General features: G+C 35.2%; 1 pseudogene; it reads left to right on the top strand.

Moving 5' to 3' along the window:
- Positions 1 to 72,370: 72,370 nt before the first annotated feature.
- LOC109680137 (ADP-ribosylation factor-like protein 1 pseudogene) lies at positions 72,371 to 73,013 on the top strand (annotated as a pseudogene).
- Positions 73,014 to 144,179: the final 71,166 nt, after the last annotated feature.

The raw sequence follows: 144,179 nt of genomic DNA, 5'->3' as shown, positions 1-144,179 counted from the left end.
TTCTGATAACATTTGTAAATGTCACAGTGTACTCCCAGTACAACATAAAAAACTGGAAAAAATATTAAAACAATTAAGAGAAAATTACAGTTTGTGAGTCTGAGCAAAATGTCTGTGTAATAGGCAACCAAAGTTTTAAGTAATGAGATAAAATTGATGATAGAAATACTTCAAGCAAACCTATCCTGAAGTTAAAAAATAAGATAAAAAGATTTGACACTCATATAGACATGGAACAATACATACCTTACCAACATACCCTAGGAGAGAACAACATTATTTTGACATTTAGACAATATCACTACATTAAATACATACATATATATATGAATATGTATGTATAAATATGTATGTGTATATATGTATGTATATGTATATATATATGGATATGTATGTATAAATATGTATGTGCAAATATGTACATATATATATATACAAGCCAAATTAACATGAGGCACTTTGGCTAGGATATTAGTTTCCAGAAGACAAAGGAGAAATGAATTGGAGCCATTTACAAACAAGTACATGAATAGCAGGTTTTATACCAAGGACAATCCACTTTAACTATAACAAACTGCTGTAAATTTGTAATTACTCAGGGACTATTGCTACTACAAGCACTTTCAGAAGAACTTACTAGAAAATGATGTGTAGAAAAGCAAGATATATGTATATATATATATATATATATATATAGTTATAATATAAATTATTTATAGAAATTCCACAATGAAAGGCCTAATAAATTAAGAAGGAATGATAGAATTTAGAATATCTACATTTTGTCAGTTCTAATGAGTTAATGATCATTAGTAGATGCTAGTAGCAGAAAAAGAAATAGTCATAGTTAAGAACATCCTTGTGGAATAACACAATACCACATAGAAGAAAAAAGAATCTGAATGTAGTAAATGGTATTTTCCTAAGTCAAACTCACAAAAAAGTTAGGAAAATAAGCCACAGAACCATACAAAGTAAGATTCATGCCAGGAACCAACCAAATGCCAACTCTGGAACATTCCACAGGAATTATAATTCAGCCAATAAAATGTTACAAGTAAAAATGAAAAGAAAAAAATATATAGACATGTCAACCTGAAAAAAGTAAATCACATTTTAAGCTGAATATCAACACAGTAAGTTTCTCACTAAATTGAAGAAAATTCTTATCCAGTGATAAAACCAAATGAACAACTTCAAATAGCTCAAATTCTTATAGATTTTCTACAATTTAAAGTACAGGATAAACTCTACTTGAATCAAAGGAATGACTATCAGAAAAAATGTCTTGGAAGAGTATAAACAATGTAGGAGATATTCAAAATTAGATGAGGAAATGTTAGGAAATATGCTACCAGGAGTAACTGCATTGTGCAAAGGGTGTGCCCTGTTAATCTAGTAGCAATTCTCTGACTTATTTCTGGTGATATGACAAGGCCAGGATGAAACAAATTCCAACTATAAAAGAAATGTAAAAACAAAGAGGAAAAAAGAGAAAGAGAGAGAGTCAGAGAGAGAGAGAGGGAGGAAAAATACATTTCAATTAAGTTGTACCTAGTTCTTATTGTCTGCCAAACTGTGAAAGAAGGGAAGTTCTCTCTTTCACTTGTCTATATTGTAATTATTCATCTTATCGGGCAATGCATTGCATCCTCACTCTCCTAAATCACCCATCTGGTCCTCAGAATAAGAAGAAAATAGTCTTAAGAAAAATATAATCCTGGGCACCATATGTAGTGTTTTGGGGATAAATATTAGATCTTTTCTTTGGGAGTAATTTCAATACCAATATAGATCATTAATGAGTGTTGAATGACCTATTCAGAGAGAAAAGTACATTCCAGAGTCTGAAGTGGACAACATGGTCTTAAATATAATTTCTCTAATGTTATAGTATCCGAATTTAGCCCTTCCTAAGGCTTTGGCATGAGATTATATTGAGAGATAAATGGGATTTATGTATGTCAAAGGTAATAGCTGAAATCTATTTCCTACTTTCATATATTTAGGTATGTAACTATGAGTTTTCTCCATGTGCTTCACTTCAATTATATATATATATATATATATATATAATATAAGGATATATGTTTGTTTTTCAGAATAAATTCAGACAAAGGTAACACTTAGGAGTTAGTGATGGGTAAAGTAATTGACAATGGAGCAGATGTTAAAAATGGCATTTGATTTTTGTTTCTGGTCAAACTTCCATGTTAGTTTTGTAAATATGTTTGCAAAGAAATATGTTCTGGTCCTATTCAAAGTCATAAAAAATCAGTGCTCATTGGAGTAGCAGAGGGGGATTTACGTGAAACGCAATTAACTTAGCAATACTGAAACTGTGGTAATGGCTAATCAATGTCTTAGTTGCTGCAGGATACAAGGCTATTCTTGAAGATAAAAAAAAATAGAGCATTTCATGTCAACAAAAAGTGAGAAAAATGTAACACAAACGTGTGGAAAAAAGAAATACTTTACCCACCAATTTTCTTTCAAATTTCTTTGTGAGTCTTTGATTTTATAATTACATAACAGTATTTAAGACATGTTCCAAGTGTTTTCTCATTATTTATATGATCATTGTTAAACACTTTTGTATCTTTTATTATAAAAAGTCCTAACTCAATTTACATTTCAACATCATGGTTTTTAAAACTTCCCCCAGATACTTGTAATTGCTGTCTTACTTATTTTGACCTTGCGCCCAAAGTAAGGAGGTGATATTGTTGGGCTTATTCAGATAAGAGTCAGAAGTATGTAGACACAAATTTCGTGTCAAGGACTTATAAATATTGTAGCTCAGGATGCAAAGATGTCTCCCAACCCAATGAATTTGCTTTTCTTTACAGATGGCAATTTCTCCACTTTTTGAGGCAACATCTTTCTTCAATGAGCTCCCTGAGTATATCACACATGTTTAAAAATTCATGTCACACATAAATTATAGTGAGACCTTTCCAAAACCACCAGCCTCATTTCACTTCCATCCTGGGAGTGAAATATAGAGCAAAGCATCTATGAGCAAAACTGTCCATCCTGACTTGGTAAGAATGGTTTCTATGGAAATATTGCTTTCCATTTCACCAAACTTGCAAGTGCTACAGAAAAATATTTTGCTCACCCACAAGTTCCATTTTGCTTTTGATGGGGACCGTTATTTTCTGCACAGTTCTGGTTACAACTTAAATGCAATACCAATCAAGGATAAAAGGAATCCCTGTCAGAAAGGAAAGATAGATTATTAATGCAAAGGCAGTGAAGTCATTGAAGCAATAAGAGCACGGTTTCTGATGCATCTTTCCCTCTGTTTTCAAGGGTGGTAGTGAGGAAAAGTTACACATAGGGCAAGCATGTGTATCTGTGAGAGCAGGTATGAGGACTGGCAAGTTTGTACTACCTTCATTTACAATTACTTATTTACTAAAGCATAATTAGGGACAGTTATTTAATGTCAAATATTTATTATTTGAAAACATTAATTAACAGCAGTTTTTCAAAATGTGACCTTCACAGAAGTGAGGGACTAGTAATGACCCAGTCATGCTCTATAGCAAAGATAGGCAAATGTTTTCTTTAAAGAGCAAAATGGGAAATATGTTTGGTTTTGATCATAGCCTCTGAAATCATGCAACAGTGACCCTGAAGTAGTGTGATGTAGGCATGGCTGTGCTCTAATAAAACTTTATTTAGAAATATAATCAGAGGGTCAGATTTGTTCTGCAGCCCATCGTTTGCTGACCCAGTTTCTATGGCATGGTTTTTTATTTTGTTTTGTTTTGGTTCTGGTTTTGGTTTTGTGGTATTGGGATTTTGGCTAACACTCTACCATTTCAGCCACACCCCAGTTCTGCATGTTTTCTAAGTAGTCATTTATCATGTGGTTTTAAAGTTCTGTATTTTCTTAGGTATTGGTTCAGTTCTTTTGGTTACTGAGTATTATAAATTGAAGAATTTCTTTAAGAACAAGAATAAAATTGTGAGTATAAAATTAATTAGGGAAGTGAGTAAGGTTAGGAAGTACCATCATGAATACTAGACTATGAAATGTATGAAATATAAGATTTATATTAATTGCCTGATATCTCTGTATAATGCATTTTTCTACATAATTTTTATAGGCAGAATCAAAAGCCCATGTACTTTTTGCTAGTATTCTCAGTGTGGTTTATTTTGCTTATTACTTATAATTTAGAAAACACCTTCCACATCACACAAATGTTAACTGGTAATGTCTTGAAGATATTCTCATTTAGACAAATGAGATCATCATCTAGCACCATCTAGATGTGCCATTCTAATCACACCAAAGTGATTATTGAAACAATTTCCCTTTGCTAAGTCCCCCAAATTTCCATGGCCTCTCCAAAGCCCCCACATGAGGGAAGTATGAGATCACAGAGATAATGCTTAACAGAAACAAGAAACAGGCCAGAATAATAATTAAAACATTTTGATTTTTACAATTTCCCTAAAATATTTGACCATATACTATGTGTACCCTTTGCTGAGGCTGCTCCCTGGGCCTCGAAAGCGGTTGTTGAAAAACAGTCCCCAAATATAAGCTTGGTTAACTTCACTGTACTTCCAGGTTCAGATTGTCTTTGAATATGGGGCCTGAAATCCTCAGCTCACATGTACTGAACATGTGAGTTCATTTTCAGTGAACATGAAGGCCCTTCATTTTTATCAGGCTGATCCTTCAAAAATGGTCTGGCAGCACTACGCAATTATCAGAACAATGTTTTCCTGCTACCCGTCCCCCTCAACAGCCTTGCCCACTTCTAATATCCAGGCTCAACATAAATGTTTGAAAAAAAGACGCTGTATCTTGTTCAAGATTATTGTTAAAGCCCCATAATTATAGAGAATTTATTCCTGATATGAATCAAAATGAACTATTAATTTTGGATGTGAGTGGTGCATGATTGCATTTTATCAGTGGGTGTGATAATAAATTCTAAGGGGATATTTGTAATACCTTTGAGTTTGTGCTGGCATTTTAGTAATAATAATTCATTTCTGTTCACAGTTTAATATTTCAAAAACAGACTCACACTTACTGCATACTTATAGTAACAATCCCACACAGAATATTTTTATTTTAGAGATATGTGTATATGTATATATATATATATATATATATATACACTAACATATATTTAATTCTATAGATGAAAAATGTACATATCAGCTCCTAGAACTATAGTTGATATGTGATATTGCAGTAGAGATGAATGACTGAATTATCATATTTGAGCATCAAAATATCTCTTAGGTAATTTTATTACTGGTACCCATGTTTATGTGCAAAATGGGTTCAACATCAAAGGAATTTTGCCAATTTTGATGCAAGAAATTTACCAAAAATTTTGAGCTGTTCTCCAGATCTGTGGACTCATAGTTCTAGTCACTTTTTTAATAACCTGAAAAATCCATATCTAATTTCAAAGGAATGAGAACAAATTAAGTATTATTCTAGATGCCAAGAAGCCATTTTCAAAGTTCTGGTACTTCAAAACTTTGTGAGGCTAGCTATTTTATTTATCAAAGACTTATTATATTCTACTTTATATATACGTATATGCTAAGCAATCACCTATACTCTTTACAAATATGGACTTATTAATTCCTCACTGTAATGACACAGTTAACTCGTATTATTAAGTTTAAGATAAGGAAACTGAAATATGGTGAGTATACATTACTTCCTAAGACCACCAACTAGAATTAGTAAACCTTGGGTTTATAGCCAAGATGGCTGGTTATAGATTTTATGTTTCCTCTCATGGAAATCATAATACAATTATTCCTTGACTCATTGTATTGGGACTCATTGTATTGACTCATGGCAATCAGATACAAAGACCTAAGATTTTGAAAGAAAGATTTGAAGTCTAGAATTTAAATTATATAATGAATGATTGTTTGAAACGTGGTTGCTTAAACTATGCATAACCCATTAAATCTCAAAATCTAAAATGTTTCTTTAAGGCCTTTTCCCTTTTTCTACCAAACAGCTTTTTTAATATCATGGCAGTCTGGACTTTAAAAATCAACACAGGTTTTGTGCAAATTAAGTATCAACTATGATATTGGGGAAATTTCCTATTCTCCCCGAATATTAGTTGCTTCATGTTTAAAGCATACAGAAAAGAGTATATATTTCAGAAACTGTTAGAGAGAGTAAATGACCTAATGAATAAATGTCTCTAAAAAGTTTCCTGCTTTACGGAAGATGATGGAGTAAAGTCACCATTCTTAGTATGCTTTCAGAGTATTCCTCCTGCTTTCCACAGAGTTATGTTTGTGATGTCTCAAGTTATTACAGGGCTATTTTTAAAAGCCCCATCACTTTCAAATTGTTTCTCAGTAATTTGTGAGCACTCCTTTAACTTTTAATCTTTTTTGACATTTTTTGACCCTGCCTGTGTTTGTGTTTTCTCACTATAAATCATCTGTATCTCTAAGAAGCCACTCATCAGTCAAGGACTCACTGCATTTTTACTCCCTCAAGGCTCCTCCTATTTCCTAGGATTAGAGCTAGTATCGCCTGAGACCATGTAGATAGTTCAATAAACTGCTTAGAAAAACAATTCTGCCCTTCTCTTACAAGCCGATCTCTGGCCTTCATTTCTGCACAGTTGTTATCCCAATCAATACTGGTATCTGAGTAATTAAAGGCTTCCAGGTTGAGTTTTGGCCTTCTTGCAGGCTCTTCTTATCTGCAAAAACACTGCCTTATATATTTGCTTCAACTGTCCTTGACTTCTACAACTGCAATCCACAATTCCGTGGCTGTATTTATTCCAACGGCTGCTTTATCAAGTATCCTGTTTAAACAATCATTGGTTCTACAATCATTGCTATGACTCACCCTAATAATATTTGACAATGCCATTTAGTTTGTCTTTCTTATCTTAGTGCTAAACTAAATTCCCCTCAACTCATCATCAATATTTTCTGGATAAATAAATACATTCTCACTGATCTATGCTCACCTATTTGTTAGTCCTCTGACAAAGTGAGGCTGGGAAATACCCTTCTCAGTTTCAGAAGTTTCTGCATTAATGTCAACTTTGCAATAAATATCTGTATGACAAAATTCAGTCAAGCACAGGCATGACTGCAAATATATGAATGTGGAATGTTACATATATCCCAAAGGATTATAAACATAAGTTGCTTTACTTCATATCTGGTGGCTAACATTGAGATAATGAGATTTGTTTTTTCTTATGAGGCCTTGTAGGAAGCTGAAAAATACTTGGGGTATCTACACTCACTAAGGTTGAATGCTTTTCACAAACAGTAGAAGATAAAATTTGATTGGATTTTATAGAAGCCCACCTGCTCTTTCCACAGAACCTATCTACAGACTATTGTATAAAAGCCATGATTAGATAAGTGGAAAAGAAAATACTGAAGAGAAATTGGTGGACTGAAATCAAAATAAAAAAGCAAAGTAATAAAAAAGGAAGGCATGGTGTTAGGCCATTATGTGAGTAAACACAGACGTCAAACATATAGTTCAGTAACATCATTGCCAAAATTGAACTCATCAACACTCCCCACTCACTACTACCAAACATCACCACCCACCACCACCAATCACCATCATTAGCCATCACCACAAATCAACCACTACCAACAACCGTCACCACAAACAAATGTAAGAATTAATGTTAAATGCTGCTGGTCAGGGCAGAGTCATAAAGCAGTAAAAAGACAGGAAATCCAAAACCAGGAAGTCAGTGGATGGGAAGTCTAAAGACAGGACCTCAGAATGTTGAAAGAAGTTAAAGATCTTAATGGCCACAAGTCAATCCTAATGCTGCCAAGGAGAGCGACCAAACTGGGAAGGTCACACACAAAATCCAGTAGGGAACATAAATGTTGTAAGTATACCTCTTGAAAACAAAATAATTTCAGAAAGCATGTAATGGAAAATAGTGTTACTGTGGTAGTCATAAACATAAAAACAGAAGTCTGTTTTTACTATGGTGTAGCCCACAAAAATCAGAGTGAGAAATAATTGCAAAGGCACTTAACTTTGTAGTCACAGGTAAAGATTCTTAGGCTTAGCAAATGACCTTCACAAAGTCACAAAATCAGCTAAAATCAGTATATGGATCCAGGTAGCCTAGTGCTGAAGTCAAAAAGTATGTTCCACCACACAAACTGCCATGGCTTTATTTTTCAGTGAAAGCAACCAGCATCCTACAAAGAGTTAAAACAATCTGCTTCAGGTGAGTGCAAATTTTCCACTTTAACTTCAACAATCTGAAAACTGCCGAGGTAATTGTTCATAATACAAATGGGGAAAAAGGAAAAAAAATCAATAAAGAATTAAATAATTGTATTTCTTATCTTCCAGTGCTGAAGCTATCCATAGAAAATCTAGTTATCAGAAGACATCCAACCTTGACAAGGTTAGCCTGGATTTGCTGTAGAGCAGTTTGTTGTTTTTAAAGTATTATTATGATCATTATCATTTTGGAGTTGTAGCATGTACCTTTTAATTTGGTTGTCAAGGGAGACAGGGAGCAATAATTAAGGCTAAAAGATGGAGAATGGAAGCCTTATTAAAGGATATATTGAAGATGGGAATTTGATCTGAGAATTAGATTCTGATGAGAGTTGCTAATACAGCTGTGGCACTCTTGAGTGACAGAGGAACTGAGCAGGCAATTATAACGACAGGCATCTCCCCTAATCTTCACAATCCCAAACTCACAGTCACATCCGTTTAAATTAATTTTTATGAAGCCCACATATTTACAGGTTCACCAAATTGCAAATTTGTTGTTCATTGTCCACAGGAAGTATTTTTAGGAGAGCAAATAATATTGAAAGCCATCATGTGTGTCTTGCTTGTCTCTTTAATTTATAAAATTAATGACATGAGATTAACCTGAAAAGCTGCTGCCTTTATGAAGGGTGATTGATCCTTAACACCTAAGTGTTGTTTTGATCATCACTGGGAAGGTCAAAGGGAAATATGTAAACATCACAGCTGATTCAGGGGCTACCCACATTGAGCTAAAGAGTGTTGGGGAAAAAAAAATACAGGATTGTGTTGTTCAGTATTAAAAGTGAGAAATCGGTCTTCCTTGCATTGCTGAAACTGAAATTTTCAGGAAGGATTTTAAACAACTCTGGACATAGTTATTTCAAGATGTCTGTTTGGTAGAGATAGCAGCAGTTCATTACCATGCATGCTGAAAACCTATTTTAAGTACTTTGCTGCACAAAGATTAATTTACCACATCATATTTTTTACTTCCCAGTAACACTAATGTAAATAATTGTTGTATCTTAAATTGCCATTATATTTTGATAGCCTAGTTTTAATATACAAAGAACTGTTCAGCAAAATTGGCTGGAAACATGGAAATAGAGACAGAAAATAGGAGTCTTTAGAAACAGCTCTCAATTTAAATCCCATTTATTGTCTTGACAAAGTGTGGCGAAAGATGTTTGCTCATAATTATAATGATAAAACTGTGATTGTTTTTCAAATAAGTTTCAGAAGTTGTAAGAAATTTGTTAGTGATTTAGATGTGGCAAAATCTAAAAAGTAACCCCAATTAAAAATATGGTCTTAAAATATTGTTATTTCCTCTTATTTTTTTGGACAGCACTGGGGCTTGAACTTAAGGACTCATGCTTGTTAAGCAGGTGCTCTACCACTTGAGCCACTCCACCAACCCTGTTATTTCCTCTTAAATTTGACTACTAGAATATATGTCTATATATGAACACGTATAGATGTACACATATGTGTCTATATGTTTACATATATATATATGTATATGGGTGTCCTAGTAAGTTGTCATTTACATAAGCCTCCTAATAACAAGAAGGTATTAATAACATCATTATATATCAGTGTGTCAGGTTTCAACATTATTGTTCATATTTAGGAGTGAATACCTATTACATAATTCTGGGGCCCCTGCTGAAAGTCATTGCTATGTGTGTCATTCTGAGGAGGAAGACACACTGTCCTCTGGCTGGCCTTCCCACTGGTTATCAGGCCAACATTAGCACTTTTAGCATAACCAGGATGATCCAGTGGAAGTTAATGACTAAGAGAAATACATTGACAGCAGCTGCTAGGAGGAACCCGAGAAAAAGTTTGCTCTTTTCCTGCCTCTCCTCTAGAATCACTCTACAACTTTAGAGCATTCTCCTCAACGATGGTAGGAGGTATTGTGTACCATCAACTGCATCCAGATTATGCATGTGATCTGTGTACCCCCTACAGGCTATATATTTGCCCTAAATACTACATGAAAAAAGTGGATTGCATGCACATTGTGCTAAGGCTTAATTGGTTATGATTTGTTATCTCTTGTTGCAGTTTATCTGCTCAGTCGAAGGAGAACTAAGATTACACAACATGCAATGAAGAAAGTTGATGCTGGGAAGGCCTTAGTTTATCATGAGAAAACTCCTACAACTTTTCACCAGCTCCCATACACTGGACACTTGCAGAGGTGGTGAGAATCAGAATCAGAATCAAACGCCCAGGGAATGGGTGTTTGGCTCAAGTGGTAGAGTGCTTGCCTAGCAACTACAAGGCCCTAAATTCAAAACAGCATGCCCCTTAAAAAAAAAGGAAATGTGTCTAAACTCTGCCAGACCTGTTATATTACCAGATCTGTTATATTAGCAAAAAAGTATTCAGTAGACAGTGCTTCTTTCTGTGTTTCTTATCTATGCTCCCTACATCTCATTTCTGTGGCTCAGGCAATGAAGAGATACCAACACATATTGTCTTACCTAAGCAAGCCAAGAAGGAAATAATCACTAGCAAGACAGAAACATCTGCTAGCATCTTGAAATGTAAAATCTAGAGAAAGAAACAAAGATACAAAACAAGACCTTGATGAATAGAGGGACAGATCAATGTCCTGGTTGAGAATACTTAACACTATAAGTGCTTTAATTCATTCCTTTCCAAAATCCAGAGTGTAAAAGTTTAATTAAGATGTTTTGTGATGGGACTTAGTAAATGACCTCTAAATATAAATGGAAGAAAATATGAATAACACTAGTCCATAAAATGATGAAAAAGACCAAGAAAATGATTTGATGTACTGAATATGAGCCCTTATTATTAAAATACAGTAGTTAAAATAGTGCAGCATTGGCATAAAAGTTAAAGATAACAAAAGAAAAAAACAGTTAAGGAAGAAATAAACATTTCAACAAATAGGATAGTTATGATTTTTATCAAAATTTAGAGTAGCAGATAAACACACATAAACATGCATATGCACATGTACACATATGTACATAAATGGAAGGTAACACTTATGGAAGACAAATATATACATATACTGTTCATATTTCAAAAAGGATGTCTTAGTGTTATAGTGATTATCTAATTACTAATTAATATTCCAGCAATTTTGCCAAACAAATTGCAATTATACTTGAAAATAATGGCAATTTAATTATCAACTTAAATTTGAAAACTTAGGTATATTTCAAAAACCAATAACTATGAAGAACACAAATGAAAGCTGGCTCAAATGAACCTACTCTTGAGCATAAGGTCTAAATAATTTTTTAAGAAGTCGGTGTGTACATATTTGTATAACATTTGCATATGTTTATGTATGTATACATATTGGATTGTATATACATATGTGTATACACACATATGGCATATATATATGTGCACATAGTTACATATATGTATCTAGTTTTTATTAGAAAGATTGTATAATTCTATTAGGTAACAAAAAGGTATACTGTTGATGAAGAAAACTAGACATCTCATTGTTGATACTGATATAAAATTGTTAATTAGACTATTAAAACTTAAAAAAAATTTTAAAGCCCCATAATAAATTTAATGTCTCTGTTCAGAGTATGGGAGCTTCTATTTAGAGCTGCTGGTGTGGCTCAACTGATAGAGTACCTGCCTAGCATGTTCAAGGCCCTAAGTTCAAATACCAGTATCACCAAAACAAAAAATTATATTACTAGAACTTTGATCTTGTGGTACACTAAAGATGATACCTAACTATGAAAAAGGAAGGGTCTGCACACTAGAATTTATAAGTAATGATAGTCATAAATTAAGTAGAAGCATACATAATCCTGATCATCTCAATAGATTGTTTAAAAATATTTGAAAAATTGAGTTCAATCCTCAGTACTGAAAAAAAATATACAGTTTCAACTGTGTATCTGATGCAATAATTGCTTAGCTAAAAGCGTAAAGATCATTTTATGGCATTTGATTATATCCATTCTATTTCATTCCTATAATTTGTAATAACTTAATTTCTTTGCATGTGTGGATGCTCAAATTTTTATTAAAAAATTACAATGTGCTAAAAAGTCATTATGTGTGGATTTGTTCAGAAAAACTTCTCCAGGATTATTCTTTCTGAGAAAACAGTGGCATCATGCATTAGATATAAGAAAGATTATCTGCTGTGTTCATGACTGTAATACCAGCTTCTCAGAAGGTGGAGACAGAAGGACAGTGAGTTTGATGTCAGCTGAGCATAGTTAGGAGCACTTATCTCAAAAACAAAAAGCAGAGCTAGGGGTGCTTGCCTATCAAGTGGTAGAGTACTTGCTTCTCAAGTGCACGGCCCTAGCTTCAGTCCCCAGTAATATAAATAGATTTTCTAATCTTCACAACTTTTACCTTTATTTATCTATAGACAGACAGACATATATAAACACACATAATTTTCACCTTCTCTCCAGAGCTATTTAATATAAAATATTAAATATATACCATCCCACAGAGTGAGCTCATAAGTAATTGCATAATAAAATGTTTACTTGGTATAAAGGAAACAGTAGTTAGAATAGACAATTTACTTGCTGGTATATTCTAAGTACACTATACATTAGAACTGTATTTCCAAAATCAACTTCTGAGAATTTTCCTCCACACGTCATTAAGTATATTAGAAAGATCTTTAACATGAAGAAAAAGAACATGACCATATATTTTAAAAGAACACTTACTAAAACAAACAGCCCAATATGGTAAGACATGCCTTTTATCCCAGCAATTGGAAGGTTAAGACAGGCGATTGTAGCCTGGGCTACAAAGTGAGTTCCAGGTCTGCCTGGGCTATAAAGTGAGACTCTGTCTCAATAATAATAATGATGATAATAATAACAATAATAATGATACTAATGATAAATTTTTTATGTTACTATAAGTATAAAACAAAGGGATGTTACTTAACTAAAAGTAGGTGGTGTCTAATGCATCCATCTTGGATCAGTGGTCTACAGGATTGTTTGCAGTGATTCATAAGAAACCCTAAGGCCACATATGAAAATATGTTCAGTGTTTGTTTTAGTGCACTGTAGACTCACAGATGTTTTGCCAGTTGTCTCATTCTGAGAGGCACACTTTCAGGAAGCAGGGCATGAGAAAAATGTTTGCCATTGGTGGTTTGCTTACTGCCCAGATGTTTGTAAAAGTAAGCAGTGTTGTAATGTCACAGAGGACAAACCAGAGATTTTAGTGAATTAGTGAAGTAGCTCATTCAAGTGTTTGTAATGCCAAATGTTTAAACCATCTGCTCCATCAAGAGTATTTTAGCCTGGTGTTCAGGGCACAGGAAATCTGAGGTTTGACTGACCTTCTCAATGGCTGTGGTCCTCCTGTCTCTAAGCCCCCACATGAAAAGGCCCCATTCTTTTTTCCATGTGATTACCTGCATAACCTTTGCTATTTTGTTTTTTAAAACAAACAAAAAAACCCCTACAATAGGTAACATTTGTCCACTGTTTTTCCTGTTTTAATGTTGGAATAAAATATTCAGTATTAACATTATTGCCTTTTAAATGCCACAGAACAATTCTCAATTAAACAAGTATATATTTTCCAAGTCGTTTGCCAACACTTGGAAAAAAGTAATATAAGTAAAAGCTAATTAAGTTTGCTTATACTAATGTAGGTCACTACACATAGAGCATTATCATCATACCCGTTCTTTCTGAATAGACAATTGATGCTTATAGTTTTTAAGAGATATATTATAGATAAAACTTTTAACTTACCAATTTTCATTTTATTCAAGTTATTATTCACTAAATTTAAATGTGTATGATCCATTTACATTCAGTATCAAAACACTTGTCACAATTAACTCTCTTCTACTTGTCTCTTTCTTGAGTTAGCAAACCCCAAAATATTGTATCAAAAATAAATTATAAACTGGGCACTGGTGGCTCACAATTGTAATCCTAGCTACTCAGAAGGCAGAGATCAGGAGGATTATGGGTCAAAGTCAGCCCAGGCATAGTTCACCAGAACCTATCTCAGAAAAACCCATCACAAAAAAGGGCTGGCAAGTGACTAAAGGTGAAGTCCTTGAGTACAAGCCCCAGTACTACTAAATAAATACATAAATAATAAAATGTTCAAAATTTAAAAATGGGTCTATAGTGCAGTGAGGCTGTGTGTGATACCAGCAGAGCCCAATAAAACACAAAGCTTATTTAATTGTCTTGCAAAATTTACAACAGATGAGTAAGATAATATTATAATATTTGATTGCTATAAGTATTTGAAGCTATGAGTAGAAGGTAACAATGTTGACATAATTTTCCACTTTCCCAACTCCAATGATCATAGAAGTTCTTACATTATCTCTTAATGAAGGTGTATGGGTGCAGACATTGTCCAGAGTGTCAGCGGTGCTAAGGTTGAGAGAAACTGGCTTCATTGTGAGAGACTGGGGTTACATTCATAGAATATTCACACCTGACTTTTCTTTTGTGATCATTTCCAAACACTTCTACTGCTATGATAACAAAGCACACATCCATTTAATTGTATCAAGTCAATACAGTAAGCACAGAAGTTAAGAAGAACAAATCTTCTTCCAGCTCATTAAAAATTTATTCCTCTCACCTTGTGCATGAGGAAAATTCAGTAGCAAATTTCAAGTTTACTATGGCAAAATAGCAAATTAATAATAGAGTCAAAACACAACTTCATCTCTCTGGACTCAAACTTTTTGTGTGTGTAATTTATATAGCACACTAGATCAGAGTGAAACCCAACATGCCAATGTTCTGTGGGAATCTGTTTATTTGACTCCTGTTCTCAGGCCACACAGTCCCAGCTTTCACCTGGACAGGGGGGATGTGTACATCCACAAACCACTCTGGTGCTGATGTTGAGATGGAGTAGGATAAGGTCACAACTGGAGGCACCCTAAACACCATTCTGTGTTGTATTTTGCCTTTGTTTCATCACTTCTGTATAAAATGTGAAGAGTGTTGGGTAAAAGGTAATCTTCATTCCATTTACTTATTTTTCCTCTCATTCTGATGTATGTACATATGTAGGTATGTGTATATTTGGTAGAGGGCTTGAGCTTGGGGCTTTCAATTTGAGTTACTCCACCAGCCCAATTTTTTGTGATGGGTTTTTTTGAGATTAGGTATCATGAGTTATTTGCCCAAGCTGGCTTCGAACTGTGATCCTCCTGATCTTTACCTCCTGAGTAGCCAGGATTACAGGCATGAGCCATAGCGCCCAGCTGTATTTGGTTTTAGTTGCTGAAATAATCCTGCTCTTTTCTCTCTCTCCCATGCCGCTCTTCCTCTGATTCATATTCCCCAGTTAATTGCTTCTTAACAACATAGTCTTTAGTTATGTAATGGCTTGAGTCTTATTTTAAGTAACTTTGAATAAATTTTTTTGAAAGCTAAAATCATTTTCTTCTAATAGCTGAATGTTTGTGATTAATTAAACCCAGAGTTTGACATATTTTGATGGTCTGGAACTTTCTGTCTTTAAAAATAAATATTTTGAATGTCAGCTTTTGTTTTTACCCCAAGGTCTGATGTTAAGAGTCTTTCCTATTTTATATTAAATGGAGTTTGTACTAAATAAAATTTCCCAATAGTCAAGATGAATATTTGAAACAAATTCTCTGTAAGATAATAGGAAACATTAACCCAGATCACTGAATTCTTAGGGTCAGTACTTTTTAATCGTTCTCAGTATCAGACAGGCCACTCGTGATCTTAGCATCTCAAATGCTTTAACTTTGGAAGCCTGTCACCAGATTAGAAAACAAAACCTCAACTTCCTTGATCTGTAATGTCTTTAGTTTTGCAATTTGATGATAAATTACTTCTCTTGGAATGGAAATTGATTTTCTCCAAAAGCAAAACTGAGAGACCTTGATGTGGGAATTTTGAGAATTACAGATATTTATCTCTCCTGAATCTGATCCTTAAACTTTTTCTTTGATAGCTAGAAATCCTGTTTTAGTCAAGGGAAGTACCTAAATCTGTCCAAGTCCTTACTGTCTTATCTCCCTCATGTCTGTTATGAAATGGCGCTAACTAGTTCTGATTGCTTAATTAAATTCAGCTCATTTCAGAATAATAATTATTTTGACAATGATATTTCAACTTATAATAATTGAATGTTGAGGTCAAGTAAGTAGTATCTTAAAGCCCTTTTGATGGAGGATTATTGCATAAAATAATCCATGAGGGCTCTTAATGACTCTGGAAACATATATATTTATTTTTATGGGAGATAGGACCCTGAAAATAATCATTATAAACATGTTTCCTTATGATTTTTTTAGGTTCTGAATTTTCCTACTCCCAGAACCTTCATATGCATGTTGTGATTTTTGATTGTTTCATAAATAAGCATTTGGTTGAACTGGTTCATAAATACCAATTGAAAAGAAATTCAGTGCACACTTAATATGAAGCAGGCTGGGCACAGTGACCCATGCATGTAGCCAGAAGTAGGAAAATAGTAATCTAAGGCCACCCCTATGCAAAAATGAGATACTCTATTTGAAAAAGAACTGATTCAAGAAGAACTCTTCCACGTAAATGGTAGAGTACTTGCCTAGCAAGTGCAAGGCCATGAGTTCAAACTCTAGTACTACAAAACAGAGAGAGAGAAGAAAAAGCATTTCTTCTACTTTAAACATGCTTGTTCTGAAGGGAGCTGATCAGGATGCCTCCTTCACAGTTGATCTACTTTGGACTCATTACACTCAATGTGAGATGACCAAAAATGTGATTGGGCATAAAAAGAATAGCAATTTGCAGATGGCAACATTTATGGTGCTTTTAATGATTATAATGTGGAGTGTTAATAATTACTATTTGATTCTAGCAATTTCCCTTTAACCAAAATAAAAAATCTTCACTTCTGGAGATGCTACAGAGACTGGATTTAATCTCATGGCTAAAATAGTGACCACATAAAAAACCAGAGAAAACATAGGAAACCATGCCTTTCAAGATGCTATTGCTGAATGTCAATAAAGGAAAATGATGCCAAACAGACAGGTAGCAAAGGAGTCTTGTGATTTTTCTCCCTTACTATCTTTGCAGAATTTTCTGGCTAGGGTACAAGAGGCAGGAACCCAGGCAGAGACCAGTAATCCCTCATTATTGAAAAGATGAAGCTGAGGCTCAGGAGAAAAAAAAACATGACTGAAGTTTATAAGACAGAGCTCTGGAGGATCTAGATATCTGCAGAAGTTCTCCACAAGTACTCAGCAGAGTATTAATTATACACACGACTGGATAAATGACCATCTGAGAGGATTGGAGACATCAGGGCCCAGTGCCAACTCAGGTCTGGAAATGGTAACTGTTCTTACTAAGCAGGCGTGATAATCTTATTCTTGGGCCATTGGGTCCAGTGATGAGTGCATCTAGCCTCCGTTGTGAGGAGTGATGAGGCTAGGCTAAAATGAAAAGCTCTGATTTTACTCGTCCTCAGAGCAAGGTTCAGATTATTCTAACTCTTGCCGAGTAATTTAAATATGTCCTAAAATAAAGTCCCAGAACATTTATAATAAATTATTCATCACCCAACAAAAGAAAATTTTGCAGTGTCTGGCAGACATTTAAAGATAACCAGGAACAACAAAAGAAAAGGAAAACAGACCGTATTTGGGGTAAAAATGAATCAATCAAAAAAGTTAAAATTATCAGACAAGTCACTGAAGCAATTATTATAGCAATATTTCATGTATTTAAAAATTAAGTAAAGATATGGAAAACAGTAATGAAAGGACCCAAAATGTAGAAAAATTATGTCAAAAAGGATGAAAGATTTCATTTTAAATCCCAAAACAATAAAATTTACAGAAAGTAAATACTATTGAATCTTGAGCTAATCTGCAGATTTCATAAGACACCGTAATACAATAAATGAAAGAAAATAACACTAATAATTAGACATCATCAAAATTAAGAACTTTTCTTTGACACTGTTAGGGTAATGAAAAAGGCAACACTTGGAAACATTTGCAAAGGATAGATCTGATAGAGAACCTATATTCAGGCTAGATGGGTGCACAAAGAACTTTCAAACCTCAATGATACAAAACAGAAAATAAAATTAATATGTTTGCAGAATATTTAAGCAGAAACTCCACTGAAGACAGCATAGATAATGCACATGGAAACAAGAGAAAAAAACTTCAAATTCATTAATCATTCATGAAACACACACTAAACCTTCAATGCACAAGCTTGTTAGAACAGCAAGAGTTTTAAAATGACCAGAAGAAAGTTTGTTGTGAGTGTAGACCAAATGACACTCCCACACATTATTGCTAGGAATGCAATACTGTACAACACTGGGAAACAATTTGGGAATTTGTTTAGAATTGCAACAAAACTTACCACATGTTTCTGACAAACAATATGACACAGTGTATGGAAGCTTGGTTTCTAGTATCAGAAAACAGAAAAATAACTCAAAGTTCTATCAGTAAGAGAAAGGATAAAACATAATTTGAAATATTCCTATAATGGAATGCTTTTAGAAATTAAAAGAATGAATTAAAAATGTATTCCACAACATATATGATCTCAAAATGATTATGCTGAATAAAGAAGTCAGAAAAAGTGAGGATATTCTGTTTTCATTTATTTTTTAAAAATCTCTTGAAAATACAGACTAATCTATCATGACAGCAAGTGAAACTGTGTGCTGGGGATGAGGGCACAGGAAGGACCTTGAAGGAGACAGGGAACTTGGGTACTTCTGTATCCTCACTCTCAGAGTGCCAGTAATTGTGTCACAAATGTGCACAGATATCACAGGTTACCAAACTGCACACCTTAAATAAGTACAGCTCGGTACATGCAAATTCCACCCCAATAAAAATAAATATGTAACTGCATGGATTACAGATATGCATTTTTCCCAATTTTCTGTGAATCAAAATGCCTGAACTTTGATTCTGTATCTGTTATTATAATATCTGAGATAAGTTTTTAGAAAGCCCTCCACAAATGTTGATTTTGAGGTAATTTATCTTTTTTTTTCTGGAACCATTTTGATTGTTCACTATAATGACTGGTTCATAACTGCTGGTTCACACTTAGTGATTCACAATAATGATTGGTTATCTTTAAATTGAGAAATGAAAACAATGCAGGTTTTCCTCATTTCCTACACCCTATAATTCCCAAAATACATTGAGCTCATTTTATGCCAGAGAAGATTCACTAAATTTAATATATATGTATACAATTCATAATATATAATATATATAATTTTAATATATAAATGTATTTAATATAAATTAATATATGCATTATCAATAGGAGGCTGAAAAATGGAGAATCACATTCTTATTTTACCCTACTGGGAAACCATCTTTAAATAATAATGCTCAATCTTCCACTTGACAAATCAGTGTACCGGAGGGCGGATAATATTTCTAGATGACAGATTGGTTTTGAAAAAATAAAAAAAAACCCTCTCTAAATTGCCCTTTAATCAGAATAATACTCAAGGAGACTAAGTTTCCAGGCAACCATGCTGGGACTGCTGGAGCTGATAAGAAGGTATCCTCTAACCTGGTGAGAAAAATCACTCAATTCTCCCCTTGACAATAAAAGCGTGTTGCATTTGATAGCATGTATTTTCTGGAGGTGAATATAAATGATGGAAATTGCCTTTTCAAACACCATATGATCACTCAGTGTGCTTTAATATTACACAGACATCCCCATCTGAATTGCCCTTTGCAGTTCATATGGCTGTCTTTATAACATGATTCAGTGTGAAAAGATCACCTGAGAATACCCAAAATTGACGATAATTGTGGATCTAACACTGAAGGTCTTGCATAAGACTTTTCGGTAGGGTGTGTCAAATCATTTAGGCATAAGAAGACCACAGACACACAGGCAGAGCTTAAAATGCAAACTACAGGGAAGGATTGGGCGGGCAGTTGAGGGCGTGACGTTGTCTGCTTTATAGCAGCATTTGTCCTACTTAGATCTGTGCCCCATAATACAGCAAGTAACTGGGGTTTTGTGTGTGTGTTTGTGCGACTCTAATGATTCCCCTAATTCATCAACACATATGTTTTTCTTGAGGCAAAACTTCAAAGGGCCTTAGTGAGTTTAGGAATTTCAGCACTATCCTTCAACAGCAGAACTTTTTCTTTCTTTCTGTTTCCTTCCTTCCTTCCTTCCTTCCTTCCTTCCTTCCTTCCTTCCTTCCTTCCTTCCTTCCTTCCTTCCTTCCTTTCTTCCTTCTTTCTTTCCTTCCTTCCTTCCTTCCTCCTCTTTCTTTTTGGTGATACCAGGGATTAAATTAAGAGCATTAAACACATTAGGCAAATGCTGAACTATTTGAACTGCCTTTTTGCTTTTTTACTTTGTTTTAAAATAAGGTTTCATGCTTTTGCCCAGGCTGGCTTTGAATTTTGATCCTCCTCCCTCCACTTCCCTAGTATCTGGGATTACAGGTATATGTCATCATACCCAACTTCTTTTTGAGATTAGGGTCTAACGATCTTTTGCCTGGGCTGACCTTGAACCAAAATCCTACTTTCTCTGCCTCTGGAGTAGCTGAGATTACAGTTGTGTGCCACCTCACCCAGCTTCAAGTATAATTTCTTAACTTGTGCTGTATTTTTCCAAAGAGAAAGAAATTCGTTTTGATTATGAAGCTATGTATATTGAAATTATGCTGCAGTATTAAACAACTGTTTCCTTCAGGCAAAGTAAGAGGGATTGCATTATGCAGGGAATGGTGGCTTGTTTTAGAGGACTCATGTAAGACTTAAGCAGAGACTGTGGAAGTCTGGATGAGGCATCTGAAGGTTATGAGTCTTAGTTTCTATGTTTAGGAATATACCATTTCAAGATGTGAATGCCGAATCTGATGGACTCAAAGTATCTGTCATGCCTGCAACATTTTAATTGTTCAAGAAATATCAGTTTTCTGTCACGCCTTCCAATAATTTATTGGAGTTGGTAGACTGATTTGAAAACCATAAATTTATTTTTGAAAAAACTTCCTCTGTCCTATGGAAGAACAAATCCATGCATTTTTTCGTATGAGGAAAAATAAGTGAAAATTGGATTACAAGAAGTAGTATTCTGTAGCCATCATTAAAAACGCCACTAACAACAGGTGTTGGCAAGGATGTGTTGAAAAAGGAACACTACTACACTGCTAGTGGGAGTGCAACCACTCTGGAAAAAAATTTGAAGGCTTCTTAAAAATCTAAACATAAATCTGCCATATGATCCAGCAATCCCACTCCTGGGGATAAACCCAAAGGAATGCAATACAGGTTACTCCAAAGGCACCTGCACATCCATGTTTATTGCAGCGCTATTCACAATAGCCAAGTTAAGGAAACAGCCAAGATGCCCCACTACTGACAATTGGATCAAGAAAATGTGGTATCTATACATAATGGAATTTTACTCAACCATGAAGAAGAATGAAATCTTATCATTCACAAGCAAATGGATGGAACTGGAGAACATCATTCTGAGCGAGGTTAGCCAAGCTCAGAAGACCAAAAATCGCATGTTCTCCCTCATATGTTGACTTTAGATCTAGGGCAAATACAGCAATGTGGTTGGACTTGGGTATCATGATAAGAGGAGAGCACACACAGGAGGTATGGGTATAGTTAAGAACCCCAAAACATGATAGTATTTGATGTCCCCACTGCAGAGGAACTAATACAGAAACCTTAAAGCGACAGAGGTCAACATGAAAAGGGGATCAGGAACTAGTGAAAAGGTCAATTAGAGATGAATCAACTTGGGATGTAACACATTTGTACATGGAAGCAATGCTAGGAATCTTTCTGTATAGCTACACTTATCTCAACTAGCAAAAATGCTTTGTCTTTCCTATTATTGCTTATACTTTCTCTTCAACAAAATTAGAGATAAGGGCAGAACAGGTTCTGCCTGGAAGCGAGGCAGGGGTTTCGGGGGAGAGAGAGGAGGCTGGGGTTAGGGGGGAGAAATGGCCCAAACAATGGGTGCACATGTGAATAAATAAATAAAAAAAACTAATAGTTTCAGTCAAAAACCAAAAAGAAGTAGTATTCTGTAAGTTTATTAAAATGCCTCAGTTTCAACTTATACCAGGTGAGGATGTTTAATCCAGTTTACAAACTCCATAGGGCAATTGTGATTATAGCAGGGATCAAAAATATTTCAAGCAATTAAATAATGCATTTCCATACAGTATATTATAATTATTAGGTGCTAATAAGATGTCTTGCTTATTACTTAACCTTATATAGGTACTGATATTTAAATAACAAAAAAATATTTTTGTCTATCATGTCTTAGTTTCTTAACCTTTTATTTTTATAACTTATTGAAGTCAGTATTTACTTAGGTAAAATTGAGTACAATTATAAAAATTAAAGTATATTATCTTCAAACTTCCTCTTGGACTTCTGTTTGTTTAAAAATAGTTTCCCTCATTCATTTATTAAGTGATTAAGTTCTGTTGTGCACTAGGCTAGGTGCAAGCAATATAGCAATAAGTAAGTCAGAGCTGGCTCAAACATTATATCATTCACAGTGTAATGGAAAGCATGAATATTGTAAATAATGAGCATAAAACAAATAACTGAGTGATAATTAGGAATAATTTAGAGTGCTATCAGAACACATAATAGGCAGGCTTAATCCAGTGTGAATCTGTTGAAGGACAATTAGGAAAATATCTTTGGGATAAATAGTGGGAAGGACTGTGGTCTAATCTATGGTTTCAGGAAACTACTAAAGGGATCCATGCAAAAGTTGTAAGTAATATTGGCTTTGCAAATAAGAATACTATGTTAGCTTTATGCACTTAGAAGGTAGACATGTCATGTCAGGCAGACTGAGAATTTATATGCTAGAGTCCTGGATGACAGTGGAGTAGTAAAATGCAGAATGAGATAAATATATGTAAATTTAATGTAACATAAACATATTTTGTAACTACTGTATTTGGCAGTTGAAAATTCCAAATGGAAGATGACAATCTGAGCTATTCATACATGCTTAGGTTGAAGTGGTCATGGCACATGCAAATGAAGCCTTTGCAATGATGATTTCTTTTATGGATTTGAAGCACAGAACTCACGGGCTTGGTGGGTTTTTTAAACTTTCCATGGATTTTAATGTGCTGTCATAGTTGATATCAGTGATTAAATAGTAATACCAGTAGCAACTTCAGACAGTTTTCTAAAGTCAGCTGCAAAACTACAGCTATGCACCACCCAAAGACCTGATCTATCCAAATGCTATTTTATTTTTTGTTTGTTTGTATTATGCCAGATCCTCCTTTGATCTATATGTCTTACAGTAAGTATGAAAAATGTTTGGATTTGGGGAAAGATTTTAGTGATAGTAACACCTTTGCTCTTGTCTGTGGTTTTCACCTATAAAACAGAAAGAATAAAGGCAGTGAGAGCAAAGATAACAGTTTTTGAATATCTGGCCATTTAAGCAAAACATTAGTACTTCAATCTCTTCTTTAATCACAATTAAGAACACAGTAGACATGTATGAAGTTTCCCATTAAAAGGCATTCCCTTCTCCATCTTAATTTATAGTCACCTATCAATGACAGTGCACTCCCCCTGCAGTCTTTCCACTAAGGTTCAGCATCTCTTGAAAAATCAAGTTCACATTGTTCTCTTCCTCTGTGAGCTGCTCATTGTGAAATCCATAAGAAGCCGCAGATGATTACAGAGAGAGGGCTGAGATGAGGCACAGCCAGGCAATTGGCCATGAAAAGAATCTGCTCATGAATCTTGCTTATTCTTTCAAGATTGATTTAGTTAGACTCAGTCCTGTATACCCTACCTATGTTTGGTTATGATAAGCAAAACACTCATCTGGGCTGTTCAGATTACATGACCACTGTGTGCCTACAATTCAGTCCATCACTCTCTCCTAGTACATAGCAGCAAGCCAAGGCTTGGTTATTAACATAAACCTGATTATTAATGAAAATATCGCAGCAAAGTGCCCAGGGTCTCCATATGATCCTACAGAGGCTTGCCACAAACCTCACAAATTTTCCCAGTCTCTCCAGAAACTTGCAACTATTGTATGCACTAAATTATCAAGTCAGTTGGCAAAGCTCATCTCTCTGCACACAGTACAGCTGTACTGCCTATTTCACATGAAGCTTCACTGAAGCAGGCAAGTTTTGGGTTGCTAAATAAATGGATATGACTTCTCTAACAAAATGAGGTCCACCATGTGCTAAGCCTCATTTTCTTAGCATTAGAAACAAGAGGTGCAATACTTTGTTACATATAATTATCTCAGAAATTTGTTAGTTTATAAATGCCTTTATTTACATACTTTATTTTAAAATTATGTGTATTTTTCTTTTAATTTATAAACAAAATTATTTATTTATTGTTTATTACATGTTTGAAACATGTATAATTGTGGAATAGAAAAAATCAAGGTAGTTAACATTTGAATTACCTCCCACAATATCTGTGTATGTGTGTGTGTGGATGTAGATGAATGTAGTAAGCACATTTAAAATGTCCTTTCTTAGCAACTTTCAGGTACATAATACATTGTTGTTAAGTATAGTCACTGTGTTGTACAATAGACACTTTGGACTTATCTAATAGAAACAGTTTATCTGTTGGCTAACAGGGCAACTCCTCATCATTCCAGCCCAGCCTCTGTAAGCACCACTCTATTTATTCTCCATTTCCATGAGTTGATTACTTTAGATTTCATATATAAGTGAGGTCATGCAGATTTTTTCTTTCTGCACTGGCTTATTGCACTTAACATTATGTCTTCCCAGCTCATCTATATTGCGACAATGATGGAATTTCCTTCTTCAAAGTTCAGTATTCTGATGTGTATATAACACATTTCTTTATCTATTCATCTGTTGACAGAAAACAGATGAGACAGATTGTTTATCTCAGCAATTGTGAAAACTGCTGCAGTGACCATGAGAACGTATTCATCTCTTTGACACAGTGACTTTATATTCATTGGTCATTTACCAAGTATTAACATTACAGCATGGCATAGGAAGTCTGTTTTTCAGCTTTTGAAGAAACTCTGTACTGTTTTTCATAATAACTGTACTAATTTATATTACCTCCAACAATGTACAAGGGCTTATCTCACAACTTTGTTGTGAGATAAAGAAATACTGGTTTTCTTATTGTAGTAGAATTTATCTGTCATTCTTTGTCACACATGCATTTTATTAATAGATTAATACAGTGACAAGTTCATAGTTGAACGGGCTATTGGGAAGTGGGGCTTGGTTGAAGGAAGTAGGTCACTGGGGCTGAGCCCTGAACCCTCTCTCTTTCCCTTTCTCTCTCTCTCTCTTTCTCTGCTATAGTTTGAATAGTACCCTTGCTGCATGCTCCCACCAGCAAAATATTATGCCTTTCTTCAGACCCAAAGTAACAAAGCCACCTGACTTTGAATTGAATCTTCTGAAACCATGAGCCAAAATAAATCTTCTCTCCTCTTAAATCATTTTCTCAGATATTCTGTCACAGCAATGGAAAGCTAACACAAATGGGTTCACATCTTAATTTTGTTAACAAATTAGAAGTGTATTTTATAGGTCAGTAGTCTAAATATTGGAGCTCTGTCATTTGTGGATATTATAATGCAAAAATCCTAAAGTGAGAAATATCCATAGGATAAGTTAGGGATAGACAATAAGAAAGACCTAAAACATAATTCCATTTATCATCTTCGGTCCATAATCTAATATTCTGATTGGGTGCATCACAGTTTTATTTTTTTCCCTTAGCATTTAGTTTATCTTAAAGTTTTCATAGAATAATTCCTGAAATGCTGAATATTTCCATTTAAAATTATATATTTTGTTTTAAATGACTGCATTGATAAGGTACTAAATAAACTCTTATTTGTTTAATACATGCAATAATCCAGGTTAAATAACAGAGATATGATGACTGACCTGAAAATGGTACAAATACAATTTTACCTTCAAATGCACCCTAACCCCCTTTCATTTAAGTATTTTGATCTGTGATGATATTTTAGCTTAGGAACTGGGTGTGTAATAATTTGTCTATTAAAGAGCAATATCAAGGCTGTCATCTCATTGATATTTTAAGGTGTAAAATATAAGTAGTGCCTTAAAATGCCTATTTCTTTTGAAATATTGCTCTGCGTCAAATGATTGATGTCCATTTCCTTCCATTAATTGTAAAGTTGCCCACCTATTCACTACAATTACATGGATATTTAGTGTCCACTTTTAAATCAGAAATCCTATTTTAACTGAAATGTTTCTTATCTGCATCCTCTACCTTATTCAAACAACTGAAGCATTTTTCAAAGACAATGTAATCCTCTTAACAAATAATTACTTATCAAGGTTTTCATGAAAGAATTCCTTTCTGGAACCTCTTGGAAACAAGAGATGGATTTTCTCATCACACTTGGTACAACATTCCCATCCAGGTCTTTGGGTCACCTTCTGCACTTCCAACAAGTAATTTCTAACATCTCAAGTTAATTTAGCTTTGAGCATCACTAAGCACCAATTCCACTGAGTCAACTGAACCAAAATTAAAACACTTGCAGCAATTTGAGTTATCAGATTTAACCTGGAACCTCCTCAGACTCAATCTGAATAAGCAATTTCAGCTCAATCTTAACTACCTTCTTTTCTCCTAAGTCTGTGCACTCATAGGTCTTATTCCTAGACACATTTTTCAGGAATTTACTAATAAAAGTTCAAAGCATTTTTCATTTTAAGTGCATATCAATTTTGATGGAGCATTGTAGGAAGATGCATATGAAGGATTATAGGAAATGGGTCTCTCCCTCCTAGGGTATACAGCTAGATATGAGAGAGAAGAGAGAAATAGCGAATAGCTAGAACACAATATGGATTCAGATGTTTAATTGTGTTACTTGGTTTTAATTTCTAAGACAAAAAATTCAGTATATTTTAATGTTAGAAGAATGACTTCTTTATAGACACAGAGTGATAGGGAAATTAAAGGTATAAGGATAATAATTTTACAAGAATGGAAGGAATCTAATAAAATATTCAGAAATTTGACTAAGAAAATAAAAGAGAGAAAAGGAAATCTGCAAGTACATTGGGCATTGTTGAGCATTAAGCTGGTACTGTTGTATGGTGTTTTTTTTAACACCATTTTCTTATGAACTGAGCAATATTTATTTAGTTCTATCTTTTGCTAGATACCACATCAAGCACTGGGAACACAGTGGTGAAAAATGATAAGGAATCTATCTTTCTAGAGTTTATATTGTATCTAAAAATAGAAATGTAAAATAAAGACCTGGGTTCCAGTGGCTCATCCCTGTAATACTAGGTACTCAGGAGGCAGAGATCAGGAGGATGGTGGTTCAAAGCCAGGCAAATAATTCTCGAGGCCCTATCACACAAAAAGGGCTGGTGGAGTGACTCAAACTGTAAGTGCACCTCTCTAGCAATCATGAGACCCTGAATTCAAACCCCGGTACCACCAAAAAAAAATACACAACAAATAAACATAAATATAATGGTATACAAAGATGTTTGGTTTCTTGGTACAAACTTTCATGAATCAGAGTGAGTTTCCAAAAGAATGACAGAACCTTAAAATAGCATGGCTTTTATTATTGTTCTTGCTGTTTGTTTTACCAAAGGCATGGAAAGATAATGATCTGATAGTTAACCGGTAGCATTATCAATAATTTCAACTACACTTTTGGTCCCTCAGGTATATTAGGTGTGAATGAATAAATAGGACTAATACTCAAGGCTTCAGAATGGACGCAGGATGGTTGGAAGGGGAGGGAAGGACAGGCAGGATGGAAAGAACATGGGGTTTAGTGTCAATTAGAACAGCAGTGACTATAAATGACTAGAAGGGTTATTTTATACAATACATGGATTGCAACCTGCAGACATAGGAAGATATGCTGTGCTGGAATCAATGTTATTTTGGTAAAATAACCTGATCTTGCAGTAACACAGGGCTTCTTTGTATTAATCTCAGATTCAGGGAAGGATTAAACTTTCCCAATGTATGTTACACCTGGAAAATATAACAATATTCAAACTCACATGCTTTGACACATCTGCACTGATAGCCCTGGCTTCCTTCTAGCTAATTTTTATAATTTTCTCTAAGTAGCATGAGTAGGCTATTTGGAAACCTAAGGGTGGATGATAAGAGCAGGAACTATGCATCAATAAACATATTATCCTCTATAAGGGCAATAAATTGTGTGGTGGGGAGAAGACTGCATGGATGAGTAGAGAGTATGGGTACTCTTTTTCATCATGTTACTGGATTTACTTGGCTTTAAAATGCATCTGTATATAAGATGTGGACAAATTGATAAAATGAAATGTAACAAAATATTACCACACAAGAAATAAATATTGAAGTATACTCCATTAAATGTGTATAATGTGAGCAAGTTTAGGTATATGGAAGACAGGCCACATGTGGGATGAAAAACAGTAACTGATCAAATGATTACCAACATGAGAGTTGGTTCTCAGCCTTGTAGAAATTAGCATTCAAGAAAAATAAAATGGAACAAATAAACATTTTTGCTTGTACCTATATTAGTGTAGCTTTTATTCCACCCATTTCTCCCTAAAAAAAAACCAAAATAACCAAATAATACAAAGTTTCCAAATAAATGAAATACTTGGAAAGCAATAAATATGCTTAGGAAATAGAGGTCCATAATCCTGGAGAAAGAAAATTACAAGATTCTGAGCTTGAAATTTTTCATGGAATTTCTTCTTTGGCCACTCAGTAAATTCTCAACTGTGCGGGGGTGAGAAACCTTGAAATCAAAAGGACAATAGCTTCAGAGAAGGTAACAACTAGATAGAGCAAAATAATCACTCTGGTAAGGAATGATTATTAATTTTCAATAGAAACTACTAAAGGCTGTCCTTCATGAGTAGACAGTGGCATTAAAAATGGACCAAGTGTTGCAAATCCGCTTCAGTCTCTGATTGCATCAAAATCAGCTTCTGTCCTTGAAATTCTGAACTGGAAGAAAATTAAGTCTGTCCCAGAGAAGGAAAACATTACATAGAGCATGTTTAATGCCCATTGTTCAACCTCCAAAAACTTACTTGACATTACAGAAGTAGAACCGGAGGTAAAGTAGATAGTAGTTACAAATCTCAAATTCTTAACTATGATGAATATATTTAATAATCAGCTAACAAGAAGGAAATTATCACCAGAGAATTAGAGTGTATTGAAGAGACTCAAACAAAGATATAGATAGTAAACAATTTTAAGATCTTACAGATAATAAGGATTATTACACTTATTGATTCAATTATTCAATAATACATTAGATACAGTACAAGAGAGTATTAAAAAACTGGAATGTAAATCATGAGAAAATAAGTAGAATAAAGCACAGGAAGGAGAAAATATGGGAAAAACAGAAAAATGTTGACAAGATCTATATATATCCCTTGATGAAAAGATGAAACATGTATGTAATTTGATTCCCAGGAGACAGATGAGAGAAAGAGAGAGAGAGAGAGAGAGAGAGAGAGAGAGAGAGAGAGAGAGAGAGAGAGAAGAGGGAGAGATAGAGAGAGAGAGAGAGAGAAGAGGGAGAGATAGAGAGAGAGAGAGAGAGAAGAGGGAGAGATAGAGACTGAGAGAGATAGAATGGGATAGAAGCAAAATTTAAAGAAAGTAGACTAAACACTTTCCAAATCTAGCAGAAAAATCAAATTACTACTAATAACAATAATAAATGATAACTGAAAACACAATAGTTAAGTTCCATTGAACAAATATAGAAAATAAAAAATACATTTAAAAATATTGTCAGAGTTTTTAAAAGGAGCTTAATAGAAATGATACAAGTCTATAAAAGTGGAATAATAAAATTATGAGCCTGGAATTCTATACACAATGAAAATAGACTTTGAAAATGAAGTCCAAAGAAATATATTTGCAGTCAAACACAGAATATAAGAATTCACCACTAATAGACCTGAACTAATATCTACTTGAAAATGAGCTCTTTTATGCAAGAAAAAAGATTATAGAAACTTGGTAATATAAGAAGTGAAATGATATGTAAGAATATATATATATACATAGTTTAAAATTATAATAATTCTCATGTCAACAGTTTGAAATAATTGCGTGTCCCACTCATTGAGGTAGCAGGGGGAATGACACTTGGGTGTCATAAGCAAAGTCATACTCCTTTCTTTCCCATAGTCTACATATTCTAGTTCCACTTTGATCATGGTTAAATGAGTCTTTTGGGGTCATCACTATATTATTTTTTCTTTTAACATACCAAACTTGATAGAAATATCTGAAAAAATGCAGAGAATAAAAAAACCATAATGAAAATTTAAAAACCCCTCTAAACTACCAAGCTTACCTCTAGTCTTGCATTCTTGACTGGACTTCATGTCTTTCCCTCCCATAAGTATGAAATACAAATCTTGGGCCAAAGCTTCTGCTCCAATTTCAAATCCTTGTATTTTTCTTTAGTTCTTGTCACTTAGGTGCTTTTATAACAAAATGGAACCATATTCAAGTATATTTCTTTGCTTTTTTGACATCTTCTTTGGGAAGTTTGAGGTGTACTAATGACTTAACTAAGAATATTATATATAATTAATGATTTCCCCATCTTTTATTTTGAGATTTATATCATCTTTTGTGATTTCTTTGTGTTTGAAAGAGTAGCAATAATTTCAAAACTATGGCAAATTGCTTTCTAGTTCTGCATAAGATGTCATAAATGCATTTCATGGTATTTGTTCGAATGACTATATATTGTTCACTAGTTTAAAAACTGTGAACAATATATAAAAATCAAACATTAGAAAACACAGATGAAAAGAATAATGGCTGTCTAAAGATATGTCAGAAGTGATACTGCATGGGTTTCTTTTATGTCCCCTTCTGAAATGTCCAGTCTAGAGAATCCCTCAACCTAATAATGTTATGTATAGAGATGAAAATAAAAAACCAAGAATGTTGACTGTCTAGCCAGAGGAACTTTAAAGGGAAGACCTAGCAGGATGGAAGTCTTTAACAATACTCATCCTACCCCAGCATGATACCATGAAGTCATTCATGTCCTTCATCAGTGACCACCGTATCTGGCTGGGAAAGAGCTAGAGTATCATCTTCCATGCCTGCTCTGCAGAGGCAAGGCTGGGCTGTAGGAAGAGGGTGAAGGAGAGGAGCTTCATTGGAGTAGAATATGAAGTCTGAGGCAACTCTGAGTGAGACATGTCAGACACTGACAAGACCAAATACAGCAAAAGGCTTGCAAATTCTACTCCAGTGTCAAATACCAATGAACTGTCAGATTAGAACAGCATGCTTCGAGAGCACATCAGATAGTGCTGAAGGGGTTTTGAAAACAAGCATTTGAACCAGTTCCCAAAGTGGCCAGGGCATATGTGCTAGACCTCATAGCATGACCATCTACTAACATAGAAGGTTTAAACAGGAACCAAGTCTCATAGCACAATGCTCACACTGTCCAGGTTACCTTAGAAAATTAATTCTATGCCAAGGATCCAAATATATCAACTCTAATGAGAATAACAAGAGATACTAACAATGAGGTAGGCAGAATCTCTATCTATTATCTTCAAGTAGTTGCTCAGTGCTAAATAAACCATGGACAACAGGTTTTGCTATGAAGAAAGTACTTTGCAAATGTAAATACCCATTGTTAAATTTAATTGGACGTCAGGCACATAACCTGAAAAGCTCTTGGAAGTTTAATCCAAGTTGAAAGATCAGGCCTATGGAAATGTATATTCAACAATATGTCTGCTAGCTGCCTACTGGAGAGATTAAATAAAAGTCATACCTTCTAGGAACTTGTACTCAGCCAGAAGAAATAAAACATATTCTTAGATTGCTATGATTTAGGCAACCCCTAAATTACGTATGTCCAAATGTGTTTCATTATGAAGGATTCAGTGGAGAGGAGAAATCTTTCTCTCTACTCCCACAGAATACATGTGGGGGACTGCTGTTTTGTGGAGGTACATACATGATGAATTTTTTATATTCATATTTTCAAATTTGGTGAGGAAAATCTGAATCCAGTTATGACAATACACTACCCAAAAACCAATGTATAATTACAGAAAATGTACTTTCCAACATAAATTGGAAATATGGAATAGGATTTAAAATATGGATAACAAATACTTACAACTAAACAGAGTCACAGTTAACCTGTTGACGTCTTTTTCTGCAGTCTATTTTTTCCCTAAGTAATTTTTCTATCCTCTGTTGACATCACTTAATTAACCAGGCACCTGGGAGAAACTGTTTGGCATTTCACAGAAAATGTCAGAGTACGGTGAAATGGGAGATACATTATAAGCTTAAATTTAATAATGAAGAATTCCACAAGCAGAGGTGCCTCAGTCCCTCCACCTTTGGCTCATACTCACACAGAGAAGCCAGAATAAAAGGCTCAGATTTTACTACGGCTTGAAGTATAGTGCTCCTCACAGATTCGTATGTCAAAATCCTAACCCCTAGGTGATGGAGTGAAGAGATAGCCTTTGGATGATGATTCGATGAGGGCAAAGCTCTCATGAATGAGATTATCGTCATTATAAAAGTGACCCAGATCCCTCACCCTTTCCACCATATGAGGGCACAGAAAAAGACAGTTGACTTCAGCCCAGAAGAGCATCCTTGTCAGGACCTTACCACACTGACACCCTGATCCTCAACTTCCAGGATCCAGAACTCTAAGAAATAAATTCCTATTGTTTTTAAGTTATCCAGCTTATATCGTTTTGTAATAGAAGACTTTTTTTGTTTGAGATATGAAACATCCCAAAAGTTTCAGGTGTTCAATATTTAGTCCTCAAAGCAGCAGGGATGGACTTTTGAGAAATAACTGGATCATGAGATTTCTAACCTCATCAATAGATTAGTCCCATTGATGGATTTATAATTTGATTTGTTACTGTGAGGTGGTGGAAACTAGGAGTGAAGTGAATCTTGGAGGGGCCCTGTCCTTGGTGACTATATCTTGTCTGATGTCCCTTATTCTCCCCCTCTGTGTCTTTCTGTTTCCCAATCACCATGAAGTGAACAGCTTTGCTCCAGCACTCAGTCTCCACCATGGTGTTCTGCCTCACTGCAATCCAAAAATAATGGAAACAATAAACTGAAACCTCTTAAATTAGGAGCCAAACCAGATCTCTCCTCCTTGATGTTGACTTTCCTAGGTATTTTGTTATAGTGATGGGAAACTGAGTAACACACAGTGCAAATGGACTAAGACCCTCTCCATCACTGCAACCTTATCAGATAGATCCTGTTTCAATGTTAGGAACCAATCATTTTCAATGATTTTTTAAAAAGTTTTTCAGGAAAGAGTGTTTCAAGTGTCATTAAACATAAATACGGTAATTTGCATCCCCAAATGGACAGAAAAGTAAACAGTACGTCCTGGAAGATTAAGCTCTGAAATCACTACTGTTTATAGACTTCTAACATGTAACCAAGAAATGCATTGCCTCAATGCCTCTCCTAGAAAATAGTAGAACTGACTATCTTGATCAAAGGCTCCTCCATTACACATGGAGTGTTGACACTCCCCGATATCTTCCTGATGTCTTACTGTCTCTGAGTACTGAGCCCTGCATCTTCAAGTACCTTGGCCCTTAGATTCGCTCTGTTAGTTCATTCTCTACCTCACTCTTATTCCTTTGCTTTCTCTGTTAATTCTCTGCCAATACAGTAACAGTCAACTTTTAAAAACCTCATATAGTAACTATCCTTCATGTTATGACTATTCTTTACTGATATCTTTCTTGGGGGGTACATTATATTCTATCAACAAGGTTGTACCAGAGTTTATTCAATTAACACCATATGTGAGCCAGTTTGTTTTAGAATTTTCACTAATATTAATGATGATGCTATTAAAATATTCATGCTAAATAGGTTATTTCTCTTATTACGTTCCTGGAATTATTAGGTTTGAATATTTTAATGTTCAGGACTCTTAATATGTAAAAAAGTCATTTTTCCTAAAATAATTTATGAATCATCTCCATGGAATGATTGGGATCATCTTATTCTATCACAACCAGCACTAAGTATTACTCTTTCACAGAAATTTTTATGATATATGAAAAATAATGTGCTTTTAAATTTGCATGCATTTATCTTTAGTAGGGATTTAGCTGTTTGTTTGCCACTATACCTCCATTGTATAAAATTCTCATTTGTTCATTTATTTCTCTTTCTGTATAAAGTTTTGGGGTATCTTATTTACTTATATAAACTTTTTTACACTATAAAATACATAATTTATATATTGTTTCTTTAAACAAATTTTTTGGCTTTTCTTTGCCTTTTAATTTAGGTTTATTTAACACAATTTTTGCAATATTCATTTTAAGATCTATTCAATTATCTCAAAACCCATGACAATCCATCTTCTTTCAAAGATTTAACCAGTTAAAAAGAAAATTTTAATGGAACTTTTCAAATAAATCCAAACAAAAAGCACACAACAGTCAAGTTTTACACTTAACCAAATTCTCCACCCTGTGTTTGTTGTTGTTGTTGTTGGTTTTGCTTTGTTTTGGTTTTGGTGATACTGGGGCTTGAACTCAGAGCCTCATGTTTGCTAGGCAGGTGCTCTACCACTTATGCCACTACACCAGCCCTCACCACGATGTTTTCATCTGTCACTCCATCTGCTTCCCATGGTCTTGTTGTTATTATTACTGTTAATCATAACATTTTCAATGTTCTCATAAAATATACATAAATCAAAATGCTTTTGGCTGATGGACTCATTCACATAACCCTATATTGGGCACCCATTACCCTATTGTGTGCTCTAGTACTCCAGTAACTAACACTGAATTTTGCCACATCACATTGTTCATTCTTGTTCAAGACCTGAGACAACTAATTTTAAGCTACATATATGTGCATATTTAGACAAATTTATATTTATATGTAGCATATATATTAGTCTATATTATTATATAGGCATGTATATATATAAAATAGTATATATTAGTATATATACTAATTATCCTTAGTATATAGTAAGTCCTTATTAATTAGTATATATATATATATATATACTGCATATATTATATATATACTATATATAAATTATATATATACTATATAGTATGTATATACTATTTATATTATTATATATACTATATGTTATATATATTATATATAATATACATAGTATATATATATTAATTATCCTTAGGGTTCAAAAGATACTTAACACCTTATGTAGAATTAGTTTATATGTATCAGATGAGGAGCACAGGGTAATCTTGATATTGTCAGCATTATTTTTACCAGATATAATGTCACAGTAAACTAAAATGATTAACAGACATTTTATCATATATCACAAGGAACACATGACTACTTTTGCTTATCACTATTATTTAGAGAAAGACTTCAATAACATAATGATAACTCCACCATGATTTGATATGATTTGTTTTATGGTAGTTTATAAAATTAAAATTATCTTAGTGATTTTTGAATGTACCTGAATTGCATATATGAGGAAATCAGAAGAACTAGTTGAGGAGAATTTGAACAGGAAATCAGTAATTATAATAAAATCTCTTTTATTTTATTTATTGTTTGTCTTGATAGCTTAGGTAGTCATCCGTTTACCTCTTCAGTCCATGATTTTTAGAATTAGTGTATCAGCATTCCAGGCATAGTAGAAAGAAGAGAAACACATTTCACTTTTTTTTTGTTGGTATTGAGGTCTTGAACTTGGTAGGCAGGCACTCTACCACTTGAGCCATGTCTGCATATCTTTTTTAGTTTGTTTTCAGACAATTTCACACTTTTTGAACAGCATTGACCTCGACTACAATCCTACTACATAAGCCCCCTGCACAGCTGGAATTGTAGACATATTAGACATATGCCAGCACACTCAGCTTGAATGTGTTGAGACGGGAGTCTTGCTACCTTTTTTGGCCAGGCTGACCTATAACTGATCCTCCTGATATCAGCCTGCTGAGTATTTGGGACTCATCCACATCTAAGTTCACAGTTCACATTTAACAACAGTTATGACACTGGACTCAAGAATCACTTATTCCTTACCTCCCTAGGTTGCTTCAAAGATGTATTAAGATATGTGGGTGGAAAGAGGTTTGTCTCAGAGAAAGTGTATGAAAAATAACAGAATAAAGAAAATCATGTGAGCAGAGTGTACAAAACGACATCATGAGAAAATAAAGCTAAAAGAAACAGAAGTAGAACATGGGTTAGTAGAGAAAGAAATATTTTGCAGTCTATCAGTAGTCACAGTAAAGCATGAGGAAGACCTGATGAATGTTACTGCTCACCAACACAAGCCAAGATGCACTGGTTACATCATTGCTATTAGAACTGAAAGGAGAACCTTAAAACTAATAACCACTAACACCCGTTCCTGAATATTCTGGCCAGAGCTTTTGATTCTCCTCTATTCATTGTTTAGAGGCCCTTTGTTGAGACTACATATCATTTATTAATTGAATATCTGTGTCAACCCAGAATTCATATGGATAGTCTCACCTCTCTGAGTGATTGTATTTGGGAATGGAGTCACTCCAAATGTAATTTAGGTTGAATGCAGTCATTGGGTAGCATGCTTATTAGGTAGGATTTGTGTTCTTACATCAAGTGGAAGACGTAACAGAGCTCTCTCACTCCATGAAAGGTCGTATGAGGACACAGGGAGAAGGCCAGGCAGGACACCAAACCCCACCAGAATCTAAGTCACCTGGCACCTTTGTCTTGAACTTCCAAAGCTATAATAAATAAATGTTTGTGTTTAAGCTACCCACTGCCATATGGTATTTTGCTATGGCAGTATTAGCTGACCGAGAAAACATTTTAAACTGATCACTCCTTCTTTTCCAAGTACATTCATGTAAGCTTTCCTTTATTTCCTGTGGGATACTCAAATAGAGACACACTGCTATGATATTCAAGAAGTATGTACCTTAACTTTGACTCACTTTGGATTTCTTAACTCTGAGCTCTGAACAGATGATTTTTTTTTTTTTTGCTATGCACTGGATATGAGGTCTTAGTTATTTGTGGCATTTACTAAAAATGTCATCAGAAAAATGTACATCAAAACCTTTTCTGTTGATTTTCTTTTTCTGATGTAAATGGAATTAGCCTTCACTAACCTTTCAAATATTGAATTAGTCATTTTATCCGTCATTCTGTAATAGCACTCAGACTATCTCTATGTTACAGCATTAATGTGCTGTCTTTTAATTACTTCTAATAAAAAGCAGATGTTTTAATTTTGTGTGAGGCAAGAAAATATATATTAGCAAAAGGGAAGGTAAAGACCAAGAGTGCTAACTATCATATCCAATTCACCGAAAAAGGAAACCCAGGTTTGTGCCTTCCAGACATCTTGAAGACTAGATATCTTTAAGGGCTACAATGTAAAATTCACATCTGTTGTCATAGTTCATGACGACGACTCATCATTCTGTTGAGCTGCTAAATGTATTAAGTATTTTATGAAAGAATTCACTGCTTAGTTTAAATCATTGGAAGCCCTTAAATTTTACTTCTTCATAATGCTTTTACAAATAGTCATTAAGACAACTTACCAAATGCGATCCAACATGTGGGGAATACAGTAGTGAAAAAAGAAGATAATTTGTCTGGTCTCATAGAAATTACATTACAGTTGAGTAGAAGAGGATAATCCACAAGTGGACTAATTTGTGTGTGTGTGTGTGTGTGTGTGTGTGTGTGTGTGTGTGTGTGTGTGTATGCAGAGAAAATGTCAAGAAAGTTATGAGTGCAATGGAGAAGAGACAAATAAATATGACCTTGGAAAGCCGGTCATCTTGCTTAAGTGTTGCACAGTCACCTCTACAGAAGGAATTAAGCATAAAACTAAAAAACTGTGGGGCAAGCAATGTGGGTGTCAAAGAGATAGGCATTAAAATCAGTGAGAAAAGCAAGGAATAAATCCTGAGACATATTTGTCAATGTATTGAAGTAAGGCCAGTGTTGGATTAAAATAAATGAGCAGGGAGAAATGGCAGAGGAAAACATGGTGCAGTGGCTGCACCATGTTTGCCTCATACACTGTAACAAAGAGTATTCATTTCATTGTAGGCTGTGAAGGTACTAGAAGATTGGAACAGAAGACTAATGCTGAGTGACTTGTAGTTGCAAAGAGACCTCCAGATGCTACACAGAGCATGGACCCTGAGTGACGAAGATGGCCAAGGTCAGGTGATAGTGCCATATTCCATGTGGGAGAAGATGGTAGCTTTGGTTAGAATCTAGTGCTAGCAATGCATTGATTCATTGATTTTAGAGTATATGTTCACCTGTTATTTTATTATAATTTTATCATTTTTACATTTACTTAATGTGTATACATTATTTGGGTCACCCTGACCCTGCTTCTGGGCAGAACCTGCTAGACTCTCTTATTCTCTGATTTTGTTGAAGAGAAAACAAGAGATAATGAGGAAAGCCTAGCTCTACAGAGAGATTCCTAGTGTTGTTACCATGCATATGTGTATGTATTACAAGCCATATTGGTTCATCTCTACCAGTCTTCTTCACTACTTCCTAGTCTTCTTCCCATAATGGCTTCTGCCATTTTAAAATTACTATATTTGCTTCTATACAGTGATCCTATCAACCACATTCAAGTTCTAGGTTTCCTTCCCTTTTCCTGTTTTCACGTGTACATTCTCCCCTTATGTGTTACTCATGACCAATAATATTACTGCATTTGTTTTAGGTCTATAATCCACAAGTGAGGGAGAACACGCAATTTTTGGCCTTCTGAGCTTGACTAACTTCGCTTAAGATGATGTTCTCTAGTTCCATCCATTTACTTGCAAATGACAAAATTTCATTTTTATTTATGGCTGAATAAAATTCCATTGTGTACAAATAGCACATTTTCTTAGTCCATTTGTCAGTAGTGGGCATCTTAGTTGTTTCCATAGCCTGGCTATTATGAATAATGTTGCAATAAACATGGGTGTGCAGGTGCCTTTGTAATAACCTGAGTCACATTCCTTCAGGTGTATCCCTAGGAGAGGTATTGCTGGATCATATGACAGAACTATGTTTAATTTTTTAAGAAGCATCCATATTGTTTTCCATAGTGGTTGTACTAGCTTACATTCCCACCAGCAGTATAAGTGGGTTCCTTTTTCCCACATCCTTGCCAACATTTGTTGTTGGTGGTGTTCTTGATGTTAGCTATTCTAACAGGAGTGAGGTAGAATCTTAGTGTGGTTTTGCTTTACATTTCCTTCATGGCTAGTGATGGTGAACATTTTTTTTCTTGTGTTTTTTTTTTTTTTTTTGCTCTTTGGACTTCTTTTGAAAAAATTCTGTTTAGTTCAGTTGCCCTCTTCTTTATTGGATCACTGATATTTTGGATTGTTTAGTTTTTTGAGCTCCCTGTGTATTTTAGTAACAGTCCTTTGTCTGATGTATAGTCAGCGAATATTTTCTTCCACTCTGTGGGTGGTCTCCTCAGTTTAGAAACCCTTTCTTTTGTTGTCCAGAAGCTGTTTAATTTCATGTAGTTCTAGTTGTCAATTCTTGCTCTTAGTTTCTGGGCCACTTGAGTTCTACTGAGTAAGTCCTTGCTTATACCTATTGTTGCCAGTATATTTCATGCTCTTTTCTGTACTAACTTCAATGTTTCAGGTCTGATATTAAGGTCCTTAATCCACTTTCAGTTGATACTAGTACAGGGTGACAAGCATGGCTCTAGTTTCAGTTTTTTGCAGGCAAATAACCACTTTTCCCAGCAACATTTGTTGAAGCGGATGTTTATTCTCCATCTTATGTTTTTGGCATCTTTGTCAAAAATGAGGTGGGCATAGTTGTGTGGATTCATATCGGGTCCTCTGTTCTGTTCCACTGGCCTTCGTGTCTGTTTTTGTGCCAGTACCATGCTGTTTTTATCGCTATGGCTCTGTAGTATAGTTTGAAGTCAGGTATTGTGATACCGCCAGTGTTGCTCTTTTTGCTGAACATTGCCTTGGCTATTCGCAGTCTTTTGTGTTTCCAAATGAACATTAGGGTAGATTTTTCAATCTCTGGGATGAATGTCATTGGGATTTTGATGGGAATTGCTTTGAACATGTAGATTGCTTTTGGTAGTATAGCCATTTTTACATTGTTGATACTGCCAATTATAAGAATGAGTGCTCTATCCACATTCTGAAGTCTTCTTTGATCTTTCTTTTTTTTTTAAATCTTTTTTTTAATTCATATGTTCATACAATGTTTGGGGCATTTCTCCCCCTTTCCCCCCCGCCCCCTCCCTTGTCCCCCCCACCCCCTCCCTTACCCTTCCTACCCCCTCGCTACCAGGCAGAAACTATTTTGCCCTTATCTCTAATTTTGTTGAAGAGAGAGTATAAGCAATAATAATAATAATAGACCAAGGGTTTTTGCTAGTTGAGGTAAGGATAGCTATACAGTGAGTTGACTCGCATTCCTTTCCTGTGCATGTGCATTACCGTCTAAATTAATTCTTCTCAAACTAACCTTTTCTCTAGTTCCTGGTCCCCTTCTGCTATTGGTCTCTGTCGCTTTAAAGTATCTGCATTAGTTTCTCCGCATTGAGGGCAACAAATGCTGTCTGGTTTTTTGGGTGTCTTATTTATACTCATAACTTCCTTGTGTGCCCTCGCTTTATTGTATGATCAGAGTCCAGTCCCCTTGTTGTATTTACCCTGGATCTAATGTCTGCATATGAGGGAGAACATAGGATTTTTGGTCTTTTGGGCCAGGCTAATCTCACTCAGAATAATGTTCTCCAGTTCCATCCATTTACCTGCGAATGATAACATTTCATTCTTCTTCATGGCTGCATAAAATTTCATTGTGTATAAATACCACATTTTCTTAATCCATTTGTCGGTGGTGGGGCATCTTGACTGTTTCCATAACTTGGCTATTGTGAATAGTGCCGCAATAAACATGGGTGTGCAGGTGCCTCTGGAGTAACCTGTGTCACAGTCTTTTGGGTATATCCCCAAGAGTGGTATTGCTGGATCAAATGGTAGATCAATGTTTAGCTTTTTAAGAAGCCTCCAAATTTTTTTCCAGAGCAGTTGTACTAGTCTACATTCCCACCAATAGTGTAAGAGGGTTCCTTTTTCCCTGCATCCTCACCAACACTCGTTGTTTGTGGTGTTTCTAATGATGACTGTTCTAACAGGGTTGAAGTGGAATCTTAGTGTGGTTTTAATTTGTATTTCTTTTATTGCTAGGGATGATGAGCATTTTTTCATGTGTTTTTTGGCCATTTGAATTTCTTCTTTTGAGAAAGTTCTGTTTAGTTCACTTGCCCATTTTTTTATTGGTTCATTAGTTTTGGGAGAATTTAGTTTTTTAAGTTCCCTGTATATTCTGGTTATCAGTCCTTTGTCTGATGTATAGCTGGCAAATATTTTCTCCCACTCTGTGAGTGTTCTCTTCAGTTTAGAGACCAATTCTTTTGTTGGGCAGAAGCTTTTCAGTTTTATGAAGTCCCATTTATCTATGCTATCTCTTAGTTGCTGAGCTGCTGGGGTTTCATTCAGAAAGTTCTTGCCTATACCTATTCGTTCCAAAGTATTTCCTACTCTTTCTTGTACCAACTTTAGAGTTTGGGTCTGATATTAAGATCCTTGATCCATTTTGAGTTAATATTGGTATAGGGTGATAAACACAGATCTAGTTTCAGTTTTTTGCAGACTGCTAACCAGTTTTTGTTGAAGAGGCTTCTATTTCTCCATCGTATATTTTTAGCTCCTTTGTCAAAGACAAGTTGGTTTTAGTTGTGTGGCTTCATATCTGGGTCCTCTATTCTATTCCACTCATCTTCATGTCTGTTTTTATGCCAGTACCATGCTGTTTTTATTGTTATTGCTTTGTAATATAGTTTGAAGTTGAGTATTGTGATATCTTCAGCATTGTTCTTTTTACTGAGTATTGCCTTGGCTATTTGTGGCCTCTTGTGTTTCCATATAAATTTAATGGTAGATTTTTCAATCTCCTTGATGAATGTCATTGGGATTTTGATGGGAATTGCATTAAACATGTAGATTACTTTTGGGAGTGTAGACATTTTTACTATGTTGATTCTACCAATCCATGAGCATGGGAGATCTCTCCACTTTCTATAGTTTTCCTCAATCTCTTTCTTCAGAAGTTTATAGTTTTCCTTATAGAGGTCATTCACATCTTTTGTTAGGTTTACACGTAGGTATTTGATTTTTTTTTTGAGGCTATTGTAAATGGAATTATTTTCATATATTCTTTCTCAATTTGTTCATTATTAGTGTATATAAGTGCTAATGATTTTTCTATGTTGATTTTATATCCTACTACATTGCTGAAGCTGTTTATGGTATCTAGGAGTTTTGGGGATCTTTAAAGTATAAGATCATGTCATCTGTGAATAGGGATATTTTGACTGTTTCTTTACCTGTTTGTATTCCTTTTATTTCTTCCTCTTGTCTTATTGCTCTGCTTTGGAATTCCAGGACTATGTTGAATAGGAGTGGGAGAGTGGGCATCTTTATGTTATTCCTGACTTTAGAGGAAATGGTTTCTGTTTTTCCCCATTAAGTTATATCTACCTGTATGCTAATATTTGGGAATTGTACAGGAAAAGAAAAAACAGAATAACAAGAATTTTTTAAAGTGTCTGAACTGAAGAATTCATTGAAAGTCATCTCCATCTACTGAGATGAGAAGCAAACAGAAGTAAAATGTTAGTGTGGAGTATTCAGAAGGAAATGTCTATTTATTAACAATGGTGCTACTAACCAAATCAGAGTTATAAATTATGAACAAATAGGTATTTCATCAAGAAGAATACCAAGAAATTTGAACCTGTAATTTTTTTGAGGACACACACTAGGACATGATGTGTGTCCATGAGTCATATTGTATCTAGACCTGTCCTGTTCCTGTCACCATCATAACTGAGTGCAGATTATGTCTCCATAAAATTATTTCTACTTGTGTTCTGCTTCCCACTTGTAAACTTACTGTTCATGTTCTATGGCTTGCTTACAGCTCTGTTTCTGACTTGTTTTATTGAGTTGCAAAATAAAATATATATGTTCCAATGCCATCTGCAATAGAAAAGGTGCCAGACCATGTTAAATGTGACAGACGCTAGGTTAGCTCCACTTCAAAGTTTGTGGGTTCTCAGAAAACCAAAAGGACTTGATTCAATGCACAGCATCTTTGTGAACAATTGGCAAAATCCATGGTTCTTGGTCTTCTGGAGTGGGATCTTGCACATCTTCCTCCCCAAATTCTCAAGCCTCTTGCTCTATGGCCAGAGAGACACTGCCTCTTTTTCCTGAATTTTTTTTTGCCTTTCATTGAGTCTGCTACATCTTTTTTTCTTTACAAAAGAGAAAAGTTAACATTAGACACCAGATTAGGCTTCACCCCGAAGAAGGAAAATCAGTGACTTAGATTTACTCTATTAGTGATTATGACTGGAAGATTCTCAACAGGCCCCTTATTTCTCTTGAAAGTGTCATTGCTTCATGAACTTCCCTTGTCCATCTATACATGTATCTTCACTTTGTACCTAGTATGTCCCTAAAGTAACTATTGAAATATTATAATATGCTTACCTAATTTATGAAAAAGGAGAGGCAGCAAGCAAAAGAGAAAGGTTTCCTTTTTCCTTTTTTCTCTCAGCACTAGTTTTGAAATTGTTTATTGTTTAACTTTACTTTCAGCAAGAGTGGTTCATTTGACCATCACAAAATGATTCATTTAGAAGGTCCAAGCTGACCTTACGAAACTCAGACTATGATGAAATATGTGATTCTGTGTTTGAGGCCCACATCCTCCAAGACACTTCAATCATTTCTACAACCTACAGAATTTGTTCATGTCCCTTGTGTAAAGCTTGTCTCTCAAGGCCCACAACAAAGAACTCAGACAACTTGGAGGCAAAAACATGCAAGAGGATGAATTAAAAACTTATCTGATCCACCGGCTCACATCAAAACAAATACATCAAAGAAGTCCTGCCCTTAATCAGAGATGAAGTTTCATATTGCTGCTCTTTGTGTGTCACTGTCCTGCTAGATTTTCACATTACAAATGCCTGGATCTCACTGGAAAAGCCAACCTGGCCTAAGCATCTTGCTTAGCAATGTTATTCTAACTAACCAGCTTATTATTCCTTATTTAAATTTCAGTCCTCTTCACTATTCAACAACGTTGGCCCAACACCACTCTTGTCTAGGAATGACACTAACTTTTAAAATGTAGTGAGAATATAACAATAAATTGTCCTCAAACCAATTTCCATACTCTTTAATTGTAACTCACCATTTCTTCTATCAAAACTTTAAGTCTAATAAATAATTACTTGGTAACAACTTCAAGACAGGTTTCTTTTAAAAATTTAGGTGAATACCCAGAGTTACTTTGTTCCTACAATCTCCTGCAATCTCCATATTGTATAACTTTTACTGTACGAGTGAGCTAGGTCTGACCCGATTTGAACCTAAATTAGAATTATTTGTAGTGGTCTCACTAAATACCCTTCCTATTCATGTGTGTGTGTTTATGTTATATGAGGTGTGTGCAGGGTGGTGTACATAGGACCATTTGTAGCTAATTACAAAAGATGACTTTGGTTGGAACAATATTTAATCAAAGAAAATATATATGAGTGCTATATATATATATACATATATATATGTGTATATATATATTTTTTTTCAGAAGGATTATTTATTTTTATATGAAGTGACATACATAATTTTCTTTCTTGAATACAAATTATCATTGTTGGAATTATTCTGAAACATGCCTTTTATTAATTACAATTTTAGAATAACAGAACAATACACAAAAATGAAAAGTATTTGTCCTAATGATTACAAAAATAATTTATTTGTAGCAAATAAATTACAACTACGATTTTTTCCTTATAAAGGTTATTTTATTTATTTATTGTTGTACTGGGTGTGGGTACATTGTAACATTTACAAAGGTTCTTACAATGTATCAAATATATCACACTTGAATTCCTCCCCCACCCCCAGCTTCTCTCTCCCTCTCCCCTCCTCCGATTCCTGGAATAGTTTCAGCAGGTACCATTTTTACATTTACATACGTACATGTGTATGCGTTGTTTGCACCACAGTCATTCTCCACCCCTGCCTCCACACAGAATCTGTCCTTGTCCTCATCTGATTTTGTAGAAGAAAAAACATGACAGATAAAATAAGAAACATGACTTTTGCTAGTTTGAGATAAAGAACTACACAGGGAGATTCCTTGTGTTGTTCCCACGCATATGTGGATTCCAGCTCCAGTGGATTTGCCTCTTCCAGTCCTCCTCACTCCTCCCTAGTCCACTTCCCATGGTGGCCCCCACCTGTGTAAAATTTTTGTATTCATTTCTGTATGCTGAGCACATCAGCCTCAATTTATAATGCTATCATATAGCTTTCAGCAATCTCTTGGACGTATGTATATTTAAACAACCTGTTTTTTATTGTAATCCATTTTATATATTAAAATATTTATAAACTGATCCATGATATTAAGCAGGTTTTAAAAAATTTCTGTGTATTAATAATATCAGTATCCATTGAGGAATACTAAATACTGTCATACTAAATTCAGCTATCAACATCCTATATGCATGGGTAAGTCTAGCTTTCTAACCATTTCCTTGAGAGTTTTAGGACATAAAGTCCTCTGAATTGCTTTGCAAATTATTATAGCTCTGCAGTTGCACTAAGTGGATTTGTCACCTATTACTATAGATGTTTTATGAACTTCCAAAATGTTTAGTCACCTCAGTATCAACCAATGCCACATATCTTAGGGTTGTTTGGTGGAGGCACCCTTCTTCAAATAACAATTTTATAACAATTAAAATGATCCTAGGTGCCATAATATATAAACTCTGAAATATAAGTGTCTTAATATTAGAATAGTTAATGAAATCTTATTGATGGTTTTGGTCAAAGCCCATTTTCTCCATAGAATGAGTCAGATTCTCAGGACAAAGGCAGTCTTGTCAGTTTCACTCAGCATTCAGTTTTACTCTGACTGAAGACATTTAGCCAACAGATGAAGAAAGAAGAATGGAGGCTCTCAGGAGCCAGACCTAGAAATGTATTTCTTCTTCTCAAACCAACTCCAAATGGATCAAAGGCCTTAATCTGAGACATAAAACTTTGAAACTTCTAGAGGAAAGCACAGGGGAAGCAGTTCATAGTCCATGGATTGGCAATGACTTTCTGAATAGGATACCAAAAGCTTAGGAAAAATAGCAAGTACTGACAAGTAGGTTTGCATAAAATTTGAAAAGTTAAGCATAGCAAAAGAAACAATAGAGTGGAGATTGCCTATGGAATGGTAGAAAATCTTTTATCTGACAGAGAATTAATATCCATAATATATAAAGAAATCAAAAAGCTAAATACCCAGTCAGGCACAGTGGATCATATCTATAATCCCAACATTTCGGAAGCAGAGATAAGATTGCAATTTGAGATCAGCCCAGGCAAAAGTGAGTGAGACCCTATCTCAAAGAGTAAACTGCATGTGATGCCTTGTGTCTATCATCTTAACTATGTGGGAAGAATAGGTAAGAGAATCAGAGTCCAAGGCTGCCCCACCACAAAAAAGCATGAGACCCTATCTAAAAAAATAACTAAAAAAGCATAAACAACTTGAAGCAGAAACCATGTGGTAAAGTGCTTGCTTAACAAGTTCAAACACCTATACTTACTAAAAAAAAGTAAACAACAAAAGAACAAATAATCCAATCAATATTTGGAAAATAAACTGAACAGATACTTTTCAGATGAAGAAATATAAATGGCCAATAAATACTTGACAGTGATGTTCAACATCATTAATGATCAGGGAAATGCAAATCAAAACTACACTGAAAGTCCATCTTACCCTAGTCTTGCCTATCAACAAGAAAAACAAAAAGAGAGGTGGTGGAATGGCTCAAGTGGTAGAATACCTGCCTAGCAAGCATGAGGCACTGAGTTCAAATCCCGAACCACCAAAACCAAAAAAAAGTAACAAGAGGATTCCAAGATGGCGGCTAGAGGTGGGAAGCAGAAAGCGAGCCTCCTACAGTGAAATCTTGGAGAGACGCTGGAGACACACTTTGCAGGCATAATCACCGAGAAAAGGCATAACTTTGACCCCTCCACACCTCCAGCTGGCGCAGAGAATCTCCACTTCACGTTAAATGGAGAAACGAGGAGGGCCCCCGGGGCCGCCAGTGGCTGGCACCCACTGGGAAGACGCGGGCCAGGTGAGCTTCGTGGTACCGTGGTTCTCCCACAGACAAGCCTGGGCCAGAGCAGCATAGCCCCCTGGACAGACTGACCTCCACCCAGGGAAAAAAAGAGAAACTGAGTAATAAGCAATAAGAACAATTAAGACATGCTGGAAAGAGGGTGGGGTGCCCTGAGCGCTGAAGATTGGGGGAAGGGAATCCTTCCCGGGACTGTAAATAAACAAGCTGGGCAGGCCGGAGAGGCTCTGGCAGGAGTGGGGTGCGCGCCCAGCAGCCAGAAGCGGGGAAGCTTGTGCAAGTGGTGGAGGGAGAAAAACTCCACAGGAGAGGAGGGAAGACCCACTTCCCACGTGAACTGTAAACAAACATGGCGGCCGGCAGGAGCAGCAGCACTGCCCAGTAATCAGGAGCAGGAAAGCTTGTGAAAGTGGCAGTGGGAGGAAAACTGCACAGGAGAGGGGGGAAGACCCACCTCCCACATGAACTGTAAATAAACATGCAGGCCTGACAATGCGGGGGCAGTGTCACCTTTCCCAGTGCTTGGAAAGGGGAAAGCCTGTAGCAGAGACTCATGCACAGGAGAACTCTGAACAAACAAAGCCTGTGCAACCAGGTGAGTGCTAAGTTCACCCCAGAGATCTGCATAAATAACACCGCCAGCTACAGCAGGCTGCCAGCAGCAGGCAGGCAAGCCACAGTTGCAGATACCACTCTCAGAATTGTCTCCAGACTCTTTTTTTTTCTTTTTCTCCCTACCTTTGATGAGAGAACAACCGAATTACACCTGCAAGCCGAAAAACTTACTGAAACTGTATTGCATTTGAACTTGCGACACTTGGTGGGGCTTTGTGTGTGTGTGTGTGTGTGTGTGTGTGTGTGTGTGTGTGTAGTTTTGTTCTACTTTATGCATCCCCTTTGATGAGACAACTACAGAACAACATCTGAGGCACCAACTCCAGGACTGGAGATTGAGACGGACACCCAAATTATTAAGACTGAAACTGCATTGCATATAAACTTGGAAGTTTTTTGTTTTTTGTTTTTTGTTTTCATTTTCTATTTTCCATTTTATTTTAATTCATTTTTATATATAGATATTTCTTTCATTTACTTATTTTTTATTTTTTTATCTTTGATTTTCAATCCTCTCTCTGTCTCTCTAATGTCTGTTCAGCTTACTGTCAATTAGTACACTAACACTCCCTGTTTATACCTTTGAAACTCTCTTGTCTGATACCTTGTTCTGCTTTCTCCCTCTTGTCTGTATATTTGTTTTCCCCTTTTCTTTAACTTCTTGCTTTCCATCTCAACTCACCCTTCCATTCTAAATATTACCATTGTTATTATTACAAGTTAGAAAATACTTAATTGCACACAGTACAGGGACAGTAACAACACCAACGACAATGACGGGAAGACAGAAAAAACAGGGAAACCAGTTTCCCCAGAGCAAAAAATTAATACAGGAACCAGAGGGGAATGAAGAGAACAGAAACTCAGATCCAGACTCCAACAAAATGAAGATAAACTATGCCAAAGGACCCAATGTAGCCCACAAGAATAATTTAAAAGAAGACATACTACAAGTACTCAATGAGAATTTTATAGAGATGATACTGGATAGGGTCAACCAAAATGTACAGGAGACACTCAAGAAATTCCAAGACAATAAAAATAGAGAATTTGAAAAAGCAAAAGAAGAAATAAAGGAAACCATAGAAGCACTGTATAAACACCAAAGTGAAATAGAGAACACAATGAATAAATGGATAAATGAACTCAGGACAAAAATAGACAACAATAAAGAAGAAAACTGCCAGAATATGGAAAACCTCAGAAAAAAGAACGAAACAGAACTGCAAAACAAAACAGAAGGCCAATCCAGCAGAATAGAACAAACAGAAGACAGAATCTCAGAACTTGAAGATGAAATGGTAATTAAAGAAAAAACCAAAGAACTATTAATTAAACAACTCAAGACCTGTGAAAAGAAAATGCAAGAACTCACTGACTCCATCAAAAGACCAAACTTGAGAATCATGGGCATCGAAGAAGGAGAAGAGGTGCAAGCGAAAGGAATGTGTAATCTATTCAACAAAATAATAACAGAAAATTTCCCAAATCTAGAGACAGATATTCCCATACAGATGCAAGAGGCCTCCAGGACACCACAGACCAGATCAAAATAGAACTACCCCACGACATATCATCATTAAAACAACAAGTTCAGAAACTAAGGAAAGAATATTGAAGGCTGTAAGAGAGAAAAAACAAGTAACATACAAAGGTAAACCCATCAAAATCACAGCAGACTTCTCAACAGAAACATTAAAAGCAAGAAAAGCATGGGGTGAGATCTTCCTGGCATTGAATGAAAATAACTTCAACCCCAGGATACTCTACCCAGCAAAGTTATCATTCAAAATAGATGGAGCAATAAAAGTCTTCCATGATAAGCAGAAACTAAAACAATATGTGACCACAAAGCCACCATTACAAAAGATTCTTCAAGGGATTCTGCACACAGAAAGTGACACCCAACTTAACCATGAAAAGGCAGGCAGCACCAAACCACAGGAAAAGAAAAAGCAAGAAAGTAGAGAGTAACCTCAACTTAGGTACACACAATCAAACCTTCAAACAACTAAGACAACTAAATGGCAGGAATCACCACATACCTATCAGTACTAACACTTAATGTTAATGGACTTAATTCACCCATCAAAAGACACCGTTTGACAAAATGGATTGAAAAAGAAGATCCAACAATTTGTTGCTTACAGGAGACTCATCTCACCGACAGAAATAAGCATAGGCTTAGGATGAAAGGCTGGAAGAAGATTTACCAAGCCAGTGGCCCCTGAAAACAGGCAGGAGTAGCAATACTTATCTCTGACAAAGTAGACTTCAAACCTACATTGATCAAACGAGATAAAGAAGGACATTCCATACTAATAAAAGGGGAAATAGACCAAAAGGAAATAATAATCATCAACCTATATGCACCCAATGTCAGTGCACCCAATTTCATCTAACATACCCTGAAAGACCTAAAAGCATATAGTAACGCCAACACAGTGGTTGTGGGAGACTTTAACACCCCATTATCATCAATAGATAGGTCATCCAAACAAAAACTCAATAAAGAAATCCAAGATCTAAAATATGCAATAGATCAAATGGACCTAGTAGATGTCTACAGAACATTTCATCCAACCTCTACACAATATACATTCTTCTCAGCAGCCCATGGAACCTTCTCCAAAATAGATCATATCCTAGGGCACAAAGCAAGCCTCAGCAAATATAAGAAAATAGAAATAATACTGTGCATACTATCTGACCACAATGCAGTAAAAGTAGAACTCAACAACAAAAGTAAAGACAAAAAACATGCAAACAGCTGGAAACTAAATAACTCATTACTTAATGAAGAGTGGATCATCGATGCAATAAAAGAGGAAATTAAAAAGTTCCTGGAAGTCAATGAAAATGAAAACACAACCTACCGGAACCTATGGGACACAGCTAAGGCAGTCTTGAGAGGAAAGTTTATAGCCATGAGTGCATATATTAAAAAGACTGAAAGAACCCAAATCAATGATACATCTCAAACTCCTAGAAAAACAAGAACAAGCAAATCCCAAAACAAATAGAAGGAGAGAAATAATAAAAATAAGAGCTGAAATCAACAAAATAGAAACCAAAAAAACCATACAAAGAATTAATGAAACAAAAAGTTGGTTCTTTGAAAAAATAACCAAGATCGATAGACCCCTGGCAAACCTGACTAAAATGAGGAGAGAAAAAACCCAAATTAGTAGAATTAGGAATGCAAAAGGGGAGATAACAACAAACACCATGGAAGTCCAGGAAATCATCAGAGACTACTTTGAGAACCTATATTCAAACAAATTTGAAAATCTAAAAGAAATGGACAGATTTCTAGATACATATGATCATCCAAAACTGAACCAAGAGGAAATTAATAACCTGAATAGACCTATAACACAAAATGAAATTGAAGCAGCAATCAAGAGTCTCCCCAAAAAGAAAAGTCCAGGACCTGATGGATTCTCTGCTGAATTCTATCAGACCTTTAAAGAAGAACTGATACCAACCCTCCTTAAACTGTTCCACGAAATAGAAAGGGAAGGAAAACTCCCAAACACATTTTACAAAGCCAGTATTACACTTATCCCAAAACCAGGCAAAGACACCTCCAAAAAGGAGAACTATAGGCCAATCTCCTTAATTAACATTGATGCAAAAATCCTCAACAAAATAATGGCAAACCGAATTCAGCAACACATCAAAAAGATTATTCACCACGACCAAGTAGGCTTCATCCCAGGGATGCAGGGGTGGTTCAACATACGAAAATCAATAAACATAATAAACCACATTAACAGAAGCAAAGAAAAAACCACTTGATCATCTCAATAGATGCAGAAAAAGCCTTTGATAAGATCCAACATCATTTCATGATAAAAGCTCTAAGAAAACTAGGAATAGAAGGAAAGTTCCTCAACATTATAAAAGCTATATATGACAAACCTACAGCCAGCATTATACTTAATGGAGAAAAACTGAAACCATTCCCTCTAAAATCAGGAACCAGACAAGGATGCCCACTATCTCCACTCCTATTCAACATAGTACTGGAATTCCTAGCCAGAGCAATTAGGCAAGAAGAAGGAATAAAAGGAATACAAATAGGTAAAGAAACTGTCAAAATATCCCTATTTGCAGATGACATGATCCTATACCTTAAAGACCCAAAAAACTCTACTCAGAAGCTTCTAGACATCATCAATAGCTATAGCAAGGTAGCAGGATATAAAATCAACATAGAAAAATCATTAGCATTTCTATACACTAACAATGAGCAAACGGAAAAAGAATGTATGAAAACAATTCCATTTACAATAGCCTCAAAAAAAATCAAATACCTAGGTGTAAACCTAACAAAAGATGTGAAAGACCTCTACAAGGAAAACTATACACTTCTGAAGAAAGAGATTGAGGAAGACTATAGAAAGTGGAGAGATCTCCCATGCTCATGGATTGGTAGAATCAACATAGTAAAAATGTCGATACTCCCAAAAGTAATCTACATGTTTAATGCAATTCCCATCAAAATTCCAATGACATTCATTAAAGAGATTGAAAAATCTACTGTGAAATTTATATGGAAACACAAGAGGCCACGAATAGCCAAGGCAATACTCAGTCAAAAGAACAATGCAGGAGGTATCACAATACCTGACTTCAAACTATATTACAAAGCAATAACAATAAAAACAGCATGGTACTGGCACAAAAACAGACATGAAGACCAGTGGAACAGAATAGAGGACCCAGATATGAAGCCACACAACTATAAGCAACTTATCTTTGACAAAGGAGCTAAAAATATACAATGGAGAAATAGCAGCCTCTTCAACAAAAACTGCTGGGAAAACTGGTTAGTAGTCTGCAAAAAACTGAAACTAGATCCATGTATATCACCCTATACCAAGATTAACTCAAAATGGATCAAGGATCTTAATATCAGACCCCAAACTCTTAAGGTGATACAAGAAAGAGTAGGAAATACTCTGGAGTTAGTAGGTATAGGTAAGAACTTTCTCAATGAAACCCCAGCAGCACAGCAACTAAGAGATAGCATAGATAAATGGGACCTCATAAAGCTAAAAAGATTCTGTTCATCAAAAGAAATGGTCTCTAAACTGAAGAGAACACCTACAGAGTGGGAGAAAGTATTTGCCAACTATACATCAGACAAAGGACTGATAGCCAGAATATATAGGGAACTTAAAAAAACTAAGTTCTCCCAAAACTAATGAACCAATAAAGAAATGGGCAAGTGAACTAAACAGAACTTTCTCAAAAGAAGAAATTCAACTGGCCAGAAAACACATGAAAAAATGCTCACATCTCTATCAATAAAAGAAATGCAAATTAAAACCACACTAAGATTCCACCTCACCCCTGTTAGAATAGCCATCATTAGCAACACCACCAACAACAGGTGTTGGCGAGGATGCAGGGAAAAAGGAACCCTTTTACACTGTTGGTGGGAATGTAAACTAGTACAACCACTCTGGAAAAAAATTTGGAGGCTACTTAAAAAGCTAGACATCGACCTACCATTTGATCCAGTAATACCACTCTTGGGGATATACCCAAAAGACTGTTACTCCAGAGGCACCTGCACATCCATGTTTATTGCAGCACTATTCACAATAGCCAAGTTATGGAAACAGCCAAGATGCCCCAGCACTGACGAATGGATTCAGAAAATGTGGTATCTATACACAATGGAATTTTATGCAGCCATGAAGAAGAACGAAATGTTATCATTTGCTGGTAAATGGATGGAATTGGAGAACATCACTCTGAGTGAGGTTAGCCTGGCCCAAAAGACCAAAAATCGTATGTTCTCCCTCATATGTGGACATTAGATCAAGGGCAAACACAACAAGGGGATTGGATTATGAGCACATGATAAAAGCGAGAGCACACAAGAGAGGGGTGAGCATAGGTAAGACACCTAAAAATCTAGCTAGCATTTGTTGCCCTCAATGCAGAGAAACTAAAGCAGATACCTTAAAAGCAACTGAGGCCAATAGGAAAAGGGGAACATGTTCTAGAGAAAAGGTTAGTTCAAGAAGAATTAACCTAGAAGGTAACACCCACGCACAGGAAATCAATGTGAGTCAATGCCCTGTATAGCTATCCTTATCTCAACCAGCAAAAACCCTTGTTCCTTCCTATTATTGCTTATACTCTCTCTACAACAAAATTAGAAATAAGGGCAAAATAGTTTCTGCTGGGTATTGTGGGGGGGGAGAGGGAGGGGGCAGCCTGGGTGGTAAGGGAGGGGGTGGGGGCAGGGGGGAGTAATGAACCAAGCCTTGTATGCATGTATGAATAATAAAAGAAAAAGAAAAAAAAAAAAAGAAATGAGTACCACCAAAAAAAAAAAATTAACAAATAAACCCCAAACAGTAAATGTTGATGAGAATGCAGGGATAAAGGAACACTTCCACACTGCTAGTGGGAATGCAAAATATGGAAATAATTATGTAGGTTACTCAAAAAATTAAAAATAGAACTTCCATGAAATCTAGCTATACCACTTCTGGGTAATATGCCAAAAGAATCAAAGTCAGCTTATTATGCATTTCCATGTTTATTGTGGTACTACTCACAATAGTCATGTTATAGAATCAGCTTAGTGCCTATCAGTGGGTGAATGGATAAAGAAAATGTGGAATGTATACACAATGGGGTTATACCTAACCATAAGGAAGAATGAAATTATTTGATTTGCAGAAAAAGGAATGAAATTGGAGATCATTGTGATAAGAGAAATAAGTCAGGCTTGCAAAGACAAGTATCAGACATTTTCTGTCATATGTGGATTCTAAGGAGGAGGACATGAACATAAAAGAGGGAATATAAGGAATATGAAAGTGGAAAGTGCGGAGGAGAAGGGATATAGGGAAATAGTGGGGCTGAATGTGCTCAAAATATATGCATATATAGAAATGTCATAATGAAATCCCTTCTTTTATGTAGTCAATATACACTAATGAAAAAACATTAGCTTTTTAGAGCAATTTTATATCCACAGCAAATTTGAAAGGAAGGTTCAGAGGTTTCCCACATAAGCCCCTAACATCCCCCATTATCAGCAAACCCCACTGAGTGTTACATCTGTTACAATTAGTGAACCTACCTTGACATATCATTATCATCCAGAGTCCATAGTTTGCCTTGGGGCTCACATTTGATGTTGGACATTTTGTGGGTTTGGACAAGTGTAAAACATACCCATTATTATAGAATCAGCTTCACTGCCCTAAAAATCCTTTGTTCTTCTCCTACTTCCCTCCATCCCTGGTAAAAGTGATCTTTTGACTGTCTCCAGAGTTTTGCCCTTTCCCCAAGGTCATAGAGTTGAGTCATACAGTAGGTAGACTTTTTAGGTTGGCTTCTTTCACTTAGCCATATGCATTCCAGTTCATTTCCTTTTATGGCTTGACATCTCATATTTTAGTACTGTATAATCCCATTGTATAGATGCACCAGTTTGTTTACCCACTCATCTTTACTGAATGACATTTTGGTTGGCTCCAAGTTCTGGCAATAGTGAATCAAGTTGCTATAAACATCCATTTTCAGTTTTACATGTGTGCATATTTTCAACACACTGGCAAATTACAAGGAAATCAATTTCTGAATTGCATGATAAAAATTGCATTTAGTGTGTGAGAAGCTGTATTGCTGTTTTGCCCTCTCTCCAGTAATGACCGAGAGTTCCTGCCACTCCACACCCTTGGCTACATTTGGTGGTGTTGGTGCTCTAGATTTTGGCTATTTCATTAGGCAATGGCGTCAAATTTTCTTAATTTGCATTTCCCATTTGTCTGTTCCGGTCTTTGGACCATTTTTTAAATGAAGCTGCTTTGTATAATAGATTTTTAAGTATTCTTTGTATTTATCTTGGACAACAGTCCAACTGATTGCTTCCTTCATCGATTATAGCTTTTATATCATATCTAAATATTTTTCTTCTTATCCAAAATCATCTAGATTTTCTGCTATATTCTAGTACTCTTGATCTTTTTCCTTTCATATGTAGGTAATCCATTTTGAGTTCATTTTGTAAAGTCTATGCCTTATTTTGGCATATGGATGGCAAGTACTGTCAGCACCATTTGTTGAAAAGGTCATCTTCTTCCTTTGGATAGCTTTGGGTCCTTTGTTAAAAATCAGTTGATTATATGTGTGAGTATATATTTGGATTCAAAATTATGTTCTATTGATCCACTTGTATTTTCTTTAGCCAATATCATATCTACTTATTACCATAGCTTTATAGTAAGTCTTCAACATTTATTACCTTTTAATAGCAATATAGTACTAGATGTGAGTTTAAAGCCCTGCAATATCATTTTATTAAATCATTTAAAATCTATCCCTCCTTATTCCACTTTTTACATTCATCTGGAGAAAGCTAACCTACTGCAGGGTGTCTCCTCCATAGCCATGGTGCCCAGGGCAGGACTAAGTACAGCATAGTCCAATCTCTGAAGGTATGTCACTGATCAGAAGTTGTAGGAATGTCAAGTGACCTAGTGCTTGTAAACGTCTGTGCATTAGGTTGTTACAAAGGCCATGGTATTTGCTTTACTTGATGGAATGATGGATGCCGTAAACATGGAATGAAATTGTATTTCTCAGCAATGCAAGGAACTAGGAAAGGCAGTGACTTTGGTCATGGCTCCAGTGAAATAAAGAAGTGTGCCTTAAGCTATCTGCTCAACACAATGCTAGAAATTTTGAGGAAATTCAAAGTAGATACTTCTCAAACCCAGATTTCCCCCACATCATTTACATTCACACTATTTTACTAGACACTATGTTATCCTGTAACCCTGAGTGGTATCTCAGGTAACAGCATAAGAAATTGATTTTCAACTTGTTTTTTTTTCTTTAAGAAGAAAAGCAAGGAAGTAGTTTCTCTTATCAACTGGCGAGGAAAAAGAAATCTAATATTCCTTTCCTTTTAGAAAAGATTTATTCACCTGCTACCATTTCTGAACTTCTAAAACACAAAGTGACAAATACAAGTCTTATAAAATATCTTGGTTCTGATGAGGGAGACAGCAGAACTCTATAACGAATACTGACTGGGAACCACAATAGCAGAAGCACTCAGCCAGAAACTCAAACCTGCCAAAACACCTTTTAAAAAGACAAGTAGAGAAATGCTCGCCAGTGAGGATCTTTTAACACTGTCAGAGGCCATCCTGTTGTTCAGCAGCAATGCAAGGAAGACAGATTGTATTCTCATGCTTGGATGTGCCAAAACTTCTGCAAGAACACTTCTGAACTGTATTTTATTCAGGGTGACATATTTCCTTATTTTTAAGGGAAATTGTGTTTTTAATAAAAATAGAATTATTGTGAAACAGTAATCAATGTAAGTAGATCTTACAAATTCATTTTCATCATCTCAAAAATCCATTTTAAGGGAAGAGGACCATTCCTCTTTTGAAAGCATTTTCAACTTATTTTTTTTTCTGTCAAAATGCCTCACTTCTTTAGAAGGAAAACATATCTCGGCCCCAATATATAGTACTCCAATCAAAGATTTCTCCTCCCAAGCACATTTGCAGAGCACCTACCTAACCCCCAAGTGACTAATAGTAACAATATAAAGCTGACATTATACACCATGCACATCAGAAGACAAACTTCATCAGGAATCTGTCTTATGCATAGTCTGAGCAGACAAAACACTGTCTCTTTATACCACCAAAATTACCTTTCAAGGTTTTCTACTTTCTTCCTAAGTATATCCATCTCTTTCTTCCTCCTTACCAAAACTTGTCTTTCCTAACACACTTTTCATCTATCCATCTATCTACCCTCTATCTATCTATCTATCTACCTATCAATATCTATCAATCTATCTGTCTATATCTGTCTATCTATTTATCTATTTATCTGTCTATCTATCTATATATACATACATACATAGATCTACTTATTGGTGGTACTGGAGATTGAACTGAGGGTTTCAAGCTTGCTAGGCTTGTACTCTACCACTTGAGACACACCCCCAGCTCTTTTCCACTAAGTTTGTTCTTCAGACAGGGTCTCCTGTGCTAAGTCTGGCCTTCAGCCATTGTTTTCCTGTTTCTGCCTCCAAAGTAGTTTGGACCACAGGTGTGTGCTACCATGTCCAGCTCCTAACTTAATGTCCATTTACAATCATTTCACAGCAGTCCACTAGCACTGATTATGTGCATATTATTTATTTAAGGTTTGCTTCATTCTCAAAAATCAACTTTTCTAATAGTGCAGACATTCAGGTACAGAGATAACCTGATCAACATATGCTTTGTGTATAAGGCTCCTTTATTCCAATTTCTTACAAGCAGCAACATTAAAGTATTTCTGGAGGCCAAGTTGCAAATTTTTCAGCCATCCTGGGACTTAAGTACCTCTAGATAAATATTCCACTGGTATCCTTCCAACAGCAGAAAGCACATTTTACAGAACTTCTCTACTGCAGATTTTGTTGGACATTCCATATGTCTATCAACCCTAGGGCCAGGGCTTCCTGTGTTCTCATCCATTCCACCCACCAAAAACAGGAGATTTCACACTTCAAGTTGCCTTTCCACTTTAATCTTTTGCCTACATTGGTAAAAATGAGAATATTTGAGATAAATCTCAGAAGCATGGATTTCAAGATGTGGAAATCATGTTTTTTTTTTCATCTTCCTTTAAAATCCATTAATTGAAGAGTTTCCTTCTAATTAGAAGGGTAAGCTATCTGGTTCTCTTCAGTTTGAAATTTGTATTTGATCTCTTCATGAGCTGTGGATGTGGGTCTTCTGACAGATTCTTGCCATGAGCTTTTCTTTTGCTGGTAGATTGTGCTCATCCCTTAGTCACTGATGGACCAGTAAGTGTCCCCTCCAGGACCTTCTTTAGGAACTCAGAGGCATCCTTTATGTTCAGTTTTCCAGTTCATTTTATGCTACTTAGGTATTGATGATATTTCAAGGCTTCTGTATTATCAGACACCTTCAAAAGCCTCTTATCTTCTTCCTTATTCCAGTATTTTTATCTATCTGTCCTTCACTGAAAATAATGCTTGTGGGACATTTATAAGGCTATTATTCCAAATTTCTTCTTATAGATTTTCATTTATAGTAGAGCACAAATAATGTCTACCCCTAGACTTCCTTTGGTCTTACTATCAGTCCTTGCGATTTTACAGTATCAGCCCAGTCCTTCTGGTAAAAGATGTTACTTCATGAAATTGGTCCATACTACTGATTGATAAACATTGCACTACATAAAAAGTTTGCAAGAATAATTATGGAAACAACAGAACTCTCAGTAATCACCCAGATCTACAAGATACAAGAACTTGGTTGGGAAATGGCAATGGATATGAGCAAACCACCATTGATGTTAACTGTCTGGGAGTCAATAGTTACAAGGAGAAGCCGTGCTTGGGAAGTGAGTTTTACCTAATGATAATTTAAGCTACTTACTGACTGCTCACATTAATATTAGCACTTATCAAGTTGATCTTATTGTTCGATTTTGTTAAGGCCTGATGAAAGAAGCCATGGTCAGATATTGCTGGATATATTGTAGTTACAAACTTGGGGCACTTCATAGCCAATCTGTGGAGCCAGTTTCAGCCCTGATTCCCAACCCAAAGTTATTCTTTTTTTGTTTTATCTTCTTGCCTTTTATATAGTAAATGTGAATCTGCTACTTACAATTACTGCTTGCCCATCGGTAGCCTTCCCCTCTCCTGCTCTCTTTGCTTCTACTTAAGATACAAACTTTTGAGATACAGTAAGTAGTGTTGAGCATCTGCTATCTTAGGTAGCATGGCAACAAAAAGGAGGGGTTTCCAAAGGTTTTGGTACAGGCAGAGTCAGATTTGCTTTGGACAAAAGCCATCTCAGGGGCTTCCTACAGATGGCTTGCACGTCCAATTCAAATCACACATGGGCTTACGTCGGTAAGTCTACAACTCTTGTCCAGGCTTCCTTACTTCCTCATGGGTGTTCTCATTCTACAGACCAGGGAGAAACACTCTTTATCTGGGATGTGCTCGTGAAAAGGGACAAGGACAAAGACCACGCCAAATCAGACAATCATATTTTGCACTCATGCTGAGGTATAACAAATATCACAATGACTCCATTCTCTTGATATGGTCAGATGTCCATGCATGGCATGGACATGGATATCTACCCTCTACTAGTGGAGGTTGCTTCACATCTCAAGACAGAGTGGGACAAAGGTTGTCCTTATAGGGATAGGGGAAGAAGAAACAGGGACATCAACTAAAGCCATTCTAACCTGAAACATATCAGACATCTACCTTCCCATTTTATTTTTAGTGAATGCCTGGTCTGGTGATATTAACAAAATAAAATATTTGGAGTGGTTAATAGCTTCATACACTTTTAGTCCATCTGCAATTTCAGGCCATGGCAAAGGGTAAGAAAATATATCATATGAATTTATTATAAATCACATTGTTTTTACAGAAAAATGTTTACTAGAGAATTTTATTTTATACTGTTGGCAATTTTGTCATGTGCTTTACAACTGACCTGTACCTCCAGCCCCACTATTAGCAATTTTGGAATGAAGTTCTCAAAAGATATAGTTTTAACACTGTCAGCATTATTTTCCTCCAATTTCCCCTTCCAAAAATAAAGCATACTTACAGAGTCCATCTTTTTTATGACTATATACTCTGAGAAAGGCAGTGGACACTGAGCTATGGCCTTCTGACAGTCAAAATTAACAACAATCAGAGAACACGGTTTAAATGGGGATTGGCTTAAGTATGACTGATTCACAGAGTAGAAAAATCTAAATTCCAAGGTTATAAAAATACGCTTTGTAAATAATGATTTTTTTAAAGAGCCTAAAAAAAATCTTTGAAAATTGCCTGGCATTTTTCTCAGGGTTTCTTTTTCACAGAGTATTTCCTATGTCAAGAGATTAAAAGTCTTCCTAACTAAACTCATGGTAACGTAGGAAACCTAATCAACAATAGCCTTTTTGGCAATCATGAAAGTGAATTTATATTTAAAAAATAAATGCTTTGCATCTCTTATCTAAGCAATTATACTAATTAGATTGAAAAATCCTGACATTTCCAATTAGCATGTATGACAAAATGTGTATCTGTAAATACAACAGAAGGTAAGTACTGATTTGTGAAACTAGAATAAATTGCTTGGGCAGCACAATCTGGTGACTTTATTATCCAACTTCTACTCTTGTTGAATTGAAACAATCATTTGTAAATTATAGGTGTTAGTAAAAAATTTGGAAATGAAATAGGTCAGGTTGAGCTCAAGAGCAGACAGAATGCCAAAGAAAAGAAAAAGGTTTTCTTTCAGCTAGAAATTCTGTTGAAGATTATGAAGCACAGAAACTTCTCTTCCACAGTTACTCAAGGAAAGAATTTTCCCACACTCCATATCTAGTATTTGCATGCATTATGATGACTTTAGGAGATAATGTTAGTAGATTTGCTATTAGCTTATTATATACGACAAAGACAACCGATCTGCTCATACCTCAACAGCAATCACAGCTAAAGGGGATCTAACTGGTGCCCAATTCTAGATTATTATTATTATTTTTGGCATTACTGGTGTTTGAACTCTGGGCCTCACATTGCTAGGCAGGTGCTTTACCACTTGAGCCACTCTGCCAGTTCTTTTTGTGTTGGGTATTTTCAAGACAGATTCTTGCAAACTATTTAGCTGGGGCTGCTTTAAAACCACCATCTTCCTGATCTCTGCCTCCTGAATAGCTAGGATTACAGGCATGAGCCATCAGAACTTGCAATCCTAGAATTAATAGAAAGTTAAATACAGATTTTAACTCTGTAGAGTATTTTTTGGCTGCATAAATATTCTGTTGTGTTTCCTTTTGACCCATTTGTTGTCATCAAGAGGCAACTCATACCATGGTCAGGTGGAGCTGTGGAAATCTTCACCATCTACTCAGCCTGTGAATTCTTCCATTAAACTGCCTACAATTTCCCTTCCAGTTCTTCTAATTCTTCTTTTTTTTTTTTTTGCAATACTGAGGTTCAAACCCAGGGCCTTGCACTGTCCTGTATGCACTCTATGTCTTGAGCCATACCCCTAGTCCCCCTTTTAGTTCTTTTGAACTCCTCTTACAGTTAGTAGTGTTTGTACCCCCTTTCGTGGATTGTTAACTAGCAGCCACTGAGCTAAGAAACATCAGATCTTGAAAAACAGGGACCTCAGCTCATTTGCTTTCACAACATTTTTCTAGTCATAGTGGAAGAAAATCCCCAAATAATTAAATTTCTTTAAACCCATGTTCTCAAGTTTGTCTACTCTTATAAAAAATAGATATTTGCTCTAATTAAGATTGTTTTAACTATAAACATGAAGGAACTCCTTAAACATGGATTTATTAAATATCATAATTTTATAACTTAACAAATCATAGCAACAAATGGCCAGATCCCTATAAAAAGCCATTTCAATTGTCCTATAATGTTGATACAATACCAGCCTATTGACTGGAATATGAAGAGTTTAAATTTTGGTGAATACTTTTTGTTTCCTTCACTTTCCACTGTAACCTGGAGAATTTCATATCTTTCTTACTCCCAATTCCTAGGCACACAGACTCATGCATATATGTTATTTTTAAAGCAAAATTGGGCTGATTTGCAACAACAATATCCATTGTCATGGCTGCACAAGATAATATTCGATACCCCCCTCACAGTTTTGCCCAATGTGTGCATCCTATACAGTGGGATCCTCACAGTCCTTCAGGGAACCAGCATGATGGGTGGATGCTCTACTCTCTATGGCTGCAACTTGTGAAGACATAGCTAGAAAGCCCAGAAATACACATGCTTCCCTGCCCATAATTCACTGGCTAGCACTAGTCAGATGGTCCCCCTTATCTCCAAGAAAGGTGGTAAATACAAGGAAAGCAAGCAATTGTTTGTTAAAGGAACAGCTTAGTTGCACCATTTGGTAGTAACATACTACCAGGAGTGAAGAAAACATCCAAGGGAAACATCACAGAAGAGAAGGAAAAATCTCAGATGACAAGTAATAGAGTCAAATCATAATTCCAAATATCAAAAAAAATTAGAAAAATTACCTTGATTGCTCTGTGACTCAGTTTCTTTTTGGTACTGAGTAGTGGGTGGGGTAAGAAGTGAATCATCAAAGTTGCCATGAATCTGTGCAACTGTAAGCCTGAGGTAGAGTCCACATCCACCAGGATAATCTTGGATGGTCTTCAACAAACACTTTAACTCTCACGATCTGAAGCATAAACATTTACTTCTCACTAATTCCACTTGTTCATCACAGGGGTCATCTGAAATATTACTAATCACACTCAAAGAGTGAAGAGGAAGCATGGAGAACTCTATACTGGCACTTAAATTTTCCACTTTGGCCCATTGTTTCCAAAGGGATACACCTGACTAACAGAGCGCAGAAATGCAGTTATCATGAACTGAAAGTGAAAGCTGGCTATATTTCATTTTTGTTTAGTGGACATAAAAACATAACAATCAATAGAATAATAGGGATGGCGGAACATTTACATATGGAAGCGTAAACTCTGTGAAGGTAGAACCATATCTGTAACAGTCATCACTATTTCCATTGCTTAGCACAATGCTGAAATAGTAACTGGTACATTTTTAAGTGAAATAAAGAACAAGAAGTTAAATTGAATAAACATTTTATAGTAAAATCCTCACAATGTTGGTTCTGTGCCTCTTGAAGCACAGTAAAAGAAGCAATAAATTTTCCAGTAGACACTCTTCCCACTTTGGCAAAATTTCTCTTACATTGTTTTTCCACAAAACATTTATAAACTACACCTCTAAATTTTCTTACCATTTAAATAACCCCATCCTTAGTCTTATAGATTTTTTCTTTCTCAAATTTAATTTTTAGGAAATGTAGAATAAACTGAGAAGTCTTGACAAATTTATCTCTTGAAGTAGAGAAGAGAGATGTGTGTTAAGAAATTAATGAGACAGAATGAGGAATTGTGTTTGGAGAAATTGAAGTGGATTTAATAATAACCAGAGGAATTCTACAAATAACCTTCTAAGATCAAAATAAGACAGGAAGATATAAGCATCCTAAGTGTGTAAACATTTATAAATTATGTGCACATAATGGTGAAATGTGTTTTAAAATTCAACTTTGTTATTATTTTTAATTTATAAATTTTAGCAAAAGATTTTTAAGACATAACATAAATACTCGATGCTTACTCAGTTTTAAATATTTTCTTCTCTATGTTTTTGTTTAATAAAATGTTGATTGTGTACAGAAGGAAGGAACAATCATATCTTACAGCCAAATTCTCATTCATTCAATTCTTAAAAAGATTTTTTGTGATCACATTGTTAAGATATACAAACATATTCTTACTTGGAGGTCTAACCTGGAGGTGTTTTTAATGACATGCAGATTTACAAAAGAAATGCTGACATGTTGAGAGAATGCAATCATAATTGTGAATAATTATATAATTTTAAAATAGGAAAAACATGACTGCCTAATCTAGAATAATAAATATAAGTGTTTTTATAAGGACCTTACTTGGCATTTATAGTTTTGTTGATCACAAAACTAATTAACTTGCTTATCTACTAAAAAAAAAAAAACAGAGGCCTGGATACAACACACAATAAATTAGAAAATTTTACTGCACTGTCTTTAATACTGACTCATAAAATTTAACTTTTTTCAGACCAGCAAATATGTGTTTTCTATAGGTTCTTAGTAAAACTCAAATATTTAAAGACTGTATCAGCTATACTCTGGGCAGCGATGGCTACTAACAGACAGCACAGGGAGTTTTCCCCATCATGGTGATATACATGAAACAAGAGTGATAAGGTGGGATGAGGTGGAATAGAGTTGGGTAGGCAATGTTTTTCTAATAAATTCAGGAAAAAACTTTGTTTTGGTACTAATTAAATCTGGTCGTATAGTCAAGCCATTTGTAATCTATACAGCTATATATTGAATGCTCTCATCCCAGAAAAAAAAAACTATGATTTGATAAGCAGGTCTTTCCCCAATGATTGATTTCATGACTTCATGCATCAGCGATTAAAGAATTTCTTAGGATCTTCAAGTGTTGACACAGTAATCAATAATATCAGAAAATGATAGTCACTGATATCATTTCTTTACACGCTGGAAAAACACAGAGAAATCATCAAGTAATGAAATATTTAAATTTCCTCACTTGTAACAAATAAATTCATTTTTTCCTAAGTGGTAAATACAGTTTGTTCAGTTTTGGGGAAATGTCTGCCAAATGCCCAAGTCTAAATAACGATAATTATTTGTCAGATTCAAGTAGAAATGGAGTTTCATGGAAAAAAATTCTGCCAATTGGGTTAGAAATTCAAAAAGGTGAACAAATGCCTTTTTAAAAAGTTATTGTATTTTAATATGCAAAAGAAATATTTTATGCATATGTCCCATTTCATTCCAAAAACATTAAAAATGATATATATTAGGATCAATATTTAATAAAATAATCAATTTGAGAACTTTTTAAAGGACAGCAATAAAGGGGAAAAAAAGAAAGAGAGTACGAGAGGGTACGAGAGGGAAACTTGGATCCATTCAAAGAAAAGAAGAGACTAGAAATGGTAAAATAAAGAAATTTTTATTTATACAAAAGGACATTCTTATCGCTACTTCTTTAATGTGGGTGCATTGCACTGAGTACATTATGATGACTATTACTGTTTAGAGCTGTGACGTTGGTTTGGTTTTAGGAACCTACAACACACCATTGTTTTTGCACTGAAGGTACAGGTATCAACTTTTTAGGTGAGTTCTCACTATGTTACCCAGGCTAATCTCAAACTCCGGGACTCAAGTGATCTTCCTTCTCAATGTCCTGAGTGTGGAAACTATAGACACCCTCCACTTCTATGGCTTTGGTATCAATAATTCAAAGATGGTTCAAATAATACATTGTAATTATTATGACAATAGTTGTGACTGCTTAGAACCATGAATGTGTCTCAGAGAAACCTCAGAAATCACAGCATACATTTTTAGAAATTCTCGTTTAGTACTGAGATTTGAAAAGAAAGTAGACTGAGCATTAATCATTATTACTTCCCACCTTAAAAAGCTGCAAGATAATATCAACTTAAGCTCAAAGTAAGTAAAAGAAAGACCCAATAAGGTAAACTTGTGAAAATAGAAAACAGAAATAATAAATTCAAGGAAATCTCAGGTTCATTGGACCTTTGAAGAATTCCATGAAATTGAAAAGTCTCTGTAAATCTATATTGAATAAAAGGAAAATTGACAAGACACAAGTTGCCAGTATTATGAATTAATGGGGGATATCACTAAAGACATTACAGGTACAAAAAAAGAGAATACTAAAAACATTTTTTATCAATCAACTTGAAAATTTAGGTAGATCAGACAAAATTCTTGAATAATGCAAATCAATAAAACTGATACAATAAATGAAAAGTAGAAAACTTGGTAGTAATAACTCCTAGATCAGTTATAGAAATCTAACTTATCACTTAAAATAGCATCACTAGTAAAATTCTGATTACATTTGCTGCATTGGTATATTTTATAGAACACAAACTGGAGAAATAATACCATACTATGAAAATTCTTTCAGAAAGTAGAGGAGAAAGGGATACAATGTAACCATTTTGTGAGTCCAGGTGTCATCCTCATTTCCTACAACACAAGCCACCACACAAAAGAAAAACTGTATAGACAACCATTTATTGACAGGGTCAAGCAGGATAACTTAAGAACAGAGTCCAACTTTGTGCACGTGGACACAGGATGGTGGATTTGGTGATCAGCCAGAAGCTTACCTCCATTCCTACATTCATATATGGTAAGGCCTTTTCTTTTGGTTCTGTCTGAACTTTCAGTATCCCAGCAAGACATATACAGGACCCAACTTTTAGAAGAAATCAGTACTGCATCACAAAGCACCAGGCGATCACTCAGACTCAACTCCAGATTTACTTGCACGAAAGGAAATTAAAAGTGCATTAATTTGACTAAGCCAGGTAAAGAATCAGGAACAAGTATTTACTGTTGTAGTTGAGATATTAACAAGTCAACAGAGGTGGAAGGGACATATTTACTTTGATAAAGTTCTCCAGTGGAGTGGCCTGGGGAACGCACAAGAATTTTTCACAGTATCACTGTAATTCTGAGATGAACTAGAGGAAAGTGACAAAGCCTGGGAGGTTAAAATGAATATACTAGCATGTCTGTAGGAGAGATATTGAAGGTAGATCTCACCCACATCTTTCTTCAAGAAGAATGTATTGTGAGCATTTTCCTGACATCGAAAGACTTCTAAAGACTCCTGTTAATCCCAGATGCTAAGTCAATTGAAGAAACCATAGGGTATATTTAAATTTGTAAGGAAGTCTCCTTCACAATTTTCCTTTTGTCACCAATAAAGCAAATATATAGTGTCTTTCTCTGTAGTGTAAACCAAGGAAATTAGCTACTAAAACTCTTGATATTCAATTAAAATGTCTGCCCTGCAGTTTTGGGCATCCTCCATAGGATTCTGGAGAGGTTCTAAAGAAATACCATTAACTTGGATTTCAAATGATAACAGGGTCTAGAGGTGTCATCATTTGCTCTTTTTGAAATTCTTAGGAATGAGTTAATTTTTTTAAAGTTAAAAAAGGATAAGGAAAGAACTTGATTATTTTTAAACTGTTGCTTCTCTCTGCACCTCATGTCATGAAAATCTGAGATTATAAATGACTGTTTTTCTGGGTTGCTTTTCCCTGGCAAGGCTATCTAAGCCAACCTGAGACCACCATTTCAAGTGTGAAGTTGGTGTGTAAGGTCTTGTGTCTATATTTTTATCAATTAAAAATCCCTTTGTGATCAGCAGGTTACAATTCTAGTCTGGACTTTTACTTTGCAAAATATGATGACTCGAATAGCTACATAATATGGATAACAGATGTTCCATAAATGTATAGAACAGATACATTTAATGTATACAGATTGGACCCAACTGACATTCTACATTTCTTTAATATTTTGATATCACTATATTCATTAGTTGTGTTTATACATGTTTTATAATGTGTATACATGTTTTATGAGTTTATACATGTGTTTATACATGTTCCAATCACTTCCTAGAAGAATACCCACTTTCTCAGCCTCATCATCTCTGTAAGATGTAAGCAGAAATAAATAAAGGCAAGAGTGCTGAAGTAGGTTTTGTGAAAAAGGCATTTTCTGAGAAACACATTGAACCTAATCGGTCATTCCAGGAATGCTGCATGAACCAGCCTAGTTTGGAATAATCACACCATGGAGGACACAGAAGTAAGAACTTCATATTTAAAGAAGGAAATACTTTGGATAAGTAAAATAAAATGATGGTTCTTGAAGAACAGTGTAAGGAATTTAATTTTAATCTCCAAATTTGGATGTGGCAATTATACTTTCATAGTCAGTATTTTAGGAAGATTTATTTTAAATCTAGCAGAACAGGTAACCCTGTTACCTGTAACTCATTGGTAGAGTGCTTGCTTAGTATGCATGAGACCTTGGGTTGTCAACTTGACTAGACTGCGAGATGACTAGGAGATTAGTAAATCGTGTGTCTGTAAAGGTGTTCATACAAGAATAACTAATGGAGGAAGAACTGCCCTGAATATGGGTGGCGCCATGCAAAGCTGAAGGGTGGATGGAATAAAGGGCTGAAGACAGACAAGTACCTGTGTTCTCTGTCTCTGCTTCATGGTGGTCATGATGTGAGGTTCTCTCTCTGCCACTGTGGGCTGCACTGTGAGCCTAAATAAGTCCTTCCTCCCTTAGGTTATGTCAGAGATTTTGCCACAGTGATTAAAAGTCTGATTAATACTATATGCATACACACATACACTATACTCAGCAGAAAAATTTTGTAAAGAAAAGACTATGAGGAATAAAATGAGACTATTAGTAATGTTATTTGATTTAAAAATAACCTTTTGACATGTAACTCTGGAATTAAGTTCACTATTTAAAAATCTAAAGCCCTGAGAATAGAGAGGTTATTTGAACAAAAATTTTCTTTAAATATTAAAATGCTTTCAGTAACTAACCTTGCACACTATACATAGTTAGTTAGACATTCTAAATTTATGAATTATTCTACTTAAAATAGTTTATTCTTAATGAAATGTAGTTGACCTTTAGTTTTTAGCATTTCTTATTTTATGGACTCTCATTTGTGTGCTCAATTCCTAAGGGCACTTAGGTACTCTAAGTTTCTTAGTGTGTGTGTATTGTTTGTAATAACTTACATTAGTTTTTTTAAGATCAACATAAGCTATTAAAATGAGTTTTTTTAGCCAACCATAATAAAGCATTCTTATAATTCCAACTACACAGGAGACAGAGGCAGGAAGATAAGGAGTTTGATGCCAGCCCTTGCAAAATTAAAGAGTTAGCCTGACCATGTCTCAAAAACAAAACAAAAGGGCTTAAGGGCATGTCTCAAGTGGCAGAGCATGCAGAAGTCCTTGGGTTCCATCCCTAGTACTGCCAAAAACAAAACAAAAACCTCATTTTAACTTGATTTTATCTTCTGCCTCTCCAGTACTTTTTCATCTCTACTGGTGAATCTATTTTAGTTTCTTTAAAGAACCAATTTGCTCTGAAGAAGTTTTATCAGTCAAATGTGGTCCAGAGGAGTTTATTTTTTTTTTTTAGACTACTTCCCTGGGGACTTTCTATCCTCACCTCTTACCTGCATCTTGGAATAAACAACAGTTCTGAACAAAACAAGAGCTCTCTCTCTCTCTCTCTCTCTCTCTCTCTCTCTCTCTCTCTCTCTCTCTCTCTCTCTTTCTCCCTCCCTCCTTCTACCCCCTTCCCCTCTCTCTCCTTCCCTCTCTCCCTTCTACTTTGCTCCTTTTTTCCTTCCCTCCTTCCTTTCTTCCCCTTTCCTTCTTCCCTTTCTTCTTACCCCTTCTCTTTCTCATTCTTTTCCTCCCTTTTCCCCATGTTACTATTGAAGAAGAGAGACATACAGCTGTGCTCTGAAGGAAAATAAGCCCCTGACTTAGTCTAGTATAAAAATCAATCAACTGCCTAATTAACATGCAAGGCAGAGAGGAGCAACCATGTCACATAGCTGTGATGCAGCCTGCCTTAGTCACTTCAGGCTGCTATAACAAAACACCACAGTCTGCGGATTAAACAGCTGACGTTTAGTTTTTAGAGTTCTAGAGGCTGAAGTCCCATGCTAAGTCACTGGAAGAGATACTGTCTAGTGAAGTTCCACTTCCTGGTGCATAGACAACAGTCTTGTCAGTAAGTCCTCACAAAACCCAGAGATGGAGTTATAGGCTCTTCCTCCTCTTAGAAGGATTTGGGCTTAGAAGGACTTAAATTTCAAGATGAGGGTGCCACCTCATGACCTCATCAAAAATGTCCCTGCCTTCCAATGGCCCACCTACTAACCCCACATTAGGGTTTCAAAATATGAATGGAAAGGCACGATTCAGTCCATAGAAGAGGTAATTTTCAACTGCAAGAGATTCAAAGACCTTGCTTTCAGCCCTTTTCAAACAATGTCATATTTCCAAGTAATATGTCAGTACAGTGCTTATATCCAGGTCATTTTGCTTTTGGTCTTAGACTCAACATTTCCAAAGTAACTGTCAGCATCTATGTTTCACCCAGTAAAAAACCCTGATCAGTGGGAAACACTGATCTTTCTTCTATTGTTACAATTTTTGTCTTTTCTAGAGTGCTGCATCATTGGAATAATATGGTATACAGCATAAAACCTGGCTCTGGCTAATGCATTTCAGAGTTATTCATATTTTTCATGGTTTTATAGTTTCTTTCCCCTCCCCCTTCTGCCTCATTCCTTGTCCCTCTCCTTCTCATTCTCTCCCTTTCACTTTCCTCAGATCCATTTTAAAAAATATCATCTTTTCCATAGATGTCTAGCACCTCAGTTTAGATGCAGGTTCAACAAGCGCTCTTTTAAAATTTAAACACTGTTTACCTGTAAGTAAATACTCAGACACCATTTATGCAATAATTAAATAATCTCTCCCTAATTATTTATAAAAGTATTCCAAAAAGAACTGAAAATTCTCACATAGATGAATTATTTGTAAGCCATCACTTCCATTCTATTTATCTTTTGTTTTCCCTTAAATTATCATATTAGTAAGTTTTGAGATATTTCAAGGAAGGCATAGCTATTGTTCTTGAAGCCATTTTGAAACATGTTTTGATTTTATACATTTTATTCCATATTAATTTCCTATAACATAATTAAATCAAATTAAATATTATAAGCGGACTTAAAAACTAATCCCTTAACAATGAAAGAGATGAGGAGTTACCCCTGAAAACATAAGAAATTAAAATTGCTTTATGAAATGGAGGAAGTCAAAGAGTCTTGAGTATATGAAATTTAGGAAAGAGGCCTGATCATGGAAGACTCAGATAGGGTGGAAGGGACCTCACTCCACAATACTGACCAGGAGAACAATTACATAGCAGTTCCCCATGGATTCACCATGAAGAAGTCCCCATAGAGCAAACCTGTCATATATACACCGTAGACATGCACTTCTCCTCATCTCACCTGAGTCACAAGTATCGTAGACATTGAAGCATCACCAGAGAGGAAGAGGCAAAATAAAATACACAAAAGGATGCCAATTCTCATTCACACATAGCTAATTCAGCAAGGGAAGAGAAAAAGCAATTAACCACCCTTCTAGTCAGCGTTCTGAAAATTAAATAAGAATAGGTTGCATCTTTATAACAAAACAAGCGTCGTATCCAGTCATGTAAGAGTTTAGAATATGAACTCATACATTTCCTTTTTATAAAACAGACCAAAACAAAATGTGACTTAGTCTTATTTAGTGAAAAAGAAAACTAATAAAATGAAAAATAAGGGAGTCTGACATGGGAATTCCTGGTGGACCAGGCTTGGGAAGATACCAAGGTGCGCGGAGGTAGTGGCAATGAGTCTGGAATAAGAGTCACTGTGGAGTCCAAGCATGTCTGTGAGGACTGGTGAGGATGAACAGGGATTCATCATGAGTGGCTTTTCCTCAAGAATTTTTTCCCGTCTTTTTGGAACCTGGGAAATGAGAATTTTAATTTTGGAAGTAGATGGTGCTGTAAAAAATCCAATTTTTGTACAGATTACAGGTGGGAGATATTGTTATTCCTATTCCTACCATTGGAGCTAATGTGGAGACAGTGACATACAAATACCCATAAAGTTCCAGTTTGGAACTTGGGAGGACAAGCAAGTGTCAAGCCACACTGGAGATATTATTCAAGCACAGATGCAGTCATTTTTGTAATAGACAGGTTTGGCAGAGACCGAATGGCATTTCCAGATCAGAGCTGGTTGCCATGTCAGAGGAGGAAGAGCTGAGAAAAGCCATACTAGTGATGATTGGAAATAAGCAGAACATGCAGAGTATACGAATCCCTCAGGAATGGGAAATTCACCTGGATTACTGGCTTTGAAGAATCAAAAAATGGCAGACATTCAAAACAACAGCCACCAAAGGCACTGACCTTGGTGAGGTAATGAAATGTTTAGTTGAAACATTAAAAAGCAGTCGTTCAATCACTTCAGCACCTCTGAAGCAAAGGCTTCATCACATCTCCCTCTGGAAACAGTCATCTGTGCTTCAGATGACTAAATATGAAAACAATGATTGTTGACAATATGCAGAACATACTGCAGCATGTCTAATAAATATAAAAGTAAGTATTTGGTTCGATGGGTGACTTTATTGAATCACTTGAATGTTCTATATAATGGAAAATATTTCTTTTCTGCGTTATTGTGCTAAGGTATATATTCCATTTGTGTGGAGTTCTTATTCACAGAGTTCCATTAAATAATACACTCCGCTTGGGGGGAAACACTGCCCCAAGTGGTTGCATCTTGTTTGTAAACTAACAGGTAAATTAACTGAGATTTATTTCCCCTTAAAATGAACTAAGTACTTCCAAGGATTACAGTCAGTAGAGTAGGTTAGGAACATACATATGCATATGTGTGTGTGTGTGTACATGTATATACATATGTATATGTATATATACATATATATCTGTATTATATGTCCTTCATTTGCTTAATGAACCATTTTATTTTAAGCTATCTCATTGAAAATTTTTGGTCACAGGTATGAATTTTATTTTGGAGGATACCTTCACTGCTTTATCTGTAATTGTCATTTTATAGAGCTTTATAATGTTGAAATAATTTTACATATATTGACTTAATCAATTTGTATAGGAACCCCATGAGATAGGTGGGACAGGTTGTAGTGTTAACACTTTATGGATGTGGACCCAAGGGGGTCCCATAGCCACCTACTGGTGGGGAAGACAAGACTTTTGGGTTAGAAGCTAGACTCGTAAATGTGCTGTATATTCCTGAACATTCCAACATTATCACCACAGACAATATAAATCTTAAAATTATGCAAATGTAGTCATAGAACATTCACAATAATGTCTATGAAAACTTACTTATTCTAATGAAAGTAGTCAGTGATATTGTAAAAAACAGTCTCAAGTGGTTATTTCTGATGGAATTCACAACAAAACAAAGAAAAATGTGAACATGAAAGGAAATAAAATTTACTTAAAGAATCATTAAAAAAAGAAAAGAAAAGAAAAATATGACATGTGAAAACTTGTAGGCATAACTTAGGATTCCAAAAGGCATCTTTACTATCAGCGATCTTATGCAGGTCTGAAAAAGAATTGATGCAAATCAGATGAGTGTGTTGACATCCTCCAAAAGTAATGGGTTCAAAAATGAAAATGGAATCAGATGTAAGCAATAGAGATAGTAAGTCAGAAACAAGAACATAAGAGGAATACATTCAAGAAGTGTGTGATTACTGGCTGTTCTTATAAATTTCTTATTTCCATCCACTTCTTATTACATTCTCCACTGCAAGCACCTGCTCACCGGCTTCTAAATTCTTACTGCTGCAACACACCCCAATAAAGCTGGAGTGATCCTTTTTACAAGAAAGTGTAATTGCTATCCCATGGGTACATCAGATCCCTCCAATGTGTTTATTCTAAGCCTCCATCTTCAACTTCATTTGGTTCCTTTACTGTCCCTGTGGTCTAACCATGATCATTTTATTACTCAAACACTTTAGTTCCTTTCTACCTAAGGACATTTTCTTGTGTTCACTCTCTGGTTCCCAAACCCTACTTCACTCAGTTTTCTTGAAAATGTCAGACAGCACTTGTGTTACCTGTTCAAACTGAGAAGTGCACTTGTACATATGATGTTGCCTAGCTTTTTTTCTTGAAACTCAAAACAGTTTACATCTAGGCATTTGCCTTTGTCAACACTGAATTACTGTCTATCTCTTTGACTAAACAATACTATTCATAGTAATAGACGAAATTTATGGAGGCTTTTTATCTACCAATCCTTGTTGTCAGAAAAAAATAATATGTTTTCTATCTTGACAATGCAAGAATAAATTTACAGCTGACAAATTTTGTTGTATGGGAGAGGTAGAAAGAAGGCTAAAGACAATAATCTCCTTATAGTATATAAGTTAATAGATACTGTCAGGGCCAAAAGATAGTGTCAGAGCTTCATGAAAGAAGTAATAGATGGTCAAGAGTATCATAAAAAGCTACAATGTAAAAATAGTGATGCTAAGAACAATAATAAAATGATTAAATTTTTTGAAAGGGGAATTTAAGTAACTTGAATCTTTTTATATTGCTATATCAAGTAGTAGTGATATAATTTCTAGAAGGGAATGTAGCAGCTTAAAAATATTTGGAAAATGTTGAATGTTATTGGCTTTTAGTGTATAGTTCTGAAGACATATATTTACTTTGTAACAAAGAATTTCAATATTAATAGTGATTTTTAATATTCACCTACCATTGTTATAACAACTACAGTTCAATTTAAGAATTTTTCTCATGTTTTATATTTTAAATGATAGCTTATTGGAAACATATGCTTATCATATCAAAACTAATTTATTAACTAGAAATAATTTAAAAATTTCAGTGATTGATCTATAAAGGAAGGCAGTATTTCTGACTTTGCTTCAAGTTATAAAATTTGCTTATAAACTTTTATATAAATCATTAAGCTTATTCTCTAGGTATTTTATTATTCTACCACTCTTATGATTATATTCTCAGTATACTTATTTTAAAGTATGTTTTGTTTGTGCTATCAAACTTATTATTTATCATTTTGGTTGCTACTTATCTCATTAGCCAGTGTTTTTCATATTTTCACTTTAGATTTGGATAGCCTATTGAATTGTATTATTACTGGTCATATGTTTCTAGCTGACTATTGTGTATTTGGGGCAAGGGGCACTGGGGCTTGAACTCAAGGCCATGTTCTTGGTAGGCGTGCACTCCATCACTTGAGCCTCCAGTCTTTTCTTTGGTTATTTTGAGATAAGGTCTGGCATTTTTTTCCCAGGTCACCTGGACCATGATCCTCTTCCTTATGTTTTTCTTGTATCTTGGATGGAAGGTGGATGCCACCACACTGGTTTCAATAAGTTAACTTTTTGCCCTGTATATCCTTAAACTGAGATCCTCCAGATCTCCACCTCCCAATTACAGGCATAACCTACAGTGCCTCATTACTATTGTGGAATTTTTAAAGGCAAAAGCAACTACTGTCATGTTTTATAATGTTTTAAATACACACACATGTAGCACATTTTCATTTATGGATTTATTCAAAAATATTTTGATGCAGATCTGACATAGATACAGAACTGTGAATGAGAAAGGAAAAGAGCTTAAGAGCCATTGAGACTGATAGAGAAGACAAATTTAAATCAAGTTACAATGCAGTATTAAAGATGCTATAGAAGTCAGAAATGTTTCTGTGGGAGCAATTCTGAGAATTACTTTATTTCAGTCAGGATTGAGGAGCTTCTCACAGGAAGTAATTTCTAAGGTTGGAGTAAAGGGGTGTGGAGGGTGGTAGAGACTGGTGTGCAGGAGAGTCCACACCAAGAATTCTACATTACAAATAAGTTCACGAAGGTGTCAGCACAATGGAAGAGTATGCAGGAAAACAAGCAGAAAAGATTGAAATAACTTTTCCATAGCTCTGAGATATAGCCACGTGTGGTGGCGCAGTCTTGTGACTCCAGTGCTGGAGAAGGCGAAGCGGGAAGATTGTAAGGTGGATGCCAGGTCTGGACTTTCTCTCAGTTTCTCTCTCTCTCTCTCTCTCTCTCTCTCTCTCTCTCTCTCTCTCTCTCTGTTTCTCTCTCTCTCTCTCTCTCTCTCTCACACACACACACACACACAACTTGGAGATATAGTAAATAATTCAAAGTTACCAAGTTAATCCTAAATTCAGAAAAGAAAAAAAGAGAGAAACTTTATGATACTTTTTTTTCTCCTGTTCACTGTCTTTCCAGCTGATCAGCAGTCTTCAATATAACACTCCCATGCTCCCAGTGTGGGACCCTATTCCACATTCCTGGCAAAGCAAAGCAAACCACTATTGCAAAGCATTGTGTTTCTCCATTCCAGCCTGCGTAGGAGCTCCCTGAAGATTGATGCAAGCATTTGTCTATGTTTTTCCTAACTTGTAAACCACTAAGGCAGACAAGTTCAAAAACATTTAAGGTTTGCATTGTAATGCAAAGAGCAAACACTTCAGTTTAGACTTAGTATAGATGACATAAGCCTAGGAAATAGCTAAGAAGGGAGTTTCTGTGGATAATTAGGGCATTAGAAAATATCCATGTATATTGGAGAATTTATAGAGTCCTGTGAATATGCAGAACAGCACATGTTTAGAAAAGATGGTCAAAAATTCTAAGCTTTGCCATTGATTGATTGATTGATTGCTAGACTTGGTGCAAACAGGAAGTGAAGGATGAGGACCTATAACTTAATAAAACTCTTCAGAGAGCAAAGAGAAAACCATATCCAGTCCTATCCTCCATAACCCAGTTGAGTAATCATGCTTTTGAGATACAATACACATTTTTGTTATAATATTTATACTTCAATAGAAGTAAAACCACAACTCAACACATCTTATGTTGTTATAAATATATCTGAACATTTAGATACTTCAGAAAAATATCTAGGCATAATATTTAATATATAACTTAAAAATTATAATTCAATGTTTAAATTTTACTGTAATCCAAACCAGGCATGGTGGTACTTGACAGCAATCTCAACTACTCTGGAGACAGAGCTAGATGGATCCATTTCCAAGGTCACCCAAGGCAAAATTGTGAGACCCTATCTGAAAAACAAGATAAAAAAGAAAGAACTAGGGATGTGGGTTGAGTTTTAACAAGGAATTGCTCCCCCAAACATAAAATAATACCTGAAATTCTTCTCATATTCTACCAAACAAATATGGTTTTTCTTGCTGCTGATTTACTGGGATCTGTCTTATAATGTGAAACTTATAGATAGATGAATATTTCATCTGATAATTTTGTCTCTTCAGAGACAAAAATTCCAGAGACCTAGAATTCTAAGCATTTAAGTTCTGGGGTTTTTTTGTTGTTATTTTTTTTAAAATCAGTGAAGACTGTAAGATGGGAGGTAGAGTTTAGAACACAAGGGTAATAAACTTGTTTTACTGTAATCCTCCCTGGTTACCCAATTATAAGTGTTTTCTGTTTCTAGTCCTTCCTACCTATCCTTACCAAATTTACTTAATCCTACATCTAAAATTTAAAATATGCAATTCTTCTGACCACACATTATATGATCTTCCAGAAACTGAAGAGTATGCTATCTATGGGCAGTTGTGAATTAACACAACCTCATCCTCTTCTACCTCCTCATGCTTGTCCCTTAATACCATGCCACTTTTCCCATGATGAAAAACTTCCCCTGCTTTCTTCTCTTGGACTCCAACTATCCCTCAAGGCCTAGCTAGAATGCAACTTGCACTATGAAATCTCCTTTGACATCTCTTGGTGTTTAGTCAGCAAGAATATAACTTTAAAACTATTCACACATCATCAATAGCTATAGCAAGGTAGCAGGATATAAAATCAACATAGAAAACTCATTAGCATTTCTATACACTAACAATGAGCAAATGGAAAAAGAATGTATGAAAACAATTCCATTTACAATAGCCTCAAAAAAAATCAAATACCTAGGTGTAAACCTAACAAAAGATGTGAAAGACCTCTACAAGGAAAACTACACACTTCTGAAGAAAGAGATTGAGGAAGACTATAGAAAGTGGAGAGATCTCCCATGCTCATGGATTGGTAGAATCAACATAGTAAAAATGTCTATACTCCCAAAAGTAATCTACATGTTTAATGCAATTCCCATCGAAATTCCAATGACATTCATCAAGGAGATTGAAAAATCTACTGTTAAATTTATATGGAAACACAAGAGGCCACGAATAGCCAAGGCAATACTCAGTAAAAAGAACAATGCAGGAGGTATCACAATACCTGACTTCAAACTATATTACAAAGCAATAACAATAAAAACAGCATGGTACTGGCATAAAAACAGACATGAAGACCAGTGGAACAGAATAGAGGACCCAGATATGAAGCCACACAACTATAAGCAACTTATCTTTGACAAAGGAGCTAAAAATATACGATGGAGAAATAGCAGCCTCTTCAACAAAAACTGCTGGGAAAACTGGTTAGCAGTCTGCAAAAAACTGAAAACTAGATCCATGTATATCGCCATATACCAAGATTAACTCAAAATGGATCAAGGATCTTAATATCAGACCCCAAACTCTTAAGTTGATACAAGAAAGAGTAGGAAATACTCTGGAGTTAGTAGGTATAGGTAAGAACTTTCTCAATGAAACCCCAGCAGCACAGCAACTAAGAGATAGCATAGATAAATGGGACCTCATAAAACTAAAAAGCTTCTGTTCATCAAAAGAAATGGTCTCTAAACTGAAGAGAACACCCACAGAGTGGGAGAAAATATTTGCCAACTATACATCAGACAAAGGACTGATAACCAGAATCTACAGGGAATTTAAAAAGCTAAATTCTCCCAAAACTAATGAACCAATAAAGAAATGGGCACGTGAACTAAACAGAACTTTCTCAAAAGAAGAAATTCAAATGGCCAGAAAACACATGAAAAAATGCTTACCATCTCTAGCAATAAAGGAAATGCAAATTAAAACCACGCTAAGATTCCACCTCACCCCTGTTAGAATAGCCATCATCAGCAACACCACCAACAACAGGTGTTGGCGAGGATGCGGGGAAAAAGGAACCCTCTTACACTGTTGGTGGGAATGTAGACTAGTACAACCACTCTGGAAAAAAATTTGGAGGCTACTTAAAAAGCTGGACATCGATCTACCATTTGATCCAGCAATACCACTCTTGGGGATATACCCAAAAGATTGTTACTCCAGAGACACCTGCACATCCATGTTTATTGCGGCACTATTCACAATAGCCAAGTTATGGAAACAGCCAAGATGCCCCAGCACTGACGAATGGATTAAGAAAATGTGGTATCTATACACAATGGAATTTTATGCAGCCATGAAAAAGAACGAAATGTTATCATTCGCTGGTAAATGGATGGAATTGGAGAACATCATTCTGAGTGAGGTTAGCCTGGCCCAAAAGACCAAAAATCGTATGTTCTCCCTCATATGTGGACATTAGATCAAGGGCAAACACAACAAGGGGATTGGACTTTGAGCACATGATAAAAGTGAGAGCACACAAGTAAGGGGTAAGGATAGGTAAGACACCTAAAAAACTAGCTAGCATTTGTTGCCCTCAACGCAGAGAAACTAAAGCAGATACCTTAAAGCAACTGAGGCCAATAGGAAAAGGGGAAGAGGTACTAGAGAAAAGGTTAGATGAAAAAGAATTAACCTAGAAGGTAACACCCACGCACAGGAAATCAATGTGAGTCAATGCCCTGTATAGCTATCCTTATCTCAACCAGCAAAAACCCTTGTTCCTTCCTATTATTGCTTATACTCTCTCTACAACAAAATTAGAGATAAGGGCAAAATAGTTTCTGCTGGGTATTGGGGTGGGGAGAGGGAGGGGGCAGAGTGGGTGGTAAGGGAGGGGGTGGGGGCAGGGGGGAGAAATAAACCAAGCCTTGTATGCACATATGAATAATAAAAGAAAAAGGAAAAAAAATAAAACTATTCACACACTTTTATCACCTCACAAAGTTCCTGTATGTCCCTAGTTTCATGCTTCTAGTATTCCTTTGACTAGCATAAGCATGATATATCATCCTTTATATTTTTACTTTTAAACTGAGAGTTTATTTGAAGTGGTTTCTTATAGATAATACTTAGTTTTTTTGTTTTTATCCACTCTGACAATATCTGTCTTTTAGTTGAAGTATTTATAACATTTATATTTAAGGTGATTATTGATATATGTGGAACAATATATATCATGTTTGTAACAGTTTTATATTTATTGGATTTTAGTTTTGTCTTTGTCCCCCATATCTTTCTTATTTAGTTGTAGTTGAGCATTGATATAATTCCACAATAAAACTGTGATTTTATTACCTGCTTTGTTGATTCTCAAAAATTTTCCCAGTCCTACTCAAAATTCATTCTTGATGTTTATAAATCTACAAATTATAGGGAGTACAGTATGTTACGTTCAGCTCCCTCTTATCCATGGAGTGGCAAGAATAAATAAGACAGGAGAGCATTTGAACCCTAGGCTTTGCTCATTCTTAGGCAAGCACTGCGCCTCTTAACTACGTATTCTGCCCGAAAGTCACATTCTGGAAGTCAGTAATGCAGGCATTCTCGATCTTTCCCTATCCATAACACTCCACGCCGTACAAACATATCCTTTTTGGGTGTTGAAAATATTTATAACTGTAGATTGTTAAATCTTTTTTCATCTTGTCTTTTCATGAATGCATTATCTTTAGTGATATGAATGAAATCTTTCTCTCTTCACCTGATAACACCTCAGAAAGGCAGAATGTATCATAGGTTGTTATTCTCCAAACAGCTAAATGATTAGTTACTGGAAGGCATTATAGTTAACTTACTCTTCTTCACTAAAGTTATTGACCTTGAAAATGTGCTCATACAACTTGCTCTTTCCTTGAATTCCATAGTAGTGTGATTCTAATGATGCCTTACACCTTAGTGACACTAAAAATAATTATCAGCCAAAAGATTAAGGGAGCAAATGAAATTGCAACAGGAGAACCACTTTCTCTTGGGGCTGGGAATATGAGAGCATCACTTGCTAGAAATTTAGGAAATACATTTGAAACAAAGCTGGACCACTTTTATCTGTCACTGGACATGAGCCTGGGAATTAGAACTCTGTATAGCAATTGTAGAAAAGATTAGAGTTCCTGCAAATAACTGGGTTTATTCAGTGACTTCCTTGCTATCTCTTGTCATTCCTCTTTCTCTGACCAATTTCCTATTTTACACTGTCAGAAATAACCTTGTTGAATCTTTTGATGCCATCATACTACAAGAATTCTTGGGATGACTCAGGAAATTTAAATTGAAAACTATGAACTTGAACTAAATCTCAAGGGAATAACAGCCATTGTGCATTTTGCACTTTCATTATAAGCTAGTATCTAATGTATGAAATATTCCAAGCTTTGGAAGTTCTTAGAGTACAAAGTGTCCTTATTCTTGTACAGTATTCCTGCTCTGCGCTTTGACCACAAAACTGAAATGAATCTCTCAGTATTTGAGGTACCACAGGGTTGCAGTTTGCACTGTACCAAGTCCATACATCCAGTGACAAAAACAGAAAGTCTACAACCAAACACTCCCTCTCATCACCCATTCCTCTCTGCCCAGGAGAGCCCTTCTTCTACTAATCCAAATCCTAAATACTCTTCTTAGTCCAGCACGAGTTTCCCTCAATTTCCTTTTTTAAAATTCTAAGCCCTCAAGTGCTGCAAATTATATCTGAAAGTAAACATAATATTCTGATAATGTATGTTTTACTCTTGTCAGATACAGTGACATTTTGCACAAGAATTTGTTTCTATAATCACCATATGTATTTAATACAGCTAAGTTGTTTCTAATAAGGTATAATATAAAGCACAGCAATGTTTCAATAAATAACTCCCACAACAAAATTAATAATCATTGAGTCTTTCCTCTGAGCCAGGCAATGGACTAATGACTTAAGAAGCAGAGTCTTGTTACAAGCATTTGCTTGAGTAAGTGGAAATTCACGAAGGCTATAGTCATAGGGAGTAGACATTGAACCAGTAGTGTAACCCAGAGATCACCTGCTTAACCCCAGTGATATTGGTAGTGTGTACCACAAGACCACAATGGGAACTTTTTATTTAAGGACCCTGAGGCAAGATAAATTATTAGATCAACAGCTTCAAGGTTTATCCAAAATATGTTTTAAACTCTTTTACCTAAACTGCCATACAGGAGCTCTGACATTTTTAAAATTTATAAATAGTTTGAGAATTGCATATTCATCACAATGCAGGTTAACTTCTTTCATCTTACATCAAAAGATGTCTCTTTCTGAGTTTAATAAATATATCAAACCAGAGGTTTAGGAGCTCCTGGCAATGCAGGCAGTACAAATTGCACTTTTCTACTGGGACTATGGTTAAACTAACATGCGCAATTTGCAAAATAGTGCTCTGCTCAAGAAAAAGACAAATCAGTTGTATATATACATGTATACATAGATACTTTCAATTAGCCAGATGGACTCCATTTAGATCATCCTAATTTTGTTGCCCACATTTGAAGGAGCCAGTGGAACATATGCCCTCTTCTCTACATCAGGGTCGATCAGGGCATTGGCCTTGGTCACTTCAGTGTCGTGGAGCTTCTTCACAGCCTGTTTGAGCTGGTGCTTGTTGGCTGTGATCTCCACAATGAGAATAACTGTGTTGTCTTCTGTCTGTTTCATGGCAACTTAGTAGTCAGGAGAAACACAGTGGTAGCAGCAAGGTCCAGTGTGTTTCTCCTGGGGGAATGGGTGCTTTTTGCAGGACATTTAGGCTTCCTCCAGAACTACACAGTGTCTTGGGCCACTGGAAAAATGTGGGTCTTCTTTTTATGAGATTTTGTACCCCTTTCAGCACTGCCTTGTTGGCTTTCAAAGTCTCCTCTTTCTCTTTGAATTTGAGAGGAATGGGAGCTTCCTTCTTTGTTTTCAGTACTGTCTTGTTGAAATGGTTAAAAAGAATATTTTAATGAACTATATGTAAGATATACAAAACCATGAAACTTACACATTGATTTTAGACGATAGTAATACATAAATATTCATACTTATTATTCAACTTAATGTATATTTTCCCTTTTAAATATGTTAATATAAACAGAATAATTAAACAATAAAAATAGAGTTAAGTTCTTCTTTATACTTATCCCTAAAGTGTTAAGCACTCCAGTTGTAATGACAAAAATAAGAACATTAAGGGGTTGGCACATCATGATTTTCTCCCAGACACAATTTTATTCCTTACTCAAAGCCACCTGAAACCCAATAATGTAATTAGAGTCAAGTAAGTTGATTCTTCATTATCAGGGAAAAAGTAGAAAATGTTGCAGAATTTTTTTTCAGGGAATACAGTAATTCTTTTAATAAAAAGAAGTTAACCATATATTTTTATCAAGAGTTTAGCCTAATCTGAATATTAAATTAATTCATGGAGTGGGAAAGTAGATGAGTATTGGTATTTGTACTTTACAATGTAAGCTAGAAAAGTTTTGTTGTTATACATTCCCTCTAGCGAATCATGAAAATTCAATAGTTTTTATACTTAAAATTCTCAGGGTCTGACCTTCAGCTTGAGAAAACAGAAAGCTTTTCCTGAGCACATTAAAAGGTACCTTATTTTTCAGTTAGGGGCTCACATTAACCAATCTCACAAGACTACAGAATAAGCCCTGTGTACCAAATTATTAACTGATTATGTTCCACATAACTGCCCATAGACAAGAACAGTTAAGGTACTGGTTTCACATTTCTGTTAATATTTTTCTCAATAATTCTTTGCATAAAACCAGTTCAAAAGAACGATGAATTAATTTTCAGAGAAAATCTAACTCTGAACAGACACAAAAATTTTAGATCACATTATTCAGTCCACTCTTATAAGTACACCAATTTACACTGGATATACTATCATAATAGCAAAAACATTCTGAATATTGAGAATTCAGTACATTGGGTTTTCCCAAACAATCCAACTTAGAGTGGAAGCAAACATTACTATCCAATCCTGAATATTCACTATTTTAAATGTTCAACTATCCCTCTTTTTATGATCCATAAGTCTTCATGGAAACTATATATTCATTTCATATAGGAATGGTATAGACTTCTATTTTACTCTGGTACTCTTCATGCACAATAAAATACATGAACATTCTGTGGTGTTAATTTTAGGCTAAGCTTTGAGTCAAAGGAGAGTTATTAAGTGGTGATAGAAGAAAGGTATGTAGAATAAGGAACTGTGAAAGTCCTGGATTTCAGACCCAGCTCTGTTGCAAATCAAATGGGGATGCTTAAGCAGGAAGTCCAATTAATCTCTTCAGAATGAGTCTCCTCCTGCTGCAAGACCAGAGAGAGGGATGAGATTCCCCAGTGTCTATTATAGCTGTGGTTCTTTGCTTCCTTTCCACATTCATTTTTAACTGACAGATAAAATCCTCCTTTGTAAACACCCTAATAATAACCGAGCTTACTTTGATCTCTATGTTTGATAGACATTAAGAGAATATTCTCCAGTTACTGATTTGTTTGCTTCCCTCCAGGTGGTTCAAACGACCATTAAATAAGGATTCATCAAAGAATATCCAGTGCCAAGAATGTTGTTTGATGCCTTCATATTTATTGATGTATCTATTGCCCTCAATGACCCTATGATCTAAGATACTAATTTATCAGAAACAGACAAAGTTCTGGTTCTCATTGCTTCCATTTTCTTTACTTTGATATCTTTTTAAGAATTTTTAAAGAACATCATTTAAGAATACTTGAAAGCTATATGTATCTGCAACAGGCTTGGAATAGACCATACCACCTTGCCATACTGTCATAGTTATCACTTGATCTAATCAGAACATCCAAAAGGAGTGTCTAGCATACATGCTCAAGAGTTGAACTCATATCCATTTCCCATAATCATTGTTAACACATGATTTCAATATCTGATATTTAAGCCTAGGTTATAAAAAGAAACCAAAAGCTAAATTGAGAAGACTACAGGATTGTACCTCCTATCAATGCAGAGTCACTGTATGAAATTATGAGCTGTGAAACTTTTTGACACATGAAATCTACTCGTAAGCTCCAACACATTTCTGACATCAGTTATAGTTTTGACAGACATCAGACTCTTCTTACTCTTCAAAGGTAATTCCAGTATTAAGTCTCTCTTACTAGCTCATATTACAAATTTAGAACCTGTATGCTATTTTGTCAATAAGCACTAATTATTCTACAACATTAATAAAAACTCATATGCAGTATATATAACCCAGAAGACCTTTGATGGTAAAGAATAGTTTTATTTTTATATGGTACATTACACAATATCCAAGTCAACCAATACTTATATTTTATTTAAAGATGATATGTTCATTAAAGTTTGTTATCATCCATATTCAGTCTCAAATATTATTCATTTTATCCCTTTGGTCATATCTCAAGGTAAGAGCGCATAGATAGTTCCTAATTCATCTACAAACAACCAACAAAAACATCAAGTGACCTAAATGACAAAACAAAACATGTCTGGCTAGCTAAGAGAAATTTCCAGATTCTTTTTTGTAAATGAAGTGCTGATTGAGCAGTTGTTGTTGAAATGACACTGGTATTTTATGTTGATCTCCAACTCTATCAATTCATAACATAATATGGAGTAAAAGTCAGTAAAAAGATGATAAATGCTTTCCATCTTTTAATCTATATGTAAAAATAAAATATTTTGAGCTGAACAAAAGTATAGTCAGCAGGCGTTGGTGCTTGAGGCACAAGCTCTGGTTTAATTAATTTCCACTGTCCTTTTACAGCGGGTTCAACCTTTCTTCCTTGCTTTTTTCCTTCCATAATGTCTTAGTACATTGGCATGCCAGGCATTGGGATAGAGGAGCACAAACAAGCAGGACTGAAAAGTGATTACAGATGATATCTACTTTAAATAAACCAGTTTCAATTAATCAGTAGAGTCTATCTTTTTATTTCTTTCTTATTTTAATTTTTCCTTTCATCTTGTCTTTCTTTGAATTAATCTTTTCTTATTCTTTGCCCACAACCCATAATCTATAAATAAAAAAACAACAAAAATCTTTCACTGCCATCCAAGGGAGAACATTTCTTTCCCATGGGAAGATCCAAAAATGAGGAGACAACCAATGAGTTTTACTGACTCATTCCATGTAGGCTGTTGGTGATCGCTTTGCTGAGCCCACATTTTGTCTGACATTTTGCCACCATTAGGCAAACATTATTCTTTCTCTTGGTATTTGTTTAGTGAGCAATGTACTCAGTGGTGTATGATTTATATGAGTCACCATCTCTTCCTGGTGGCTTCGGCTAAATTATTACCCAGGAATTCCAATTTAGATGCACAATAGGGACAGATTAGTAAACCCCCAATGTTGTACCTCTACCAAACAAAGCCCTATTCATTCACTGTGTCATGGGTAGTATTCATTTCTAATGAAAATGTGGGCTGACCTGTCAGCTGAAATAGCTTTCAGCTTTGTAGTATTTCCATTTTTACTTTCAGAGAATCCATATACATATTACATATATACAATTGTTTTTATTTAGGAACTGATGTGGGTAGGGATATTTAGATACTGCTGCTTAAAAATAGTTAGACTGGTGTTTTCTACTGTCTGAAATTGAGTACACTTGGATTTTTGTCCTAGCTAGTCTCAATTTCCACCTTATTTTCTAACATAATTAGCAAGAGCATTCCCTGCTACTATGAAATATATCTTGGCTTAGAAAATGAGTTATACGGTCACCCTGCTCTTAAAGGGTAGAAGAGTGAGCTCCCACCACTCCTTTGGGAAGATTTAGAAGATCCTGAGTCTTCTAAATCAATGTTATAAATAAGAGTGGGAAGGTTAAACAGGGTTTTAAAAGCCTGAATCTGAGCATTAAAAGTTGTAGGGAGGTGTCTATAATTCTCAGAGTTTTTATTATGTTAATGGTTGTGTGTGGATTTGTAAGACACGTTTATTCAAGGAAAACTTTCCTCTAGGGTCTTCTTCCCAGAAAGCATTCAAAGAAACATGCTTTAAGGGATATTGTCAGGCAAAGCAACAGCTTCCTGATAATGAGTTAAGGCCCTGTGGCCACATAACGCTTGCTATTAAATTCAAATACTCAGGTAAAGGGAGGCATAGCAGCTGGTAATTAGCCAGTAACACCTTGACAACCCTTTAGGAGAACTACACTGATACAGGTTAGAAGCTAACATGGACTAGATGGATGACAAAAAAGTTTGGAAAGCTGACTTAGAAAAACAAAGAATTGCTAAGGAAAAATATATTTAGAAAATGTGGGTGGGAAATAAGAATTTTCAGAAGATATACTAGAATGACATAAGAGTTCACTATTCAACTCCTATACAGAGTATAACCAGCAAAATAGGACCAGAAGGAGATAAATGGTATGATTGTTGCTGCAGTGAATGAGTTTACTGGATAGTGTGAGCTGTGCAGGCAAGTCTGAAATTCATATGGCAAGCAGTGAGAAAGGACATGCTGGATCTCTCAGGTACCAACTGAAGCTGCTGCCCACTCATGCATGATTACACCTTGCAGTCACCTCTGTCTTACCTTCATGCTATCACTTGTGGAACCAGACCACCCATGTAAGTCACCAGATTATAGACATTAATCAAATGTATAAAGTACCTCCAACCTCTAGACAGTGTTTATTTGAATAATCAGCAACTGTACATTAATCAAATTAACCCCAAAACTGATCATTTAATGTATAAAACTAAGTAAGCTATACATGCAGGACCTGGGTAGGCCTCTTACTTTGCTTGTGCCTCTTGATTGCTGTTACACTTGAAATTATTAATAGAGTTAATACTTGCTAAGATCTCTGATTTATATACATCTATAACTTGATAATATAATCTATATTTTCTTTAACCCAAATGTACAAAGTTTAAATCCCAGTGAAAGAAATATAAAAAAGTAATATTTTAAGCTAAAAAACTTAGTGCTATTTCAAATCACTATAAATGTATGAAAGGACAGAAGCAAGCGATGTAATAGAAATGATGACAGATATGCAAAAGAAACTTACATAGGGGACTGTAGAAATCTCTCTGGGACATAAAAAGGAGCACAAAAAGTTCAGTAAGAAGAAATATTTTCAGAAGACAAAACATCTTTGAAACATTTTCATGGGAAAAACAGAAAGGAGTCTTCTGTGACTAGTTAAGAAGGAATGAAAAATTAGAGTAGAGTTTTCATTGGTTACCATACAATTTGTGGCCTTAGTAAAGAGTTTCCATATTATTTAGAGTAATGAAAATATGCTAGAACTTACCATGATTGGATTTACATGGTCAATGATTATTCTGGTTAAATTCTGGAAAACTAATTACAGCAGGAGAGAATGAGAGGCTACTTACAAAACTTTTGAAGAGAAAGGAAGTTGTGGCATTCTAGAGGTAGTTGGTAGTAGCAGAGAGAGAAGTAGAGCTTTGAAAATAAATTTTGGAGGCATAATCCAGTAGAGAACTTATTCTATGCTTGTAGCCATCCACGTTGTGGTAGTCTGTTTAGAGAGAAGACACATATTTGCTTTGATTCCAGGTCTTTAGTTCGAGAGGCTATACTTTAAGAAATATAACTAAGACTCAAACCAAGGGGTGTCATCTGCATCTAAATCAAATTTGCATGATGAAGTCCTGGACTTTGAGCTGATTTTGTAATGAGAGGAGAATCTGGAGGGCTCTAAAAAGTTGTGAGTATATTTTTCATGCAGATGTATTTGTTTTATTGGGTCTCAAAGAGAAGTCTATAGTATCTAGTCTATAATAATCCTATTCTCCTAGCATTTGGGTAGTGAAATAGCCTTCTCCACATTTAATCAGAGGTAGTCTGTGTGAACAGTAGAATATGGTGGAAACGACCCTGCCTGACTTCCTGTATTAGGACATGAAGGTATAAAACTAATGCTGAAGTCTTGGATTACTTATTCTGGGGCAAAGAATACACTAAACAGCTTATGAGGGGCTTACAGAGACAAACATAAATTGAGGTTTCCAACTGATAACTAACCATAACACTAACCTACCAGCCACATAAGTACATTGCCTTGAAAATCCAGCCCTAGGCTGGATAACCTGGAGCTGTAGCTGATATCTGAATGCAATATTATGTATGCTGCTGAATGAGGGCTTTTCAGGGCTGTACAGGATCCTGCAGAGTTTGACAGACCTCCACAGAACTCTGAATGGCTCTGGAGGACCCTCAGCTAATTGCACATTTCTGATACACAGAAACAGTAAGACGTTATATATGGTTATTGGTATTTTAAACCACAAAGTTTTGGGTTGGTTTGCTATGTATCACTGAATAATTGATGTTATATCTCCCAATTATAAGTGTTGAATTGTGTATTCATCCTTTGACTCTGGCAATTTTTGCATTGTTGATTTTTGACATGGTCTTGTTGATGATTGCTATTTTCCCCAAAAATTATAAGGTATTCCTTTTTATATGTAATATTGTTTTGTAACCAATTTCTGTATATTAATTCAGCCATTCCATCCTTCTTTTGATTACTGTTTGCATTTCACATCATTTTCTTTTCACCCTTTCTATGTGTTCATATTTAAAGAATATCTCTTGTAGGCAGCATACAGTTGGGTAGGACCTTCCTTTTTTTATCCTTATTAAATTATCTCTGACTTTTAATTGAGTTTTTCTTCCATCAGTATTTAAATACAGAGTTGGGATCATGTTTCCTATTCATTGTCTACTTTCTTTTTGCTCCATCTATTCTTCTAATCCTTTGCCATGCCTTATGAATTATTGTAGGATTTTTAGCAGAACAAATTAACTTATTTTGGACTTTTTGATGCATTCTTTGTAGTGTTTTCTCAATTACTTTTGGGTTATAACTTAATTTTCACCAAACTCAAGAAAACTTTTTACTATTTCAAGGAAATGTACAAACCTTGCAACCATGTATTTTATATGTCATATATAGATAGATAGATAGATAGATAGATATAATATCTACATATATCAAGGAGTCTACCACTTTGAAGTTTATATTTATCTTGAAAGGTTTGAGAAAAATGTTCTTTTATGAATGTCTACATATTTACATTTAATGATGGATTTCCTTCATGCCTGAAGAACCAAGTTTTCCTCTGATATTATTTTCTTCAGTTGGGCTAATTTCCTTTATGATTTGTGATATAGTCAGTTTGTTGACTCTACCAATATTATGGCAAATTGTACTAGCTTTCCTTATATGAAAATGCCTGCATTTCTTTTTTAACCCTGAAGGATATTTTCACTGGGTATAAAATTCTGTGCTAATAGAACTTGCAGCTCTAAAAAGATGTAGGACAATTCTTGTATGTCATCTAAGATTTCTAATACAAACTCCAATCCTTAAATGCAGCCTCTCTATGTGTAATATGTTTTCCCTCTAGCTGCTTTTAGTATTGTTCCTTTTTTCAATACTGAGTTCTCCATTCTTTATATTCATCAAGTTTAAAATTTTTTAAAATGAGGAAAACAAGCAGGTTAACATGAGCATTAAAAAAATAAAGGAAGGCAGAAAAATTCAGGCAATTAGAAGCAAATTTCAATGAAACTTAGAGAGTTCATCATCTTGTGTTTGAAGTATACTGAGGAGGGACAATAGCACACTTGGTAGCCACTTCAATGTTCACCTTTCTCCATGTGAATTCATAGTTTCATCCAAAGCTTTGGTTTCTAGATATTGATGGGGAATCTGATTCATCAACAATTAATAGAACAATCTGTAGACATTCCAGAATTACTATCTTGAACATTTGAAACAGGTAAAGAGAGACTATAGTATACATATATATATATATATATATATATATATATATATATATATACATATATATATATATATATATAATGTCTATGTATCCATATATATATATGTATAAGCACACATGTATTAAGGCTCTTTCTTTGTCATTCACTGTCTACTTCTTTAAAAAAATAAGCAACACTATCAACAACAACACAAAAACATTTCTTCAATGATCTTTACTTCAGAATTAAAGATAATTTTGGTTTCCACTCATACAAATTGTCTGTGTTGCAGTAAGAAATAGGTTTAATCTCTGTGGAGTATAAGTTGGAGATGACACATTGAGGAGTCTTAGTTCCTTTTCTCCATTTCTTGCACAAATATTTTATTCAAAAGTTGGTATTAGCATAGCAACTATGTTTTTGTTTGCTTGTGATATAAAGGTAGGGTAAGTTTCAACATTCAGACAAAAGTTCTGTTCTAAGAGAGGAAGGGGAACAAAGATGGATAAGGACCCATTTTGAGAGCAGAATCTGTAAGGCTGTATTTCAGATTCTTTTGTAGGATACTCTGTCTGAGATATATTGCTATTTTCTTTCATTTGAAAGCCATAAACAATAAAAATATCAAGAATATAACAAAAGATCAACACAGTGCATTTACACAAACCAGCCCAAATGGCAATAATCAGATCATTGTGGGTGAATTCTCTGCAGAGCTTAGGCAGATACAAAAACTACTAGGTGACAATGAGGGAGGACAAGAAACCCAGATCTGAGGCTCATCACACACAATTTATTTTTCTCATTTCAATCTGTAAACAATGACTCATGAGGTGTACAATCAATTTAAAGGAAATCTGTTTTCTCAATTAGCTACAGGATTACAGTTAGTACTGCAGTAGGAATAAACCTTTCCTCCATTAAGTCCATGGAAACTAATGAATGTAAGCTCAGAATTTTAAAGAGATTAATTATTACAGGGTGGGCTTCAAACATAAATCTCCTTGTAGCATGTAAGTCATAAAGAAAGCTTTTTTAAAAAACCTTAAGCCTATCTTATTATTCTTAAATTCCTCAATATAGGAGGGCCAGTGTAGGCTTAATTCAGCGGAATAACAGCAAGATGCTTTGTAAGCCTAGAGAGCTCAGGGTTCTAAGATACAAAAGATTTTGATTAAGAGCCCTCTTCTCCATATACCCCCTTTTAACTTTGCTCCACACTATTCATGTAGTGTTCTCTCAGAGTTCCCTATTAAATGCTTTATGCCACCTACCATCATTTTTAATTTCCCAATGAAAATAATTAAAATCATAAGGTAACCCAATTAAATCCTTGCCCTTCATTAATTATTTCAGGGTGAGGGAAGAGATGCCAAAGAACATTTTGGCAGAAAGAAAAATGAAGTACCTTGAAAGGTTAGACTTTAAGAATAAGATATTTTTCTTTGTGTAGATAAGGCAAAATAAAACAAAACAGATGGGTAACAGAAGTCCTCACCTCCAAATTATGCTGATCTATGCCTTAATTCTCTCTGGTAACTGAGTGCAAAAAGAAAGTCTTCTATGAGACAAACATATAAAAATGTGACATCAAGATAAAAAATTTTTAAAAACTTAAAATGACTAAAAGCCTTCATTTGCACAGACTTAGTAAAATTTACATCCTAAAGACAGTAGAATGTACTGTGTAACTATGAGAAAGCAAATAAATACGATCATACCACTTAAAACAGAAGGAGTAAACCCTGTTAGTTCACAAGCACAGCTCATTTCCTGAGGTAATTCCTCAGGAGCAAACCAGATGAGAAACCAAAAGAAATTAAACGCTAGAGCTGCTTGTGAAGTTAATGTACAATGGGTTCCACATTTTCTTCTGTTAAAAAAGTGTTCATTTGAGTGCAATACAGAAACATTCATTTAGCAGATATCATATCTGAGAAGCGAAATGCCTATCTTTCTCTGAAGATGAAGTAGAAATTTACAATTTCTACTAGCTATAAGCAATTTAGATATAAAATAAATTTCATTTTATCTCATAAGTTGAATCTGTTTTTTATATTTTTGTGAATATAAATAACTGAGTTCAGAAAAAACCTGAATGCAAACATATCTCAAGCCTTCATGTTATTTGGAAAAATGCTTTCAACATTAAAAAAGAAGATATTTCTGGAGTTATTGAGAAAAGTTAAGAGAAAAAAATTTCCATGATAGCTTTTAAGGATTTGTGGAAGGAAAAATACTAGCATTTAAAACCCATATCCTATAAAAATGCTGACTTGGTTCTAAGATCATTTTCTGTACTTATCTACTCAGTTTCCTCTTGCTGTGCCAGAAATCATACAGTGAGCTTTAGATGAACTGTGAAAATAAATGTGAAGAATTTTTAAGGTAACAAGTCTTTGTCACAAAAGCAGTTTTCACTTAACAAAAACAGCAGAAAAAGAATGAAATACCTGCACTGACACTGTTCAGCAAAATTAACACAAGAAAATGTATGCAATTATTATACATGTATTTCAAGCAATACAAAGCTAACAAAGTTTGTAGAGCTTCTTTACATAGTGATTAGGCTAGTATTTCACTTATACATTGATGATGTGTTTGTGGAATTAGTGTTTACTTATACTGATAAATATATTTTTCTTTTCATTCATACATAAAGCTAAAAAAATGCATCAGTAGTACAGCAGTATTTTGTAAGGAGGCACTGGCTATCTGAATCTTAATCTAGGAAAAATTTAAGAGTAATATCCAGAAATATGCTCAGACACAAGAAGCAGCAAGGTAAGAATAATCTCTTAAGAATTGGGATTTACCTTTTTATTTTCCTTAAGAGATTATTAGAATCGAGGAGTTTATATATATATATATGTATATACATATATATATATATATATCTCCATATACAATGCTTATAATTTACATATAACATTCCAAAGTAATATTTATATATAATTTAATTGGAGGTTGTAACACCTGTACATTTGGGAATGGAACGCTATCTGTGAAATTATCTGTTATTTGGCTATTTAGACCAATGATTCCTACACTTGCAGATAATTAATATTTTAAAACAAAAATATACACAGGTAACTGATCTTAAGTAGTTTAATTTTATTAAGTAAAGCCAGCAAAGAGACAATTACTATTAAATATCATTACCATTCCATCTCAAGATGTAATGAGGATATAAAACATGCTACTTTAAATCAAATACTTCTGTTTAATGAAAAGTTCCCTACAGTTTCTATCCTAATGACTTTATATCAACTCTTCTAAATATGCATAGTCTTTAATTTAATTTGGGTGCATATTGCTTTTGAAAATTAATTCCATTCATATTGAGCGGATTTGGAAATTGCTCATTTTAAAAACACATTGTCCAGAGGATTTTAATGATTAAATAATAATTATTAACTATGAAAACAAGGTAGATATGTGTCTTAGGTTACTGAAGAATTTAAGATCTGTGTATTTCACATTACCCACCTGTAGATGTTCTTCCTTTTAGGAATCCACTTTCATCTTTCTCTTTATTGTTATAACCTTATGCACACTGTCTTGCATTTATAAAAGCTAAAGTTTTACATCAGATAGACTATAATGCCTCAAGTTCTTGTCAGATGGCCATATTCATTTATTACACCCTTAAGCATTACACAATGTGCCTGTCTTGCCTAATGGATCCCATTCTACACCATTTGTTGTCAGAAACTACAAAAGTTAATGGACAATGCTCATTTACTTGAAGCATCTATAAGATTGGCTTTAATTAAAGTCCTTATCACCTAAGCTTGTGTATCAGGACAGTTTGCTGCATTAAAATTGGAGATTTTTTTAACTAAGTTTACCAGTCTTATTTAAAGCCATTCGTTGGAATAAATGGTATTTATTATGGATAACTGCAGTCTAAAAAACAATGTTTCTTGGTAGTTTGGTGTTATTTTCTAACCATTGTTGCTTTTTGTGAACTGCTTTTTCTAAACAAAATTTACTGCTGCTTTCCTGGAACCAGTCTTCAGACGTATAGAGCTGCACAATCTTTATTAGATTCTGCGGACCCAGTTATCCATTAAAGACATTAATGCTCTTTCTTCCATGTTGGTTGCAAGGACATGCCTTTAACCACCAAAACCAAATGGACTGCACTCAACTTTTTTTTTTAATTAATTTACTTAGTTATTGGAAATTGAGCCAAGATCTCACATTTGCTAGGCAAGTGCTCTACCACTTGAACCATGCTCCACATCCCCACCAGACCATTTATTTTTATTTTTGTTTTTAAAATAATGTCTCACTAATTTGCCTGGGCTGACCTTGAACTCCCAATCCTGCTGCCTCACCTCCTGGGTAGTTTGGTTTACTACCAAACATGTGTCAAGACACCTGACTTGCACTCAATTTTATGATTTTATGTGGCTAGTTTGTTTTTCCTTATGATCCTTCTCCTTAGAACGTTCAGTCTGGGGTGTAAAGTCATAGAATCCAATAGCATCATAATAATCTGCTTGAGGATTTTAACAGTATTTTAGGAGAAATGTTTAGTTACAAGTTTTTATACTCGTCTCAACCTTAAGAGAAAATTTTGTGTTGTATGTGAAGAAAATCTTTTGAATATGTAGAAGAGCCTAATGTCTGCTGTCCATGTCTTCTGCTGTCCATGTTTCCTGCTGTCCATGTCTTCTGCTGCAGTTCAGCTCTCAGTTGCCCCAGGTGGACTACTGTGTCTGTTGACAGCCCCTTCTCATCTAATGAAATGCCAGTCAACCTCTGGTGCACAGGAAAAGCATTCTTCATTGACAGTTTTGGATCTCTCATTCTCAGTGTTCTTTAAAATGGACATTGTGTATCTCCCCAAACCCATCTGTGACTCTAATTTTGTTTTGACCCTGTCAAATCTGTCTCATAAATCTTTGCTGAAAACTCATTTCAATGTTGACTCAATAGCCTCTTCTGGTAGAACTCCTACATACCTTATCAGTGCTTCCTTAAGTGTACATGTTTATCTCTGAGTTCCTTCTACCTCCTCCCAGCTCAAGAGGATGGGAGCTGTGCAGGACGATGGTCAGGGACGTTTTGTTGGCCTTCATGGTAGAACCCCAATGGGTAAAGTTCCATCACTTGCATGATTTCAAAGCCTTATTTGGAAAGGGCACAGAGAAGAGATGATAGTTCCCTTAAACTGTGGAGTTCAGATCCATCTTTAGTTTGAGCACCCAGAAGAGCGATCACAGCATACGCTGGCCATCTGTACCTTCATCACCTGTGTCCTCTAACAATGATACCATACCTTTCCATCATAGGGTTTTTAGGAGCTCTCAGAAGGAGGGTTCCTTCTGGAAACATGCCTTTGCTTCCCTATACAGGCATCAGACTTCTTCCTGCATTGACTATGAACTTGATGTTGGAGATGGAAGAGCATCCTACAAGCTTCAGGCCATGTACATGAGGCCAAAGGCCACATCATAAAGATAGTGGATAGAAAAGAGAGTAGGAGTGGGGATATCAAATGCTTTCATGTTTTGATGTCCCCACTCCTACTCTCTTTTCTATCCACTCTGTTTATCTCTCTGTATAGCTATCCTTAACTCAACTAGCAAAAGCGCTTTGTCTTTTTTATGATATTTATGTCTTCTTTTCAAGAAAATTAGAGATAAGGGCAGAACAGGTTCTGCCTGGAAGTGAGGAGGGGAGGGGGGCAGAGGTTGTAGGTGGGGGCCAGGAGAGAGAAATGACCCAAACAATGTATGCACATGTGAATAAATGAATAAAAAAAAAGAGAAAATAAACAGATTAACTTAAAAAAAAAAGAATGGAATTAAATTCTAGACAATTTAATTATGAAAAAAAAAAAAGAAAAGAGAGTAGGAAACTGGGATATTGTTGATGTTACACCAGATGAATAGTATGGTCAGGCAAATCTGGAAAATGTGATTTTTGAGGAATATTTCTGCAGAGATCACAACCTAGTATGAAAAAGAGCTCAATAGATATTTATTGAATAAATAAATAGGCAATTCAAAATAAATTATGTGCTGATTTGGATTTCTTAATTTTAACATAATTCTATTACTGAACTTTTACTAATTAATCATAAGGAAGAATATGCTGGATACATATAATCTCAAATTTTACTGTCTTACAATGCTGAGACAGAAACCCAGAATGTTGCACATACAAAGCACTTCCTCTACCACTAAGCTACACACTCAGCCCATGTTCTCAAATTTTAAATGAGTGTCTGGTTGATTTAAAATGTGAATTTCCTTTGTTTTCAAAACATACTCTTCTCAAATCCACTGAGAAATTGTTTAATAGTGAGGTGTTTGGTAATGCTTATTTTGATTTTAATTAAGAATAAATGATTTTGAACCTTCTAACATCTTCATCCAAAAATTTTAATTGTAGTTTCTAATTTAAAAAAGAATATATATTTAATTTTTTAAAGTAAAATAAAATTTATAGTCCTAACAAAGTTATTCCATCAATTAAAATTATGTTATGGCATTAATGGCTATGCAAAAATACATAATGTCGAATGTGTTTGAAGAATTACACTTCATTGCTAATCACAGTGAAATCAGTGCCCATTTCAATGAAAAACAGTGAATAACAATACAAAGATAATTAATCATACAAAAGTATGTTTGTATGATAAATAATGTAATACATATGATGCAAAATAATAATAACAATAATTGTGTCCAGAAGCATTTAGATTTTTCACCTTGGTTATCAGGTCCAAGGCTTCAGTATTTCAGATTTTCTTCATAATTATTTTTACATTATTTCCAAATATTCTCAAAGCAGTGTAACTCTAGGTTGAACTTGCTGAACTATAGTAATTATTTTGAACAATATGAGAATCATCATATTTATTTTCTCTCAGTATGTGTAATCAGTAGGATAGGTGCAGATCATTCTAGGTGTTACAAACTTAAAATTAATTCAGAAAATTGTCATTTAAAGATTTCTGAAGAATTTTTCATTTCATCAGAGTTTATGATTTTGCATATTCTGATGATGACTAATTATTCTTTTATTTTATTTCTCACAATTGTTAGGAATTGCTACCATGAATAGGAGGAACATCAATGAATATTTATCAAGTTCTTATTTATTCTAGAGAATGTTGCTTTATATTCCTATCAAATTATCTTTCACTCACCCTCTCATTTTCTCTTAGAGGAATCTTAGCATGATTGCTTGAATTTCAGCTCACTAATGAGGCTACATTTGCTTATGGTAGCATTAAATCTATGTTGATTGGAACAGCTTCTTACCTCTAATGTTGGCCTAGGATTGTGGGTTTTATAGAAAACAGAAAAGTGGGCTATGGTTCAGATTTTGGGAACAACGTTATGTGGTTCACATCCAGTGTACTATCTTCTCGAAAGCTAATAAAACAAAATCACATATACCAATCACATGACTTTTTTTTTATATTGACATTTCAGTTTGTTCATTGAACACCATCAGAATACACAGTGAGACAGATGAAGTTCAGAGTAAAAGTGGTTATTTGGAGACACCTGTCTGAACAGTCTAAAATTAATCAGCTCATCTATCATGCAGGTAAAAATTCTATAATTCCAAGCTCATAGTACAACCCAATTTACCTTTTGCAAGAATATTAAGGTTATCAATTTCTTACTTCTTGATTTCAAAATTTTAAAAACATCACTATTACTTGCACAGGTATGGCAAAGAAAGTATGGTGTTGAACCAAAGGCAGAAGGAGGTGGTTGTTCTCATTTCATCATTTTAAATGCTATTGAGCATTGTCTCTAAACTCTACACATGTGTGGAAGGCTGAAGCAATACTTCCTCTCTGTCAGAAATGTGTGGCATGATTTCCATCAAGTCATCTTTATACTGCTTCTTAGACTCAGCAAGCCATGCTGAGTTAAAGGATTAAAGATTCATAGAGCTAATAATCAAGAATGAAAGAGACAACTATTATTTAAATTTGTTAATTTGTTTGCTTGTATCTTTTAATGTTCAAGGGAGTATCTCTCAAAACATCAGATGAACCTAAGATAAGATAGGGAATAGATACTTCAGTGATGAAAGCAGAGAATACAGGTTCTGCCAAAAAAAAAAAATAGCTAGGAAAAGTCACTTTACAAAAAAAAATAAGTAAAACATTCAAAAACCACAACACAAAACAAAACTGCAAACCTTTAGAAATAGGGACGTTTTTGTTTCAATTACCAAATTATACTATTCAAGTGGTCAGTTTTCAGCAAATAACCACAAGCCATAGGAAGAAATAGAAAGATTGGGATAATACAGAGGAGCAAAACTAGTTGAAACTCTCTATGAATAGTCCCAGTAATTGAACTAACTAGACAATGAGTTCGCAGAACACTCTTATTTAAAGATGCTCAGAGCAGCAAAGGAAATCAAGAAAAATGACGTATTAACAAAACTAGAATAGGAATGAAAAGAGTAAAAACCATCCAAATAGAATTTCTTGAGTTAAAAAGTACAATGACTTAAGTGGAAAATAGTATAGAGGGGCTCAACAGCAAACCTGAGCAGGCAGAAGACAAAAATTAATGAAGTTGAAGGTACAGTCCAGGGGCTCTGGTGTTGCAGTGGGTTAGAAGGCATTTAAATAGGAAAAATGGTTCTAAAAGTGATCAGAACTCAGGTATCTGTTGAAAACATTCCAGCAGACCAAAAAACATATAATGAAGTCACAGATGGATCCGATAGTCAGAGATAGAGAAGTATTTTAAAAACAATTGCTGAAACCATCCCATTGGGAGAAGATATGAATCCACACACCTAGGAGACTCATTAAACTTGAAGTGTATAAAAGTATGCTGCAAAATACCATAATCACACTTGAAAGCTAAAGACCAAAGAGACACTATTTTAAAAAAAGGAAGAGAGAAATCATCACATACAAAAAAACTAGACAGAAACTCATAGACATAAGAAAAGGTAAAGATAGTTGGTAAAGGTACTACATGGAAAACACAAAGCAAGTATTATTTGCATTTTTTAATGAAACTCATGTATTTCTATATGACATATGAAGGGTGATGATTAATATTGATTATCAACTTGATTGGAGAAGTGCCTAGGACATTAGTAAACCACAGCTCTGAGTGTGTTTATGAGACCTTTTCCACACTGTTTCTGCTTTCTTTTTCAGAAGCTCCCTCCGTTTCCCAGAAATCTACAGTTTTCTGTCATATTTCAAATTTTTCTTCTTTGTCAGGAATATCTTCATTACATCTAAGCTATTGCTTTCCATACAAAATTTGTGTATTTACTTGACAATATCCTCAGGTGAACAGAAAGAAACTCTCTTGTTGAGGACTTGGTATTTTGTGAAGACTGAACAGCTTAGAGATAAAGTCATTACAGTTCAATATTTTATCCTTGATTTATTTTTCTTCTAGCTATACAAGGAACTCAAGCATAATGTGAAGAGAAGTGTAGTAGATTTTTTCATATTTCTGTTGCTTATGCAACCTAATTTTGTTATTTCACCTTTGCATATAATATTTTCTGAAATTTTGGGGACATATCATGTATAAGGTAAAGTAAGTTCACTTTATTACATGTTTGAAGATAGACTTTTAATAAATTTGGATAACTGATTTTATTAAATATATGATTTTCTGGACCTATTGAGATGAAAATAGTTTTGTAATTTAATCAAAGCAATAAATTGAATTAGACATCTTCTGATGTTTAACTATATTCCTTGGATAAACGTGTTTAGTTCATGTTGTACATGATAAAAAGAGAAATTGTTGATTTGGTGGGAAGAGAGCAATCAACACATTCTAAAGAGCTTGCATCAGAATATTTCTAAATCACACTTCATATAAATATGTATTTATACATATACATACATACATATTCATTTAATTCTTTTCATAATTTTTCTCAAATCTGAATGACCAAGCAATTGGGTAGCATATGCTGTTTAGAAGGAGAGTAAACCAATTGGCATTAAAACAAATATGATATGAAAATTAGCTTGAGTCATAGAATCATGTTGCAGACAAATCATTTCTACTTTAAAGGATATTGTTGACTGTGTTTAAAGTTGCTAAAGACAAAATCCTTCAGCCACTCCACTATTTCTTATCAAATTCTATACTTGGTTGTTTGTGAGACTTCCTATACTCTAATGAGGATTTTTCTACCCAAATAGGTTTTATTTACTTTTTTAGCAGCCAGCGTGTTCCAGGATGCTGGGTCAGCCTCTGCTATTGATAATATTCTGTACATGGTTTCCACTGCCTTAGATATCACTGTAAACTCTATTCTTATAATTTTAGCCATTGGACTCCTCCTATACCTCCCTCTCACCTTGTTTCAGTAATTTTGAGCCTTTCTTCATTGCATCCATTCTTGACCTCCTGACTCACAGCAGTGCCAGGAAAGCTATAGCTTATGAAAGGTGTAGTGCAGCTCACTGGGTCTCCATTGAGATCTCTGATTATTTTACATAGGAGTGAGCTCTGTGAATTTCTCATAAGAGGTGGTGAACAGTTTGCCCATGACCAAGTCTAGGACCATCCAAGTAATGGAAAATCTGAGGAAGTTGGATGGTAAGAAAAGAATGAAGTCTCCTTGACACTAAAGCTGACTGGTTAACTCATAGTATGAAATTGCAAGGAGAGAAGAAAATGAAAATGTTGTCATAGTAAATAGTAAGCATATACAGAAATCAGTATTGAAATGCACTAAGCGAATACAGCTTTAGCTGCACTTGGAGTGCATACTATTTTCAGGGTCCCTGTTCCACCAAACCTGTCCCCACTGCCCCTAAAGCAGTAAATCACATGTATTTGATGGTGAACTTCTCATTTTATTACATTTTCCTATTATTGAAAAGTACATCTATAAAATGGAACTTTGTTTCTGTATCCAGAGATAATGTTTAATAATAATGAAGTCAAATAGGGCATATTTGTAATTCAATATGCTAGTTATAATGATTTACGGAAGTCATTATTTTGAGCCAAACTGCTTATTAAGTGGTACATTTTTATTTCCAAATAGTCTGGCTTATATCTATATGTTTGGCTTCATGGCCCCATAGCTGATGCTGTGTCAGGGTTTCTGTGTAAAACAGTTTGTCTAATTAAAATGTGATTTCCAAGCCTATTTGTTATTCCTTCTATTATCTTCCTGTAGGACTGTGTCATAACATGTTTATGGCTTCTGCAAACTCATCTAATTTAATATTTGACTAGTAACCCAAATGTCCTCATTTAACAATAGCTGCCCTTGGAATGAAGGCTTTTTTCCACAAGGCCAGCTAAATTTTAACTAATTGTCACTGATATTCTACTCTGCCTGAGTACATGAACCTTTCTGATGTGAAATTGGAAGTGCTAAATGCAAGTGGTTATTAATTTGTTCTCAGTACAAAGGATGCAATTATTCATCTAAAAATAAAGCTCTTGGAGTTGGGAGAAAAGCAAGGAATGGAACAAGTCCTCATAATTTAATATTCTTCATTTTGATTTTCTGAATGACATTTGGAGGCCAGAACTGAAATTATTAGTCAGCATGACCAAATAACTCAAAAAGTCTTAATGACTTTCATAAAGACTGAGATGAAACCAACTGATGACAAGGTTTTCACAGTAATTGTCCTTTCCATCTAGGGGATGTGGAAGTAGTACTGGGGAGCCAAGCTCAGAGGGTGCAGTGCCCACACTCTGGGTCTGTGGCAGGATAGCCCTGCCAGGGCATGTCAGCAGACACCATAAGATTCTTGTGTCTACAGAGCCCAGAAGATGCTGTCCCTGCAATCCTGCATCCCACACTTTGATGAACAAGGGTGCAAAAAAAAAAAAAGGTCAAATTTTTAATCCACTGGATTTGATTTGAATATATTTTATACTGAAGAATTTAAGTTGATCTATATTACTGTCTTACATAGGAAGCTATTTATTCACAAAATAAATAGAGAGAAACAGAAGCACTATTGAACCTCAAAGTACATGATGTAAACAAATATTTTAAGAAAAAGTTGGGCACAATATCAGGGTGTTAGTCCCAGCATTGTTAGGCTGAGGTAGGAAGGTTATGAGTTTGAGTCAAGTCTTGGTTGTAGAGTAAGTTTGAGGCCAGCCTAGGCTATATAGTGAGATCTTGCCTAAACATCAAAATATACAGAGACAGATAGACATAGATAGACATATAGATAGATGGATAGATAGATATGTAGATAAAGATAGATAGATGATAGATATAAAATCCTCATTGAAGCTCAATCAACTTTCATTATTTTCTTTGAATCTCATATAAGTTACTACTTTCACAGCTGCTGTATCATCTATTGAACAAAGTATGGGGTTTATGAACGGCTGCTTTTAAATGAAATATTTATTTTCTGTGATAATGTTTTATATTAATATACAAAATTTCTTCAATATATTCTAGAGAATATTTTCCAAGCCGTGTTATATTATGAACTATTGAAATTATAATTATTGGGCCAGGCATGTTGATACACACCTGTTATTATAGCTACTTAGGAGGTGGATTTCAGGAGGACTGCAGTTCAAGGTTAGCCTGGAAAAAAAAAAGGTAGGGGGACTCCAAAGCCCCTCCAAAGGTAGGGGGATTCATGCTTGGCTGAATCAACAAGCCAAGCATGGTCACATGTATCTGTAATCCCAATGACAAGGGAGTGATAGGTAGGAAGACCAAAGTCTGAAACTGGCGCCAGGTCAAAGAGCAAGACCTTATCTTATACCAAAAGCAAAAAAGGGATAGGCTCATGGTATAAGTGTAGAGCACCTGCTTAGCTAGTATGAAGCCCTGAGTTCAAATTCCAGTACGAGCAAAAAAAAATTGTTTACATCTCACCCTTCAAATTAGACAGAAGTGCAGCATAGGGAATGGGGTTTATTGTTTGTCTCTTAAAAGTAGGTGTCACCATTGTTTGTATTAGCTATTGGGGAGTAAACGGGAACCTGTGGGAGAAGGTGGGTGAAAGGAAATATGATCAAAGTAGTTCATATGTATTGATGAAAATAGAATAACAAAACCCATTAAAATTGGTTTAAAAAGGGGAGGAGAAGAAAGAGCAATAGAGACAATGAGCAAAATACATTATATATATATATATATATATATATATATATATATATATATCACAATGAAACCCCGTTGCACAATATTACACTTATAAAAATAAATAAAATGATAAAGAGGTCAACTCTGCCTAAAAGCTCTTCTGCTGCCTAGTCTCACCTGGCTGGAGAAATGTCCTCAACCCTGCCAATTGACCTGATGTTGGAGTCTTGAACTCTGACCTCCAGTGGGCCTTGGTGTCTCCAATACTCAGGTTCAAGTCCATCCATCCTTCCTTTTTCCTGGATCAGGGATGCAAACTATGGTTTACAGCCAAATCTAGCACATTGTTTTGTATAGAAAACTTCACTGAAACACAGTTTGTGTGTGTGTGTGTGTGTGTGTGTGTGTGTGTGTGGGCATGTATTGCCTATAAACGTTTTTCAGCTACAAAAGTGCAGTTGAGTAATTATAAGAGCTAATTATCTGCAAAGACACTGCTACTTAGTACTTTTATTAAAAAATAACAAACATACAAAAGAACAAAAACAATAACAAACAGAACAATCTCTGTTCTAATAGACTTTCTCTTCTAGTAACTCTTTCTCCACTCTCAGTTGATAAATTTGTTTTCCTTTTTGTATTTAAAACAAACAGATACCTATCCACAGTGGAGCTCATGGTATATCTTTCTGAGCAATAACTAATGAGCATACTTCCCCTAAGAGCAGCTTATTCTCCTAGGTTGTAACTTTTCTCTCTAGCCTACTCAAGGATGTCATCCTTGCAATCTTTTCCTTGCTTCCACATTCTACAAACTCTTTCTTTCCTTTCTCTTTCCTTCCTTCCTTCCTTCCTTTCTTCCTTCCTTCCTTCTTTCCTTCCTTCCTTCCTCTTTCCTCCTTCCTTCCTTCTTTCCTTCTTTCTTTCCTTCCTGTCTTTTTCCTTCTGTCTCCCTTTATTTTTAATTTTTTTTTTTTGCAACACTGCAGTTTGAAGTCAGAGTGTTGTGCTTGCTAGGCTGTTGCTCTACCACTTGAGCCACACCTCTCCCTTCTTGCTCTGGTTAATTTGGGAATAGGGTCTTGCTTTTGCCTAGGCTGGTTTGGACCCCAGTCCTCCTATTGCATGTTTCCCACTACAGCTGAGATGGCACCACCATGCCCAGCTCACGAACTTTTTGCCCAGGCTGGCCTCAAAACTTGATCCTGCCTATCGCAGTCTCCCAAGTAGATAGGATTATAGGTGGAGGACACCAGCCCCTGGTGAAAATTACCCTATTAATAATAATTCTTTTGAGAATAGGTGTTCATTAATTAATCTCAGTATTAATTCCTTTTTACTGCTATATACTAACATTTCTTGAAAAGTCACATTGGTATTTGCTGGCTTCAACTCATCTAAAACCAGTAGCAAGACTGCTGGTTCCATAGCTATCAGTGATGTCCATGTTGCTCATGCCAATGGCTAACTTTAGTAACAAGCCCAAATGACCAACCAACCACTTGATTTAGTTGACCACTCCTTGCTGCAACTTCTCTTTTGTCTTCCAGGAGACCACATCTCAAGGTTTCCTTTCTACTTCCCTGGTTCATCCCTGGCTCCTTCCCATTTCCTTCATCTCTTCCCAGTTGAATATTCAAGTTTTTGGGTCTTCTCCTATCTTTACTCCCACCATTAGTACTGTCTATGGTTTTAACTATGATGGATATTCTCAAAACTCCTAAAACTTTTAACATGACTTACAGATTAACATTTCCACCTATCTTCTGATTCACTTGGATCTCAAATAAGCATTACAGTGTTCACAAAAACTCCTGCTTTTCTCCACCAAACACATTTCCCTCTTGTTTCCCCCATGTTTCAAATAGTCACTGAACCCTTTTTTATTAAAGTTAGAAAACTCCAAAGTGTTATTTATTCCCTTAGCATTTCCACAGACATAATCTAGCAGCAAATCCTGCACTTTATCTTCAAAATATATCCAGAATACAACAAATTCACAGTCCCACTTCTGCCATCCTGGCTCAAATTTCCACTGCCTTTCTCATCCGGATTTTCCAAGAGCCTCAGAACAGTTCTTTCTGCTTCTGCCTTTGCTACCCTGCATTCTGCTGTTCACAAATCAGGTGATTACCCATTCAAAGCATTTCATCTTAAGTCACTCTCCTGCATAGTTTCCTATTTCATTCAATAAGAAATCCCAAACCAATAAAATGTCTTCCAAACTGTGCAATTCTGACCACCTGACCCCTTTGACTGTGTCACATCTCATTCTTCCCTTTTTCTACTCAGTTCCTTCCTCACTGCTGTTCTTATGCCTCAGGGCTTTTGTGTGTATTGTTACCTGTGTTTGAAATGTTCCATCTCAGCTCTTTGTTAAAATGATGCTGTCTCATTATCCTTGTTCAACCAAACTATTAAAAATACAGTTCCCCTCACTGATGTTTCCTGTCCTCTTCCTTTCTTAATGAAGCCATGGATTTTTATCTGGCCCACATTAGCTGGTTGAAAGCATTAATAACTTCTCTGTTAATTGTGTTTGGACCGACCAAACCACAAAGGTTAACTAAGTTCCCATGAGGTGTTTCTTCCTTTTCTCTTTGCCTATCTCTTCATCACTTGTCTTGCTCTGTTTAAGAATTTGGAGAGGTAGCCACATAGACTGCAGAAGGCATGGATTTTATTAGAAATTGCATTTATTGAAGTGAAAAGTTTATCCTGATGCCAGTGCCTTTGAACATCTGGCACATTCTCCAGGCCCCAGCACTGCAACAGCAACGGGTGCACAGACATGACCAATCTCAACGATCCTCGCTCCTGTGACTCCTTACGAAAATCAAAGTCTTGATTTTGCCATGCATCCAGAGATTGTTTATCCAAAACTTAATTCCAGTCATTCTGCTAGTCACAGGGAATATAGTAGTGAACAAAAAAGGCAACACTAAGTATCAGTGTTGAATAGAAAGAATGAAATACTACAGAAAGTTAAAATCACAAAGCATCCTAAGTTTAGTGAACTCAAGTTATACAGTAAGGGAGGGTGTGTGTCACGGGGAACCTAACTTTAGAGTGTCAAAAAAGATATCACAGAGAAAGTGACATTTTTGATTATACTCAAATGATTAATTGGAAGATTGATATAGGGAAGGTATAAATGTCCTAAGGGAAGAGCTACAGCCCGTGAAAAGAACTGAAATAAGACAAACATAGGACTCATGCCTGTTATAGCAATTACTCAGGAGGTGGACATCAGGAGGATCTTAGTTTGAGGCTATCCTAGGTACAAGGAGTGAGACTCCATCTCAACAAATAAGCCGAACTTGGTATTGTATATCTACAACTCCAGCTATGTCAGAGGAATAGGTGGGAGGATCATGGTCCAAAGATGGCCTGTGGCAAAACATATGAGATAGTGTTTGAAAGATAACTAAAGCAAAAATATGCTGGGATCCTGGTTCAAGTAATAGAACAGCTGCTTAGCAAGTGTAAGGCTGAGTCCATCCAACAGTATTGCAAGAAAGAGAGAGGAGGAGAAGAGAGGAAAAGAAAAAAAGAAAGAAAAGAAAAAAATATTGTAAAAGGCCAGTGGTTTTAGAGCACAGTAATATAGGGTTACCCTTCATCTGGGAAAAGGGAGTCACTGGGTGGTGTGAACAGTGGAGGAGTCTAGCAGTACTTTCACTCTTCTTTGATAGTAAATCATCTGTAAAAGCCCATCATGTTATTTTCTTATCAAGTGCACACTAACACGAGTGTGCATCTTTAATAACGTGAGTTTAACTATGGCAATGTGTGTCTTGGGCACAATAAAGGGAAGAGTTTTGGAGATTGCCATATGCTGGTCACAGAGTGTAGGTATGGAGATTGCAACACAAAGGTAAAGGGGAGACATGTGGTACAGCTGGAGGGATGTCACTGTGAGAAAGTGACTGAAGAAAATGGAGCTTACTTATAGGACAAAGGGTGGAGCTGCATTTTGACAACTCAAACTGATGAATAGAAGGTGATTTTACAATATTGAGAGACGGCAGAGTCTATTTTCTCTCCCTGACCAAATCTTCTGCATCGTGATTTGACATTTTTCATTCTCTAGTTTTTGTATATTCCACATGGGGACATTTCTCAACAACTGTGTACAGGGAAATAAAATTGTGTTCTCAGACATTTTAGTTGGGTGTGTTTTCTTGTACTTGGAGAGCCCCAGAAAATTAATTAAAGATTTCTATTCCAAAATTTTCTTAACAGTTCAAGTAAGTAATTGAAGCACGTTAGAAGTGGCATTTGGATAAATTCAGCAGACAACTTCAACCCTTGGTATCCCTGATATTTCAAACCACCTTAACAGATTTATTTTTTAGTGACTTAAGATGTAGTTGGCTAGAAAAACTAAGGTCCAAAATGAGCCCCACATCGGCCCCACTGTGGGTGTTCTATGGTGGGCAGTATTATTTTGAACAGTTATTTATTATCTAGTTTTTAAATTTATACTCAAGCATTAAAGTTTTAATCAACGCATTCCTCACAAAGATATTCACTAAGTGGATATTGAAAGTAAATTTCCTTCAAGGTGACATAAACTATTTTTTTCAATAAAAAATTGGGCAGGATGTACAACTCAGTGGTAGAACTTTTCTAGCATGTGTAAAGGTCTGGTCTGATCCTCACACTCCAAAAACAAACACAAACAAAAAGATTAGTTCCATATACATATTAAGGAATTACGGAAAAAGCAACAGTTATAATTAGTGTCTTTGTTTTGCAAGAGGAGATCAAGGAAGAAAGAAAGGTTTTCTCTGCCTCACACTGTGGAGAAAGCATTCCTGGAAATGTTCCTGGCTACATTTGGAGGTAAAGGAAGGAAGTGAACTGTGAGTTACTTTGTAACTTCAGTCTGAATTCCAGGAATATGATGAGAAATGTGAGAACAGTTGGTGCAAAGCTTGGTTGGGAGATAAAAAAGATAAGATTGATATTAGATATATTGAATTTACTTGATTCTGGGAAAGAATCATTTATCCATGTCTAAACATTATTAGCTATAATTCAAAAAAATCAAATCTTTCTCTTTCTTCTTTCTTCTTTCTTCTCTCTCTTTTCTTTCCCTCCCTCCCTCCTTCTCTTCCTTCCTTTCTCCCTCCTTCCCTCCCCCCTTGCCTTCAAATGTTAGAAGAAAGATATTTAATATTATGCAAAATACTTTAGTTACAAGAAAAGTCTAATAAATCACTTAGTTGTTCTGAAGGAATCATGGTGAGATGTACAAGATAAAGGCTCTGGCATAAAATGTAATTTTAGAGGGTAATGAAGATCCTTTCACCATGAGACCTCCCTTTCCCATCCCTTATCTAGAAGTTTGAAGGAGAAATACCTAGACAAATAGTTAAATCTGTTGTCATGAGAAAGAGGATAACAATTGCAGTGTAAAACATCTTCAGGAAAAATGCTGTGTGAGGAATTACCAATTAACCCAAAAACTGGGACACAGAGTCCTCACTGTAATTACAAGCTCAGCCTGAAAGTCCATCATTACATGGAAGTGAAATCCACTAACTAGTTGAGATTAAAAGAGCAGACAGAAAATTAAAATGCACACAGACAGAAAAAGATAAATTCAGAAAAATTTAAAATGACCGACTTTTCATCATAGATGTCTTTCTCAATGTCTTAAGATGGTTTGCTCACTTACACGATATATTACCATACAGAACACTAACAAAAAGTCACTACCTTGACTTTTTAGTATTTCACATCTGATTTCCTGTGATATTGGAATATAGACAAAAAACCCATCTCCAACCAATTTTGTATCATGAGTGATATGCATAACCACTTGTCTGTTTTACATGGAATATGGACTTTGATGCAATAAAGAGTTCTATGCCACGCCGTTTCAAACTTTCATATAATTTCAGGTGTTTGATGTTTGTAGATCAGAATTACTAAATCTCTAAATTTCAGAGATTTCTGTATCATTATTATACTACCTAACACAATTGTGTAACACTGAAGTTAAACAATGTCCAAATTCTGAGTGGATAAAAGTTTCATCCCATTTTATGTTACAACACATGAAAAAATGTATATTATAGTTATAAATGTTATGACTGAAGATCTTATTATGTAATATTATTAACTCAGTGAAAACTAACTTCAGATGTTTCTGCTTATTACAGCTTTCCTATATTACAGCAATTTCCTGACTGGTTTCAAACAAGGACAAAGAACTTAGATGTTTGAAAAACTGAAGTCTCATTGCTCCTCTGTGAGCTGTATCCAGGGACTTTCCTTTCTGAAGAAGAAGTGAGTGAGGGATGGAGGAACGCAGCAGCAGGTAATGAAGGAGAGGTGGACACAGAGCAGAGCCTCTGTCCTAGATGGATAGAGCTAAGGAGAATCTCCTCTCTACTTTGGTCCAGAGACCAGCATCAGCCATAAAACCTGGTACCTTGACTTGAACTTGTATTTTCATAGTGTGTAGAAGCAAGTGAAACATAAAAGATTATCTTGGCAGCTAGAACTTTCAAGAATAATTGACAAATACATTGGATGGGATCCAAACCCTTAGGGGTACATGGCTGTTTTGGAACACACAACATTGGCATTAATATCAAAGCAATTTAATCTCACCTAAATGAAATGAGCCCTCAGGCATTTTGATTGCAGCGTTGGTGGTGGAATACTATGAACTAATTTCATATTTTAAAAATCTTAGCAGCATGCACTCAAAAATGTACCTACATTCTAAATGTTTTCAAGATGGATGTGAATTTTTTGTGTAAGCACAAAACCCAAATGTGGTTTGAGATGGAAAGCCTCTCAGACTGAGTTATTATTATCTGATTATTAAATAGAAATTTGTTTCTGGTTTTCATTCTTAATACATGTATTAGTTATTTTTGTGTTTGTTGCTATGACAAAGTACCTCCCATGGAAATTTAAAGGGAGGAGTTATTCATTTTGGCTTCTGATTTTAGAGGTGTCAGTCTATCATGATGAGAAAGGCATGGTGGAAGAAAGCAGCTCATGTCAGGGAAGACAGGAAGCAGAGAAAGGAATACAGGAAGAGGCCAAAACAAGAGCTGCCACCCAAGGACATGTCCCCATGACCTACTTCCTTTAACTAGGCCCTACATCCTATCTTCTACTACCTCCAAATAATGTCATCAAATTAACCCTCTATGGAAATGACATCATAGACACATCCAGAGACGTGCTTTACTCATATATTTCTTAATCTAAGCGAACTTACAATCAAAATTAACCCTCACAATATGTCTTTAAATATTTGTTTACTTTGCTAAGTATATAAATTGTACTTGTTCAACTGGAAATGACTTGAGAACTACAAAAATACATGCAGAAAAAAATACTTTTCATATTTCCTACATTGAATATTCCTGTAATAATTCCATCCTCAGGTACCGTAAGGCATTGAGTCTGCAGCTTCCTCGTGTTGTTTAGGTTTCCCACTCTGTGGGAAAGCATTATAAATACTACCTTCCACAGTGGGCACCACCTCTGCCTTTTCAGGTCACATCACCCCTGATTCTTTGAAATCAAAGGTGCAATTGATGTGGTTTGTGACTGTGCCCACTTCATTCAAATAGTGCTTTTTCTCATATTTTTTGTGGAAAAGACCTTTTAATTCTTATCTATAGTGATCTCCTGAAACCAATTCTTGATTATGGAAAAAGAAACACTGTCATGTCTCTTTGAGGACTGATGATTATCATCACGAACTGTCATTTCGGTGGACTGTAAATAGCGTTCTTTTTTTTTTCTTCCTCCTTTCTTTTTCTTGTTTTAATTTTTATATAATTTGCATGGTCTTAGCAGAGTCATGTATACTGGAGGCTAAAACAATACTAAAATTTAAAAAAGAAAATCTTTACTCCTATTTACTGCATGGGAAGTAGGAAATGTTTCTCCCTGTCTTTCCCTCTCCCACTCTTCTCCCTAGTTTATCCTGTTATACTGAAATACCAAGGGATAAAACTTTGAAAAAAAAAAAGACAAGGCAAAAAAGAAAAAAAAAAACTGATGAAAATCCCTCTGTAAGTTGGAAACACAAACACTGATCAGGCCTCACTATCACCTGTCTGGGTTTTTGGGCCTGAGGACCATCAGTACTGGTGATGGCAGAGCTGGTAGCTGTCTCCAGCAGACAGAGCTCTCTGGATATCTCCGTCTTCCTAGACTTTGGCTGTTCTTGATGCTATGAGAAACCACAGGAAAATCATATAGTCTGCTACCAACTCTTCTAGACTGTGTGAGGCTTCCTGCATGTGGGGGATTGAGACAGATTGACTTCTTATAGGAAGGGTGTAAATTAATCGGTTGGGTTTCCTTGCTTCTAGTCATATTAGGTTCAGGGCCCAAACTCCTTAGGACCCATGGAAGTTCCTTCATCATCACCACATCTTTTTTTCCTTGCCTTTTTAGATCTAGAATAAGCCAGCCAAGTGGGAGTAATGCAGCTCGTAATCTAGAAAAACTGACATTTCAGGGTGAAAAAGGAAAGAACTCTTAATAGAACTTTCTGGGTATTGAGAGCCATCAAAAGTGCCTATTCTGGTTTTCCTTATCCAGGAGAGGAACACCACCACTTCAGTTGACAACCACTTCTTCCCAGTCCATCCCTATGCCTGCACCTGAATCCCCAGTGAGAATTCAGTTCTGACTAAAGCTTTTGCATTATATGAAATGTCACATAGTTGAAATGGTATGGTATTTAGTCTTTTCAGATTGAATTCTTCCATGTAGAAATTCCACTTAAAATTACCTCCATGTCTTTCTTGGTTTGATTGTTCATTTCTTTTTAGGGCCAAATAGAACTCATTATATGAGTGTATCACAGTTTATTACCTACAAAATAAACAGTTTATTTTGGTCACTTCCAATATCCATAACCTTGCATAAGTTTTTGTATGAACAAGTGTTTTCAAAATCAAGGAGCACAGTTGCTGATTGTAGGGTTAAAGTTCACTTAATTTTGTAGGAAGCCACCAACTAATCTTCAAAGTGCTGTGCAATTTTGTATTCCCACCAACAATGAATAAATTCCCCTGTAGCTCCCCATTCTCATCAGTATTTTGCGTGGTCAAATTTTGGATATATGTATTGTTTTTATTAATTAATTAATTTATATTTAATTTTTGGCAGCACTGGGAATTGAACCCAGGCTCTACCACTTGAACCACACCCCCTGCCTTTTTATTTTGTATTTTGTTTTAGGGATAAGGTCTCATTTCTAACTTTGCCCAGGCTGGCCTAGAAATTGGACTCCTCCAGCCTCAGCCTCCTAAGTAGTTGGAATTATGGGGATACTCCACCCTGCCTGGCATGGAACTTCCACATGAAGATGAATCCCACACTCATATCTTGTTCTAGACCAGAGTGAGGATCAGGGAGTCAAGACCCAGGGAATCTTGGAGAACTACTCAAGACCTATGAAATGGCTTTAACCCAGAAAGAGGCAACTCTATCCTGCCTGGTATAAATACTCCCTTGGTTGAGACAATTACTAGTCCTGTAAAGCATTGGTTTCTTCCATTTCTGATTTTGTCCCTTGTCCTGCAAGAAAATGAGTTGAGAAGGCTTGTGGACATATACTAGGATTTCACCCCTAATTTCTGTTAATTAACTACACAATGTCCGCCAAAGAAAATTAGAACTCTGGTTCCAAGAGAAGGTCCTTTTTATACCTGGTGTTCCAAGGAAAAGCCAAAACAAGTGTTTCCAAAAGAGCCTCCTTGTGGGAGAGATCTGGATGAATTTCTCAAGAACCTACAAGGGTTGGGAAGGTTCAAAGATGATACATCATCCCTAAAGACTTGGGACTTGCATTTTATTTTAAATATTCAATGCTTTTCTCAATGGTAATTACCAGTTGTAGTCTATATTTTAAAAATTACCCTTGATGACTTCAGAGAGCACAACAACCACTCACAGACAGTGCTGGTTAAGCTTTATGATCTAATTGGCTAACAACATGAGTCATCTCATTTTAGGTTAACAGATACTCCTTTTTGGTAAATAGCATTCTTGATTTTAAAGAAATTAAGTCACATATTTAAACTGTTGGACCTATGATCTAAAACTAATTAGTTTTCTTTCAAAACCCTAATTTGTAGCTAACAAATTCATTGTGTAGCTCAGGGAAGAGCTTTGGCATGTCATTTATTTTTTTTTTCATATGAAAGAAAAAGAATTATATTTTCACAAAAACTATGAAGTGATTTCTAAGACTATAATAGCAAATAATTTTTAATAAATATTGGTTCCTTCTTGTTTGAGAAGAATTAACTCAGAAGGTAACACACATGCCCAGGAAATCAATGTGAGTCAACTCCCTGTATAGCTATTCTTATCTCAACCAGCAAAAACCCTTGTTCCTTCTTATTATTGCTTATACTCTCTACAACAAAATTAGAGATAAGGGCAGAGAATTTTCTGCCTGATAGCAAGGGGTAAGGGGGGATAAGGCAGGGAGCAGGGAGGGGGGAAGAAGAGAAAAATGACTCAAACATTGTATGCACATATAAATAAAAGAAAAAAAATATTGGTTCCTTTCTTGTGCTATTTCTTCAACCATACAACTCCTCTTTTTTAGATTTTCATTTTTAAACTTACTTCAAAAGAGAACTATATAAATTAAAGTGCATTCACTATCTATTTCCTTTGAGATTAAAAAAATAAAATTCTATAAGCAACATGTATGATAGCATACATGTTGTTATATGCAGTGTCTGATGACCTAGGCAGCCCAAATTTCCAAGTCTGGAAGGAAAAAGAGGCAAACACAGTTTCTGTAATTATTCTTATATCTCATATCTGAGCATTACACATAAGTAAGAAAAAAAGCAATTATATGTGATATGTATTATTCCATAGAGTGCTTTTGTTTTTGGAAGTACTGGAAAATTGAACCCAGGACCTAATACTGCCAGTTCTCTACCACTTGAGCCACGCATCCAGAACTTTTGCTTGTATTTTGTTTCTGAGATAGAGTCTCCCTAACTTTTGCCCAGGCTAGTCTTGAACTCAAAACCACTGTATCTCCACTTCTGGAATAAATGGAATTATAGGCACAGACTACCATGCCCAGCTTACACATTAATTAAATAGAAGTTAATGTTCAGACTTTTATGTATCCTAACCCATCAAAACCAAGTATTTAAAAGACATTTGGTTTAGACTAAGAATTTAAACATGGGCAAGTTAGTAAATAACTTAAAAGATTATTTAAAAAAATTTCTTCCTTATGACAGAGAGATAATTATTATACCAATCAGACACATATACATATACTTTTCAATCAGAGTGCCTGGTAAAGTATTTATAGATTTAATTACATGTTACCTAAGACTTTAAAAGTGCTCCAACAATAAGAAAAAAAGGACAACAGAAATACCTGCACACCCAGGTATACTGCAACACTATTCATAACAGCCAAACTGTGGAATCAGTCTAGGTGTCCAATAACTGATGAATGGGTAAAGAAATTTTGGTGTTAATATACCTTGGTGTATTACTCAGCTAAAAAGAAAAATGAAATTATGTTATTTGCAGGAAAATGGATGGAATTAGAGATCATCATGCTATACTAAAAAAACCCAGAAAGCCAAATATTGCTTGCTTTCACTCATATGTGGAATCTATACCCAAAATGACAATAATATAAGTTATATTATTAATATTAATAATAATAATGGAATATGAGTGTAACATGGGGACTCTGGTGAGGGATCAGCAGGAGATGGGGGGAAGAGAGGGTACTAGGAGGAAGAGGATCAAAGTATATTACATATCTGTATCTATATTTACATGTGTACACATGTGGCGATAGCATAATGAAAACCCACCAAACACTTTTGAAAAGGAGGGAAGAACTTGTTCAAAGTATGATGTACACATCTCTGGAGTTATCACAGTAAAATTCCCTTGTTAGTATATTTGTATAATATACTATACTTTTTTAATACTTTTTTGTATAGAAAAAGTATGAAAAAAAAGAAAGAATAAATGAAAGGAGGAAAGTAGAGATGAAGGAAATATGCAGGAAAAATATGAGGTACAATCTACCAAAACATATTGGAAGATGTTGATAAAATATTGCTGCTGGGTGATTCACACTGTACAAAAAAGTGCATTATTCTTGCTACTACTTCTGTGAATGTTTGAAGTAATAAAAAGTTAAAATGGAAGTGTTTATAGGTAAGATAAGACCTCTGACGGTTTGTTTTCAGAGTCATTATGAGCAAATGCAATTGATTCCTTGGCCTCCTCTCACTTGTGATCTTACTCTTAGTGAGAATAGCCTGTAGTTGTAATAAAACAGAACAGAGATGTATGAACAAGTAGTAAATGTCTTCCTGAATGTGCAAGTCAATACACAGTAGCAGTTCAGGTCAGTTTCACGTAAGTGACAAGGCTAATTGTGGCTTATAGTTGGTAATGGGAAGTGAGAAGTCAATTTCATGACATGCAAAAGGCTGACCTCAGACATTGCCACTTCTGCACCTAATTAAGATCTTCCTTGTAAGAGGAGAAAGGGAGGGAAGAAGTCAACAGCAGATTCATGGGGCCACTTATGGAGCAGTTGGGAAAATGATTCATGTTTGGAAAGCTTGACATCTTATGGAGACATTCCTACACAGAGAAACAGGAAAGAAATGAAGATGGGAAAGAAAAGGAAGGAAGGAAAGAATGAGGGAGAGTGGGAAGGAGAGAAAGGAAAGAGAGAAATAGATGAGGATAATGTAGGTGGGGGAAAGGAAAATGATGTAGCTTTCTTATATTATCTCACCAATGGAAAACAATTTTTCAATCTGATCATGCCCTCCTAATGGTATTAATACATTTTATGCTGAAAAACACTGCCCTAAGACCTGTGGAGTTCAATACAAAATGGCTTATTTTCTGTTCCTAAGGTAAGTGTAATCAATGCAAAATAAGCTTCAGGGTGGCTACTGAGTCCTTCATTTACATTGAAATGACTTGAATTTTAAAACCACGATGAGTATTTCATAAATTATTGATAAAATTTTCCAAGAATAAAGTGATGATTACCTGAATATAAAATTTTTCTCATCCAAGATTCTGAAGCTGCCTTATTCATATGCCTCCTTTGGAAAGATGGGAGCTAGAACTTAATAAGTTCTAATGCAATTCTGATTAGGTGAGATTTATGCCTCCTAGTCTTGATCATCCCTGAAAATACAGTCAAAATGTTGTTTTATGCCTGTGATCTAGTAGGAAGTATATCTGTGAAGGGGATATGGCAAGATAAAACTGCATATTATCACTATTTAAAGATCCCTGGTTCACATCATCTCAATGAGCTATCAATTCTTTGGAGTTTAAATGACATGAAGTAGAAGCTACTTCTCTATGTACTTTGTTAGTATGGGTGGGTGTGCATACACATTTTGATGCAAAAAGCTTTTCTTTGCTTTTAAAGAATGTGCATGGACTGATTGGTGCATAAATATCCATTCTTAAGCAGATCACCCTATACTCTCACCACCCAAAATTTAAAAAAGAGATTATCTCCTTCTTTCATTCTCTGACTTACATATCTTGCCACAATGGGGCTACACTGGTTGACCCAATTACGTGACTATTTATGTGACCAAGGCATTTTATTATGAAATATCTGGCTAGAGGTGTTTTCAAGTTTCTCCACTGTTGAGTTGGTCTTTTTCCTTTCCATACTGTATTCTTTGGAAAGAGTCACTATGTATAGCCCACATTTTAAAGAGTAAGAAGCTATTCTCCAGGTCCATGAATATGGAAAAATCTACATAAATTATGTGGAATTATTCTACATGAGATTTTTTTTATTCTTGATCTGATTATTCATACAGTATTGTATTTTTTTAATGTGGGCTCAGGGTTGTTTGTTATATGTTTTGGCTCATAATTCAAAAACCTGTATTTATATTTTTTACTTAAAATGTTACAACTGTGCAGCGAAGAATGCACTGAGCCTTGAGTTCAATTCTTAGCATCATATAAAAAAATCTGGATGCTGGGTAGTATTACTGGGGCATTGGTTCTTCTCAGGCTGTCACCTGATAGAGGTAGAGAACAAAGCCATCTACGTGAAACTGTTTGTACATTCATACGTGTGTCTACGTCTAGGTGTATTTATCTGTATCTATACTGCGCTAAACATGAGTTCACAGCAATGTCTACCACACTCTTCCCTAGTCACATGACTTTTATAGCTTCATCTCATTTTTACCGAAAACTTCCTGATTCAATAGAGGTGAACACCCACTATCTTCTATCCATTGTCTCCAGACTTCAATTACAGTATATATGTGTAGTTGTTTCAGAATTGTTAAATTCCTCTTCCCCTCCAGAAACAAGTTTAGAAATAAAAATGCAAATATTTGTTACCTTCTCTAATCATTTTCAAAGTTACTTATGTCAGTGATTCCAAGATGTCACCCTTGTCTTTAGTGAAGTTATTTTATTCATTTGTTATACACTCAGAATCCTTTAGCACAGTTTGTACTTCACCTTGGAATCACTGCTTCTTCAAGTTTCCATTTTTAAATGTACACATTAGATTTCAGTTTTCCAAAATTCCATGTTTTCTCCTTCCTTCCTTCCTTTCTTTTTTCCTCCTTTCCTTCCGTCCTTCCTTCCTGCTGTCTTCATTTTGGCATATTTTAACATATTAATTGCTAACCGTGTCTCAGATCTCTTGATTGTTTGAGCTCATGGCTTGTGCTCTAGCACTTGAGCCATGCCCCATCCAGTTTCGCTCCAGTTTGTTTTCAGATAGGGTCTCACACTTGTATCAGGGCCGGTTTTGGTGTATAGTCCTTCTAACACTGCTTTGCAAGTAGCTGGGATTATAGATGTGCTCTACAATGCCCTGCCCTCAGAGAGAGATTTTCTTAAGCTCAGTTCCAATTGTGCTTATTCAATAAATATTTGAATCAGTCACTGTAGAATTTTTAAGTGAAAATTATCCAATATTTAAAAAATTGGGGTATATTCTACATTCTCTAACCTAATATTCTACCAATATCTTGCCTCATTCTTTGACTTAAAGTATGCATAACTTTTATGTTTTATCTGTGAGTTCCATTTAGATTTTTCTGCTTCTGCAACTTTTTTCCCTACATTTCTCATGTGGAGTCTTTAAAATATCGTTGCCATTTTGCAAAATAATTTAGATGAATGAATTTTAGATGTATGATGTTAAATAAAACAAGAGAGACACAAAAGTTCATGTTTTTGAACAAGAAATTTAAGAAATAGATGAAATGTGTCTGTGTTGATCTAAGTCAAGGTCACAGTCAGCTGTGCGGTGTTGCTCACTAGAAAGAGGTGCACAGGAGCTTGTTAATGTGACTCAGTTGTCCTCCTTTGTCTTCACCTTCATGCTGGCTATCTGATGTAAAATTCATCTGGTTATACAATGAAGGTATAAAATTCACTAAAACCCAAAGCAATAATTGAGTAACAAGGAAAACTGGCATCACTAACACACGTGAAAATCCAACTCGACTTTTATGAATCTCTACCTAGAGTAAAAACTGAATATTACTTAGACTTTTTTCTATGCAAATGACTTCATTAGTTTTTTTATTTCTCTTGTCATCATATTCCTATAAAATTAGCATTACTCTAAAGATGCAGAAAACTAATACTTGAAGATAAGGGCACAGCCACATATATATTAATTCTTTTAATTTTTGCTGTATTTAATAGTAAAATTTTGCTATATTTAATCTTTTCTGTGATAGAAATAATACCTTAAACAATATTTGTATAACAAATATATTTTTTTATTCAGACACTTATTGTCACTTTTGTCAATTACTTGCATCTAGCCAGACATACAGGTACATGCCTGTCATCCTAGTGACTTGGGAGGTTGAGGTGGGAGGACAGCTTAAGCCCAGGAGTTCAGGCCAGTCTAGGCAACATAGTAAGAACCTAGCTAAATGAAAACAAACAAACAAACAAAACACAAAGAATTTCATCAAATCAGCAACCTGTTTGTTCTTTATTTACAGTTTGCAGACAGTTTAAATGTATTATTATATTTAAAAACAGTGAGTAAAGCTTCATCAATATAGTTAACCCCTGATCTTTCCAATGAGGAGAGTGAGACTCGGAGTTGAGTTGACATATAGAATTAAATAATGTGAAGCAGAATTACAATAATGAATTTAAGAATTTCTGACTTCCCTACTATACCTTCATATAATAATCTATTGCCTATAAAGAAAATATAATTTAGTAGGCAAGCTCAGCATATTAGTATTGATGTCATTCTTGATATAAAATGTTGATATGTTTATAGCCACAAATTCAGTATAGACACTAAAGAAACCAGGTTAATGAATTCAATATAAGCTTGAAAAGAGAATGTTTGGCCAACCTCATAAAATGTGGCAATAATTATTTCATGGTTGGTGGATATATATTTTCTATTATATCTTTCTCTTTCTTTCTCTGTTCTTTTTTCTGAATCCAGGTGCAGAAAGTATAGCAATTAATATTAACTTGAATTTGATTATTTGACTCTTCAACATTTCATTGGATTATGTTGACTTGGTAATTTGATTGCTATGCAGATTTGAGTTGTACTGATTACATTAAAATACGTAAAGGAAATAAGGAAATATTATCACACAACAAGCAAAAAGATAGCTGGTTCCCTACTGCTCGGCACATCATTTAGGGGAAAAAATTAAACTGTAAATAACATGATGGCCCTTCAAAGGGTTTTTTTCTGTTGAAGTGAATGTTCAATCTATTAAGACAAGTTAGCATTACTTTCCACACAGGATCATAAATTTCACAAAAATTGAAATATTCTACAAATATACTCTGACTTATTTAAAAAAGATAGTTGGTGGCTTTCTTCCTGGGAACATTTTAAGAAATAGGCAAGTGTGTGGGCTCCAAACCTCTATGATGTGATCAAGAGAGAGACTGGGATTGCCAGAAGCAGTAATCATAAAGATTGTAAATGAGCCACACAGACAAGGAGCCAGTGGTCCAACCAGATCCAGTCAACTTCAGAATAATGTGGCTTGAAAGTTAAGGTGAGCATTCTCACCTTAATGGATGCTACCATTTTGATTGGTCTGAGTGGGTGGCTGAGGCAACAGGATTCTAGTGCCTGTGGTATTGACTCAGAAACTAAGGAGTACCTGGATTGTCCATACAGCCTGGCTTGCTGCTGCCAAGCTAGAAGACTTAAGACCCAGTTCAGAGCAGTTACTTCATGATTATCCAGGGGATTATCTTTAATATCAAGAAACTGATAGAGAAAACTGTGCTCATTATTTATACAAGTATTAGGAATAATAGAAGTAGCTAGATAAAATACATCCAATTAAATTATCATTTTAATATATATGTATCCTGCAGATTAAAATATCCTGTTTTCATATGATAAACCTGGACGAATATCACCCATGATTTCCCATGTTAATTCCTAGGAACGTTATAGGAAAATCAGGACAATTTCCTAAGGACATTCATGAATCCTCATACTACACTGCAACTGTCTTTATACTAGACACTTCCAAACAGAGCATTATCTTTGATGACCAGATTCAAAAGACCATAAATACAGTGAATATGTTTCTTTTTAGATATCCATTACATCTCATGCATCTTATTCAGAGTCCTTTATTTTTATTCTTTATTAAGAATTTAAGCTGGGGGGGTAGACAATGTATGTACATATGAATAAATGAATAAATAAACAAAAAACATTTTTCTGGATTTAGAGATAGGATTAAGACCACTGACATTTGAATTTTAGAGCCATCATCAATGTAATATACTTCCCTAGATTTGCTTTGAGAATGCATGTATTTCAAATACATAGTTTTTTAAATAATTAGTTTTAAAATACAGTCACAATAATTTAGATTAGACAAAGTCCCCAGTCTGTACAATTGAGAAAACAATGATTTGATTCTCCTTTACAAATGTGGAAATGATGACACTCATGTTATGTGTGTACAGCTTCAATATATAAATGACAGTTCTCAGTCTAGTCTGAAATGGGATGTATAATTTGTCATTGATACTGTTTTTCTCAAATAATTCACACATCAGTCTTCCTGAGGTCATAAATTACAATCTCTTTTCTGAAAAATGACAGGCAATTAGCCATTATCTAGCATCTAAACAGTCAGCTTACTCCCTAGAGGTTTTCTAGATTAATTCTTCCATTTAGCCCATGAACAAATTGATAAAGATTTCTGTTCTCCTTTGTAGCAGAATTTATTAATAGTTGGGCTGTGTTTATTGCTGGATATCCTTTCTTTGAGAGTCTGTGCTGCCCAATATAAAACTCATAGCCATGTATGACTACAAAGCATTTGAAATATTACCAGTCTGAGTTGAGATGTACAAATGTATAAATATATCAGAGTTTACTGATTTATGTTGAAAACTATACAAAATATTTTGCATTGATCATATGTTGAAATTATTACATTTTCATATTAATGGGTTTAAGTAAGTTACTAAAATTAATGATTCTATTTTCTAATGTTGCTATTGATATTTTAATTTCATAAATACAGCTCAGATATTTTTATTAATGTTGCATTAGACAATCAATTTTATGGGAGTAGGAACTAAATAGTGTTTTATATGGGTTATAGTCATAGAGATGGTTCTTTAAACATTAAACAACTTCACTATCTCTACTTACTTTGCATTTAATGTAAAACCCACTGAAATCAGCCTTCCATTTTACCACTTGCAGTCTATCTTCCCCAAAAATACTTGTAATAGATAATCATATTGGTTTTACAATATTCAACCTTCAGTTCCTGACCTTTGCTCTCCACCATGCTTTGCTGTCAGCACTACTTGAGAACCTCTAACCCTCTGGTTTCTGTGCCAGTGATCTATGTGGACTGTTATTTCTCTGATGCCTCTTGTTCGTCCCTCTTTTTGCATTCACTATCATCCCTGTCTAAGGCAGTGAAAGGCTGAGATTTTTTTAAATGTGTATACAATTTACTTTATATATACATATTAATATAAATTATGTATAATATACAAATTGATTTGTATAATTTACACCAACTTCTGTACATATCTAATTTTAAATAAGTTATTGAATATGTATGGGAATTGGTAAAATTATAAAAATCTCAGTCTCTTTTGGGGCATATTCCTGGAAGTATAAATTGACCCTATTCTGCTTTGTGGAAAGACTCAGGAGGAGAGATGTAGATAGTATTGGTTGGAACTGGCTAGGGTTCCCTGAGATGATAACACCTGAACTACATGAGTAGAAAACCAATGTTCTTTGTTACAGTAGCTTATAATCAGAAGGATTCATTTTGTGTTTGCAGGTTTGACAGTCACCTGATGACCAACGGTTGGAGTCTGGGTTCGGTTGTAAGTCACAGCCTGCAAGTCTGCTGGCCTTGGTTCCAAGACTTGTGTTTCATTTAGTTTACTTTTCTTATTTTTTAGGAGGGACCCATTCTGATGTGGTTGTGGCTACAGAGGACGTGTTCTCACAGAAGATCATCAAGCAGCAAAAGGCAAAATGTACATGCATACATAAAGAGCCTGCTTAATGTGGTTTGATGAAAAAAATAAATAAAAAATAAAGCTCCTACTGATATTTCTACCAACATCAGTGTGGCAAGAAAGTATTCCTCAGCTACAGCAGGATTTATGCTCTAGTATAAGTAATACCATAATAATATAGTATAAGTCCAATATTTTATTATTTTTAAGCATGGTCTGGAATTTTTTCTTTCTTTTCAATTATTACCATGGTATAAAGAGAGGTTCTAAAAATCTCAGTGCTTTTCAAAACTATGATTTACTTATTCTTCACACTACTGTTCTGCTATACTTACTTGAATTCCGGCATTTATCAGATTTGCAAATTTATTTTTTTATTGTGATACCATTTGAATGCATTGAATTTTGCCTCTTTACTCATGAAAATAAACAGAGCATCTATTAGTTAGTGGAGTTAAATTTCCAGAAAATACAAACAAGTCATTTGGGTTAAAGTCCTGCTAAGTGTGGTTCCCTTAAGCTAGATTTTTATGAACGTGAATGATTAGAGAGCAAAATAGATGACCATAAGGATTTACAGCTCCTGGAAAGATCCAGAAGACAGAAAATATCCAAATGGATGAATTGAGCATTTGGTATTATTTTCCCATTGAGGAATTTAACAGCTACGAATGTGTTGGTTAAAACACTGAAAGGGTGATGTTGGGGTCATCCTGAAAAAGAATGGACTTTCTACTTCAAATTTCGGTTGAATGTTGAGACAATCATACACACAAATACACTTTGAAAAAATGTATTACACAATGAATTTTTCTGAGCAGGGTCCTAAGGAGATTTGAAAATTGCTTAAAAGCCATTAGGAAGCTGTCAGTGCCTTGGATTATATGTGGTTAAGGGCCATGGATAGAGTGGAGGCCCCATGTTCAAATTCTGGGTCTTATGCACTTTGAACTTCATGCCCCTGTGCAGGAAGGAGTGCTGGGCTTTCCAAGTAGCCAGCACATATGATTAGCAGGAAGGAAAAGGAAATGGAAAGACTTGGAGCAGTCAAGAGTCAAAAATGAAGCTAGACTCTTTATTACAGCTAAGCACTGCTTTCAGGCACAGAACCAAATATGAGAGCTCAGTGTTTGAAGAAGAAAGTCCTGACAGATTCCAGGCATTGGGTTGAGTTTCTGACAGGGAATAGCATATGAGCAGAGAAAAGCAGAAGAGATCAGTAAAGGAGTGGAAGCATAGCACTGAAGCATCTAATTCCTGCTTGGAGCAAGGTAGTACAGAGTATTTAGGGCCGATCCCATAGTTACCCTTTGGAAAGAAAAATAAATACACCTTTTCTGAAAGAAGATAACCTGATTCACCATCTTCAAGTATTCTTTCTAGACACTTATTAACAAAAAGTATCTCACATGCAGTCACAAAAATGTGTCACAGTGTATTCACCACACAAGACTTGGAAAAAGAGACAAGACTTTGAAAGTAGTCTCATAACCTTATTAAAATATCATAGACTATGTGGCTTTAAAAAACACAAATTTATTTCTCACATTTCTGGAATTCCAAAGTCCAAGATCAAAGTTTCAGCATATTTGGTTCCTGATGAGAGCCTTCTCACAGATGGCCACCTACTTGCTAAATCTTCACATGGTAGAGAGAAGAAGGGAGAAAAGTTATCTGGTGTCTCTTCTTTTAAGATCACTATTTCTGTTGGATCACAGCCCCCTTGTCACATCAATTTTCCTTAATTATCTCTATAAAGTCTTTCTGTCTAAACTTGGTCACAAAAGAGATTGCAGTTTTAACTTATAAATTTTTTGGAGGGACACAAATTTTCAGTCTATGGCAGAGTAAGACTAAGGATATCAATATAATCGGACAGTCTGATGTAGTTTTCAAATAGCTATTATAAATATGGTCAAAAATAAAATTCAACATTGAAGACCAAATAAGCAATTTAAAAATGTGCAAAGAACTTGCATAGGCATTTCTCTATAGAATATATAAAACTATTCCTTAGCATATGAAAAGATACTTCACATCAACAAACACTAATGCAAATCAGAACCGCAAGAGATAGCTACCACTTTGCCATTTAGGATGGCTACCATCAATAAAAGAAAGTAAGAAAATCACAAGGATGGGCAAGGATGTGGAGAAACTGAAAACCTTGTGCACGGCCAATAGAAAGTAAAATTTCTGCTGCCACTGTGGAAACTGTGAGTAACTGATGTTACTCACATTTGTCATATGGCATAGCAATTCTACTTCTCAGCATGTGCTCGCAAAGAATTGAAGGCAGGACTGACTGTCCACAAAGAGATGAATGAGGATAAACAGTCTGTGATCAATAATGTTCTATTATTGATCCTTACAAAGGAAAAAAACTGTGACATGTTCTTCAATGTGGATGAACCTTGATGACATTTTACCTAGTGAAATACACCAGTCACAAAAGAACACACGTCCTGTGTCCACTCCTAGGAGGTACGTAGAGTAATAAAATTCTTAAAGACACAGTAGAACAGAGGTGGCCAGAGACTGGAGAAAAGGGAAATGAGAAGTTAGTTTTAATGGGTACAGTTTCAGCTTGGGAAGATAAAAATATTCTGCAGGTGGAGGTTGGTAAAGGTCACACAACCGTGTGAATACAACTAATGTCACAGAATTATATCCTCAACATGGTTAAAATGATGACTTTCATGTCAGTTACATTTTGCCACAATTAAATATATTAAAATGAAAAGTGTTAAAATTCAATATTTATCATTTCTGCAGAGAACTGTCCGTGACATAAAAGAATCTCACACACACACACACACACACATGCATAGAGACAGACAGAGTCAGAGAAAATTAACTCCAAGGCTTAAAAACACAATAACATTAATTAATATAACACTTTGAATTTAAATACAGTTAGAGAAGGCCAAATACTATTTCAAACCCGAATCACAGAGTCAAAGTACTCTAAAGAGATATAGGACTTAGACTTCAATTTGTTTATTAAGACCATACTTATTATAAAACTGATTAAACACTTTAAGCTACAGACAGGTAAGCTTCTGCAAACACGGAGCAGAGTAAATAAAAGGGAAATGACCTAGGCTTTTCCTCCTAATACTGCTGGCAGCTTATCTTATAGAACACAGAAGAATCCTTACCAACTTCCAGACAGAAAGTCATTAATTCCAAGAGTAACTGCTAAGGACACCACAAGTGCGGTCATACAAACCAGCAATGGATGGGGGACGGGATGCCTTCAACATGTCGACAAAAGCAGGTCAACAAAAAATTCTATGGCAAGCACATGTACTCTTTGCAATGAGTATATGAATACATTTTTGGGCAAGCCAAAGCTGACATTTTTGTAATGAGCTATCATGCATTAAAAAAACACTAGAGTATATTTTTGGGGTAGGAAGGAAGTAATCCATGGTGGGAAGGAAGTGATAATTGCCAGTAAAAAGAACAAAGAAGTATGTAGATCTAAATGTACATTGAATGGAAAAAATAATACAATAATGCCTGAAAATTTTATGGCCTGAAAATACATGGAGAATTTAAATACAATGAAATTTGTACAAATGTTGGAAGCTGATGATAAAGCAATGTTTATAATTTTGAATAGTCTGGAAAGAGCTAAAGATAATTATTTTTATTAACTTTGCACTAGCCTTTAAATATTCAATTTCCTAAAGAAGACATAATTAACAAGCTAAAGAATGGAAAATAGAATTAGAAAAATTCAGAAATTTAGAAGAAAGACAATTCACTTAAGAAAGACAGTAGTCAAATAGGTGAGATTACTGAAGGAACTCTTACATTTAAGGCAAAACAGGAAAATTTCACATAAACTGCTTATAAGAGTCATTGGATAATACAATTAAATAAAAAATGAACAGATCTCCATAGAAAAGATTACACTCTGACCACCGAGCAAAACATAGTAACTATATTAATGTCAGACAAATACAACATTAGGGAAAGTGGTAATTTAAAAAAATGAAGAGAAAACATTTTAAAGGTAAAAGGTACAATTTCTGGGTTCTAACACAGGACTTACTGACTTGTTTTCACTCTGTAATAATCTACCTAGCTATACAGCTTTATTTGTGCACTCTTCTACACTTATGCTAACTACAGAACATTCCATTTTTCCTTTAAGAAGGATGAAGACGTAGTCTTTTTCCCAATATTCCTCACAGTTAGAATACTCAATCCTTTCAGTCCACAGGCTATATCTTCTGGTGTTTAAAAGCATAGTCTTTGTAACTGGAATTTATGGGTTCATATCCAAGCCTCCCCTATATACTGTGTGAGCTGGGGAATGTAATTAATATCTTTATGTTTCAGTTTCCTCAGATGTAAAATAAAAAACACAATAACATGATTTTTGTTGAGAATGGTATATTATGATATATGGAAATCACATAGAACAGAGCCAGGCACTTGGTGAATTTTGACTTTAGTCAAAATTGTTTTTTTGAAGTTTAATACTTAGGCATATTTTATGCTCATCAGACGTTAGTGTTTAACATATTTAAGTGTTATGAATTTTTGTGACCTTTTCATTATCATAACTTTATCTAGTAGTTATTATGTAAATGTGGTAATTATTAAATCTTTTAAAATAAAAAATAATTGATGCCAGCTTGCTATTTTGTCGTTTGGAACATTATCAAAGTCTATTTGAATAAATATGCATATTTTAATGTTCAATTTTTGGTTTACAAATCTCTCACACATAAACAAGATTCAAAATAAGAGAAGCTAAATTCCTCCTGTTTTTTCCTTCCATTATTTGTTGTAGGGGTTGGACAATTTCTATTCAGTGAGCCACACAAGGGAAGCCTGTTGGTGGTGAATCACTGCAGCCTCCAGGTTAAGGTATATGTCTGACAAATGGATCATCCAGACCTAGTGAGCAGTAGGCTATGTTTGGGAGCTTGAACTCTCTTACTTTGACTCACTCAAGGAATCTAGACAAACACACGCTCTGTCTCTCTCTCTTGCTTAGATAAATTCAGTTCTAAACATGGGAAATGGTACTTCCTGTGTTCCCACTAGCGAAAATACAATGAAAAATCAACTGTGCTGGTAAACTAACTCTATTAGCAAAATTAAAAGGATAATGGAGTAGTTAACCAACCAGTTTGGCTCCTAGGAACAATAATATTGATGTATTGCAATGTGCCAGGTGGTATTCAAACTAGTTTGGGTTTAGTGTGCTGTTCATTCAACCCAAGAGAATTGTGTTAACCTACAACCGAATCATACAAAGCAGGAAAATATCAATGAGCCAATAGAAAGGAAAATTCAAGGTATCCTCATAAAAAGGCAGAGGTAAGAATGGTATAAAGAATGATATGTTAAGAGGTAAAGGAGGGTCATGGTCTGAAACTAAAATATAAAAAAGAAAGAACAGGGTGTATGGCTTAAGTCCTAAAATGCTTGCCTAGCTAGTGCTAGTCCCTTAGTTTAAACTCTAGTGCTGTCAACACCCCCCAAAACAAATAAACAAAAATCAACATATTTATAAGACTGATTAGATTCAGAAGATCTTGACCCAGGGTTAAGTCAGTAACAAGGCCAGTGGGCTTGCAATTCAGGGACAAAAGAAAGAAGAAAATGAAAAGGAAATTCTCCCTCCTTTACCATCATACCTAGGATCAGCCCTGGCTTTGTGCCTAAGACTTTTTGGAAAGATATGAAGCATCAAAATTACTAATTATAAGTACACTTTAAACCATTCCATAAGTCCTTTATGATTACATAAATGCAGACAAACTTTCTAATTGCTGTTATGGGATCCTGCGGTGTCTAATATTGTATTAAACCACGGTACTAGCATTTTAGTTACTTATGCAAAAATCACATCTGCAATTGATAGAAATATTTATCAGTGTGTTCACTAAAATGAAAATGCACTGAAGCAAGTAATAACATTTAAAACAAATAGGAAAGTGCAAATGAAAATGAAGCATTTGAATAATTACACAGTGTGTAGCCTGGAATAAATGATATCAAAATCCACTTCTGTTTCAAATCAATAACACTGAAATGTGACAGGATCTTGATGATACTGTATAGCAAAACTTTAATCCATAAAAATATACTTGTAAAACATTTCCAGACAATGGGAGATTTGCTGTTCTTCTTTAGTACAAAATGATTGGCTCCTGGAAATGATTAGAGTTTTTTCTTTCATAGTTTATTATTACATATGACTCAACATTCTGGATTAAGATTCTAGTATTTCACATTTGCTTTTTAAGACTGTGGGAAGTTATTATAAGTTTATATTTTTGGTAGTTTGTTAAAGATAATATCTGAGTTCAGAAAGTCAGAGGCATGACTGTTCTGTGAATTCATTTGGTTTGTTAAGTTTTAAAATGTTCATAGCTATGTAAGGATGCTTGTCTTACCTGTGTCTCCTAAAGTGTCATTAAAGACTTTAGGTACATAATTTCAGTGCTCTGATTGTGCCTTCATGTATTCATTCAGTTACTCATCAATGAATTCACCCTCAATCACCTGAAAAGTCTTAGTAAGCTTCTACTGCATTTCAGCCAAGGTATGAGGAATCATGGGCGACAGTAAGATGCAAAGGCACAGGATCTATCTTTATTGTCTAGTAGAGTAAAGAAGCTTTCAATTTGTCTAAATATTTTAGGTGATAGGGTATAAACTTTCAGATACTCATTTTATCCTCAGAGTTGTCTGATTTCCAATCTTCATGACAAATCCCTGTGTTATTCTGTCATCAAAAATAATTGAACAAGGGTCAGAACGTTATGTTAGGTTCAGGTGGGCCAAATGGACCAGGTTGGCTCACTTTCCAGAGATGAGTCCTGCAGAGATGAATTAGGTTCTCATGGAGCATTCCTTAGTATTAAGGAATAGCCACTGAAGGACAGAGTAAATGGACGGCAGAATGGATAGATATGTGGGGTGTTTCAGCTTGGGACTACTGGGATGTGGACATTTGACTGTGCATCCCAGGGCTGTAAGTATTGTGATTAACACTCCATTGGTAATTTCCCCACTGAATTGGCCTTCTCACCACATCATTATTTGTTTATTACACAAGGACTGTTCTAACTACAAGAACCCTCAATAAGTTTTATTTACAGAGTCCTTATTCTCATATGCCACCTGAGCATTTGAGACGCATTAGTGTTTGCTGGCCTTTCCCAGTCAAATAGCCAGGTTGTGATGGCTATGATCATGGAATCTAGGCTTACAGGTTAGAAGCTTACTGCAGAGTAAAAGGCACATCTGTAGAGAACTTAGCCAAGCGAACATAAACCATAATCTGCATTATCTTCCTAGTGCTTCCATAACAAAGTGTAAAGCAAGTTCTTGACACACAGAAATTTGTGGTCCCATAAGTTGGGAGACAGGAAGCTGAAAACAAATGTGTCAGTAAATTTGGTTCCTTGTGAAGGCTGTGAGGAAAAATCTGTTCCATACTTCTCTTAACAACTAGAAGTTTGGTGGTGATGCTGAGTGTTCTTTGACATATACAAGTATGATTCCAATAACTAGTTTTCACATGCACTTCTGTTTGTCTCTATCTTTGTGTCCACTTTTTCATATGGATGTCAGTCATACAGAAGTAGGATCCGTTCTTCTTGTTTTCTTTGATGGAACCTGGGTTTGAATGCAGGGCTTGTGCTTACAAAGCAGGCAAGCTACCCTTTGTGCCACACCTCAAGTCTATTTTGCTCTGCTTCTTTGGGAGAATGGGTCTCACGAACTGTTTGTCTGGTGTGGCCATGAACCATGATCCACCTCATCTCAGCCTCCCAAGTAGCTAGGAGCACAGGTATGAGCCCACAGCACCTAACTAAGATCCATTCTGATGATTCCCTGTATAGCTATTTTAAACAAACAAAAATGTCATATTTTCTTTTACAAGATGAGAGAACAGGAGTGCAGAACAGGTTCTTTCTAGGGGGTTGGTTCCAGTGGGAGTGGGGAGGATGTGAGGAAAGGGTGTAGGAAGGTGACTATGGTGCAAATACTATCAACCCATGTATATAAATAGAAAAATGAGATCTGTTGAACCTATTCCAGGAATGGGGGAGGGGGAATAAGGGAGAAAGATGGAGGGATTGAATTCAGGTATGATATACTTGATATAAGAACTTTTGTAAATGCCACAACATATCCCCAGCACAATAATAAAAAATTCTTGAGTTCAATACATAATTTTAATTGGTCTTGGAACATGTCAGACTTTTAAGTATGACTAGTAAGATCCTTGGCATTAAGATGAAACAGCAATAACCATGAGAAAGTACTAGAGTCACCCATATTTGAGATGAGACTCAAAGTTAAGTACATAAAACTATAATTACAGATGGGTGCCAGTGGCTCACATCTGTAATCCTAGTTTCTCAGAAGCTAGAGATCAGGAGGGTGGTGATTCAAAGCCAGCCCAAGCAAATAGTTTGAGAGACCCTATCACAAAAATAAGGCTGGTAGAGTGACTCAAGGTGAAGGCTCTGAGTTCAAACCTCAGGACCACAAAAAAAAAAAAAAAAACTGTAAATACCCAGTACAATTTCACAAAATACAAGCCTCTCTAGTCTACCAGCACAATGTTATTTCTATGTATTTCTGGTAAGATAACCTCCAAAAATGTAATTTTATGTTTCCACCAAATTTCCTTCAACTTTTCATAATATTTTCACCTACTGGTCAAAACCTATGCAGAGTTTTATGCTTTTGTTTGTTTGTTTTGTAAAATTCGGCTAGACAGTCATCAGAATAAAGTAAAAATATATAGAACATATTTGTACCCTCAGGCAGCTTCTACTCTAGACGGTAATTATACATTCAAAATTAGTGTACAAGTTTAAATTTCAATTAGTATCACACAGCCACTAAATTCTTCGCTATGTTAAGGAGAGAGGGGTCAGAGGCACAGATGTTAGGAAAGACTCCATGCAGAGGTGAGGTTTTTACTTCTGCCTAGAACTATGAGCAGGGTCCAGGGTAGCACAGGAGTAAAATCCATTGTAAGAGAAGGTATTGAATGAAGAGAGAAGAAAGTCTCATTTAGAAATTCATAACTCACGATTTATTTAGGGAGATGATGAGTTCCATGTAATAAAAGGCCTTCAAATAAATCAATAGCATAAAAAAGCATTAAATACATTGAAATGCCTGCTTCCACAAACAGGGGGACCTTTCCATTCCCTATGACAGGACAAGATTGCTTTCTCTCCCTTTTACACATCATAACAGTAATTGAAATCTGACCAACAGAGCTTTTGCAATTTTAAAGATTGGAGTGAAATGCAATGTGGCTATTTTTTATTACCATATTTCTTTTTCATTTCTAAGAAGTTTGTCTTAGAAGTTATTATATATGTTAGTGGTAATATCACATCTTTAGTGCAAACTTGCATACTAACAAAAACTCATTGTGCAATTTAATGTATAATTTTTTGAAACAACTGTTTTTGAAGATGTAATTTCATGAGTGTTTTCACACATGTAATCATAGTTCACCACCCCTTATGCATATTGATAACAAAAAGAGATAAAGTGCCATATGAAACCATGACATTTCATCCAGTATGTTGATCTTCTACCATGCTCATTATTGTAAAGAATTTTTAAATGGTTCACCCCATATGTTTTCTAGCTCTATGTGAAGTCTGTGGGGTCACTTGGCTTCTGAGTGCCTATGAATGTCTTTTGATTCTTTGGTCAGCTTAGTGTGCTCATACAATGTGTAAATCATCACTACTGTCATCGTTTTCACCATTATCCAGAGACATGAATGGTCCCTCCCACTTTTAAATCCTTCAAACACATTCTTAATTTTCCCAATACAGCCCTATATTCAAAATCTGAAATGTGAATACAAGGAAACACTGTGGTGACTAATCTCACTTTTGTCACTTGCAGTAATGCATTGTGAAGGGCATTGACTTTATATGCCCCCATTTGAAGCTTAAAGACATGATTGCAAATGACATGTGTGACATCTAGCAGTTTTCTCCCCCTCTTTTTTCCTGACATGTTCACATATTATACTGGGAAGTGAGAACATGGAGGAAAATGGCAGCTCCCATCACTTAATGAGACGTTTATTAAGAAACTAGGGCTGATTATAAGCTGCAAATTAGCCACGATGTAAGTAATCAGCTGAGATGTCACATTGGTGGGGGAAAAATGATAAACAGCCAAATGCTCATCAAAAAGTACCTGCAGTTCATTACAGACAGTAATTTGCTAGAATCCCAAGATGGAGGTGGAGGAAGGAAGAGATTTTTTCTAAAGTGCATTCGTTGGGGCCTTTCTATGTGATTCCAATATAGATTTCATAGATAAGTTAATCACACCTTTGAGGCTTTAAATTTTTACCTAAGTATTATGGATATGAGGTAGAAAGTATCAGCAGACACTGCAACTGTGTCAACAAAATAAAAAGGATTCATATTCTAAGAAAAGAATTGGATATTATAAATATGTTCAAGAATTACTTTAAATACATTATGTAACAAAATTAAAATAGGTATAGTAGAAAAGCATTAGTGAACGGTTTGAAACTTTTTAATAGTTGTATATGCTGTCACCTGTTTCATTGATTATAAGATACATTTACTGTGATTTAAAAAAATATTTTAAGTGACTTGAATCCTGAGTTTGTCTATGTCTATACTTCATTTATCTAGAATGATTTTGGGGGTTTGAGAGTGTGATTTTTATATTCCATTTTTTATGGACATAAATCAAAAGAATGTATGAACTGGTTTTTGTTAAATGGCTTCTTAATTGATAAAAAAAAAAGAATGACCAATGACTACATCAACATATTGGTGAGGAAATCACTCATAGCATTCATAATAGATTTCTAGAATATGTATATGTCCTCAAATAAGAATATAAAAGGAAGAGAAATATAAATAGGTGGATAAAACCTTTATTCAGCATAAAAAGTTCAAGACTCACATCCAGGTGACCTACGTCAAAGGAAAATGTAACTGGAAAGTTTCCTAATTTCATAAATACTCAATATTTTTGAAGTATAAGTATTTTACTATGTGGAGCTTTGAGAAACTATTAGTTGTGCTTAAATAGCTGTAAAAAGCTATCATTTACTCCAGGTTAGTTTCTAATTTCTTCGCATCATGAGGTTACTAGATAAATATTCTTTATGTCTCTCTAATGTAAGTACTAGACACAGAGCCAGAAACCTACAAATAACAAATATACTGGTGTTTACTATATGGGTATGGAAAATGCTTTAATAATCACCTTATCCATATCTTCACTGAATGAAATGTGTATTCCTAGAAAGAGATTTGTTTAAGTCGAACACTTTCTAAATATTCCCACCTAGAAAATATCAAATAAATATTAATATACCCAATGAAGGAAAAGGAGCAAATAAATATATCAATTTGGCAAATTAGCAACCAAAGAACACTATTTTATCAGAAATTATCATAGCTTTGTTTATTATGAAAATAAAGATATTTTAAACAAACTCAAAGTATTACATTCTTTGCATATGTTTTATAAGCTTCTGTTTTTAGTCATTATTGAATTATTACACACTATGTGATTTCAAAACTTTTTTTTGCAGCACTGGGGTTTTGAACTCAGGGTCTCCCACTTGCTAGGTAGGTGCTCTATTACTTGAGCCAAGCTGCCAGCCCTTTTTGCTTTGGTTATTTTTGAGACAGGGTCTGTTTTTATGGCAAGGCTGGCTTGAACCCATGATATCAGTGTTTCTCTTTCTCTGTGTACCTGGGAATGATAGGCATACACCACTGCACTCAGCAGTTCATTGAGATGGGGTATCACGATCTTTTTCCGAGGCTTACCTCAAACCATGATCTTCCTGATCTGCTTCCTGAGTACTGAGGATTGCAGCTTTGAGTCACAGTACCCAAAACAAATTTTAAAACATTCTGTTTGAATTCACTGTTTGCTCACTGGTTAGTATTTTCTTCCTTGGGTTTTCCTGAGTAAAATATTTTAAAAGTTTAATGATAAATTTCCACTCTCCTCATTAATTTTCATATGACCATTATTATAACTGAAGAAGATATTATATAATAAAATATAGATGACAAATTATATATTACATACACTTCCTTGTTTAAACACCCATGTGGAAGTATTATCACATAATATAATAAAATATAGTTCATCTTAAGTTGTACTTAAGTGAAGTCATCTCAAGTCATATTTCAGAGGCCTAAAACAATTTATCCTTAGGTATTCATCAGATAGTTTCACACTTAAAATGTCTATTGTTCAAAAAAAAAAGACCAAACTTCAATGTAATTTTTGGAAAAATGTGGATTTTCTTTCATTTTCATAAGCAAAAGACACTCTTACAAAAATAACAGGTGTTGTATTGGTAATTACCATCTAATTATAGGGAACTAACTATTATGCTTGAAATTTAGGGTATATAAAAATGTTCTATGACCAGAATATTTAAATCTTTATATTTGACCATCTCTCAGTTATACTGATAATTAATCAGCTTCAGTCTTTGACCTTGACATTGCTAAATCTACCCACTACTCAGTCATGTTTCAGGATATATTAAGCATACGTCAAAACTTTAGCCTTGGTTTTACAACCATTTTACCCCTCCCCCCAAAAACTACCATTATTTTAACTACTACTAAGAGTGTGGAGAAGAGTTTTTTAAAGTAAGAGAAATTAAAAAATAAAACAGGACCAGGTTTTAGGAATTGAGAATTTAAGAAGAAACACATTTTTATGTTTTTAACCCAAGGTTAAAAAGCACATCTCTTCTTGTAGTTTTTGACAGCTATTAGAGAATGCAATGTTTTTCAAGTCAGTGTATGAAAAGCTTCAGTTGAATACAGTCTGGATTATATGGAATAAGCATAGACCCCAAATATATTACCTTTTTATTTAAAAAAATGAATTTTTCTTCCTTTTCAGCTCATGTCCTATTTATTGTTAAGATAGCTCAACTACTCAAAAATATGAGAGAATCCATGGTTTTAAGTACTTTTAAGCTAAGATGGTAATCCTCAATATTTTTCCTCACCTAACAAGTAGCACAATTAAGAGATGTTCTCCATTCATTCTCTAAGAGAAACTCCATTGAGAATTTCATTTCTTATTTCTAAAAATTTTAAATGCCTTCTCTTTTATAAAAGCAAGCAATGCTCCTGATATTTTTCCACTATTGCCTTGAAGACCAATGTATAGTCATACTTTTCCTACAAATCAGAGAATACCCAGCTTCCTCCAGTTTTATCAGACAGTAAATACAAATATTGATCTATGTAAAAAGAACTTGAACTCAGATTTTTTCATAAAATCACAAAATATTTCAGTACGTATATTTCACATATTAGAAACTGTTATAAAGTTTACTGTGAAATATTGGAAATATTAAGGGATTAAAAATTATGATGTACTGGTTAATATTGTATTGATTTTCCAGCCAAGCTCAAGGAACTGATCATGTCTCTAAGTCAGAAGACACTGGTGTCAGCTTATTAGGTTCACCTCTCTTTTATGACAATGAAACCATTATTCTGAGTTCCATGTTAATTATTTTCTTTATTGTTGTTCTGGGTGTGGATAATTGTAGTATTTACAAAGATCTTACAATGTATCAAATATATCATAACTGAATTTCTCCCCTCCATTGGCCTCCCATATACCCCCCTCCCCGATTCCTGGAAGAGTTTCAACAGGTACCATTTTTCATTTACATATATGTGTATACATTGTTTGCCATATTCATCCTCCTGCCCTTTGCTCTGCCACTCCCCTCTCCCACCAGTGCCAAACCCCCACCCCAGAACCTGTTCTGTCCTCCTGTTCTCCGATTTCATAGAAGACAAAAACATAAAAGATAAACTGAAAGTCATGATGTTTTGCTAGTTTGAGATAAAGATAGCTACACAGGGAGTCTCCTTGTGTTGTTTCCATGCATATGTGTATTACAGCCTCAATTAATTCACATCTTCCAGTCCTCTTCACTCCTCCTTAGTCTACTTCCCGTGGTAGCCTCAGCCAGTTTAAAATTTCTACATTCATTCATGTACAGTGAGCACATCAACCACATTAAAGTTTTTATTTTACTTCCCTTGCCCTGTTCCTCCCTTACAAGGCCTTCCCTTAGTGTGACCCATGTCCCATAGAATTGCTCCATTTGTTTAAGTCAACAATCTGCATACAAGGAAGAACATGTGGCTTTTGGCCTTCTGAGCCTGGCTAACTTCACTTAAGATAATGTTCCACAATTCCACCCATTTACCTGCAAATGACAAAATTTCATTCTTCTTTGTGGCTGAATAAAATTCCATTCTGCGTAAATACCACATTTTCTTAATGCATTCGTCAGTGGTGGGGCATCTTGGCTGTTTCCATAGCTTAGCTATTGCAAATACTGCTGCAATAAACATAGGCATGCAGGTACCTTTCTTGTTACCTGACTCACGTTCCTTAAGGTATATCCCTAGGAGACGTATTGCTGAATCATATGGCAGATCTATTTCTAGTTTTGTAAGAAGGCTCCATACTGTTTTCCATAATGGTTGTACTAGCTTACATTCCCACCAGCAGTGTATGAGTGTTCCTTTTCCTCAGCATCCTTGCCAAATTTTGAGGTGGAATCTTAGTGTGGTTTTGATTTACATTTCCTTTATGGCCAGGGACGGTGAGCATTTTTTCATGTGTTTTTTAGCCATTTGGACTTCTCCCATTGAAAAAGTTCTGTTCCGTTCAGTTGCTCACTTCTTTATTGGGTCATTGATTTTTTTTTTTTTTTGGAATTTAGCCTTTTGAGCTTCCTTTATATTCTGGTTATCAGTTCCTTGTGTGATGTATAGCTAGCAAAGATTTTCTCCCATTCTGTGGATAACCTCCTCAATTTAGAGACCATTTCTTTTATTGTGCAGAAGCTATTTAATTTCATGCAGTCCCATTTGCCTATTCTTTCTCTTGGTTGCTGAGCCATTTCTTTTCTATTGAAGTCCTTGCCTATGCTTATTGCTTCCAGTGTATTCCCTGCTCTTTCCTATACTAGCTGCAAGTTTTCAGGTATGATATTTAAGGTCCTTAATCCACTCTGAGTTGATACTAATACAGGGTGACAAGGCTCTAGTATCAGTTTTCTGCAGGCAGATATCCAGTTTTCCCAGCAACATATGTTTAAGAGGCTGACTTTTCTCCAACTTATGTTTTTGGCACATTTGTCACAAATTAGGTGGGCATATCTGTGTGTGAATTCATATCTGGGTCCTCTATTCTGCACACTGGTCTTCTTATCTGTTTTTTTGCCAGTACCATGCTGTTTTTATTGCTGTGGCTATGACTCTGTAGTATAGTTTGAAGTCTGGTATTGTGATAAATCCAGTATTGCTGTTTTTGCTCAGTCTTGCCTTGGCTATTCATGGGCTTTTTGTGTTTCCAAATGAACTTCAGGGTTGATTTTTCAATCTCTGGGATGAATGTCATTGAGATTTTGATAGGAATTGCTTTTAACATGTACATCAATTTTGGTAGTACAAGCCGTTTTTATTCTGTTGATTCTGCTAATCTATGAGCATGGGAGCTCTTTCCATCTTCTGTAATTTTCTTCAATTTCTTTCCTCAATGGTTTGTAGTTTTCCTTGTAGAGGTAGTTTACACCCTTTATTAAGGGTATTCCTAGGTATTTGATTTTTTTAAGGCTCTTGTAAATGGAATTGTTTTCTTATATTCTTTCTCAATCTGTTCCTTGTTGATGTACAGAAAAGCTACTGGTGTTTGTAAGTTGATTTTGTATCCTGCTACTTTGTTGAAGCTGTTTATGGTGTCTAGGATTTTTTGATGGAGTTTTTTTTAGATCTTTTAGGTATAAGATCATGTAATCTGCAAATAGGGATAGTTTGACTTCTTCCTATTTGTGTTCCTTTCAATTCTTCTTCCTGCTTTATTCTTCTGGCTAGGAATTCCAGGACTATGTTGAATAGCAGTGGGGAGAGTAGGAATACTTGTCTCATTCCTGACTTTAGGGGAAATGGTTTCATTTTTTTCCCATTGAGTATGATGTTGACTATAGGTTTGTCATATACAGCCTTCATAATGTTGAGGTACATTCCTTATTTTCATAAGAAAATATTTCCTCATGAGGAATAAGTATTCCTATTTTCATGGGATCTTTTATCACGAAATGTGTTGAATTTTATCAAAGGTTTTGTATCTATTTACATGATCAAGTGGTTTTTTTTCTTTGCTTCTGTTAATATGTTGTATTAAATTTAATGATTTATGTGTTTTGAAACATCCCTGCATCCCTGAGATGAAGTTGACTTGATCATGTTTCTGATGAATGATGTTTCTGATATGTTTTTGGATTCAGTTTGCCATTATTTTATTGAGGATTTTTGCATCAATATTCATTAAGGAGATTGGCTTGCAGTTCCTTTTTGGATGTGTTCTTGTCTGGTTTTGGGTTTCATAGAATTAGCTAGGCAGTGTTCCTTCCCTATTTCATGGAAAAGTTTAAGGAGAGTTGGTATTAGTTCTTCTTTAAAGGTCTGATAGAATTCAGCAGAGAATTCATCAGGTCCTGAACTTTTCTTTTTTAGGAGACTCTTTATTGCTGCTTCAATTTCATTGTGTGTTTTAGATCTGTTTAGATGATTAATATCCTCTTGGTTCTGTTTTGGATGGTCATATGTATCTAGAAATTTGTCCATTTCTTCTAGATTTTCCAATTTATTTGAATATAGGTTCTCAAAGTAGTCCCCAATGATTCCCTGGATTTCCTTAGAGTTTGTTGTTACCTCCCCTTTTTACTTCTGGTTTTCTTAATTTGGGTCTTTTTCTTCCTAGCTTTAGTCACATTTGCCAGGGGCTTTTCAATCTTGTTTATTTTTTCAAAGAACAAGCTTTTTGTTTCATTGATTCTCTGTAAGGTTTTTTGGTCTCTATTTCATTGATTTTGGCCCTTATTTTTATTATTTCTGTCCTGCTCATTTTGTTTTTCTAGGATTTAGACATGTAGTGCTAGCTTATTTATTTGAGATCTTTCTGTTTTTAATATATGCACTCGTGGCTACAAACTTTCCATTTAGGACTGCCTTTGATGTACCTCATAGGTTCTGTTAGGTTGTGCTTTCATTTTCATTAAATTCCAGGAACTTTTTGGTTTCTTCTCTTATTTCTTCTATGACCCATTGATTGTGAGCAATGTGTTATTCAGCCTCCAATTGATGAGTATTTTCTGATGCTGCTTTTGTAGTTGAGTTCTAGTTTAATTGCATTGTGATCAAATAGTAAATAGGGGGTTATTTGAATTTTCTTATATTGTTTGAGACTTGCTTTGTGCCCTAAAATAGGGTCTACTTTGAAGAAAGTTTCACAGGCTGCTGAGAAGAATGTTTATTGTGCTGTTGCAGGATGGAATACTCTGCAGACCTCTGTCAGTTCCATTAGATCTATGGTGTCATTTAGTTCTAGGATTTCTTTGTTGATTTTTTGTCTGAATGACCTATCTATTATTGATACAGGGGTATTAAAGTCTCCTACTACCACCATGTTGGGGTCTATCATGGTTTTACACCCTTTAATGTATGTTTAATGAAGTTGGATGCACTGATCTTGGGTGCATGTAAGTTGATAATTGTTATTTCCTCTTGATGTATTGCTCCCTTTACTAATATGAACTGACCTTCTTTGTCTCTTTTGACTAATTTAATTTTGAAGTCCACTTTATCTGATATAAGTATTGCTACTCCTGCTTGTATCAGGGGCCATTAGCTTGGTAAATTGTTTTCCAACCTTTTACCCTAAGCCAGTGTTTGTTTCTGTCAATAAGGTGGGTCTCTTGTAAATGACAGATAATCACCTGCTATCTTTCCCTTGACTCAATTCCTATGCCATGACTGGCTTAGTCATTAGCTAGGTTGATGTGCTATTTCTGTTCCTTGACTAGGTGGTATAAATTGGCAATAACAAATTCACTGATTCAATGCTGGACCAGTTATTTACAAAATATGTAAGGAGCCCCTTAGTGATATTATCTATAAGCCATGGAGATTGGGGGGATAACCGTTGTTTGGGTAGAGGTGCATACTTAGTTATTGAAAGAGCTGGAGCTAGGGGAAGGAGCAGAAAGCAGGAAAGGGGTGAGGGGGGAGGTGTGAGGCATGGGTGTTCTAGGGTACTAAGTCCCTAGTGTGTGTTGAGGTGTTACCTTTACTAACCCAGGTGGAAGGGAATTAAGAGAGAGAAAAAGAAAAAATAAAAAAGGAGAATCAGCAGGGGCTATATGACCCTGTTCTGAGCTGTTCCCAGCTGTTCCCAGCCAGCAAACCTGCAGCAGCTGCCTGACCCTGCACTGGGCTGTTATGTGCTTTAAAAAGTTAGTTTAAGGATTGGTCAATGAATATCATCTGCTCCCTATGTGTTGGAGGTTGACCAAAAAAAGCAGGATTACCTGATCCTTACTGCCACTAAAATCTGGAGTATTTGTTTGAAATTGTGCATGTCAAGATCCCAGAGTCTATCAGATATCTGCCATCTTGATTTTCCCATCTCATTATTTTCTTATAGTTTCATCATTTATGTAAGCATTCTTATAACTATAACTTCTTTTAATATGCTTTAGGGCTTATTTTAATTTGATTATTTTTATTTTTTGTTGTACTGGGGTTGAAATCAGGGCTTTGCTTGCTAGGCAGGCACTCTATCATGCAAGCCACTCTGTCAACGTTTTTGGATTGATTATTTTGAGGTAAGGTCTCAATTTATATGCCTGTGCTAGCCTGGACATCAGTCCTGCTATTTACGCTTCTTACCATAGCTGAGTTGATAGGTACATGACATCACACCCAGATGGTTCAATTGAACTGGGGTTTCATGTACTTTTTTGCCTAGGCTAGCCTGGCTCTGCCATCTGCCTGTTCTCTGCCTCCTGAGTAGTTTAGGATTACAGGATTGAGCCAACATGCCCAGCTCCTTTAGAATTTTTAGAGTGAAATCAGACTATCAATCTTTAGTGTTTGATTTCTTTTTTTGAATATTATATTTGTTAAACTCATCTATGCAGCTTCATGGAACTCTGATTTGCTCATTCTCATTGCTGGTTTATAATACACTCTATAGACATATCAAAGTATTTATTCAACCGTAGATGGACATGTATATGATTTTTAATTTGGGGTTGTTACAGTAATCCTGATATGCCTATGCTTGTATATGACATTTGGTATTCAAAAGCACAATTAAAGTTCAATATATAGTAGCAGTGAAATTAATAGTTTATAAACTATATTTCTTTGCATTTGACAGATAATGCTAAATTACACTTTAATGTACTGATATCAATTTATACTCACACTAGCAGTGGAAAACCTTTCCATTGCTCCAAATCTTCACTACAATTTATGAACAAAGCAAAGATTGATTATTTTGATAAAGAAATAAAATAGGATGTGCACCTTTATTCCTTTTCTCTTTCTTTCCTAAATCATTCTATAGTAATACTTGGAAATATTGTGTGTTCAGTGCCAGACCAATGAAATAAAGTGACATATCATAATAAAGTGAATCAAACCAATTGGTTTCTCTCAGTCCATATAAAGGTTGTATTTTATTATACTGAGGTTTATAAGTGTACAATAGCATTATGCCTTAATATGTACTTACCTTAAATTAGAATGCATTATTATATTCAAAAACAGCTTCAAAATTCATTATTGGACAGAGAAGTGTGAGGAGAACCAGAGACTCTGGTTATCAAAACAGAGAATGAGATTGAGTGCATCATTGCTGAGTCCATGGGAGAGCAGAAGAGAGGCTAAAAGAAAGAGAAAGAGTGAAGATATAGTGGGGAAATTGGCACAGAAACAGGTGCAGAACAAACAGAAGTCTGAACTCAGCAGATCTAGAGCCATGTGGTGTGTTGATTATGAAAAGTGCTCTGCATTTCTCAATGTAAAAGCTTAGTATTTTTTCTTTCCATTTCTTTAATCAATAGAGTTGAAGAGACAGCCTTCATAATAGAATAAAAATTTTTCCAGATATTCATCTGACAGTTGGGTCCAAAATGTAGAAAGAACTCAGAAAACTTAGTACCAAAAGAAAAAGTAACCCAATTCATAATTGGGCAGTTGAACTGAACAGACACTTTCCAAAACAAGAAGTACAATAAATACAATGAGATTCAATCTCACCCCAGTCAGAATGGCTATTATAAAGAAAATAAA

Source organism: Castor canadensis, chromosome 15 (assembly GCF_047511655.1).
Source record: "Castor canadensis chromosome 15, mCasCan1.hap1v2, whole genome shotgun sequence".
Taxonomy (NCBI): Eukaryota; Metazoa; Chordata; class Mammalia; order Rodentia; family Castoridae; genus Castor; species Castor canadensis.
This window is presented reverse-complemented; position numbering and strand designations above follow the sequence as displayed.